Genomic DNA, 144,179 nt, shown 5'->3' with positions numbered 1-144,179 from the left:
TCTGGTCACTTGTTAAGTCGGTATATTTTTAGGCTTCAAGGATTGCTTAATGAATTTTCATTCCCTAATACCAGGGTTTGTGTGGCCAGGGTCTGTGTTTTCCGGTACACCTTGCACAATGTAGTTCTCTGCAGAAAAACTTCTCGCAAGATTTCTCAGGGATGTTCCGGATGAGATCGCGCTCAAAATACGGTATGCCAGGCAGTGTTCTAACGTTCCCATCAGATTACAGTAAGTGACTTGCTAATAGGATATTCTCTACGTCGGTAGCATTAGTGAGTGTTACATGAAGTAGCCTTAGGTTATTTTGATGCTTAGAGTCCTTTCCCTGGGTGAGCCACGCGACCGTCAAATGCTCTTTTCTGAGAAGTTCAAGCTTTTTGTTTAAATCTCCCCAGAACATCCTGTCATGTTTGTCCTGCAAACTGATGGGAAGATCAGGGTTGTCTTTAATATTCATGATTATGAGAGAATCGTTACGAACCGTTGTTGTCTTCCCAGGTTTTCCGGTGCTTCCAGGTTGAGGACCACGTTGTTTGGAGGTCGAAGCACGTTTCCGAATCCTAGGCCCTTTGATGACCGGACGAACTTTCTTGGGGGTAGACTGTGCGGCTAAATCACCAGACGATTTTCCTACCATTCTTGGGACGTTCAACCTTTAGATGATGACGCCTGGTCCTTTTTAACTTTAGTAACTGGGGTCCAGTCACCTATAGAGTATTTAAGAACCACCTTTGCATTTAGGGACCCTGTGCTAAGAGACCCAGGACTGCTGAGGGACTGTTTTACTGTCGACGTTATGACAATGCTGATTCCACCATTTCATCATCAGTGTTGTTACATGCTCCATCGATAGTAGCGCTGGCAAGATCCCTCGTCTTGTTTTCATTGCGCGTCCTTGTTTATCGTTCCTTTTCATGACTGTCTTTTCCCAAGTTTGCTGACAACTTATTCCGCAGACCAGTCAATAGGATTTTCAGACTGAGGTACTGTGATAATCAGAAGTATTCGAATTATCATACAAACAAGTAATCCTCGAAATAACACAATTTAGGTCAAATAAAAGTAGGTGAGAACAAACGAACGTATTGTATTAAGAATTCGAGACCAAGCACACACCGAGTACAAAAGAATCACTAGTCCATACAAACACCACAGATACCTTCTCAAGCAACAGTCTCAAGGATGCCATTGACACATTTCAGCTTATCAAAAACTCGTTTAGATTTCTGTGCACCTCTTAAAACGTACAAGTTTATTAAACCTAGCGAATTATTTATACCTGATCAATATCATAATAAGTTAAGACGCCGGCAGAAACGTTACTTTAAGTCAAATGTTGAACATTTATAATTCTTAACCAAACCAAACAGAAACATAAGTTAAGAGCCATTAGTGATGAGTTATAAGCACTTAATAACAGCTCTTAACTACAAAACTCATCTCTTTTTCAACAGATGCTTTACAGAAACTCAAAATGCCGTGCACCCTGCATACTGGCACTACTATAAATAAATTTATTGCAAAACTTTTAAATGAAATTTTGGGGAACAGTGATGAATCCCTAAATGGCACATTCGAAAGTCATCTGTGACTCACAACTCAATAAAACTTGTTTGTTTTACTTACCAGAAATTTGTTGAAGCTATGAACTCCCTCAAGGTTTCAAACAGCCTTGGAGTAAGCGGGATTTCATCTTTTACAAATGTGTTGGATCTGGTATCCCACTAATTCTAAATAGGTTTTTTCTCTCTCGCTCTCGCCGGAGATGGTTGCTTACTTTTAGTGTTTAAAGACCGCATATATCAAATCACGTTACAAATGTGAAGTAAGATTGACATTGCCCATAAATATTACTCCACATATCTCAACGATTATAGGAAACATTGTTGATGAAAAACTCCCAAACTACTTACTCGATAAAAAACTTACGGCTGGTTCTCAACATGGCTTCTCTAATAGTTAATCTTGTATGACCTGCTACTTTGGTTTCTCAATTTAGCTTTTACTCAGCGTACTTTGTCATTTCGAAAGCTTTTGACATGGTTAACCACTAGCTTAGTACAAGCAGACTCGTATCTTATTGGATCAAAAACAGTCTACTTGCTTGGTTTGATTCTTTTCTCAGTCACTGATACAAAATAGTTAAAATTAACTCCCTGCTGGATACTATACCGGTCAAATTTGGTCTGACTCAAGGTAGTGACTTGGGTCTTTTCAGCCTTTTAATCTATATAAATGATATTTGCGACTGCTTCTGGATGGCTCAACCTCCTCTTCATGTAAATGATCTTAGAGTAGTATATTTATTTTCCGTCATGAGCTGAACAATCTGCGAAATCGCATCAATATGGAGCACAAAAAAGTAGCACAGTAGTGCTCAAAATGGTAGGTGGAGCTTAAAAAGGCTAGACATGGGTAGATATGATTTAGTAACACTTCACTCAAACTAGACCTTACTATAAATGGTAAAGTACCATCCAAGTTACATACAGAAGTGGACTTCAGACTCCGGTATTCGTCAAATTTGTTCTTCTCAGAACAGCTATTTAAACAGACCGAGTCTCAACATCTGTGTCGCATATTTAGTAACCTCTATAACAGCGAGCCACGTATTTTAGTGTATAAAGTATATGTTCGATTACTTTTAGAAAACTGCACGTGTATCTTCTTAGTGTTCGCATATAGGAAAAATTAAGGTTGGAATACATTCAGAGGAGATTTACACTTTGCATTTCGGGGACTGATCATACTTCGACCTATAAATTCAAATCTAATAAATCTGAACTTAACTCTTCATAGAAGCAGAGACTTAAAGTGAATTAAACGTTTTCTTCAAAGTGCTTAACAAACTGTCTTTAACATTCAATGAAGCAGTTCAATATTCAGAAACTCTTAAATATCGTTTCTATAACTCATTATCATTAGTGAAATGATCTTATTCGAAATATTCTCTCCATATAAATTTCTTTACCAGTAAATTTTCGAGACGTTGGTACTAATTGATGCTTTGATGTCAAATTGTGCGAGCATAGCTTCTTTCGCGACAATTCCCTTAATTGTGGCTGATGGTTTTCTCACGTTGTCGTCCGAATTGGTGATTTTAGCCTTTTTATGAAGTTGGTCTGTTAAAGATCTCATAAGAGACACTCACTTAGGTATGAACCGTAGATAAAAAAATACCAGACTGTTAGACGCGCGTAATTGTCTAACTATGCTCGGTTTTGGGTAGTCTAGAATGGCTGCCCTTTGGCTTTACAGAAGGCGAATACTTCGATTGCTAATAGTGTGTCGGAAAAAGGTCTAGAAAGTCGGTTACCATCTGACATGCCTGGATGTCTGCAGTAATGTCATATTTTTTATTTCTTCCGTAAACAAGGTCCAACAGCATATTATTTGAATTATTATATACTTTAAGCCATGTTTTACTCTGCACGGCATTCTTCACACTCTGTGGAAAGTCAATAATTCACTCTGTTCACCAATCATAAACCCCTCAATTTTATTTTTAAAATCGTCTTCACTGAAATACTCTACCCGAGAGTCTGACGATTTAGATATGCGACATATTTCTGTGTCGAATAATGTAGTCGCAGACGCCTTGTATCGTATAACTTCACTGAACAGTTTCCAAGAAATTTTCCAGCTTCAAAAGGAAGACTTTTACTTATTCATTTGACCACGTATATGTTGGTACAAGGGAACACCAGATACATATGCACCACACAAATCTCATTCGATTTGTGTATGGGCTAGGATACTGTTCGGGCGTTCAAACAGAAGCAGGTGGTTTTCTTAGGGGACCACATCCGGAGCCTTCGACTTAAAGGTCTGACCTACAGGACAGTAGAGCAACATTAGGAGATGAGATCTCATGGTGGCCGGTGGCGAATAATTGGTTCCCTCTGGATCCTGGAGCCCATGTACACCATTGGTTTGGAATCAGGGTTTTTGACTCACGTAAGTGGACCCTTCGTGTACATTAATCCTGTCACGACGCTGGACATTTGCCTTTCATCCTCTCGATTTCGTAAACAACACCCGCGCCGCGAGGTATTGAGTAGGAATTCCCTGGCAGTGGCTGTATACACGTGCCATATGAGAGCATTTCGAGAGGGAGGGCTGACTCTCCCCACCCTCTACCGTACCATGACACTAGTTATCATCAAAATCCTTGAAACGACGATGCAAACAGATGAGAACAGAAGAGGCAACCTTTCTTTTTGACTCATCTACAAGTAGAGATCATCCAGTCGTGCCGAAACATTATCGACGCAACTTATTCAATACAATGCACAAGCTTTCGCCTCCAGGTGTTCACGCAATCATTAGGCTCATAGCAGGACTATTTAGTCGGCCGGGAATGAATAACGATGTGAGGGAGTGGGCACGCTCATGTATAATCTTCTTGAAATCTCAGATGATTCGGCAAAACTTTCACTCAAGTTCCTTAGCAACTCCCGACGCTCGTTGTGACCACATTCATCTCGAATTTGTAGGACTCCTACCAGATTAAAACGGATACTCTCATCTATTAACATTTGTGGGCCGTTTCACAAGATGGCCGGGAGCAGTACCTGTCAAGGATATTACTGCTAAAACAGTTGCACACGCCTTCGCCGAACGGTTGCTGGCAAACTTTGACTGCAGTATGTTGAGAGTCGAGCACTTACTTTGAGCACTGGAATTTCCGCCCATATGAAATCTATTGTTCCGCCTAATGTCACCGCAAGAACATAAAGAAACCAGCTGCAAAAAATGAACCCAACGGCGTCATCCATCAAAATCTTATTTCAAGAGATACAGATCTGGTGCAATAACAAACAAATTTTTGGTAGCCCACCAGGTGTACATCACACCGTCCTACTAGGAAAACACTCGTCGTACCTAACTCCAATGTTAATCAGTGCTCTATCTGTACAAAATTAGATATGTGACCTACACATTCTGTTAATCTTAAACAATCCTGCACTCGTTTTGACAACTGTGGTGTTTGAATGAACTAATGGTACCTTTGTACTTGCTGAATGCTTGATTTCGAATTCTAGATACAATACATTCGTTTGTGCTCATCTAGTACTTCTTGATTCAGTAGCGTTATTTTGGGGATTCTTAGTTCATACTACAATTCAAATAATTTGAAATACCAAACAACGTTTTTCTCCGACGTCACACATTCATAACTTCAAATAAAAACTTATTAGCTCTTCGCTGTCATCAAGTCACTAGAAATAGTAGTGTTTGTCTTGTGTATGCATCTAATAATATGAAAGCGAAGATCTATAGCGATGTTGTAGTCGGCAAATCACGTGATTTGATATAAATGTAAAGTATTCTTTTGATGTGTGTATCTAGATTTCAACACTCCTTGTTCAACTGAAACTAATATAAGTGAGTCGTTTGCTAAGGCTGTCTCCCTTACTTTCGCTTGCAGAGTTATTTTTGGAGATTTCAACCCTCCAAGCAAAAAGTGTAAGCACACTTATTCCCTTAGATATACGCGGTTGGCAGCAACATGCACACCTGTCCGCACAAAGCCACAACACCCAACTTAATAGTCTGTCACAATGTGACACCGATAACTGCGAAAGGTTTCACAACAGAGACCATATAATCGTCCTCTGTACTCTGCCGTTTCTGAAAAATGTAACAAATCCAAGACGATATCTACGCGTTTTCGATCTAGAGACCATGAGCACACTGACTGGGAAAACCTCTGGTTCGCAATTAAGCACTCTACCTGGAGTAGTTTCCTTACTAGTGTTAAACTTTCAGAAACACTAGGAATATTCAATATCGCCACTATCCCCTCCAAAATGGCTTTTAAAACAAGAAATCCTTATACCAACCAAAAAACTAGGGCTAAGCTGCGAAAAGTAAAAAAAAGTATTGTATATGGAAAGACTTCCCTATCATGCACCAAATATACCCTATACTCAAGTATGTGCAAAGTCACCATAAAGAACTTAAGCATGCAGAGGAATGTCCTGCGCTAATTATCGCATCTAAATCCAAAAACATAAGTCACCTTGAAAAAAGCATAGCAAAGTGTGAAGATCAGAACATTAGACGATGGTGTGACGTATTGTGACCAAACTTTCATCTGTGAACTGCCAAGTGAATAGTTTTCCCATAACGGAGATGAATCTCATGCTCCAGATATTAATATCAAGTGTATCAGCAAAAATAGTCTTAGTGACGTAAACTTTGATCTTATAATAATATACATGCCAGCATCAAAATACTTAAGCCGAATTGCAAGTTATGGTGCAGATTATATTCCATCGATTCTTTACAAAACGGCAGGGCCCGACATACTTACACCATTCAATATATTCACACTATCTTTAAGGGCAGATACACAAGTTTGTTGTCCCCAAACACAAATCAGGACCGAAAAATTTGATTCAGAACTACAGACCTAAAAATAATACCCCAGTTTTATCACTCATAGTGAAAAATGTGATACAAGATCAATTACGTGATCACCTACTAAAGGAAGGTCTAATCGACCCGCCGAAACACGGCGTCATTAGAACAAGGTCCTGTAGTACATCCCTGACAGACCTATTCGACGCGGTTACCAGCATACATGATCAAAAGCAGTTAATGCTTGCGTTATATTTCGATATCATAAAAGATTGTGATAGAGTACTTCTTAACCTGCCAATCAAGACTTCAGTCAGTTTGAATTACTGGCCCCCTATTGCAGTAAATTGAATCAGTTCCCACGAACAGATACCAAGTAACTAAATTTTACTCTACAAAATCCACACCTCGATCGATAACCAGGTGTTATGCGGGGTATTGTTCTGTGTCCTTTGCTTTTGGCGATCTACGTCAAAATTATATGCAGGTGCTTTAACACAGGCAAAATCTACCGTTACGCTGATGACTTAAAAGTCATCTATAAAACCGACACTTGCGATGTACGTAGTACTGTGCAAACAATCCAACATGGCCTCAAAATGGTAGACAACTGGTGTAAACGCAGGAGGTTAGAGCTCAACATAGAGAAATGCGGCTGGCTATGTATCGGAGACGCGTCTCTAAAAATAAAACTAGCGCTTCACAAGAACACTCTGCCCAAACTCACGTTAGTAACTGACCTGAAGATGAATTACTCACGTAGCCTTAACTTCTCCGAACATATCTCAAACAAAGCATATATAATGCGGAAGTTTCTAGGCTTCACTCTTCGTGATGTCTTTAAAAATAAATCTAAAATAATTATTTACAAGGTAAGATCTATCGTTGAATACTGTTCGTTCTTATTTTCCAACTTACACCAAACCGATGTACTTAAGATGGAAGGAATACAATGAGATTTCACCCGCAAAATACTGAAGACAGACTCAGTTATTGACTTCAGGTCCCGATGCCATATTTTAGCACTAGAACCCAGATGGAAAGAAGGCTTAGGTCCAACTTAATGCCCTACTTCAAACACCTCAAAAAACTTACTCCACTTATAATATAGTTCTCACCCAGGGCTTACATATATAAGACCTTCGAGACAAAGTATCCACAGTCAAAGTTTAGCAACACAGAACAAAAACTCAGGTGAACTTCTTCCTACATGTCTAAACCATGTCAGACACTGAATTTAGTTTCACTTCCTATTCTTCTTTGCAGTTGTATTAGGTGTGTCTGAGTAGCTTAGAGTCCCTTCTTAATTTTTACTTTAAGTAAACATATAACTGGCGGGACCCGGCGATACCGTTCAACTACAGTTGATCTCAAGGGACGCTCACTACTATCCCAAAGAGTTGGCAAGTGAATCTCACAATCTCCTACCTACTACCAGTGGTCTTGGATACATTGATCCTTTAATTCATCATGCAGTTAGAATAGCACAAAACATCATCAAGAGCAAGTTAATGTGAGTTCCTTCTTGTTTATTTTTCATCAGCTTTCTACTTTCATATTCACTTTACTGACTTACCATTAATTTCATTTCATTACTCATTGCATTATTCACAACTTTTATATTCCTACATCTTTTCGCCTATTTCGGTAAATACTTTTCTGCCATTATGCCCTTCTAAATACTTAGACTTTGTTTAAAAACCCTTAATTCCTACTAGTCATATAAATCATCGCGTCAGTGCCCTACTAATAGTCCTAATTTGGAACTTTCTGATAAGCTTGTTAAGTTTTACGTATAGAAATGGTGTTTCCCAACAGTATGTGCAAGATAGAGCATTGTGTAAGACGTGATATTGTCTTTGAAAGTAAACCTATATGAGCCCTTGAAATATGCCAAGGAAAACAAATATGGAACGGGCGATTTTTTCCTACACCATCATTAAGGCCTCAGATATTCCAGAGGGATATAAGATTGCGATTTCTAGAAGCCTCCTAATAAAAACATCTAAATTCATATCTTATAAAATATCAATCCAGTTGAGTAATTTACTACAGTGAAAACTGTATCATTTGTAACAATTTGATTTTGCTTATAAACTGGCATGCCTCATGTAACAAACTGTTATTTGAGAATAAATTATTATTATTAAAATTCGCACGAATATACTACCTATTATTTTCACAATGATTATGCCGATTAAACAAACCTACTTAAGAAGCGTCTTGTCTGCAAACCAATGTTGTAAGTTCTTCAGCTTGCTTTTAAAATAGCATGTACCTACTTTGTCAGAAATATATAGTTATCATAGGTTATTCCTTTATTTTCTGCCGTGATTCATTCACTTTTCGGGTCTCTTTTGAACTGCAGAATTCAAAATGCTTGATCAACTGTTTTATTTATGTAATTGTCGCATCTACTGGAATAAGACAAATTGCGGCATACAACTAACGACACTCGAACATATAGATCTTCACGGTCGCAAACTAAAAGACGGTTGAAGCAGATTAAAGTATTGTTGCATAAAAGTCACAAATGTACAGAAAAACGTGGATATTTGTAGTTTTCGGTATTCGCCACCGCGTTCTGTAATTGTCCAATTATAGAGTGCCACTTTGATAATCTGGGAGATTCCATCAGGTTCGGAATACATAGGAACTCTTCAGCTATTAAGGAGCCCCTGTATGCTACAATGTACTTCTCGAAGCCATTTCGACAGCAATAATGAATCGCCTTCGTTGACAATAAATCAGCAAGTGAAAATATCGCTATCTAGCGTCTGACATACTCGCTGTAACAGACATTTTTGAATGGTCCCTTAAACAAGTTAGAGACAGCCTCATTGTAGTAGTAAAATCTCTCATCTATACTTACGGAAACTGTAGTGACATTGAATCCTGACCACAATCCTTGAAGCTGAACACGAGATAACTGGGAAAGTAGACTTTCAACATGTAACAACAAAAGAAGGTCATTAATGGTGAACACAGCAACATTCATTCGAAATTCAACTCGTCGGATGGCATGGTTCAGCCTTGCAGGTTTGGTCCCTCTTGTGTGTTGTCATATATATTATTAATATTAAATATATTGTTCTATCTCTAGCCAAAACGTGCTCTCCATCATGTATTGGTGATTGTTACGACATGATATTTCAGTGTAGACAATGGAGTGTTTTCTACATAAGATCTTAAAGATTAGGCAGTGATATCGTGACAAATCTACAATCTTAGGATAAGGTCTATTGATAGAGCAATGCTAATAACGAAGTAGACCGTAATTCTACACATATGCTACTGCTTGAAACATATAAACATACAGTTCCAATCCTTTATTACGTCAAAAACAGAATGCTACCTATTTCTGCCAGATAAACTATTCTGAACCTCACGAATCACGGTATCGCTCAAAAAAGTACTTCATATGGAGATGGATTGAGGAGCGTACAGTCATAAACACTGATCCCCAACTTCCTTTGGAGACCACCACTCAGCATAAATTATGTCAATCAACAAAATATATGGCTAGTGACCCAACATGTGAACAGTCCAGCCGGTCCTACATTCAAACACCTACAAAAAATAAAGCTGTAGGACCGTATTCATTCATAGGTTAAGAGATGAGAAGTCGTTTTTCTTCATCAGATGATCAAAGGGTCATAGGGGTTTTCTAAGGAAAAACAAAATGCTAGGTCATCACCTTGATTCTAACGATATCTTCGACTTTCGGTCAGTAAAATGTCGTAGGTGAAACAGTGCTAAGATAAGGATGGATCCAAGCTCTTTCATGCTACGTACAGCACTGCGAATATATTAAATGTGAAAACTTTACTATACCATCTGAGATGTATCTCATTTTGTGTCACGGAGAGGGTTCTCGCAGCCGAATCACGTACGATGCACCATAATCAAAATGTACAAACATTTTGAGGCCCAATCACTGTAAATTTTATCGCGTGCATCACAAACCTCAAAGAGAAAGTAGTCTAGATGCAAATGGTTAAAAGAAATTCGAGCAGGCTACCCCAAGCAAAAGAAATAAAGAACGCAAAAATTGTCGTTCTCGTTCATACAATTTGAACATACTTACGGGCACTACTGAACGTTTAGTGCGAAACCAGCCAGATGAAGTCAACAATGAGCTCGTAGAATTATGGTCTAGTTCGTTACTAGTACTATTATAATATCAGGCCTACTCCTTAAATCGCATATTTGTCATGATATGATTACCTAATCTAAAAGATCTTTCATGGAAGTCACACCAATGTCTAAACTAACTTGTTCTGCCGTAAGAATGACCAATATGATGTTACCTACTTCTGGAGAATACATCAAGGCTAGGGATGGAACAATTTATTCAATATCAAACAAAAAAGATAAGTAACACAAGAATTGTCATGAGCCATGCCATTCCATTCAATTCAACTAGTTATTCCCGCTTTCTCCATTGTTGATTTTCTCTCCATGTTAAATGTTGAATAGACATTTTCCCAGTTATTGCATGTTCAGCTTTGAGGATTATGTGGTAAGGACATAATAAGCAAAGTCAAATCATTCCACCGAATTAAATATGAACCGTACCAGTAGCGGTTGGAAAGTTACTGGCTATATTCATGAGATTTCTGATTTTAACCAAAGTTAATCATCAACCTTTCGACAGTAAACTGTGATGATTCCTACGATCGCATAGAAAGTGGCTTTTGCGATTGCGAGATATAGGATATTAGCCAAATTTTGACCGCCTTCTAAAGGTTGGAAATCATCCCATGACAACTACTGAACGCCACCCTAACATAATCTCCTGTAGCAAAATGGAGAGGATAGGTGGCCGGTTCAGGATTGTGGAGCACTCAGACGGTAATAGATGCCTACCTATTTGTAAATATCCAAGATTAAACTAATGTTTCCTACTTCATAACTTTACTAATGAAATATCTTATATAATATATAAAATGAGTGTTACGTTTAAATTTTGCTCTAGTCCGCTACTAAAGTACGGTCAATTGATCCACCTGTAATTGACGACCTAAATAACAAGAGAGTCAAATTCCAAATCAGGTACAAAATTCATATACAAATTACAAGCAATCAATCCAAATAAATCGTTCTAATAATAATTACAACAGTTGCACAAAGAATCTCCAATTCTTAGGCTTCCAGAAAAGAACTCTGAAGATACCAAATCAAAGCACAGTAAAATTGATGATATTAAACATAACGGTTATTGAACAGTCATATATTTTCAGTTCTTCAACGTGAGTGATGATATGCGCTCTACCAGTCTATAGGTCTTCTTATTCAAAAGCAGTCGTCCTCAAAATCTCATATGGTGGGGAGTTGTGTTTGCAAACGTGTTCGACCCAGTGTACTCGTTCAACTCCCACGGCAGTGTTTTGACAAATACAAAAAACTGTGCTCGTCGTCGGATTACATTGAGTTTGAGAATATGTTTCTGAATATTGGGACTAAACTTCGATATTTCCAGGTCAGAACAACATGATTTCTGAGGCAGATTACGCGAGATTTTTATTCGAATGAATTTTAAAATATATTCATCATCAGAGGAGATTAAGTGTTGAGAAACAGTTCCAGAATATAAAAACCATTGCGTCACAGTGTGGGAAAAACTTTGGGATGAGAAACAGAGGCGTTGCGGATAAATTAACCCGTAAAATATCCTTCCATGTTCTATGTCACGTCAAGCTTATCAATCAAATAAGAGCGGGTAGTGGGGAATCTGGCCTTATAGGTTTCTCACTACCTTCTGTCGAAATGTTTCTGGGATAGTTAATCCAGATCGAGTGTTAGGAATTATTGAACAGTAGACAGAAATATCTTAGTGCAGAACTTTTACGTTGGCTAGTTATCACCAATGTGTTTTGCGACGAAACAAAACCTGAACTTGTTAGGATACTTGACTGAATTTCTTCAGCTAGTGACGTGCCTATAAAAATTAAGACAATCAACAGCAGTGGTACTTACTAACTAAGCATCTATATTTGGGAATTACTTAATTCACCAGCTTGATCTCGAAACCAACCAGATGGGGGGATATTATCACTCGAGTAAATCCCCCAAATATGGTGTTCACAGGGCTCCGGTACTATTGAAATTCAGCTGCTACAAACCTCTCAGCTACATCAGTCAATCTCACTAATTCTCAAAAAGTCACCCGTCAGAACTGCAGATTTCTACTATTACTCTCGCTTCTATCATTATTACGATTACTTCAGAACTAGCTCATTAAAGATATATTAGATATACTGCACATGTCTAATGAAATTAAAATACTGGTGTCTACGACCTAGATTAACGTTCTTACTCTTAGATGAACTGGTTTTTCGTGATGACTACAAGACACTCAGCCTATAATTACCATGATAGGTAATTTTATTTCTGAGATAAAATTAGGCGAAAAAGCCATATCAGAGCTCGTGAAAGTAGAACTCATTCTCTAAACATCATCACCACTTTATGCGTTTACTCTAATGGTAATTTGAAAGAGAGGTTCGAATAAACTGCACTTCCGACGTTAGTACTGACCTTGAAGTCTATAAACAATTCTTAGGCAGTAGTGGAGGTAGTTTGGGTAAAGTATGTATAACTTTTACAAAATATGGGTTGGTCACATAAAGCTAAAGCATTGAAGAGTTACAGTGAACAATAAGTTTCAAAGTGACTAGTAAATTACTAGTTACAATAAGTCTAAATGGTTGAGGGCAGCTGATAGTAGATACAAGGCTTAAGATGTATAAATATTTTTTAGCTATACTTACGAACAGTTTTGTAGACAATTCTTTGGTTTCAGAGCACTGCCGTGTTGTAGGACAGGTTCTCATTTTGAACCAGCCTGGACTTCTAGTATTTACTGTCCATGAACTGCAGTTAGATAATAACTATGAAAACTAGTATTTAGAATTCTTCATTGGTCAGATCGATCCCTTTGTGGCTATCACAAGGTGTTTCCTGTCCTTTCTTAAATACGAGAACTGTCGGTGTTCAAGATCAATTAGGTAGGGTTTGTACAACGCCTAGACTAGTAGACGTTGCAAGTAGCCGTGCTGTTGAAACTAGTTTGTCATCTTTAAAAACTCTGAGTTAGCCTATCAGAGTGATTTTTCACGTCGCTAGGGTTTTTGAATGTATGCTGCTTTGCTCCACTAGCCCTAAAGTCTGGTTTGTGTGTAGTTGTCGACGATCGGCTCATAACTACTCATACTAAAGGTATTTAGTGATATGTTTGTAGATTTGTGCTATGTATTTCGATTTGTTATATTAGTTTGTTCGTTAAAGCATCTAAGTATGGTTGAGTTGTAGTGCTTTGGGTTAAGATGGATCTAATCTCATTATTCATTAGATAAGCTTAGCATCTGGAACACTAGTCAGCACCATCGAGACTGTTACAATATGGTATGCTGCGCTGAAACTCCCATAAGTTCAAATACACCTTTTTATCTTGTTTCCTTGAACTTCATGCGGTCTAATATTTCGCCACATACTTTAGCACAAATTTATTCAAGTACCTGAAAGTTATGTTAATTCAGCATTGATTGGTAATATTACGGCAGATTTCAGCATTCGATGAAGTGGAATAATTCGGATGCTAAATGTTTGAAGATCAGAGTAACACTGCATGAGTCTGAGTTGGAGTTTAACATATCGGTATGTTTTATTTCTACAATAAGCACCTTTGCTCCAGCCTAAAAGCACAGGAAAATACCTCTTCGATCTAGTCTGCAGTACAATTGGCTTGAGAGAGACGTGGTATTTCGGATTACAATTTTATAGCTTCTTTCCAAATGGAAGAATGCAACTTTCTCACTGGCTTAAATTAGATAAGAAGGTGATCTAATATTTTCTCAACTACTGACTTTTAGATTGTTTCACAAAAACCAGAAGATATCTCTAAGTCTCTTTGCTTCTTTTTTCACACCAAATTCTTTCCTGAAGATGTTGAACAGGAACTAATACAAGCTACAACTCGTCGTCTGTTCTATTTAAGTGTCAAATCCACCATTTTAAATCGAAGCGAATCCAATATGAATGGAAATTGTTTTGGTAGGTTTAGGGTTATACCTATATGTCAATAGCCTATTGTTTTATTCAGTTTCGAAACACTTTCCATTTTATTTTAATCGTGTTTACCATAAACCCCAGTTATGCATGCCTATGTTTCTCAGCACATAACTGCTTATCAAGTCGTTTACTTATCGTTATTAGTGGCTTTATTCAATATTATATTCCTGGTACAATATGAAATTTCCAGCAAAAAGTATGTAAACAAGTTTTGTCCACAAAAAGAAGGAAAGAAAAGTGTAAGAAACCAATAACTGCACACATATACATAAATACAGCAGATAAACTATCTGGAATTAAATGGGATTTTTTTGAAGATTGAATTTGTACACCCTTATAATTGGAAACAGATTTAGAGAAACAAGTTATTGACTAAGTCAACTGTAACAACCTGTTATTCACCCAGTACTCTACATCTTACCTCAACATTGCTCACTCGTTGGTCCCAACATATACGAGCACTGGTCCGGTTGTATCCGTTATCAAACATTAGTAACCCAAGAATATGCTTTATTTTTAAAGGTTACATTTCACGGCTTTGAAGTAAAACAAAGTGAATTACTGCCCACTGTACTCGTCCTTTGGTTGATAGACGGATATCGGGCCTATACCACAAGTGACTCAATGGGAAAAGTCAACCAAGCTTTCCAAGTTTGTGACGAGATTTCTTCAGATGTAAGCCCATCACCAAGGCTGATGAAACTTCTAATATAGGGAAAGTGGTCTATACGCTCAACAACTTCATCCCACATCATAAGTTTGGCAAGGTTGTCCACTATACCCATTTTTGTGTAATTCCGTCATAAACCGAAAGCGAGAAATGACATTCTCGTCGACCAAATTTTCGGGTATTGGTCTCCTACCAGGAGGTCCACTTATCGACTTAAAATACGCAGATGATATAGTCCTATTTGGTGAAGACACTGATAAAATGCAGTCTTATGGTAGCACTGAGCAGCAATGCTAGAATGTTTGGAATTCATTTCTCCACCTCTAAATGCAAGTTGTTGCTTTAGAACTGGCCTGCGTCAACACCTGAACTAGGGACAGGAAGTAAAGTAGTGGAACGCGTCGATAACTTCACTTATCTTGTAGGTCTGATCAGCCCTAATGGGTTGGTGTCTGACGAAATCTCTGTACGGATTCAGAAAGCTCGTTTGGCTTTTGCCAACTTACGTCACCTATGGCGAAAGCGATACCCGTCTATCAATTAATGGATGAGTATACTGCGTGACTGTTTGTTCTGTTCTATTTTACGGCTGCGAAACGTGGCCATTAAGATTAGAAGATACTCGTAAGTTACCATTATTTGATCAAAGAGTGCTCGCATCTGCTGGGATCGTCGAGTAAGTAATAGTGAGGTTAGACACAGGGTATTAGGGAATCAGTTGATGAGGTTGTAAATCTTCATCGACTGAGATGGTTGGTCCACGTGTTACTTGTGCCTGAACACTGATTACCACGACGTGCAATGCTGACTAGTGTTGGAGACGGTTGGACGAAAGTTACTGGCAGTCAAACTAAAACGTGGCGTCAGTCCTTGAAGTCACTAACTTCTGGTCTGAGTCATGTTGATAGATGCAGACTACTTGGTTGGGTTCCACGTAACTATCGTAACGAATGGTTGGAGACTCTTAGTGACATGGCTCAGAATCGATCACAATGGCATGGGTGTATACACTCTCTGTCTTCCCTTAAACTAAGAGATTAAAATTGGTTGATATCTTTCTACGTACTAAATCTTTCTTCCTGTACTATATCCTTATACACAATCTTTTTTATACATTACTACCATTGAAGTAACTGGTTCTACGAATTTAGTGTTCATCTTCATGTGCTAATGAGGTGTGTGCCTGGTCCTACGTTGTAGATGACTGACCTAGTATCATTAGTTCAGGCGTTGACGCAGATCAGTCAGAAAGCACCATTTTGCATTTCGAAAGGAAGAAATACATCCCAAACTTCTTGGATTGTAGGCTATATTTTTTTTCACCATCTTCACCAAATGTAACTTTGTCATTAGTGCATTTTCGGTTGATAAGTTAGTCACCTAGTGAAGGACCATCCCCTGAGAAGTTAGATGAAGAAATTGTCATGACGAAATTAAATAAATGGTAGGAAGCCATTGATGAACGGCAGTTGGAGTTGACATTTTCGGTAATAGACTGCCTTGATATTTACTTGATAGAAAGTGAAAAACCATGTTTAAGTTTGGCTCACTAGCATCCGTGAAGAGATCTTGTTTGAGTATTCTCAATATAGGCTACTTGAAGTAACATAGGGGGTTTTGCAGTTCGTAGTTAAAAATCTCCCTTTTTTCAGCAGTATTGATGAATTGACAATCAAGTGCTTTAATTTTGACTAATTGTTGTACGAAACCCTTCCTTTTTGATGCAGGCGATCTTTGTCCATCCCTCGATGTGGCTATTCTTCTTGCCTCATTGGCTTCTCAGGTTAGTTTAGCACATTTCGCCCAATGCTTTGAAGATAATCTCTTACTGCATTGATTTCAATTTCTCTCGTCTTTTACACTTTATAATCAAAGAGGAAGCACATGTCATTTAAACTTATATTTCCGTTTGTAAGAACACCTAGACTTAAATTTTTTACATCTTTAGTTGAGGAAGATCAATGAAGTTGTATCCAAGGTGATTTCCAAGAATCTCCGTCTTATTTTTTCTTCTTTAGATTGTTCACTTTACATATACATGCTTGTTAATAAGTATCGGAACAGCTGGATGTTGGGAGCGTATTTAACTAATGTAAGATCTTTAACATTTTTATACAGTAAGAACCATCTTTAAAGAATAGTTTAGTCATATAATCTGCGTTAAGTTTGACTGCTCATGAACAGTAGTTTGAAATATTGGTTTCGGAAATCATAAGCGATTTGTCTGTGTCTTGTAGTTCAGTGAGTAAAAACCTGAAATATGCTAAAAAAAAAACTACAAACTTCAATGCGAAGAATAAAAATCCCTATATCCCATCTAAAACTGAGTAGCTTTTCCCCTTTACAATAAAGTTCAAACTAGATTCTCACACATGAATTTCGAGCTTCTTACGATAGATGCTGAGAAAATATATGCAGGTCATTTTTGTGATTTGTAAAACACTGGTACAAGATATCGGCACCCAATCGAGCTATATTGGCTGAAACAATTGTTTCGATCATTACAGAGTTTGCTTGGAAAAATGGTAGACTAAACGCAAGAGCTCAAGGTCCGAGGGCTAAGTTGTACCGCTGACTGTACGAAGGTGCGAGGTGTTAAGACAAGGTGTTACCCATGGGTGACCAGGATTTATAGTGATACTGACTTCTCACAACGAAAGGTCGACCCTTAGAGTATCACACTTCATCTTACACTATAGATTTCAGGCGGCAGGGTCATTTGAAGAACAGCTATCACGTTACAACACTCACACGAGACCGGTCTGAAGTTGTTCTACGAGCGTTGAGATCGCCCGTCAGTTCCTCAAGGCTATTGCTAATTCAGTTTTTATTCCATGTACTTCAAGAAGTATCCTCCCATGGAGTAGAAAACTGAAAATTGGTAATCGCCTTCATACGTCTAACAAACACGAGATCCTTCTTTCACTACTACCTGCCCGTTTCCTATTTCTTTCTTTATTTATTTATTTGAACACATAAATATTGGTACGAGAGCGCCAATATATATGCGCCACACAAAAGAATCAGAATTGGAAGAGATAAAAAGGTAAGGAGCGTAAGAAAAAGAGAACAGTAACGAAGAGATTGATGTAACGTAATGTAGTAATAATGGGGGAATGGAAAGGTACAATCAGAAGAAATCTTTCAGTTAAGGGAGACACAACCACTTTTTATGAAGAAAGTAAAAGAAGGTTACAGCAGGATCGCCACTGGCTTCTATTCTGAGCCATATCTGATAACGTCTCTAGCCACTGTGTAGCACCATCTGTCGGACCCCAAACAGGGAGTCGTGAAGGACCAACGGAAGCCAGTCCTTTGCAGCTTTCTTTCATGCCACGACACCATGTCATGCACTGACCACCTCTCCGCTTTTCCCAACCAGTCCCAGAGTCGGCAAGTAATGCACGACGTGGAATTGTCTGGGAGGACATTCGTAGAACATGTCCAAGCCACCGAAGTCGGTGTTTCAAGATGGTGACATCGATTGCATTATCATCTCTGTGCCCGAACACACGATGCCGAACCTCTCCATTACTGACATGGTGTTGCCACTGGATGTCAGCAATCCTTCGGAGACAGCGATGATCGAACACGGAGAGTCGTCTAACGTCCTCAACTCGGAGAGACCAGGTTTCACAAGCATAGAGCAAAACTGCTCTCACCGACGCGTTGTAGATCCGACCTTTTACAGCCAGACTAACATCACGAAGGCGCCGAAGGTGGCCCAGATTGGCATAAGCCGCTCTGGCTTTCACTATTCGTGCATTGATCTCATCACTCACACCCCCACCAGCACTTATGCAGCTACCCAGATACACGAACATCTCGACTACGTCTGTCTGCTCACCATCCAGGGTGAGTACAGGATTGGAATCCTGCCAGTCTTGTAGAAGTACTTTGCACTTCGGAGGTGCAAAGCACATACCATACCTACGGACACTGATTGCCAGCTGATTAAGTAAGGATTGCATGCCTTGAGCATTATCGCACAGTAAGACAATATCATCCGCATACTCAAGGTCGAGAAGTCTTTCTCTAGGCAACAGATCCACACCACCATTACTTACATCCATCAGAGTTGTTTCCAGAATGTCATCGACGGCAAAGTTGAAGAGGAATGGTGAGATTGGGCAACCGTGCCTAACCCCACTGCTCGAATGGAACAATGGATAGAGGTGGTTGTATGCCCTCACTCTACCCGAGGTGTTTGTATATGGGGCATTTAGGATGTTAATAAACTTCTCAAGCACACCCTTCTTCAATAGACAATCCCAGAGAACAGCCCTGTCCAACGAATCGAAGGCAGCCCTGATGTCAAGAAACACTACGATTGTTGGCCTTTGATAAGTATGGCGGTGTTCTAACATTTGGCGGAGGGTAAAGATATGATCAATACATCCTCGACCAGAACGAAACCCAGCCTGCTCCTCGCGAGTCAATCTTTCTCGGGTTTTGAACAACCTACGAAGTATGACGGAAGCCAATAGCTTGGACGCAATCGGAAGTAGACTTATCCCCGATAGTTGTTACAGGAACGACGTGAACCCTTTTTAAAGATAGGGCCAACTATCGACTCATTCTATGACGTTGTTACACTCTCTAGTTCCCAAACCTTTGTAAACAACGTCGTCAATTCCTTAGTCAGAAAGTCACTACCATCTTTAAAAAGAGCCGGAGGTAAGTCATCTGTGCCAGGTGATTTGTAACGCTTCAAGGGTTGGAGTTCCTTGCGGACTTCCTCCTCGTTTGGTGGATCAGTCGTCACCGACCATGGAGGGCAGGACAGTCTGACCGATGTTGCCGGAGCAGCAGGCCAGTTGAACTGCCCTTCGAAAAATTCTGCCCATCGTCCAAGACGTCGATGGATGTTAGTGATTGGCATCCCATCATCCTCACAGATTGTTTCACTCACACCAGACTTCTTGTTGCCAGTGGCTCGGATGAGTTGGAAGAGCTTCCGGTAGTTACCAGATGCAGCTGCTGCTTCCAGCTCATTAGCACGCTTCGATCACCAGGCTTCTTGGTCCTTACGCAAGCTTTGCCCAATTTCCTTACGTAACATCCTTCGTTTATGGTCAAACTCACGGTCACCCGGAGTAGACCGACGGGCTTCGATGAGTTGTAAGGAACCTGAAGAAACCCAGTGCTTATAAGCGGGTCGGTTCGCGAACCCACAACTGACTGTACCCGCCATTTTCATGGCGTCATGCAATTGCAACCAATGCTCATCTATACTTTTCGGTGGAGTGGTAGCTAGCCTAGAGGCTAGCTCGGTTCGATACTTACTTGCAACAGAAGTTGCAACCAGCTTGCTAATATCAATCCGTTGATGGCGGTCACTTCGTTGTCCACTGAAAAGTAAGGCAAGATTGGCGCGGACCAAGGCATGGTCAGAGTCCAGATAGGTACTCCTAAAGGAGCGGCAGTCTTGTACACAACCACGCCAGTGGTAGCTGATCGCGATGTGATCAATCTGAGTCCAGGCTTGAGATGCAGAGGGAGGACGCTAGGTGGCACATCGGCGATGACTGTGCCGAAAGTTAGTGCTAGCCAGAAACAGGTTGTGGTTTGTGCACAGTTGCATTAGACGGTCCCCGTTATCTGTCCTGCGACCAACGAGTCCCCATCGGCCACCTAAACGACTCTCTTCTGTGCCTAGACGCCCGACCTGAGCATTCAAGTCTCCGGCTAGTACCACAATATCTGTCGAACGCACTTTCTGGAGAAGAACAGATAACTGGTGGTAAATCTCATCCTTGATTGCATCCGGACTGCAATCTGTCGGGGCATAGGCGGAGATGACGAAAAGACATCGTTTCTCACGCCGATTTCTTCTCACTTTGATGGAACTTTCTAATCTAACAGCACATTACCGACTGTTAATGGGGATCCAATCGACTAGTGCTGCCTCAGCTCTAGCGCTTAGTGCGACACCAACGCCAGCAAGACCAGACGAAGATGCTACAGGGTCCCTGGATAGGCGCACGTAAAACAAGCTTTTCGAAGCGACAGATGGAGATCGAATTTGTAGTACTTCGCCAGAGTCTTGAATACGGGTCTCAGATAGACAGCAAACATCGATATTAATACTTTCTAAAGACATAGCCAGCCCTATTTGTTGTCCAACCTGCATAAATGTGCGAACGTTTAAGGCAGCCAGTTTGAATGGTGCACGTGGTTTCAGAAAAACTAGTTCAGTATTCGTATTCAGTGGTAACATACAATTTTCAACCGGACAGTGACTCGAGAATGTTTAGATAGAGCCGAATTTCCACCAAAGACGAGCCGCTGCATAAGTATAAAAGAGGGTGACTAATGTGGAAAATAATAATAATAGTAATAATCATAATAATCATTTGATTGTTAGTTGAAGCAAGTAAAGTAGTTTCCATAATTATAGGCAGTTCATCATATTTGTGTGTGGGCTGTGATACTGCCCGGGTGCCCAGACCGAAGCAGATGGTTTTCTTAGGGGCCACAACTCGAGCCTTTGACCTAAAGGTCTAACCCACAAGGCAGTGGAGCATCGTAAGGAGATGCAGTCCCATGGTAGCTGGTGACCAACGATTGGTTCATACGCTAGTTATTCCTGCAGGATACTTGAGCCCATGTGCACCATTGGTTTGGAATCCGGTTAAAGCGCTGGACATTCGCTTTTCGTCCTCTCAATTTCGTAAACAACACCCCCGCCGTGAGAAGGCAATGAGTAGGATTTCCCTGGCAGAGGCTGTATACGCGTGGCCGTGTGAGAGTATTTCGAGAGGGAGAGCGGACTCTCCCCACTCTCGGCCGTACCAGGGCATTTGGGGGCTACGTAAGGAGGTGCACTCCCATGGTAACCGGTGACCAATAAATGGTTCATACGGCAGTTTTGATTAAAGCACGTTGCGTACAGGATTGTGTTGGGGCACGTTGATTGGCTAGTTCTTATCCAATCAGCGCTAGTGAATACTTGGAATATAATTACGTCCCTGTTCAACCGTGTTCTGAGTTGGGACTTGTCGAGTGAAGTAGTGTCCAAGAATACTGAGCAATAGTAGCTAGGTCGTACTAACAGAAAGTAAAAGTTTCATAAAACCAGGATCTAGTCCGTAAACACTAATGGGGCATGAGGATAAGGCTAATGTTATAGGAAACGGAGCCCCTAATGCCCTGGTATGGCTGGGAGCGGGTGGGCCCGCTCTCCCTCTCGAAATGCTCTCACACGGCCACGCGTATACAGCCTCTGCCAGGGAAGTTCTACTCACTACCTTCTCGTGACGAGGGTGTTGTTTACGAAATTGAGAGGACGAGAAGCGAATGTCCGTCGCTTTAACCGGATTCCAAACCAATGGTGCACATGGGCTCAAGTATCCTGCAGGAATAACTAGCGTATGAACCAATCGTTGGTCACCAGCTACCATGGGACTGCATCTCCTTACGATGCTCCACTGCCTTGTGGGTTAGACCTTTAGGTCAAAGGCTCGGGGTGTAGCCCCTTAGGAAAACCATCTGCTTCGGTTTGGGCACACGGGTAGGATCACAGCCCTCAAACAAACCAAATGAAATTTATTCGGCGCATATATATCTGGTGCCGCCTTGTACCAATATTATATGTTCAAATAAATTAATTAATTAATCAAATATATATCCCACTAAAAGAAACTGTTCTGAACTACATTTAGGAGCTTTGAGTGTTCGAAACTTATGTCAAATATTATCACAGACTTCCCTGACTAGGACTCTAGAATATCGCGCTGTCGACGTGTGTTGTATCTCCGATACATGCATACAAAATTCGAGTGTGGTAATCTGTTTGAACACAATTCAATCAGGGTGATTTACCCTGTGTATCTGGAGACCCCACTAATACTTCCTGTGACTTCACCGGTGTAGGTACAGCACTAGGTTCAAAAACAGAACAGGTATTCCTTGACCGGATTCTGCTAGATAGGCGCTTGTGCGTTGTTCGACTAAACGAGATAACAAAACTCGGGGATATAGGGACACGTCGTTGTCTCATCATTGCCTATCCCTGCGTTCTCAATAATTGTAGTTCAGATGAATTTGAAAAATGAACATTCATGGAAGGCTTTTCATCTCCTAAAAACTAGACACTCAGATATAGTACTCGTAGCAGGTAATTTTACTATGTGGGTAATCCTATGCAAACTGAAAGGTACTTGTGTGGGTATCACGTTGCACCAGCTCAGCTAATAATAGCTCATAGAGACCATCTTCGACTATGCTCAGAAAACCGCTTATTTCTAACTGGAACTAACTTCAAGTATAAACAGAGACATTACCTAAAATGCTGACCTAAAAGTGGCTCAACAATGGATACGAATATACCATGTTGCAATCAGCTATCTTTGAAGAAGCTTGATAAGACGGGCTTATTTTGGAGCACGTACGACCACGTGTTTATCTGTCTCACTGAACACAGAAAAGTCACAGCAGGAAACCTCTTGGAGTCCGGCTTAGTGATTAAAACACCAAGAATATTTTCCAGGAACAACTAAAGGAGTTAATCAGGCATGAAAGTGATATCCACCCCGAGGTAGCTTGACACGATGACCAAACACATGAGCAGCGTTATCTAACAGTAATTAAAACCAGTTTAAGAAAAATCACTGGATTTCTCTGGCGTCTACGTAACTGATCGGTTCTCGGTTTCATCAAGCTTTGAAAACGATAAGGAGAGGAGGCAGCCTGATCGCAGATTGATGAAAAGGCTACTCAATGATCATAGGCAGTCATGGATAACAAAAGCTGAAGATGTGTTGTCTGCTTTATCTATTTTCATTTGACTTTGTCATAGATGTCTGTTAAGATATAATGCTCTCATCGTCTGACTTTTCAGGAGCTCATCTTTCACTAAGAGATTCACTTGTTGACTTAGAATACGCAAATGATATAATTTTGTTTGGTGAAGACGTTGACAAAATGCTGGGTCTTCTGACCACCTTAGAGAGCAACACCAACATTTTTGGGATCCGATTGTCTCACTTAAAATGTCAAATGTTGCTTCAAGACTGGACAGCATCAGGGCCTGAACTAATAATAGTAAGTGGGAGAGTAGGGTGCTTCGACCGTCCGCTTATCATGAGAGTCTCATTAGTCCCGATGGGTTGGTGTCTGACGAAATCCCGGCATGGATTCAAAAAGCTCGATTGGCCTTTGTCAACTTGCGTCGCTTGTGGCAAAGGTGGGACATCCGTTTGCCAACAAAAGCACAAGTTTAGCGTACAACACTTCAATCCACCGAACTTCATAGTTGTGAAACGTGGCTATCAAGAGTAGAGGATATTCGTAGGTTACTAGTATTCGATCATAGGTGTCTTCGAAGAATTGCTCGTGTAGTTTAGGTCCATTGAGTAAGTAGTGCCTGGGTTAAGAATAGTGTAGTGGTGAGGATGGGAAATTGCTTGACGAGGTAGTAAATCGTTACCAACTGAGGTGGTTGGTACACGTGTTTCGTTGAAACGCTTTTATCTTTCGGTAAAAATCGATGACAGGAAAACAGCACAGTTCATAGTAGTTTACGAATTAGAATCACCAATGGAAATCATTGTTGATTACTTGCAATTACCATGTTTCTAAAGTCATAGTTACGTTAAGCTGATGGCCGTCATAGTAATAACGATTACTTTAGCAACCGTAAAATTTGTTAGCGAAACGAAAGTTTTTGTTGCTAAATTGCCGGTTTGCTTGCTCTGTTGATTGTTGAATTTGCCAGTTATATATTTAAAAAAACTAGTTTTACTTTTAGAGTCAATGTTTTTTGTAGGCAGAATACGGTGATCTTTGCGAGGAAGAGCTTAGTGATACAGAGGAACTCACATACTTACCACGCCGTATTCTTAGATTAATCCCAGCTCAACTATGGACCCAAATACAGTCCACTCAAGGTGTAGCACAGAAGTTTCGGGAACATTATAAATCCCACAAGGGAATGAATCGGTTTGTTTTTAACATCACTTTCCATTTTAAATAATATTACAGCGACAAGGCGGAACTTCAGTATCTCAAGGTAGCCCAGATGCATAACCTTTTTGGGGTGGATTTTTTCCCTATTGTCGTAAGTATCCGTTTTAATAAAAATGTTTTATATCAGACATTTTAAATATGGACTATGTTTAATTCATCTGTACACAATAATAGGTCGTCGTCTTTTATAATTCGATGTTGCGTTTGTTCTCTCTAGTGCAAGAAACATTGCACTTGTTTCTTTAGATAAACATCTGTCACCTGCGGACTCCACTCCGAATGTAAGATTTTCAACGAAAACGTAGTCAACGGCAACTTGTTGAATATTACTTCCACGATCACAATGTTTTTTATTCTCATAAAGATTATAGATAACCACTATCATTCCTAGATGACCCATTAGTTTAGATCCTGCAAACACGAAAAAATCAGGCTGGCTTTAGACCTGGTCGTGGCTGCATCGACTACGTATTCCCATTCGTCGGATTTTAGAACACAGGCATGCTTATCGGCGTCCGATAATGGTGGTCTTCCTTGACTTAAAAGCAGCATTTGACTCTGTTGACCAAGAGGTTCTGTGGCAGTGTTTGTCATTGAAAGGTTTTCCTCAGTAGTACATAAACCTTGTGAGGGCTTTTTATTCGAACGCTACCAGTCGAGTCAGAGCTTATGGCGAAATGTCATCTGATTTTGCAACCACAAGTGGTGTCCGTCAAGACTGTCCAATATTTCTATTTTTGTTAAACTTCATCATAGACGTATTGATGGAAATAATGTTCTCGTCGACTGAATCTTCGGGTATTGGTCTCCTACCAGGAGGTCCACTTATCGACTTAAAATACGCAGATGATATAGTCCTGTTTGGTGAAGACACTGATAAAATGCAGTCTTATGGTAGCACTGAGCAGCAATGCTAGAACTGGCCTGCGTCAACACCTGAACTAGGGACAGGAAGTAAAGTAGTGGAACGCGTCGATAACTTCACTTATCTTGTAGGTCTGATCAGCCCTAATGGGTTGGTGTCTGACGAAATCTCTGTACGGATTCAGAAAGCTCGTTTGGCTTTTGCCAACTTACGTCACCTATGGCGAAAGCGATACCCGTCTATCAATTAATGGATGAGTATACTGCGTGACTGTTTGTTCTGTTCTATTTTACGGCTGCGAAACGTGGCCATTAAGATTAGAAGATACTCGTAAGTTACCATTATTTGATCAAAGAGTGCTCGCATCTGCTGGGATCGTCGAGTAAGTAATAGTGAGGTTAGACACAGGGTATTAGGGAATCAGTTGATGAGGTTGTAAATCTTCATCGACTGAGATGGTTGGTCCACGTGTTACTTGTGCCTGAACACTGATTACCACGACGTGCAATGCTGACTAGTGTTGGAGACGGTTGGACGAAAGTTACTGGCAGTCAAACTAAAACGTGGCGTCAGTCCTTGAAGTCACTAACTTCTGGTCTGAGTCATGTTGATAGATGCAGACTACTTGGTTGGGTTCCACGTAACTATCGTAACGAATGGTTGGAGACTCTTAGTGACATGGCTCAGAATCGATCACAATGGCATGGGTGTATACACTCTCTGTCTTCCCTTAAACTAAGAGATTAAAATTGGTTGATATCTTTCTACGTACTAAATCTTTCTTCCTGTACTATATCCTTATACAAGATTTAATAAGCCTCGATCACTCGAAGCTAATGCAACTTCCCAAATAAATGAAATTAACACTGCACTCAACTACTATTCTTGCTATGTTCTAGTCAGACAGCAACTCAAACCATTTCTGAATTAATATTTCAAGTTTAGAGGAGAGAAATGGGTCTCCAACAGTATTACATTCATACTCAGGGGATTTAAAGGACTTCATTTCCTCAGCATTCTCAGCAAATTGAACTGTCATCCGGGTACTTTAAGTCGATAAGTAAATTTGATATATCAATTAGAACAAAACATAAGCAAACGATAGTGTCAAGTTAGATCGTCATCAGACTTTAATATACATGGATATTTATATGAAAATATAAATCGATCAAGGCAATTTATAAGCCAATCATCACATTGAAATAGATTGCATGACTACAAATAACAGATAAATAGTGCAAATGGATACTGAAGACAAGTGTACTAGTAGTAGTGATAAGGAGATCGATTTCATATAGTGTCGAACGAAGGCTGTTATCTCTAGAAGCATCTGTGTAATCAAATTAGGTAAGTGGTCGGTCACGACCTACAGTACTTATTTAATAAGCTTTCCAAATTCCAGCACCTAAATGATAGTCGGCAGAATTATATTCAACTGTAGCCAGACATCTTCAAATACTGCTCTTTCCAAAATGATAAAAGGAACTATGTGTATGAAATATTTTTACGTTCATCTCTTCCAGTTATTTATAGCTTTTTTTTACTGTTGAAGCCTAATTTTGGTATCTCATTCAGGCTATTTATGACTAGTAGACGACTGAAAAGTATTTGAGCTGTAGTTGAGTTGGTCTGTCCGTTATCCTAAACAGTCAAGACTATCGTTTTCGTAGATTATTTCGTGAACACCGAATTTTTAACTTGTCTCTTTTGTTTTGCCTGTCACTGTCACGTCTGCGGGGTTACTTAAGTGACTTTTGGTTGGTGCTGGAACCCCCAATGACTAACCCTTCTCACGTCCTTTTTTCACCTCGCACCGCTAGGGCAAACGATTCGAGTACGTGGAACGCTATTCCTGGTCTCCTAAAATCACGCTCTAAACTACACGTAGGAGCTTTTAACGTACGAACACTTTGTCAAATAGGACAGCAGGCTTCCTTAGCTAGGACTTCAGAATCTCGCGCCATCGATGTGTGCTGCTTCTCCGAAACGCGCATACGGGATCCGAGTAGCGTCATTCACTTGACCTCACCATGCCAAAATAAAGAACCGACTCGATTTACGCTTCGTGTATCTGGAAGCCCTGATTCTGCTTCCCGTGGCCTCGCCGGCGTAGGTATAGCATTAAGTCCTAGGGCAGAACTAGGTCTCTTAGAGTGGATCCCAGTAGACAGTCGTTTGTGCGCTGTCCGACTGAACGGAACAGTAAGGATCCGAAAAGATAGGGACACTCGTCGTTGCCTCTTCGTCGTCTCTGCCTATTCTCCCACTGACTGCAGCGCAGATGATGTAAAAGATGAGTTTTACAGAAAGCTCTCCGACCTCCTCCTAAAAGCTAGGCGCTCTGATGTAGTAATAGTGGCTGGTGTCTTTAATGCTCAAGTAGGTAAACTAAGCGATAGGGAAGGACACCTTGGTGGATCTTATGGTGTCGTGGCTCAAAGAACAGATAATGGCGACCGTCTGTTGCAGCCATGCTCAGATAACTGCCTGTTTCTTGCAAATACTAACTTTAAGCATAAGGAAAAACATCTTCTAACATGGCGACCCCCTAATTCGTCCCAACGTTGGACCCAAATAGATCACATTGCCATCAGCCACCGATGGAGGGGCTCAATAGAAGACTGTCGCTCATTCTGGGGCACATGCTTAGATTCAGATTATGCTCTAGTGCGAGCGCGTATTTGTCTGCGTCTTATTGGACGTAGGAAAGACGCTGCAAGGAAACCTCTTAGGGTCCTGTTTAATGTTAGTCAAGCTAAGAGTGTATTTCAGGAACAACTAGGAGAACAGTTAGGCAGCCATGTATGTGCTGCCCACCCCGAGGCAGCATGGAATGATATCCGAAAAGCTGTGGAAACAGCAATGATATCTGCTAGTACGGCAAACCGTAAGGTTGGGAAGCAACACTGGATCTCAGCAGCATCTATCGCACTGATAGATGCTTGGAAACTCATTCCATCTCGATCTGAACATAACGAAGAGCGGAGTCAGCTTAAGCGCAAGCTGAGAAGAAGTCTACGCAATGATCGTGAACAGTGGTGGGTAGTGAAAGCAAGAGAGATAGAAAAGGCAGCGGCAATAGGTAATAGCAGACAATTGTTCAGACTTGTTAAGGAAACCGGTATTAGGAACCAACTGTTAACGAAACTATCTCGGAAAAAATGGACATATTATTCACTCTCAATCCAGGAGATTGGATCGATGGGCAGAACACTTTATGGATCATTTCAGCCACACTTCGGTTTCCCACGATCTCCAGTCAACCTGAATGGCAAGTTAATTTAGGTCCTCCGTCTCTTTATGAAGTTGAAAAAGTTATCGGAAATCTGAAGCCAGGGAAAACAGCAGGCCCTGACAGGTTCACTCCTGAGATTTTTAAGGATGGCGGTCCAGTATTAGCAGCGAGATTGACTGAGGTCTTAGGTAGAATTTAGGAACTGGACGTAATCCCATCTGACTGGTCTCCATCACTGATTGTGACAGTCCATAAGGAAGGGCAAAAGTCCTCTTATGACAATCACAGAGAAATCAGCTTAACTAATATAGTGTCTAAAATATTAGCTTCAATAATACTTCGACACCTAACCAAAGCTCTTGAAGAACAGACTAGAGAAAATCAGGCTGTTTTTCGACCTGGATGTGGTTGTATAGACCAGATATTTACACTACGTCAGATTCTAGAACACAGACATACGTTCAGACGCCCCACAATCGTAGTATTTCTCGACCTTAAGGCAGAATTTGACTCGGTTGATCGTAAGGTTTTGTGGCAGTGTTTGTCGCTGAAAGGAGTACCAAAGAAGTATATTAACCTTGTAAAGGCTCTTTATTCGAACACAACTGGTCGAGTGAGAGCTTATGGCGAACTGTCATCAGAATTGATTACCTCAAGTGGTGTTCGTCAGGGCTGTCCACTTTCTCCTTTCTTGTTCAACTTTGTCATTGACTATCGATCTTCACCAATGGCACCCGTCGCTATAATGATGCTGTGGGCCACTGGGTTCGAGAATGTCTATCTGTATGTTTGGGTTGCCTAACCACCACTGCAACAGATACCGTTACCTTTTCACTTGATTGGTATGGTGAATGCCCCGTCTAAGTATCTTTCAGTTTAACTTTGCCCACTTTTTTTGAGGCCAGGATTACCAACTACATATCAGAAGTCTACTGATATAACTTCTTTTGCTTCTGAGCTGCAGTCAGTGTATGTGTTAGCAGAAACGACGAAGAGCCAATGAGATGTTTTGATATTTTTCTGAGTTCTTTTATTCGAACAGTACTCAAGTGATTGTCGATAAAAGTCGAATCATACAGTGCTTCGAGCTTATTCATATGCCTGCACATGCAAGACCACGAGGTGCTTCTGCAGAGTCTTCAGATATGCAAATGTTGAATCATATTGATTCTAAATGTGGTCAAAAGAATGATCATACTAAGTTCCTGTGTAATTATTTCACATACATAGCAAACGTCGATGAGATGAGATACAGAGGTACTATATGAACATTGAAATCTTGAACAAATGGTGTGGGGCTCAGTCGCACAAAATTGAGGGTAGCATTTAGTCAGATCTAGTGTGAGAAAAGATAGGGTTGATACTGGAAGTTGGGCAAATATTGGAGAGCTTCTGTAAAACAATCTGAAAACCGATAAATACAAAATTATTACATCACTCTCTTGTCTAAATTAAACTAGTTAAGAAGTCTACATCCTCCCCCCTATTTGACCCATAGTTAGAGACGTACTCGAAATCCTAGGATTTTTAATATAGTAAGCGTTCCCGTATCTCATGAGCTTAGTATTGATATTGTTCTATTATTCAGTGTCAAACCAATGGTTCCGTTACTCTCATGTTTCTTTCAGTATGCTCGGATGAAGTTTCCTCGAACTTTAAGCTCGACACAGAACGAATCAACTCTTTGGGACAACACTGTAAGCTATTTCATTGAATAATGTTATGTTAGTGCATTTATTTATTTATCTCCATGTAAAAAAATCTATCACAATTTTGGTTTCTAAGCAGCTGACGAGAAACCTCGAAATAATATGAATTCATACTATTCTGCATCAATGTTTGTTCTTGCTCTATTTAAAATTATTTATTTATTTATTTGAACACATAAATATTGGTACGAGAGCGCCAATATATATGCGCCACACAAAAGAATCAGAATTGGAAGAGATAAAAAGGTAAGGAGCGTAAGAAAAAGAGAACAGTAACGAAGAGATTGATGTAACGTAATGTAGTAATAATGGGGGAATGGAAAGGTACAATCAGAAGAAATCTTTCAGTTAAGGGAGACACAACCACTTTTTATGAAGAAAGTAAAAGAAGGTTACAGCAGGATCGCCACTGGCTTCTATTCTGAGCCATATCTGATAACGTCTCTAGCCACTGTGTAGCACCATCTGTCGGACCCCAAACAGGGAGTCGTGAAGGACCAACGGAAGCCAGTCCTTTGCAGCTTTCTTTCATGCCACGACACCATGTCATGCACTGACCACCTCTCCGCTTTTCCCACTGCTCGAATGGAACAATGGATAGAGGTGGTTGTATGCCCTCACTCTACCCGAGGTGTTTGTATATGGGGCATTTAGGATGTTAATAAACTTCTCAAGCACACCCTTCTTCAATAGACAATCCCAGAGAACAGCCCTGTCCAACGAATCGAAGGCAGCCCTGATGTCAAGAAACACTACGATTGTTGGCCTTTGATAAGTATGGCGGTGTTCTAACATTTGGCGGAGGGTAAAGATATGATCAATACATCCTCGACCAGAACGAAACCCAGCCTGCTCCTCGCGAGTCAATCTTTCTCGGGTTTTGAACAACCTACGAAGTATGACGGAAGCCAATAGCTTGGACGCAATCGGAAGTAGACTTATCCCCCGATAGTTGTTACAGGAACGACGTGAACCCTTTTTAAAGATAGGGCCAACTATCGACTCATTCTATGACGTTGTTACACTCTCTAGTTCCCAAACCTTTGTAAACAACGTCGTCAATTCCTTAGTCAGAAAGTCACTACCATCTTTAAAAGAGCCGGAGGTAAGTCATCTGTGCCAGGTGATTTGTAACGCTTCAAGGGTTGGAGTTCCTTGCGGACTTCCTCCTCGTTTGGTGGATCAGTCGTCACCGACCATGGAGGGCAGGACAGTCTGACCGATGTTGCCGGAGCAGCAGGCCAGTTGAACTGCCCTTCGAAAAATTCTGCCCATCGTCCAAGACGTCGATGGATGTTAGTGATTGGCATCCCATCATCCTCACAGATTGTTTCACTCACACCAGACTTCTTGTTGCCAGTGGCTCGGATGAGTTGGAAGAGCTTCCGGTAGTTACCAGATGCAGCTGCTGCTTCCAGCTCATTAGCACGCTTCGATCACCAGGCTTCTTGGTCCTTACGCAAGCTTTGCCCAATTTCCTTACGTAACATCCTTCGTTTATGGTCAAACTCACGGTCACCCGGAGTAGACCGACGGGCTTCGATGAGTTGTAAGGAACCTGAAGAAACCCAGTGCTTATAAGCGGGTCGGTTCGCGAACCCACAACTGACTGTACCCGCCATTTTCATGGCGTCATGCAATTGCAACCAATGCTCATCTATACTTTTCGGTGGAGTGGTAGCTAGCCTAGAGGCTAGCTCGGTTCGATACTTACTTGCAACAGAAGTTGCAACCAGCTTGCTAATATCAATCCGTTGATGGCGGTCACTTCGTTGTCCACTGAAAAGTAAGGCAAGATTGGCGCGGACCAAGGCATGGTCAGAGTCCAGATAGGTACTCCTAAAGGAGCGGCAGTCTTGTACACAACCACGCCAGTGGTAGCTGATCGCGATGTGATCAATCTGAGTCCAGGCTTGAGATGCAGAGGGAGGACGCCAGGTGGCACATCGGCGATGACTGTGCCGAAAGTTAGTGCTAGCCAGAAACAGGTTGTGGTTTGTGCACAGTTGCATTAGACGGTCCCCGTTATCTGTCCTGCGACCAACGAGTCCCCATCGGCCACCTAAACGACTCTCTTCTGTGCCTAGACGCCCGACCTGAGCATTCAAGTCTCCGGCTAGTACCACAATATCTGTCGAACGCACTTTCTGGAGAAGAACAGATAACTGGTGGTAAATCTCATCCTTGATTGCATCCGGACTGCAATCTGTCGGGGCATAGGCGGAGATGACGAAAAGACATCGTTTCTCACGCCGATTTCTTCTCACTTTGATGGAACTTTCTAATCTAACAGCACATTACCGACTGTTAATGGGGATCCAATCGACTAGTGCTGCCTCAGCTCTAGCGCTTAGTGCGACACCAACGCCAGCAAGACCAGACGAAGATGCTACAGGGTCCCTGGATAGGCGCACGTAAAACAAGCTTTCGAAGCGACAGATGGAGATCGAATTTGTAGTACTTCGCCAGAGTCTTGAATACGGGTCTCAGATAGACAGCAAACATCGATATTAATACTTTCTAAAGACATAGCCAGCCCTATTTGTTGTCCAACCTGCATAAATGTGCGAACGTTTAAGGCAGCCAGTTTGAATGGTGCACGTGGTTTCAGAAAAACTAGTTCAGTATTCGTATTCAGTGGTAACATACAATTTTCAACCGGACAGTGACTCGAGAACGTTTAGATAGAGCCGAATTTCCACCAAAGACGAGCCGCTGCATAAGTATAAAAGAGGGTGACTAATGTGGAAAATAATAATAATAGTAATAATCATAATAATCATTTGATTGTTAGTTGAAGCAAGTAAAGTAGTTTCCATAATTATAGGCAGTTCATCATATTTGTGTGTGGGCTGTGATACTGCCCAGGTGCCCAGACCGAAGCAGATGGTTTTCTTAGGGGCCACAACTCGAGCCTTTGACCTAAAGGTCTAACCCACAAGGCAGTGGAGCATCGTAAGGAGATGCAGTCCCATGGTAGCTGGTGACCAACGATTGGTTCATACGCTAGTTATTCCTGCAGGATACTTGAGCCCATGTGCACCATTGGTTTGGAATCCGGTTAAAGCGCTGGACATTCGCTTTTCGTCCTCTCAATTTCGTAAACAACACCCCCGCCGTGAGAAGGCAATGAGTAGGATTTCCCTGGCAGAGGCTGTATACGCGTGGCCGTGTGAGAGTATTTCGAGAGGGAGAGCGGACTCTCCCCACTCTCGGCCGTACCAGGGCATTTGGGGGCTACGTAAGGAGGTGCACTCCCATGGTAACCGGTGACCAATAAATGGTTCATACGGCAGTTTTGATTAAAGCACGTTGCGTACAGGATTGTGTTGGGGCACGTTGATTGGCTAGTTCTTATCCAATCAGCGCTAGTGAATACTTGGAATATAATTACGTCCCTGTTCAACCGTGTTCTGAGTTGGGACTTGTCGAGTGAAGTAGTGTCCAAGAATACTGAGCAATAGTAGCTAGGTCGTACTAACAGAAAGTAAAAGTTTCATAAAACCAGGATCTAGTCCGTAAACACTAATGGGGCATGAGGATAAGGCTAATGTTATAGGAAACGGAGCCCCTAATGCCCTGGTATGGCTGGGAGCGGGGTGGGCCCGCTCTCCCTCTCGAAATGCTCTCACACGGCCACGCGTATACAGCCTCTGCCAGGGAAGTTCTACTCACTACCTCGTGACGAGGGTGTTGTTTACGAAATTGAGAGGACGAGAAGCGAATGTCCGTCGCTTTAACCGGATTCCAAACCAATGGTGCACATGGGCTCAAGTATCCTGCAGGAATAACTAGCGTATGAACCAATCGTTGGTCACCAGCTACCATGGGACTGCATCTCCTTACGATGCTCCACTGCCTTGTGGGTTAGACCTTTAGGTCAAAGGCTCGGGGTGTAGCCCCTTAGGAAAACCATCTGCTTCGGTTTGGGCACACGGGTAGGATCACAGCCCTCAAACAAACCAAATGAAATTTATTCGGCGCATATATATCTGGTGCCGCCTTGTACCAATATTATATGTTCAAATAAATTAATTAATTAATCAAATATATATCCCACTAAAAGAAACTGTTCTGAACTACATTTAGGAGCTTTGAGTGTTCGAAACTTATGTCAAATATTATCACAGACTTCCCTGACTAGGACTCTAGAATATCGCGCTGTCGACGTGTGTTGTATCTCCGATACATGCATACAAAATTCGAGTGTGGTAATCTGTTTGAACACAATTCAATCAGGGTGATTTACCCTGTGTATCTGGAGACCCCACTAATACTTCCTGTGACTTCACCGGTGTAGGTACAGCACTAGGTTCAAAAACAGAACAGGTATTCCTTGACCGGATTCTGCTAGATAGGCGCTTGTGCGTTGTTCGACTAAACGAGATAACAAAACTCGGGGATATAGGGACACGTCGTTGTCTCATCATTGCCTATCCCTGCGTTCTCAATAATTGTAGTTCAGATGAATTTGAAAAATGAACATTCATGGAAGGCTTTTCATCTCCTAAAAAACTAGACACTCAGATATAGTACTCGTAGCAGGTAATTTTACTATGTGGGTAATCCTATGCAAACTGAAAGGTACTTGTGTGGGTATCACGTTGCACCAGCTCAGCTAATAATAGCTCATAGAGACCATCTTCGACTATGCTCAGAAAACCGCTTATTTCTAACTGGAACTAACTTCAAGTATAAACAGAGACATTACCTAAAATGCTGACCTAAAAGTGGCTCAACAATGGATACGAATATACCATGTTGCAATCAGCTATCTTTGAAGAAGCTTGATAAGACGGGCTTATTTTGGAGCACGTACGACCACGTGTTTATCTGTCTCACTGAACACAGAAAAGTCACAGCAGGAAACCTCTTGGAGTCCGGCTTAGTGATTAAAACACCAAGAATATTTTCCAGGAACAACTAAAGGAGTTAATCAGGCATGAAAGTGATATCCACCCCGAGGTAGCTTGACACGATGACCAAACACATGAGCAGCGTTATCTAACAGTAATTAAAACCAGTTTAAGAAAAATCACTGGATTTCTCTGGCGTCTACGTAACTGATCGGTTCTCGGTTTCATCAAGCTTTGAAAACGATAAGGAGAGGAGGCAGCCTGATCGCAGATTGATGAAAAGGCTACTCAATGATCATAGGCAGTCATGGATAACAAAAGCTGAAGATGTGTTGTCTGCTTTATCTATTTTCATTTGACTTTGTCATAGATGTCTGTTAAGATATAATGGTCTCTTCGTAAAGAGATGCAGTGCTGTGGTATCTGGTGACCAACGATTGGAGCCCATGTGCACCATTGGCTTGGAAGCCGGTTAAAGTGCCGGACACTCGCTTTTCGTCCTCTCAATTTCGTAAACAACACCCCCGCTGTGAGAAGGCAGTGAGTAGGACTTCCCTGGCAGAGGCTGTATACGCGTGGCCGTGTGAGAGTATTTCGAGAAGGAGAGCAGACTCTCCTCACTCTCGGCCGTACCAGGGCGTTTGGGGGCATGTTAGTGCGTAATTTAAGGTGTCATAAAAGAAACACAAACGATACATTCTGATGGATCGTATAATAACTGTTTATTTGCATTGCTGAAAATGCATCTTAGTGATCTGTTTTCACTCATTTTTTAATTGTGTTACATCGTTCTCTGGAATTTTTTAGTTTTATGTTTCATAGTAGTTGACAGTAGTTAATGAGACTCATTTGCAGACCTTTCTGTTGTTTAATTTCAACCATACAGCATCAGGATACTATTCATTATAGTCTCAAACCATTTAGCCCACTTCCCTGTTTCCGCCTGTGACAAATAAAATCTATTTAATTTTTCAAGTATTTCATTTGCCATCTTTGGCTGGTTTTATACAGATATACATTCAGTTTAGGTTCATTGTTAAATTATATGAACAATACCCAAAGCTTCAGTCTCACCTAAATATCACCATATGTGGTTGTAGTAGATGTAGCTTCATTAATATCGTGGTCAGGATGGAACTGGAAACTTGGAAATACAACTAACATCAATCTGTCACGTTGAGCTAGCCACACAGCTAAATTTTCACATCCCCGCACAATTTACCAGCAATAATTGACTTCTGAAATCCCTTTACATGCATTGCCATAAAAATGGAGATGCACCATTTGGGGTTCTACTGTGAACTAATCACCTACATTTATATCAACGGTCGCCTAAAGGGTTTGTGTCTGTTCATATATCTAGATATTTTTTGGGGATGGGTTTTGGTAACTGAGTGGTTAAGGCGTACGACTTCTAACTATTAAGTCCCATGTATGGACCTCACCTTAACTACTACAGTTTGGGCGATCGGGTAGTATCACTAACTCTCACACTTAGAGTGTAGCCCATGCTCAAGTACCTGCTGAATTTTTTACTCCATTCAAATATTTTAGGACCCCATTATGTACGTCATATGTTTTCACAGATGATGTTCAGCTTGTTTCGAGAAGGCGTTTGAGTATTTCGTCTGTCGATTATATTTAACGAAGTAGTCAGGGTTAAGTATACAATCAGTCAAATTGAAAAGTCATACCAATAAGTATCTTATTACAATCCTTTTGGGTTCTCTTTGGCAGATGAGTTGCGGCTCATCCAAAATACTGTGGATAGCTGATTGCTATTTTTGGGCTAAATTACCAAGTTAATATTTATAATCCATGTACTGATGGTGGTTATGCATATACGATGATATTTTGTTTGCTCCCATTCTTTCTACCAGAATCAATGTCACACAAATGCTTGGCTTGGTGTTACAGCAGCAGGTCTTCAACTGTATGGAAAGTGTCAACGTGATCCACCTCAATTTACATTTCCTTGGAATATGATAAAAAATGTTTCATATCGCGAACGCAAAGTGAGCTGTTTTTTCACTTAATTGTATCGCTCAACCAAATTCACAACATTTCCACCATATTATGCTCTATAGAATTTCATTCCTTGTAGGTCATTCACATCTTAATTGCTGAATAAACAACAACCATTTTTACCCTCACAGTATGCTATAACAGTATATTTTAATATTGTTGTCAAACATTTATTATCCCAATAATTTTACCATATCATCTCTCATGTTATCTAGGAAACTCAGTAAAATATTTTTTGGATCTAAATAGTGTTGTTATTTATAGCTTGGACTCATTAAATGATTGATGACTGTCATGAACCTGTTTTCGTACATTTTCATTGCCGAGTACCTCATGAATCAAATATCTAGCTCACAATTTCAAAGTTAATGGCTGCTTTTCATATTTCCATCCGCTTTTGGCGAAAATTTCCACGGATCAAAAATATAACTTATTCCAATGTAACCCTCATTATAGTACACTTCGTACGATTCAATCAGAAATGTTACTGTTTGTATCGATTTCAACTACCAAATATTAAGCATTTCAAGACCGGACACATTTATCTTTTATTTTGCGAACGGATTGCTATCTGTGAAATGAAGTGATTACTGTGGTTTATAAATTATTCTTTCAAGCAATAGGTTTCTGATGCAACCGCCACCTCATCTGTTTGGGAGACTATGTAACCTCACTAGCCCTCACACACACCTAAAATATAAAATTCAGTTGAACGAAAATCGGTCAACAAATCCGAAACATTTTCTGATATTCTGTTGCTTCGATTTATTTCATAGCTTTTGCATTATGGTTTCCCAACGGTCGACTATTCATCTTAAAAACTAGCTGGTAGTAAAACCTATTTTTCCGCAAACTTTTACATGTAGTTGTACAAATAACTTATGTATAGATTGTACCAAACATCTTGTACATTAAAATATGTAAAATAGGGTCAGAGTCAATAAAAATAACTGCGATAACGAATTTTACTAAAGAAGCTCACACTTATACAACTGGTTATAATGCAAGTACAAAACTAATTACATGTTTCTGATCATTTGTTTTTTGACTTCTGTATTCTGCTCACACTGAATTATGTTCTGTTTCATGTATAATCAGGTATAAAACAAAGTGAATTGTTTGTCTTCGTCCGTTCCCTAATCAATAAAGCTCTGCGGATGTGAAGATATTTCGTCACTAATTTTTACTACAGAAAGCGAACAACCTACTAAATGGAGAATAGTAATATCCTTGAGATCAGCAGATGAAAGACTATAAAATTTCCATTTTTACTCGGCGAAATTGTCTCTTTCTTGTTTGTGTTCCCAAATTTCTTTTTAAGTTGGTTTCTTTTTAATCATCGTTTAGTTTACGATCAAGTTGACCAGTACCTGTCGTGGAACCAACAAACCTAGTCAAAATACATCTGTCCCTACCTTATTGAATGAAACCAGAGGACCAGCTGTTATTTCATCAAAAGCAAGTCAGCCCAATCGTAGTCCTCTTATTAGTATCACAGGCCAAGCTTTTGTTGGTGTTGCTGTAGGTTCTAGTGCAGGAGGTAGTGGGACGTCTGCCGCAAGCTTACCTAGCACTCCAATATCAGCTCGTCTTATCCCTTCAGTTCCACCTGTTTCTCCAAATTTACTTGATACGTCTGTTAACCTTTCATCTCCAAGAGCTGTTTCCAAGTTTGAATCATGCGAAACTGCACAACAACTGGGTGCTTCAAAAGGCTTCAAAGGTCGTGCTAAAGGTAAGCTGAACTGAAAGTAACTAATGTGTCATCTTTTCGTGTAAATAGTAGTCCCAACGGTGGCTGCTACCTTGACGTGTTGGTCGGGCTTGCCTATCATGATGACTCAACCGAGCTTCATTGGCTGAGACATATGTTCCTTTAGGTCCTAACATGCCAGGCAGGTCGGTTGGAGAACGGTAAGACTTAAAGCTGCAACTTACGGTCTGAAGGGTGAATTCGTACTGGTGAATGCAGGGGGTTGTGATAGCAGCAAGGTGTTTCCCTCGGACAACTATCATCTGCAGAGATGGTGCCCTCTCATAACGGATGGAAGTGGTTATAAGAGGTCGGCCCTGAGAATTTCACACCTCACCTTACCACACAGATTACAATCTCCGTGAGAAAATCTTTTGTAATGGCACAGGTGTTCCCATTCCTTGTGTCTGTAAGATTTCAAGCTTCTGATTTCCTCGTGGTTTAAAATTACTCCAATTTATATTTTCGTTTATCGTATCTTCGATATCTAAGCTTCTCAATCATCACTCATACCTTTATTAACTCCTCTATTCTTAGTTTTGACTTGACAATTTTATATCGGTGTACTTACGTGTCAGCTTCTACTCTGTGATTACCTGACGTTTTACAGTTTACAATTTGCTGTCTTTTTCGTTTATGTCTAAAACCCTTGCATACTTTTCACATTCTTTAACTACAGTATAATTTGATTTTAAAATAATGAACAATAACTACTAGTAAGACTTCCAATCCTGAAATTCTTCTCTTGTTCCATCGGACTTTTGGGATAAATTGTGTACTAACGATTCGTACTGATGTATGAAGGAAGAATGAAGAAGCAAATGTTATAATATATTTTAATAGTATAACTTTTTTCGCATAATTTTGTGTTCAGTTATACGTATCATTTACGTAAATTTTGTACACAAAAGGTTTTGGAAATTAGTAAAAATTGGTTGAAGTCAGCAAAAAAAAAGTACATTGAAACAAACTGATACATATTTCTATTTTCCAGACGTTTTAGTTTTGATGATTATGAATGCTAGGTTTATGTATTCGCGCTTTATTAATGGCTTACAAAATATTTTCAGTACATATTACTGGAAAACTCTAACATAAGTCCTAAAGTTCTTGGCGTATTTTCTTTTTTATCTATGCTTTTACAAAACGAGAGGCAAATATATTTGAATTCAAGCACTATATATATGATGGGTTGAAAAGTAGTCGTGGCAGCTAAACTTTGATGATCAATACTAAATGTTAGGAAACATTTATAAAAAAGGTGTTTTGAAAAGTTACAAATGGAATGGATCTTAGAATATTACACAGCTGATGCTGTAGATTTTTTGCTGCATCACAATTTGTGGTATTGAGTAAATGGATTATTATTGTTCATTGTCGTTCTCTGGATTTAAGAATTATAAATAATTTGTGCACTTCTGATGTAGTTATTATTTAATTGTATGTACAATCTAAACGAATATTCACTGGAAAAATCTGCTGCTCGATTCTTTAAATTTTAATATAATATGTAGTTCCTTGTTTAGTTCTTGAACTAGGTTCACGCTGCATTCCTGGTTTATCAATCAAATCCTCTCGTTACTCTGCTAATGAATTCGCAGTTACTAGGACTAGTGTGAATTGTCTTCGTGGCCCTAGGGTTCAGTCTGCGGAAAACAATGTCTCGCTGCCGTCGAAAAGTTTGCTTAAATCGTCCAATCTGAATTCTGAGACTGTATTAATCAGTGTTGTTGAAGTTTGGTTGGCAGACCCAAATCAAGCTAAAACAGTTATGTCTATGTGTGCTGGTAACCACTCACTGTTCATGAGACGTCGTCAGCCGGATAGCATTGAGGTCCAGCAAATGAGAGCACAAGCAAGAGAAGAGAGAGCCAGACGAGAGGTAACCTACCATTTTAGTATCTTTTCAGATTATTTCAATTGATATGTCATTTTCTACATTCTCAGTATTTTTTCGTTACTGAATTAATATTCTCCTTATATCTCTGTATTATCCTTCTGCATTTTACTTTTTCGCAGTGTAAGTTTGAAACAAATCATCCACATCCACATGTATGCGCATCGATTGTTTACATTTATGCAACTGAAACTTCGAATTTTTTCAAATCGTTTATTATTTATTTCCAATTTATTATCTACCAAGTTTCCTTTGAAATTAGGTTGAAAGAGCACGACTGGCAAAAGCACGTGCAGAAAAAGCTGAGGCTTTAGAAGCTAAATCAGTTTTAGAGGCTCGGTGTGCTCAACTTGAAGAGGCACTAATACATCAGCAAAAGCGCCAAAACCCTTACACCTCTGATAACCATAATCGTTTGATCGATACCTACGTAGACAATTCGACCTCCACTCATACTTCTCAATGTATATCCACTCAATACAACTGTAAAGTTGCTTTCAGTCCCACGAGGAAAGAAAATCAAAAAGACGTTGAAATGGATGGTATGCATATATCCCGAACGTTGAATGACGATGATGATGACCAGAAATCTATTTCTAATCCCACTGTAGATAATGATAAAACTACTAGTGATATGAATGGTGACCGATGTGGCAACTACTTTGATGACTATAGTTTCTATCCACCAGTAACCAATTTGGATGGATACCCAGTACATCATGGAAAATCTTGGGATGATGGTATTCAGATAGACCAAAATAATTTGGTTTATACTGACCCTCTATATCCAAACATTCCAGCAAATTCCTTCCCTGTCTATTCTAAGTATACTGACCATCGATTTGCTCCGGGTTCAGTATCTGTTCCTGTAACACCTCACGTTAAACGCACAGAAGTGATACTCGATCGGGGTGCAGATTATTACCTGCAGTCATCCATGTGGCCGTTTGAGTCAACTAGCTGTCCAGTAGATCTACATAGCGAGCATTCTGTTTATAAGACTCAGTCGAACAAAAAGGTTAGTCTACACAGAACTTATGCACTTGAAATTCATTTTACATAAATCAGTTGATATTTTGGCCAATACCAAAATATAAATTTTCTAAGCAAAAGTAGATGTACATTGTCCATGAGAGAATATAAATCACGAACGACTTTTAAGATATTTTTTAAAATGATCATATTGTTCATATCTTCTGAATTTGACCGACATCACACCACACTAAGTAGGGAATTTAGAACTAGTCTGACGCAGATGGTATTTGAAGCACGTTAGATCTTGTGTCCAAATATTTCTCAACGGACCGTGTCAGATTCCAGCTTTATATTAGTGAATGTGTGTGGACGTGACAAGTGAGATTTTGAAACTGTAGACATGGACCAGTCGACAAAATTGACTGCAACCAAATGTGCATGGTGAGGTCTCGCCAGTCATTTACGTAATTTAGGTGTAACTTGATCATCACTGTTCTGGCACATCATTTCAAGCTTCATTACTCCAGAGAAGGTCTACATCCATCACGATCTACCGTTAATGTTTAGTGTCTTTAGTTAATACAAAGTCAATATCGATCAGTGTCGGTCAAAAAGTGCGAACTACTCAGTACCTTCGTATTGAAAATCCATCCCGCAGCTCAGACTATGGCTTTTTGCCTTAAGGTAGCTACTTTCTGTATCAAAACTCCCTATACATTTACCCTGGCCCCGTTTGTTTAGGCAAAACATCAGCTACGCCCCACTGCCGTTTTCTGACAAACAACAATTCATACTACTTCTGCAAAAGTCTCCAGTTTGGGGTGTAAAGGCAGAATGGGAAACCAGGCTGTAGAAATGAACCATGTCCTTCGACGTATAGGCCTCTTGTTTTACTCACTTCATATAGGTCATATGCTATGATAAGCAACCTAACTGTTAGGCAATAAACGTGTTATCAACAGCTTGCAGACGATCTACATCAATGAAGTAGTGTTGTGATTTCTCCTATTACAACCCAGCTTACTGTTTTTCGGACACCTTTATTCACTCAAAAAGTTCCCAAACCATAACGCCACTGAATAGGAACGTAACTATTTCGCAAATGACAAGATAGAATGGTACCCCTGAGATTTTTAAGGATGGCGGTCCAGTATTAGCAGCGAGATTGACTGAGGTCTTAGGTAGAATTTGGGGACTGGACGTAATCCCATCTGACTGGTCTCCATCACTGATTGTGACAGTCCATAAAGAAGGGCAAAAGTCCTCTTATGACAATCACAGAGGAATCAGATGACTAATATAGTGTCTAAAATATTAGCCTCAATAATACTTCGATGCCTAATCAAAGCTCGTGAAGAGCAGATTAGAGAAAACCAGGCCGGTTTCCGACCTGGACGTGGTTGTATAGACCAGATATTCACACTACGTCAGGTTCTAGAACACAGACACACATTCAGACGCCCCACAATCGTAGTATTTCTCGACCTTAAGGCGGCATTCGACTCTGTTGATCGTGAGGTTCTATGGCAGTGTTTGTCATTGAAAGGAGTACCAAAGAAGTATATTAACCTTGTAAAGGCTCTCTACTCGAACACAACTGGTCGAGTGAGAGCTTATAGCGAACTGTCATCAGAATTGATTACCTCAAGTGGTGTTCGTCAGGGCTGTCCACTCTCTCCTTTCTTGTTCAACTTTGTCGTCGACGTACTTTTAGAGATGACACCTTCCTCGTCTAGATTTCCAGGGTTGAACTTCTACCAGGAGATTCACTTGTTGACTTAGAATATGCTGATGACATAGTTCTATTTGGTAAAGACGCTGACAAAATACAGAGTCTTCTGACCACTCTAAGCAACAATGCAAGCATGTTCGGGATGCGATTCTCTCCCTCGAAATGCAAAATTTTGCTTCATGATTGGGTTGCATTGACACCCGAACTAATGATAGGGAGTGAAGTAGTTGAGCGTATCGACTGCTTCACTTATCTTGGAAGTCTCATCAGCCCTTGTGGTCTGGTGTGTGACGAAATCTCAGCACGGATACAGAAGGCTCGACTAGCTTTTACCAACTTGCGTCATTTATGGAGTAGGTGAGATATCCGTCTACCAACCAAAGGACGTGTTTACTGTGCAGCAGTTCGTTCCGTCCTACTTTATGGCAGTGAAACATGGCCGGTAAGAGTAGAGGATATTCGTAGGTTACTAGTATTTGATCATAGGTGTCTTCGAAATATTGCCCGTATATCCTGGGACCATGGAGTAAGTAACACAGTTGTCAGGAAACGGGTACTAGGTAAGGATGGCAAATCAATTGATGAAGTAGTGAAACTTCATCAGTTGAGATGGCTGGGACATGTGTTACGTATACCCAACCACCGACTGCCTCGATGTGCGATGTTTTGTTGTATAGGAGTAGGTTGGAAGGAAGCTAGGGGTGGCCAGACCAAAACATGGCACAAGTCCATGAAGTCACTGACAAGTAGACTGAGTCATATTGGTAGGTGTAGACTACCTGGTTGGGGACCTCGAGATGATAGCAACCGATGGTTAAAGACCCTGAATGACATGGCTCAAAATCGTTTGCAATGATGCAGGTGCATCCACTCTTTGTGTTCTCCTAAATTTTAGTCTCCTGAATCCTCCTTGTATATGATGTTGTGTTTTTTCTAACTAACCTAGGTGGTTGTGTATCCATCTTATTTGGTTACCAATCTTGGTCCATTGTATTCTGATGGTGCTTTCTGTGGCATTGCCATTAAATCTTTATTGTCTGGAAATCATTGTCTAACTGGTGAAATACCAGTAGTATCTGTTGGGGATTCCATTTCCAAAGAACCGGAAACCTCGTTCTCTCCGTTTGTTATTGTCCCAGGTGGCTTGCCTGCTCTTCACAATGATGAAGTTTTAAATTCAAAATCTCGTACCAGACCTACAGATGTCTCTCATTGTAATCATAATCCGTGTTCTTGTGCAGTAATGTCAACTGAACACCAACCTCCGACAGTCTGTCACATACATTCTCCACCTCAAACAATTATTCGTGAGGTTTCTTATACTGTACCAACGAATGTTCTGAGACACCCACAGTACTGTACACCAAACTGTCATGTTCAGTTCGTCCCACACGATCCTGTAGATCGCAGCCAATATATGTATTCGAGTCCATCTCTGGCTGCAATACTTTCTCCTATTGTTACTCAACGTTTGCATCGTCGAATTTCCAATCGTCCACAGCCTAGTCGTGGCTTACAGCGACAGCAATCGCAGCCGAAAAGCCCAATATCATCTGACTCAGTTCATATTCCCTTAATAGAACGTTCGACAAGTTACATGCAAATACCTTACTCAGAAAACGACTGTGGATTAGCGTCTACAGAGGAGTTTAATTTGACGAACAAGCACTTTTTATCCCGCCCTACTGATCGTGGCTGTTCTTTTCAATATCCACCTTGTTCCACAAACGTTCATTCGAAATACCATGACTTTCAGACAGGTAACTTTTTGATCTTTGCAATAGCATTTTATCATGTCTTTATTGTTTCGGTTTAAACTCAAACCATTTGGATCCGTTTAAACATATTCAGTCATCAAAAAGTATCATTAACTACCAAAGTATTAATGTGTTTAGCACATATCTTTATGTAGGTTCTTGTAACTTTTAATTTGAAAAACTTTAGCATAAATGTTAGAAAAATTTAATTATGCACTTTAGTACAACAAGTGAGTCACATTTCAGTTTCACACGATTCTATTTGCTCACTAAATTTTATGTAATTTATGTATAAATTGATCTTATCTCAACTGTGGACTTTCATTCTATCTCCAGGTATTAATAGCTCATGGAAGTTCAAACGTTTGTGTTTGGTATGTGATTAGTTGTGTCTGTCTGTTCGTTTAAAATCTGGTGTTTTTTTAATTTGTTATCTACACTGTTTTTTCCTCTTAGTTGCTTTTGCTTGTATCATTCTAATCTGTTTTGTATTGTAACAAGAATCAGAGTTTTGGTTTACTATCACAGTTAAACTAATGATTTCCGCTTACCTCATGTGTCAAAGCTACGTAATAATTTGAGTTCATTACTTTAGTAATGAAGTTCGCTACAACTATTTTTTAGGTCGCAAATATCCTAAGGAAGTTTATCCGAATCCACTATTATATTACCAATTTCACTCTCCTACAACAAATGAATATCTTCGCCGTGCTGCTAGTCTTGACGTTTCATCTGGGAATAATGATCTTTTGTGGAATATAGCACCTCGTGAATTGTTATCTCGAACAAGTGAACGTAATGAAGATGAGAATGTCTATCTATTCGAATCAAATCCTCCTTATTCTCAACGCAGTTTCTTAACAAATCAGTTACAGGAGGAAAGAGCTCACTTTGCATTCCTTCAAACACAATTTTCACGACAGTTGTGTGATACGTGGGGATATTTAAAAGCCGCTCGTGGTCAGCAAGCTGATAAATTATGCGATTCGGCAACCCACGCGATTGGAAATAATATTTACAAGTAATCATCAGTGTTTCTATAATAATTATTTTATTTTGTAAAATGTTGATTCCTGAATTTATATTTACTCTCACGAGTTTTATCTTAATCGGTTGCACACGTTATTCTCAGTAGGAATTCTTTACAATTAGGGTTTCGTGATTTATATGTTGGTACTGATTGCCGTTATTAGAATCTTCTTATTCTGTTGTTATCTTATTCGCTTCGTTATTACGCTCGGTTTTCTTTTTCTACACGAATGGGACGTTAGTTTGCCTTTGACAAATATTTACACTAGATTCTCTCCCGGTGTCTATTCTACAGGACTTCAACACAACTCAGATCAAGAACACATGATTAGCCTGACTGGGACGTAACTATATTCCTACACCAAAAATGGACAACGATCAATAATAAAGATAAAAGAATATATAACTCATCCAAACGCTTGGTGCGTTGGTATGCCAAGTAACTGTTGCTAATGACCAAATCGTGACATGTTTTGCCTAATGTGATTTCCCTCATAGTAAAGGCCGGTAACTAGCATTGAAGTAATGGACTCATTTGTTATTTAATTTTGAAACCTGTCAGCTGAATTTGCCAGAACCAGAATCCATAAGTATTCATTTTAAAATCTGTACCTTGAGTTTGTCTCCAACAGAAACAACTTTCTGTTGTACGTATGAAATCCATTCGAAAATTGATTCTCCGTAGCTAACGACATCAAAAGATATGACAACTCTGATATACCATTAACGACTTGGCATAAATTATTTTCACAATTGATTGAAGGCATCCAATGTGAAGCTCACCTTATTGGTTCACTGTTTTTTTCCGTTCGTTGGGTTTTTTGCCCCCAAATGCCCTAGTATGGCCGAGAGCGCGGAGGGCCCGAAATGCTCTCACACGGCCACACGTATACAGCCTCTGCCAGGGAAGTCCTACTCATTGCCTTCTCACGGCGGGGGTGTTGTTTACGAAATTGAGAGGACGAAAACCGAGTGTCCAGCGCTTTAACCGGATCACAAACCAACGGTGCACATGGGCTCAAGTGTCCTGCAGGAATAACTAGCGTATGAACCAATCGTTGGTCACCGGCTACCATGGGACTGCATCTCCTTACGATGCTCCACTGCCTTGTGGGTTAAACCTTTAGGTCAAAGGCTCGAGTTGTGGCCCCCTAAGAAAACCATCTGCTTCGGTCTGGGCACCCGGGCAGTATCACAGCCCACACACAAATATGATGAACTGCCTATAATTATGGAAACTACTTTACTTGCTTCAACTAACAATCAAATGATTATTATTATTATTACTATTATTATTATTTTCCACATTAGTCACCCTCTTTTATACTTATGCAGCGGCTCGTCTTTGGTGGAAATTCGGCTCTATCTAAACATTCTCGAGTAGAGACGTTATCAGATATGACTCAGAATAGAAGCCAGTGGCGATCCTGTTGTAACCTTCTTTTACTTCCTTCATAAAAAGGGGTTGCTTCTTCCTTAACTGAAAGATCTCTTCTGATTGTACGTTTTTGTTTCCCCCATTATTATTATTATTATTACACTACCTTACACTAATCTGTTCGTTATCGTTCTTTTTTTAACGCTCCTTACCTTTTTTTCCTTCTCTTCAAATCCTCGTTGTTTTGTGTGGCGCATATATATTTGGTGCCCTCTTGTACCAATATTTATGTTCAAATAAATAATAATAATTCGTTGGGTTTAATTTTAATAGACAATGAATTCTTTGTAGTAAGAAATGGTTTCTTGGTCAACTAATTGTCTTCATTGCCAAGTATGAAACACCAAATTATATGACATTACCACAAAACTTTCTCTTGATTGAACTATTTGTTTTTTTTAGTAATCCTTCTTATGGTTGTGAACTGCGATGTGATCCGGCTGGCGCTTCGGATGGGGCATCTACTGGTGGTGGCAACATATGCAGCATGTGCGGTTCTAGTGCATATGGTGGGCACGATCATCTTCACGACACGAGTCCTGACCATCATTTCTACGAACGGTACTCACAATTAAACCAAGATATTTCATCACCTGATGACTCAGGTGTTAATAATTTAAGGTTGATGATCAGTGGTGGAAGGTCCGACAACAAATTAGAAGGCAGTAAGCTTGTTTATTCTATTTCTTTTCATTTTGTTAGTGAGAATTATATATTCTACTATATATATATATATATATATATATATATATATATATATATATATATATATATATATATATATATATATATATATACCTTATTGCGTAACATAAGCATTACATTATTTGTACTGCATTATATTGGCAATTACGTTTTGTTTGGCTGGATACAAAAAGTGGTAATCAGTATATCTCGTCTGAAGCGTATTGTATTATGTAGTCCCGTAACGTCTAAGCTTTTACAAAATTTATTACGATTTCTTTACATTTTGAGGATCATTCGTGGCCAAATACTTTCACTATAGTAACACTTTCTAAAGATAATCAGTTTAATGTACTGTTAGTCTTGTACAGTTAAGTGAGGATAGGATAAGCTAGGTGATCTGCTTGATTACAGCTACTCGTAGCACTGACAAATCATGAAACTTCTGATGCACACAACCAAACTCTGAGCACGTTAGTCTTGGTCTTCTTGCTATGAAGATAATAAGCTTTGGTGCACGCTGATTGGCTAATTCTTATCCAATCGGCACTAGTCGATACTTGGAGAATACTCTAGAATCTTCTCATGTAAAAACTATAAATATACTAACGTTTTCCCTATTGTGCTTCTTACTCCCATCTAACCTTGTTATTTGGAATATAATCTCTTTCCTGTTCAACCGTGTTCTGAATTGGTGTCCGAGAATACTAAGCAATAGGAACAGCTGGGTCATAACGGTAAGAAAGAGATTATAACAACAGGCAAGATACCTGAGTAGTAGATGTAATAACAGTATCAATTGTTATCGAAGGAACTAAGTAGACAATATGATTCGAAAAAATGTGCATCCGTGGTATAAAGAAGTACTAGATAATTTTGATAGTAGACCATTTTCGAAGTTCTTTGGCAAGATATAATGAATGAATCTGCGCCATTGTAACACATTCTTAGAAAAGTTACCGAGCGCCAAGCGTACACCTGCCTACTCGGCTCAGTCCAACGGTCAATAAATCCATGAACTGACGAAACTTCTTAGCTTATCGGCAGTTAAGTTTCATACCAGCGGAAATCACGCATTGAGGTAAATTGGATAAAGTCTTCATCAAACATGTACCAACCACCTCAGTATTTGAAGATTCACTAATTCGTTTAAATTTTTCCCTAGTGCCGATGGACTAGAAAGAAGAACTTCTCGTCAAGATACCAAAGTAAGCAGATCCGTAAGGATCAGTCGTGCACAGACCAAATCACGACATTATGGATCATCGTTGAACAATCAACTGAGTGAAACTCGTCACTATACGTCAAGTTCTTTGATTATGAGGAAGCATTTGACAGTGTAGATAGGAGGACCTTATGGGACCCTCTTCCAACTGAAGAGGAAATTAAGGAAAGACACTGGATGTGGGTAGGACATATATTGCGGAAATCATCAAATTAGCTAGGTGTATGTTAAACTTCCCAACCACAGCGCCAATATTTGCGACTTTGTGTCAGGTACAGTACCTATCACAAGTGGTAGTCCAACGCAAATTCTACGTTTCCAGCTACACCCAGTCTAGATACTAGGAGGTCGAGAAGTTCGGTCAATTACATTTTGTATTTTTAGACTCATCATGTATCCTAGAGTACCAGATCACAATACAATACAAAATCGCGTTATGTACATAACCAGTTTGATATTTTTTACAGGTTAAACTAAAATATGAATCAGTCGTTCAGTAAATATATAAATGTACAAACCGACACACCTGATGATACCTTTTTAAACACCTACATCTTGTATATAAAATCTTTTGTCTACTGTATGCGCAAACCCATGATATCAGCATTGCGAACACGATGAGAAAACTCCCTAATTATTGACAAACTTTACTTTCTGATGTCTCGTCGATTGGACGCCACTTGTTACATCTGGTCGTCGCTGATTGTTATGTCGGAATCGCTTGTCACTTATACTTGTAAAGCGAGGAACCACTGCGATTCCCCCGACGCCAAAATAATAACACAAAGACTGGTATAAGTGGAGATTTATTAACCCCCAAAACACGACTACCCTAGGCGAAAATACACTCATTTATATATTGATTCATATACCCATTTTTGATTAATAATTAGAATAGAATCACATATATAAAAAATACCCAGAGTTATAACAAATCATATGGTGAGAATAGTTTATGTGCATTAGAATACAAGAACATCGTATATTATACAGAATAATATGTCATATGGGAAAATGGAAACAAATACTATACTGAATAATCGTTACATTGAATTAAAACGGAATTAATGTTGAATAAAGGTCATAATAAGTAAATCAATCTAATTTTGAATTTTCATACCGTCATATCACTTTATATAAGCGTTGAACTACTTTCTCTTTTTTTACTAGATGCTAGTGCGTTATATCAAGAATTGCAGTCTAGTGCGCAGTCACGATACGCCTATATGAACTTATACACACAGTCAACGAAAGCCTTTTGAATTCAAATTCCTATACACTTCTAACCCTTTCAATTTGTTTGCTGCATCCATCATTCTTATTTGCGTAAAGCCTTGCTGTATATAAAAGACGACTTCACTATGCACATAGACTTTTTATATGTTAATCAAACAAAACTAACCCTATCATCATAGGCAGCATCAGTACAAGCACTAGAGCTAGAAAACCAATTTGAAAATCCTCAGGTCGTTAGCTTATTTGCGGTAAGCGTAGTTGTGTGCAATACGTTTATCAATGAAAGCACGCCTGCCAGACGTGACTCATTCGACTCGTACGCTTCAAATGGACAATTAAGAAAACATTTTGGCCGACTACATGTGTTTCATAGGACGCGTACTTAATATGCCATCTTACTAAACCTGATCGTCGACACTTGGAAATGTAGCATTCAGACTATATTCTCACACTTGAAATTGTCTTCTAAAGACTTTATAGGTTACATGATAAACACTAGACACAGGAAATGTTATAAACCAGTTAATTACTGCCTTCTGTTCCTAAACACTAAAAGCACGTAACTACGAACAAGAAATTTGAAATAGGAAGATAATCGTTGGGTTCTATAGGCTTCTAGTGAGAACGGCTAGATTTTATCCTGAACATCGTATTATCTTTACTAAGCGGTATACGCTGTCGTTCAAATTACAACACTGTAGAGTCGACGGTTCGCAAATACAAGCCCGACATCCTGGACTGTCCAGTACAGTCAACAAGTACAAATGAAGCACGCTCGGTTGAAAGTATAAAAACACTCATATCTTCTGAATTTAACCGACATCACACCACACTAAGTAGGGAATTTAGAACTAGTCTGACGCAGATGGTATTTGAAGCACGTTAGATCTTGTGTCCAAATATTTCTCAACGGACCGTGTCAGATTCCAGCTTTATATTAGTGAATGTGTGTGGACGTGACAAGTGGGATTTTGAAACTGTAGACATGGACCAGTCGACAAAATTGACTGCAACCAAATGTGCATGGTGAGGTCTCGCCAGTCATTTACGTAATTTAGGTGTAACTTGATCATCACTGTTCTGGCACATCATTTCAAGCTTCATTACTCCAGAGAAGGTCTACATCCATCACGATCTACCGTTAATGTTTAGTGTCTTTAGTTAATACAAAGTCAATATCGATCAGTGTCGGTCAAAAGTGCGAACTACTCAGTACCTTCGTATTGAAAATCCATCCCGCAGCTCAGACTATGGCTTTTTGCCTTAAGGTAGCTACTTTCTGTATCAAAACTCCCTATACATTTACCCTGGCCCCGTTTGTTTAGGCAAAACATCAGCTACGCCCCACTGCCGTTTTCTGACAAACAACAATTCATACTACTTCTGCAAAAGTCTCCAGTTTGGGGTGTAAAGGCAGAATGGGAAACCAGGCTGTAGAAATGAACCATGTCCTTCGACGTATAGGCCTCTTGTTTTACTCACTTCATATAGGTCATATGCTATGATAAGCAACCTAACTGTTAGGCAATAAACGTGTTATCAACAGCTTGCAGACGATCTACATCAATGAAGTAGTGTTGTGATTTCTCCTATTACAACCCAGCTTACTGTTTTTTCGGACACCTTTATTCACTCAAAAAGTTCCCAAACCATAACGCCACTGAATAGGAACGTAACTATTTCGCAAATGACAAGATAGAATGGTACCCCTGAGATTTTTAAGGATGGCGGTCCAGTATTAGCAGCGAGATTGACTGAGGTCTTAGGTAGAATTTGGGGACTGGACGTAATCCCATCTGACTGGTCTCCATCACTGATTGTGACAGTCCATAAAGAAGGGCAAAAGTCCTCTTATGACAATCACAGAGGAATCAGATGACTAATATAGTGTCTAAAATATTAGCCTCAATAATACTTCGATGCCTAATCAAAGCTCGTGAAGAGCAGATTAGAGAAAACCAGGCCGGTTTCCGACCTGGACGTGGTTGTATAGACCAGATATTCACACTACGTCAGGTTCTAGAACACAGACACACATTCAGACGCCCCACAATCGTAGTATTTCTCGACCTTAAGGCGGCATTCGACTCTGTTGATCGTGAGGTTCTATGGCAGTGTTTGTCATTGAAAGGAGTACCAAAGAAGTATATTAACCTTGTAAAGGCTCTCTACTCGAACACAACTGGTCGAGTGAGAGCTTATAGCGAACTGTCATCAGAATTGATTACCTCAAGTGGTGTTCGTCAGGGCTGTCCACTCTCTCCTTTCTTGTTCAACTTTGTCGTCGACGTACTTTTAGAGATGACACCTTCCTCGTCTAGATTTCCAGGGGTTGAACTTCTACCAGGAGATTCACTTGTTGACTTAGAATATGCTGATGACATAGTTCTATTTGGTAAAGACGCTGACAAAATACAGAGTCTTCTGACCACTCTAAGCAACAATGCAAGCATGTTCGGGATGCGATTCTCTCCCTCGAAATGCAAAACGTTGCTTCAGGATTGGGTTGCATTGACACCCGAACTAATGATAGGGAGTGAAGTAGTCGAGCGTATCGACTGGACCGAATTCGGATTACAACGAATCAACTTGTCGTACCATCTTGCATACCACTTAACAAACTTTTTACAACAGCTTAAAAAACACATTCTCCTAGACGTAATGACGAATGAATAAAACTGGGGAATTACGTAAAGCACGTGTTTTATTCCCGAATGCAGGTTGACCGAGCGTTATATCCAGCTCACTTTGCACAAACTGATTAATTTGCTGCACGATATCTGAATAACGGGCAACATTTTGCGGTGTTTAAGCTAACCTACTATGTAAGCACAACTGTAATGTTGAAAAAAGATCATCCAGCGACATATACATTGATATTGTCTTATACGACGCGTCATAAAGAAAACACTATTAAACCATAACATTATATTTCATGGATTAATGACGCTCCTTAAGAATTTGATATGCCAGGCGGTCCAAATCGCGCCTTCCAGTCGATGTAAGAGATCTCCCGCTGAAATTAAAGTGTTTGAAGAGTTATTCCTAATGTTAATCAATCAGGGTTTAATCAATTGAAAAAACAGGAAGCACAAAAGTATATCAACTTACAGAAAAAACTCATTTTACCGAAGCAGATTACGCAGTAGTTATTTCGACAGGCTCGTGGATTCAAAATCTTGCAAGTCGAAAACCTAATTGAAAATCGCCTATTCAATATAACCGAGTTCATCAGGACCACGCATTTCTAGTACATAAAAATTGCCTGTTTTCACATCGCGTCCTTGCAGTGTTAAAAGATAGACGCCTACACAAATGCTGAAGCTAGCTAAAGCACATATATTGACAAGTATTTCAAATTTACATGAGGATGTTATCAAGACTATCACGGGTACAATCTAGTCAGCGCCATTTTTCTTTAAAATGTACCACTGGGACTGCTATGCTTAAAAATTTACATGACCGGTGCTACCGCACATACAGCAACAGAAGCAATTAGGACGATATACTGTTCAATACCCTTAATGCCAGTTGAATAAATTGAACTGGAGGTGTTTATTTATTCCTCTAACCTCACGATGGTTTATTTCATTTCAAGATCACATGTATGACAAAAGTTCAGCTTACCCATTTTCACGTTTCTGACACATTCCGAGTGCCTCCATTTGTTGAATGGCTTTCCTTATAACTGAGCAATGTGCCAGGGAACGATGGGATGGTTTGACGCCATTGCGCTTCTTCCTAGAGAATGCTTTGCTTAAGCCTGTCAAGCCAGTGGGCCTGATGTATAAATGCCGAAGGATAGCGGCACATCGAATATAAAACCAGTCAGGGTTATATGGTGCTAACTGGTTGGCTGATGATAGTTTCACCACGTCCGTCCAATCAGGTAGCCTTACCTTACCGGTTCTACAGTGCAATCAAGGAATGTTATGCATCTTACTTCTTCAGAAACTGCGCCAAGGCTTTGACGTATATGTGTCCATCTACATCTTTAACGGAGACAGGAGCCTGAATGACAGAGATAGCAAATATTACAAGGACTCACCATGCTTTCGGCAAACTAGTCCGCCAACTGTATTCAATTGATACAAACACATAATGCATCACACGTACAATTGACAATTTTTTACCAGCAAAGTTGTGAAACTAAGCTGAATTTAGTTTTTAAGAGTTCATTTAATTCTTTATAAATCTGTAATTATGGAATATACTTCACTCAACGTTATATTTTGACTTAGGAATTCAGTGAAGTGAAGTACATATGCCAGGCACATATTAAGGGATCTGAACTCTTTTACAATATATTTATTTGTTCGATGCATGGATTCTCACGTGAAAAAATACAAAGACATGTATCCGTTATGCAAACAGAATTATAAAATAATGAGTAGCCTTCGACACATACGTATTAGGGATAAGCACAAACCAATACAGATTGAAATTTAGAGATTCACGCACCAAAATATGTTTGTAGGCAAGGAACCAGTAATTAATTTTCTATATTGTGATCATATTATTGATGAGAGAAATACTTCCATAAAATTGATTCTTATTATTTCTAGATGTCATCTCTGTTGCCAACATGCAATATAGGTCAATTGTTTACTAATACCTCGACAAATACACGCGGTAACATACTTATCCACTCTGCTTCAGTAAATCATGATTATAGTGGTATTAATAATACTTTTTTACAGACTTCTAGATTTTGTGCACCAGCCATCCCATCCATAACTTCATTCACAGACTTTGCAAGTTACCCTGAAATTTATGCTCATGCAACTTATCATTATAAAGACAAACAGAATCTAATCTTCACAAAACCTATTACTACAACTTTCCACACCAACTTATCTTCATCTTGTTTGTTAACTTCTCGAATATGTTCCTCCTCGTCGTCTTCGTCGTCATCTTCAAATATGAGCTGTGCGATGCATGCAGACGTACAGACACTTAAAAATTATAAAGAATCATCTGTTATTACTTCAGTCAATAGTAGCTGCCCAATTGTACATCAACAGCATCACCGAAAATAGCAGCAATAACTATCTGCTGACGTAAAGTAATTTAATACATTCATTGTCGTTACAATTATACACGAATTTATGAGTGTTTTTCCTAACTTTAAATAAAGATACATGTACCTGTGAGATATATATTACTTTTTTCATGAAAATAGCGTTGTATTAAAAGAGAGAGGTTTCATTATTGCTTGCTTTTTTATTGGTTATTCTTCTGATACCTGTTATACAGTTAGTAAATTCCCCTAAAGTTGGCAAATGTCTCAAGTTGTTCGCGTTATATGCTTTATATATATATATATATATATATATATATATATATATATATAGGGCAGTTACCCACCAAATTCATATGCATATGTTAAACTTTGTTCAATACAAGTATTGATTGAACCCATATTCACAATGTTAGTGCATCACATAAATATCTATAACCACCAATCAGATTTTACCATTATGCCTAACCTGTATGTCACAACAGTGGCCTAAATGTTGATAAGCCAAGAAAAATGACCTCCTTTTTAATAATAAATAGTAATGACTGTATTCCTAACTAAGTTTCCAATTAACTCCCTTCAGCATCATCCTCTCACGGGCGTATGCAGCTCTACCCAAGAGAGAAAACAAAAACAGGAAATGACTACGCAACAGATTAGATCAGTTACGTGAACAACAGAATAGGTCTGAAGTAATAAACCGGAAAAATGATTTCACTACTGGACCACTAAGCTCATTCGTTGACATTTGTATTGTAGCATCAATTGTTGCCGATAATCATTTACGTTAGTGACTTAAGCAACAAATGTACCTCAGGTGTCCTGACGGTCCGAACGTCGCTAATCTTGATCACACCTTTGTACCTTTTTAGAATTTCCCTTACCGATAATACCAAAGACTAACGGGTCCTTCAGCGATAATTTTTCCATTATTCATTCCCCAGTTCTCATTAGACCTGTCAGTGTCAGATTTGTTGTGAGTTCACAAGAAGTAAGTTCTTGAATTTGATTACCTTCCAAAACTTACTTTATGATAATTACATTGATTTATGGTAACTTTTATTTTCCTAACTTGACTGTGCTCATTAGAATACGGCTTTCGATCAAACGTCAGTGGAAGTTTACAGTATTTTACATTTCCCTAGTTGTTGGTGTTCGTAGTTTTGCAACGGCTGTCTATTTTTATAGCTTTTATCTACCATCTTAATTGGATGTTTTCCTGAACTCTATCCAAATACTAAGAATTTTGCGTAAATATAACAGTTTGATTCAGAATATTGAGTCTTCTAAGTTAAGTAGTGTATGTTTGAGACGAATATGATTTTTATGTTGCTTTGCCATGCGATTCCGAGTTAAGTCGATCTGTAACAGCTTCAACTTTATAAATGGTATATGATCACTATCAGTGTTGAATAACGAATGCAACAAAACTTAAACTAAAATTAAACAATCATTTTCACTAAATTTGGGCTTAGATATATCACACTAATTTCATGCGTTTTCGTGTATTACATTTGCCCACAGTTCTCTGAATTACCATCTTGCCTACATACAGATTTTCTAGTGACAATGTGTCCCGATACTTTCGGTTTTTCGTGAGGCAGTTTTACCTTCTTGAAATCAACAATTATCGGCATACCATCGGAACGCTTTTGATAAGCCTTCTCAGCCTAAATATCTATTTAGTAAGCAATGTTATGTTTTTGTTTAGAGCTGACTCTTTCGATTCGATAACTTTATTTTGATACTAGGCAATTGTAAACGATCGGGCAAAACCCTAAACGTTCTGACACAGAAAAGTCGAATCTACTGATACGCCACACCGAAAAGTGTCGACTAGCACTAAATCTGGAAGTAATGCTTCTTATTGTCTGTTTTCAATCACAATACGGATCCCTCTTTTTCTCAGTGCTAACCTAATTATTTACCGTTAGTGTTGTTTAAATCTGACCCCATTAACCTGACTCCGGTCATGTATGCTTCAAGTGTCTGAAGTTGTGCACATAAACCTTCGAGATAAATAATCTGAATTACGAAGGAGTCTCTTGTCATACACTTATTTTGTAATTGTCATAACATGAAAGCTGACTTAACTCTCATAACCAATATTTCATAAAAATTGAACAAGGTTAGTATGGGTTTTAAAGTCAAATTACTAACTCCTCCCTATCATTATCATCTCAACATCCTGCTTAAAGAGTTCCAATAATGTCATCTTCCAATTCTGTTGAACTAAAAACCTTCAACATTTGATATACGTTCGTGTGAAGACAGTTAATGAACTAAAGTTTAGCCTGAATGAACATAGTACCCAGTTAACTTATTAAGAAGAGAGTTTTCATAATATTATTATACGAATGTACAAGTGATTACGGGGTCAGTGTTATTTTATTAATGATAGAAAAGTATGGACTGTACGCTCTAGCTGACAGACTGTGATGGTAAATTGATCCCAAAAACAAGAAGCTTGATAAGCCTTCGATGTTTACTCTGTTCATATTAGTTTTACCGGACACATTTAACTAAAGGCGGTAGATCAAGTATCCTCTCTAAATCACTTTTGGATACACTGTGCAGCATATCTCCTATGATATCTAGTCAGCTCAGAATCCATACACTACGATACATCGACCTGTAATTCAAGCAAACTTTCATGTTCTATCATTATAGATTCCTGGTTCCATTAACTTAGGGATAATATTGAAACTATCCTCAAACTTTTAGCTACTGTACATTTTTTTGTTTGTTTACCACAAGACTGAATGAGAATTTTCTGGACATTTGATATGCTCTCAAAATGAAAATAATTTTCAATTTTATCGTGAGTTGATTTAGTTCTTGTAGATCCACAGCATCCAGAGCATGTTTTGTCAACCATAGCTTAAATTGTTGCTGCCTAGCATTCTTGATTTGTTTCGTTGTACTCTATGTTGTTTCAGGGATCTGCGACGACCCTGAGTACATTTTTGCCATCTTCTGGTAATAATCAAGGTTTTGTGCAGTTTTTACCACATAGATGTCACATTTTCGAGAGAATCACTACGTATCGACAACGTCCAAGGCTTAAACCTCATTGTCTGTGTACATTTTGACGTTAGAGTAAAACATTTCTGAATAAAGAGGCTGTAGATTTTTCTTTATGGAATACCATGATTATCGGTAGTGGGCACATTTACAGATCGTTGGGATTCTGTCAATGTCATTATTTCATCAACATAAGGCATAATAACAGATTAATTATTGAAAGGTGAGTTTATGATGAAGCACAGCTAATACGACGTCGTACATACAAACATATTTCGAAGGTGAAGTTGACTTTTCGTCAACTGATCAAGAGTGTCTTGCGTATACAACTGTTTATAAATATATGTACTTTTTTATGATGGTTATAGTAGTTCTCAAAATTTCAGCTCCGTACAATAGTACTGTCTTGATTTTCCTATTGAAAATTCTGACAGTTTTTTGAGTTGCAGATGTCCTTCAATCTTATGAATGTTGGTCTTGCTTTGTCAGTCCGTGCCTCAACGCCTGCATCACATCCCGCTTGCTTATCAGTGATACTGCTGAGGTTCGTAAAAGTTTCCACCTCCAGAGCTTCCCCATGAAGTTTAACTTGGTTGGTCTTCGCTTTATATTTTAGGATATTACTTTTTCTCATGTGAATGTTGAGGCCTGCTGCTGTGGAGACTGACACTACTTTGACTGTCTTCACCTGTATTTGTTGCTGTGAATGGGATAGAGAAGCTAGGTCATCTGTGAAGTTCAAATAGTCTATCTGCATCCAAGCTATCCACTGTATTCTGTGCTTCCCCTCAGATATGGAGGTCTTCATGATCAACTTAACCACCAGAAGAAAGAGAAAGGGGAGAGTGAGCAGCTTTGTCTGTCATTGGTCTTCACTTGGAATACATTTTTGAACTGCACCCAATGCATAAAGTTGCAGTGCAGTCTGTTGTAAGAATTCCGTACGATTGTGGCAGTCTTCTCAGATAGATCATAGTGTCGAGGAACGTCCCATGAGGTCCTCCTATCCACTCTGTCGAATGTTTTTCCATATTTAAGTAAGTTGGTGCGTAGTGATGAGTTTCATTCGATTGATTGTGTCGCCATTTGGCCGGTGCATAGTCGATCCTTACAAAATCCAGCATGTTTGTCTAGAAGTTGAACATGTACTGAATCCTTCATTCGGTTTAACACCGTTTTTGGAAGAATTCCAAGAAAGCATCACCATTAATATAATGAGTAAAATTTGTACCCCAGATGAACGCTATTAGTGACTCTGAGTTTTCCTACCCAAATGGCTTAGTTGCACAGCATCCATTGTCATTCTAAACAATGTCTTCAGCACCTACATGAAGTATACTTGACTAACCTTGTCAATTTACAATGAATGTATTGTTCTATCTCCAGCCCAAATGTGTTCATTAGAAACTCCAAACATAATGCTGATTGTTACGATACGACGAGTCAGAATAGATAGTGATGTTACTTCTATGTTATATCTTATATTTTAGGTTTTTAAATCACGACAAATCTACGATATTTGGATTAGGCCTATTATTCCATTAGTACTTAATACGAACTAGACCATGAGTCTACATCGGTGAGACCGACTAAAGAAACACAGCCTCCTATTAAATCTCATTTTCACTCCAACTTTGTCGATCGATTTTTACTTATGTTTGTTCATTGTTCTATCAGTCCTTTGATTGAGGCCCACATGTATTGTCGTAATGTAATATTGATTAGTAAACATATATTACTAACTCAATCAATATTAATAACTGGTTATCTATATTTGTTATTAGCTACGATGATTCATTAACAAGCCTTAATAGCATTTACATGCTTCGATGAAATTAACTTGTTAAAATATCAAGCACTAGCGAATATAGCCTTTCATTGTGTCGCCTGAACATGACCGGTTATTACAAGAAAGATTACGTAAGGATTACTGAATTGCTTAACAAAATTTGCCAACACTATCCACACTCGAGCTATTTGACTCCAGTTTTCGAACTCTGAGGATATCATTTCAGATGACTGGTCAGCGATAGAAGGAAAACAGTGGACATATTAATACCAAAGTTGGGGTTCAGAATACAGTAACCAGTAATAAAACACCAAGTAAGGTGCAATCAGACACTGGAAACAGGTTGAGACACCTTAGGGTGTTCTAATCAGGAAGGTAAAAGAAACTCTCCATCTTATTATTTCTCAGAATTTGAATCCGTACAGGATAATAAACCCTCGCAACAAATAGTGGTGAAGCTTTGACACTGATGCTGATCTTATTAGGTTTTAATGAACACATTTAACTAAAGGCGGTAGGTCAAGTATCCTCTCTAAATCACGTTTGGATACACCGTGAAGCATGACTCCTATGATATCTAGTCAGCCCAGAACCCATAAATTACGACCTGTAATTCAAGCACACTTTCATATCCTATCGTCATCGATTAACTGTTATTGCGGCATTAGAATTACTACTTATGGACACATTTTGGACGGATGACTTGCCGAATTTTGGGAAGGTGCGACCTTTTAAAATACTCCGAAGTATATGCGTTTTACATTTGAAAGAATTACTTGCTACGTTAATCCCGGAATTCAGATACCGTCTCTCAAACGAAACTTATAATGCGTTAAGTATTTATTCATGTAAATGGTGGAATTGAAGACGAATGGTCTGTAAGACGCGACGACCTTTGGCAGTAGCTCCATTACAGTTGTTCATGACATTGACGTTGTCACCACTTGTGACTGCAAAATTTCTACTGTTAATTACGTCGGCGGATGCCATTCCATTTCATGTGTAGCTATATGGGCCGTCTGAGTGACGAAGTTGAATTGCCACAATCCAACTAGAATTCGCTTGTAGTGATTTTTAGTTTTAAACCAGGGAGTTTTGGAATTAATATCAACCGCTGCGGCTAGTTCAACTACCCGTTATTTCCGGAATTCTTAGTTCTTACCATAATTTAAATAGTCCTAATTATCATATTGGCGTTGCGATAGAGCCAGTGATGGAACAGTTAGATGTTCACTCAACTTCTATACTGTACCAAAACTATAATATTGAATAAAGCCATTATTAATAATAATAATAAACTTCTGAAGCTTTCGATGATTAGTTGAAAAGGTTTGAAATCTGGAGCATGACCAAGAAAGATGTTAAGTGTGGTAAAATTTTGTCACATTTCCTGACATTCATCGGAAAAGAAACGTACAGCTTATTAAAAACCGTGGCATATCCAGAAAAGCCTATCTCAGTTCCATATGTAACTCTTAAGGAACTAATATTAAATCATGTAAAGTGCGCCAGTTTTGAATGCCGTGAAAGGGCGGAATATCATAAGATGATTCGTCAGAATGATCAAAGGTTTAGGGAATTCATCCTCAAATTGGAGTAGCAAGCTGCCAAATGTAATTTCGGTAATCAACTTTATGTGCAACTGAGAGATCGCTTAATTGCAGGAATTAACATTTCGGATCTGGAAAGAGCTGTTAAGAATGTCGAACCATTCCTTTCAACATGCTAGAACTACATGTATTAACTACGAAGCAGTGAACGAACTAGATATCCAGTCGATGAAAATTTCTAATACTTTGCTTAGTCGTCATGATGAAATACAACCTCAGGGCCAAGCAAACTTCTGTTCGTCTAATAGTGATTCCTATTCTCTTGTAAATATGAAAGGTGTTTCAACGAGGAATTACAAAGCAAATCACAAAGGTGAGATGAAGTTTGGTAAATGTCTATCCTGTGGCAAATTTCATTCTCGTAATTCATGTGCAATTCGTAACGCTAAATGTTTTAAATGCGGTAAGATAGGACACATTCAGTCAGTATGCAAAGCTATTGTTTATTTTGCCTCAAGTAGTACTGAATCTTGCAATTTAAATCCTAAAAATTCAGTTGTTCCTAATGACCATTAATCTTTTTCTACCATTTTGAAAGGTAATGCTCATATTCAAAAGCAGTTATACACATCGCTTGGTTCATTTCATGACTTTATTCTGGACACAGGCAGCATAGAGCCCATTATTTCATTCAAAAACTTGAAATCTTTAGATCCTAACGTTGTTGTACGACCCACTGAAGTATCGATATTGGGGATTACTGGACACAGACTGCCCATACGAGGATGTTGTGAATTGCTAATAAGAGATGATAATTCTTCATACATACCTTGTGAATTTTTAGTTAGCGAAACAGGACGGTCAATAATGGGTTCAAGAAGTTTGAAAAGGCTTAAATTGGAGTTGTCTTTCCTAGTTTCTAAAGAACATTTTCGATGCCTTGCTTAAAGATTTGATAGCCATGTGTGCTAAGTGCAGTGGAGGTATGAAAATTCACCCTATAGAGCCTCAAGCACAAAGTGATCCAGTTTTTCTTAAAAGACGAATAACTCCTTATGGTCTTCGAGAAGCAGTACATAAGACATTGGACGATTTGTGTGCGAAAGGCATAATTGAACCAATTCAGTCTTCAGCATGGGGTATTCTTATTGTTAAGCCACTGAAGTCGGACGGCAAGACAATAGATTAATATTGAACTCCCATTTGTTGAAGCAAACGTGCACGACGGTAGAAGCTGAAGATATTCTAAATCGACTTCATGGTTCTAAAGTGTTCTCGAAAGCTGACCTAAAAGATGCTAATCTTCAAATCCCTTTAGATGAATCTTCATCTATTTTGACGACAATTAACACTCCTTTTGGTCTGTTCAAATACAATTTCCTTCCATTTGGTCTAAGTTGTTCTCTAGCCATATTTCAGGAAATTATGAATAAAGTAGTTAGTGATCTTGAAGGTGTTGAAGTTTATCAAGATGATCTCATTGTTCATGATTCTGATAAAGTAGTTCATGACCAGAGACTTATTGCTTCATTGCGTCTTTTAATTGAGAAGAATATCACAGTGAATCAGATACATGTTCATTTTGTGTATCTAGTTTCGGGCTGTTAAAAGACTTCATAAATATTTATTCGAAAAGAAATTCACTATTTTTGCTGAACATGAAGCTTCAAAGTTTATTCATCCTCCGGGAAAACCTTTAGCACGTTCCTCAGTTGCTATGGTTCAACGATGGAGTATTGCCTTGAGTGCCTGTGGCTATACGGTTCAGCACAGGAGTGCCAAACAAATTCAACACGTTGACTACATTTCTCAACAATCACTACAAGATAGACCTGTCAAAGCTTCAGACTGTTTGTTAGCGCAACCTTTACAAGGGAGACATCCAGATCTCATTAGAGAAACTCGTAGATACCTTGGATGCTATACGGAAGGGTTGGAATGCTAATCTGAAAAGTAGGTTTCCTGTCTATTTCTCGAACCAAGATGAGTTATTCACTACTCCTGATGATATTGTGTGTTTAACTGACCATGTAGTTATTCCTTTTTCACTGCGTAAGTCTGTCATTGAAGATCTTTATAGTGAACACTTAGGTGTTGAGAAAATGAAGTCCTTGGCAAGGCTCACATGTTGATGGCCAGAGCTAAATGCAAACAATTGTGAGAACTGTCACAAGTCGAAAAATCAGCATTCGAAGTATACTCCGTGGCCAGTATCGTCTGGGGCCTGGCAGAGAATTTATGCAGACTATTTTGGTCCGTTTCTTAGCAAATACTATGCACTTGTAGTCATTGATTCTTTTTCAAAGTGGCTTGAATTCTTTTTCACAACTTCACCAAATTCTGGCTTCACAATCCAAGCATTAAAAAAGGTGCTTAGTCGCGAACGGGTTCCCATGGTGTTAGTGACTGATAATGGTTCTCATTTTGTTGCAGATGCAGTCACTGCCTGTTTGAATGGTATGGGGTGTACACATCTGTTTACTGCTCCCAGAAATCCTTGTTCTAATGGTCAGGAAGAAAATGTTGTCAAGACATTGGAAACTCCTATTGATTCTATTGCCGCCTCAACATTTAATGGGCTGGAGAGGGGAGTAGATACTTTTCTACTGCGATATAAAAATGCTAGATATTCTGTGACGAAAGGGGCTCCATCAAAGCTATTAAAAGGAAGAGTTCTTCGGTGGAATATGGGATCTTTGAAGTTTGCTGAAGTTACATATTATCGTGGAAGTGATCTTCAACTATCCAGAGGGATTGTGCCGAAGAATGTCGTAAAATATATGGTGCGAATTTTAGATATCAATGACTTAAGTACACTGACACGACATGTTGACCAAATACACTTCCAGGAACCAAGTGAGTCTGTTCCAATTTCGGTTGTTAATTCTAATGCTAATGATTACGTTCTAGATAATACAGAGTCTTTATCCAATACACTGTCGGACAGACACAGGTTGAACTTAAGAAGAAGACGTATAATTATTACAGACACTTAGACTTCAATTTAAGCTGTGGCGGATGTGGTGTTAGAATGAATTAATGATTCATTTGTACTTGTTGAATGCTTGATTTCGAATTCCAAATACAGTGCATTCGTTCGTAATTATCAAGTACTTCTTGATCCAATTGCATTATTTCTGGAATTCTTAGTTCGTACTATAATTCAAATATTTCTAATTGTCATATTACCTTAACAAATCTTACCACCTAGTCACCTACCAATTTATTGTCAAACAGACTCAGAGTAGAATTACACTAGTTAGATACAAGAAACTTACCGGCTTCAGAAATCAAATGTTTCTATTAGTGTAGGAGTAGTAACCTGTCATCTCAGGACAGACAATATGAAGTTTGTTCACAAAGTAGTATTTAACTATATTAAAAATATCGACAAGAGTAATGAAAACCACAAGCTTAATTACGATAATGAGAGTTTTGAGTTCTAAAATTATGCTTCGATTCACAATAAAAAACCCACGAGTCCAGTCAGTCTGAGGAACACATTAAAAGGGAGTGGGAATGAATAAATACGACAGCCGACGTAACCTTACATTACTACAATTGATGAGCATCATAGAAACTCAGTGTCAAACTGAGAAAATCAAAAATTACGACAAAAGTGTATCGTAACTATATCATCTAGATTCATAAATTCAATAAAATCTGCAGCAGAAGGAGTCACGAAGAATAACTTCACGTTTAACAGGACGACAGCGCGTTATATCGCAAAAGTGTGCACATGGAGAGGTTTACACACACACTCACAAGAAGACGAGTATTCAGAAAGAGACCCTAATCATGTTGACTTTCCTCCGATACACAAGAAAAACGCAAGCCATACGATGGCTCTACTTCACCTGATAATCAACAATCACGGTGAAACGTCGGTGGTATCTGACAAAAGACTTAGAACAACGCATTTTGGAAGAATGGCAAGGCTGTAGAATTATGGTCTGCTTCGTTATTAGTACTGCCCTAATAATATACTTAATCCTAAAATTGTAGATTTGTCATGATATAACTGCCTAATCTATAAGATCTTACGTGGAAGTCACATCACTGTCTACACCAACTCATCGCGTCGCAACAATCACAGATATATGGTGGAGAACAAACTCAAGCTAGAGGAAACACAATATATTTAATATGAATAAAAAATATAAGAAAACACTCAAGAGTGAGCATCCCTGCCAGACCGAGTCGTGCCATCCGATTAATTCCAGCTAATTCAATTCAATATTTTCGCCTTCTCCATCGTTGAGTTTTTCTCCGCGTTAAATGTTGAATGTCCATTTTCCCAGATGTCTCGTGTCCAGCTTTGAGGATTGTGTGATTAGGGCCAAATACCACTTCAAGGCTTTCAGAATGCCTAAAGGATTACTGCACGTAAGGCACCACATGACACTTTGTTTCGCCTCGATTTTTTGTGTTATTATTTCCAAACGAACAAAAACAAAGTATTTTTAATATGCTCATATCTTTTTAATGTTTTCATCTGGAAAAGAAACTAAACTTTTTATTGATATTATGTTTGTTTACATGTGTATATTTTTATTTTCTCAAAAAAAACAAGTTTTCGAGATCTTTCCCACGCTATTGCATGTAATCAGAACGCATTTATATAAGTTTGTTTTCCTTTCTTTGCCTATTCTGTGTTTTTACGCACGTACGAGTGTATTTCGAAATGTAATCATGTGTCCTTTCTTCCACTCTTATGACGGCTGGAAAAAAAGCCGATGAAGCTCAAGATGGATCGAAATTTTCATTGTACCTGTGTTTTAATAACTTATTTTACAACATGGCCCCTTATAATAAATAAAGTCAACCAGGCGCTGCTGAACATGTCAAGCTATCAGAAGGTTGTTTACCGACGACAAACCCCTTGAGTTTCGACTTCTGACTGGACAGGTCCTAGGGTTAGAACTACCCGACAATCTGGTTGATTGATCTGTAGACGTAAATAAATCTCCTAAACCAATAGCTCTGTAAATCTTCGGCATTTGATGCTGACCGCATTAGTTTCACTGATCTCACCTAAGTGAAGACGCCCGCTTACTCACCCGCACCAGATTACGATTGTGTACGCCGTGCTCCACATCTCCTACGACCACTAGCCTTCGTAAATTAATCACTTCCCTACATATCGAGAGCATGTCAAATATATCTTTGAACGTCGTTGCTTCTGACTTCCGATTTGATTGGGTTGGCATGTTTCGACCATATAAGGTGTTGTCAAATTGCGAATACGTGTGGCATCTTCAAACCAATGGGGTCAGCACCAATGTAGAAGGCTAGCAAAGCCATGTATATTGAGGGTTTCTTTCCAGTGTATGTTTCATTATTGCATACTCGCAGCTAACCCTAGCTCGAAAATCAAGGCTTGCGGTTGACAGAGGTCAGAAGAAACACAACATGGTTAACCCTCGTAATCGTAGTGCTTCTATTTGAGGTGGGTTTGTTTAAACTAATCCACGCGTTTTAAAAAAGGATTGTGGTGGACCAGACAATATATAAACGCAAAAGGTATCAACAAAGTTAATAACCCATAAAATCTCCGAGAAGTCAAATATCAGAAGGCAATTAATGGACCAAGTCGAGTTATATTTGCTGGCGATCTCGTGGCATCGAAAGGATACCGAGATCGTGCCAGGATACAACCTTGGTTACAGAAGGTAACCGAATTCGCGCGAAGTTACAATCGAAGGTGTAAGTATAATAATGGAAGCACAAAATAGCTGTCATTAGCACAGTCAAACAAAAGCACATTAAAACAAACACTGGTACAGTTGGTCATAATAATAATTGTTTTTATTAAACCAGTCGTGTTCTCGTGATAAATGTGAGTCACTACAAACTAATAGTTGAGAATAATTCATTACATTATTGCAAACTGGAAGCTCAATAAGATGTTTTTTGCGGTATAAATTTAGCAATACTGTGAACGTTGAAAGTTGATTTTAGAGCTGGAAAATTATTTTCTAGTTTTCTTTGCAATGTCTTCGCCATAAGAACAGTTTACTGAGCGGGCCAATCGAGTACACGAATCAGGCTGTTGAGTTTCGTCTGATGTTTGCTTTAAGTGGCTATGCCCACTCGCCGTAAAAATGTTGACTTAAACAGACTGAAACGTTCCTGTAAACGAAGCAAGGTATTCGAGTTACTATCTCTGTCGTAAGTATTCAAAATATTTCCAACAATCCTCAGTTACGTCCAATACCTCCTGATATCCATAATATGGGGAGTACTGTTTGTAGTAAATCAATCAACGGACATGAGGTTTGAGTACTTTTGGCCTGTTTGGCTATCTGTTTGCTCAATACATGATTCACTGAAGTTCCAAGGACTGGTAAATATTATGTCTGTTCATATTTCACATGCAGCAATACACAATTGTCTTTATTATTATTTTGATTACAATTGATCTAATGTGTTTCTTCTTGATCCCTGTGTCATGGATTTACACATTCGGTAGTGCGTATGTGTGGCTATACCTTTTTCGGCACACTGGTTAGTGTGATGACTAACTAAATAATAAAAGTTTCAGATCAAGGGTTGTGTTTCCTCACTTTGTCGCTGTGTTTTGTTTTCATATATTTTGAATTTAGTCTCTACTCAAAAGCGACAAAATCCACTCACAGCATTTATGTTTTCCGTCCATTTGCAGCACACAGGTATGATGAAATTAGTGTGATTAAACGCCCTTAGTATTGGCTACTCGGTAGTATGTGTGGGATTTTCTCTAAAACGGTACCTGGATATCAGCTATCGAGATGTAGGTACTTTTCAAGCTTTATATAGGATGTTTAGTTTAAAAGAATGAATGTTAGAAGGCAAAATTACCTGCATTTTCGAATTCTTTATGAAGCTCTCCCACTGTCGTCGGTAAACGACAACGCTTGTAAGTTTCTGTTACATTCAAACATACTTGAATCAGACGTTCAACATAGTCTTAATTATTTTCAAAAGGATTCCCTAGAAGTTTATGAAGTTGCAATGTCTGATGATGTGAGTTCTTATCTCATTTTTTAAACCTCATTACTCATCTACCTTTAATATCGTAGTACATTTTTGAATATACAGATTATATACAGCTGTATATTTCAATGGTTTGTCAACCTCTAATTGATCATGATGCTCTACGAATAAGCAAGACTTACATCATTTAAATATTTACGTGAATAAGTATTCTGCTTATGACAAGATAAAATGACTAGAGGTCTTAAGTGATCAGCTCCACCTACCAACGAAATTTAAAATCTATAGCCAACTTTATGCAGTGAGGATTATTTGTTCCTAATAAGTCAATGTTAACTGTCTTAAAGAGTGGGTCCCTAACCATAATAACTCATTATTAGTTGACGTTTGGTAGATAAACAAAATTCTATCATTTTTCAATCTTATAAAAAGGGAGTAAACTCCCTCATGATAACAATACAGAGTCAGCTTGGTTTATTTGTTGTCTAACATATTAGCATTGATAACCATTCGATGCCTAAATGGAGATCTGCGGCAGCAAACCCGAGAAAACAAATCAAGTTCAAATTCGGTCTTAACTATGTAGTTTCAGTCACTTGCTAAAGTGTGACGCTTTAGCCAATACGTCAACTACCATGTTACAGTGACAAAATTCTGATTTACGCCTCATAGAGGATTCATCTTAGGAGGTTTAAACCTTCCGGTATTGTTTGGATCTACAGTCACTGACTTCTCAAAGAAGTGCTATTTTCTGGTTTGTTCATTGTTTACCTTTTTCAACATGATCTAATTCTCTTTGAGCGTATAATTTATAGTGTGCCTAGACATTTGCTGTGTATACCAACGGTCTTCTCTTCAAAATCGTCTGTTTGTTACCAATCAGAACACTAAAAAGTCATCCAAGTACCTGATGTTTTTTCTTTTACTTTTATTTTAGACTGATAACTCGTGATTAACGACGTAGAATTTAAGCCCACAACACTGACTAACGAATCTCAATAGGTATACAATACGGATAGTTGTCACAAAAGTTGAGTCATAGGTACATAGTCCACTAACTGTTATTTCCGAACTGTTGAAGGCAACTCAACAGCTTATCGGTAAGATCATAGCTCTCAATCGGAAAAATATTCAAATACTATGAACTCTTTCCTTAGTTAAGAAACAGGATATACACAAACTGATCCCGCCAAAAACAGTTTCCATAGTTTCACATTTTTGCTCCTTCTCCCGTCAATAACATGTTTTTGAAAAATTGATATTGTTTACACTATGATCTTTGTGTGGGTGTTTAACTTCTGTTCTTTCTCCGTGTGACTACAAGTCACTTAATTCAAAAGAATGGTAAAATATCGCCTAAGCCATTGTAGCTTACTATCAAACTATTCCTTGGACAGGCTGTAGATTCTTTTCATAATGATGCAAATAACATCCTTGCATGACTCGAACAATAGTCTCCCTTATTACCCCAGTCTGAAGTTTGCTGACATGCTAATGGGCATTGTTACCAGGTCCTGCATTGCTCACAAACGAATGACAATGCTTCTACCACTCATTATGTGAAAACTCCCATTGTTACGTTGACCCCCAAAGACATCTTGGTCATTAGACATGGGACCACAATATTAGCACCAACTACCTTCAAAATCTGGAAAGATGCGCACCTTGATTGCCTTACTTTGTTCTCTCTCCCTTAGCCTAATAAGATCGACTAGTAACCACTTGATGATATCCGCAAATTCTTATTGTCAGTCCTTGCGACTAATTTCATCGCAGACTAAGTTTGGAGCTAGGCTATATCAGTTTGAGTCTCACTGTCACATTCTCGTAATTGTTGAGTTTATTTTCCGCACACTTTGCAACTTGAGTGAGTCTTTTATCAACGGGTATTGTTCTCATTCATCCTTAGAGTTTCATACGATCACAGTTCAAGGTCTCATTCTAAGAAGAGATGCTCAAACGTTCTTCCATTTTACCCATAGTTATATAATTTGAGTTCCAAAATTATTTCATACTTTTGATTCCACAAACTAACCGTTTCTTTTTGAAAAATGATTCCCTATGTCTAGTATATTTTCACTTCAACTGATATTACTACCACTACTACTACTACTATTACCATTACTGCCGCAACTACTTCAACCACTTTTATATTCATCCTGGTAACTTCCCCGACTATGCTGACGTGGTACGGGAAAGTGGGCCGACGCAAATGCATACCCGGTTCTACGTTGCTGATGACTAGCTGAATGATAACCTACGTGACAATTGTAATAAAGTCAGTGCCTGGTAGGAGAAGTGTTCTGACTTTTGTCTAAACCTAATACCAGCCGCGCGATGTTCGTTTTTGGGAGAATTTCAAGAAAGCATCACCATTGAGATAATCAATAAAATTTGTAGCTCAGACGGACTCTATTAGTGACTATGAGTTTTCCGACCCATATGGCTTAGTTGCAGAGCATCCATTGTCATTCTAAACAATGTCTTCAGCTCCTACATGAAGTATACTTGATTGACATTGTCAAAATGTCACTCGCATTCTAATACAAACCTTAGCATTTTTGTTTGAATACTGAAGTATTCTGTTACATAACTACACATTGAAGCTTCAATATTTGAAGTAGCTTCGAAGATCTTTGGTAGGATTTCTCCACTATGTCGTTGGCGCGGCAGTTATTAAGTGCGTATACAAGTCGCTAAACTCGATAGTCAAGGCTTAAATTCACTAGATGATTTGAGAAACTGCAGTGATCACGTTCGCATGACATAATTTGTAGTCATTTTTTATTTCGCGTTAGATATTTTTGTATTCATCTATCAGTAGAAGGATGAGCTTTGCTGGACACTCGTGTAGCATTTTAGCATCTAACGAATTTCGTTGTGAGCTGTCATCTCTCAACCACTTCTCATTGATATATTCGATTGATTAGATTTCCAATTATCAGACTTTATTTTTAATGCTAATCGTCGTGTTTTTCATTTTCCGGAATATCTTGTTTTTTGTTTACTAGTTCTCATCAGATTTTTCTAGTCGATCGGTATTCATACCTTTTCGCTTTGGTCAATTATGTTTTGGTCGTTTAGTTCGTTGGTTTTTCGGCTATCTCAGATCTGTTGATAAACAATACTTGGATTTTGATAGGTATGCTTTACCTGTTTTATCACATTGGTATTTTAAAATCCCATATTATAAGCTATATGCTCTGCTTGAATTAAGGAATGTATTTCAACTGGTGTATCTTAAATTGTTTATAAAATATTCGTGGAACAATAACGCATATTATTCTTTGGACCTAACATTTTGAAATTCCATCAGACAAATTGAGCCGTTCATTTTTCTGTCGAGCACGTATAACAACTGTTGAGAGTGAATGGATTTCGGCCCAGTGGTCTAGAAGTTAAGCGTTCGCACGTGAGACCGAAGGCCCTGGGTTCGAATCTCGTGAGCGGGACCGTGGATGCGCACTGCTGGGGAGTCCCACAATATGAAGATGCAGCCGTTCAGTGCTTCCACGTTTTCAGTGGTGGTCTGACATCGATCGGTTCATGATCTCAATGGTTTCCATAATGTTTGGCCCATACACCCCCAATGTCTCTTCTTAATTTCTTCTTCAACTGGTTGCTGATGGGTTCTGTAGTAGAGTAGGTTATTACTGATGGTGTTTGATCAACGCATCTAGAGTATCTTGCGTATACAACTGTTTATAAATATATGTACTTTTTATGATGGTTATAGTAGTTCTCAAAATTTCAGCTCCGTACAATAGTACTGTCTTGATTTTCCTATTGAAAATTCTGACAGTTTTTTGAGTTGCAGATGTCCTTCAATCTTATGAATGTTGGTCTTGCTTTGTCAGTCCGTGCCTCAACGCCTGCATCACATCCCGCTTGCTTATCAGTGATACTGCTGAGGTTCGTAAAAGTTTCCACCTCCAGAGCTTCCCCATGAAGTTTAACTTGGTTGGTCTTCGCTTTATATTTTAGGATATTACTTTTCTCATGTGAATGTTGAGGCCTGCTGCTGTGGAGACTGACACTACTTTGACTGTCTTCACCTGTATTTGTTGCTGTGAATGGGATAGAGAAGCTAGGTCATCTGTGAAGTTCAAATAGTCTATCTGCATCCAAGCTATCCACTGTATTCTGTGCTTCCCCTCAGATATGGAGGTCTTCATGATCAACTTAACCACCAGAAGAAAGAGAAAGGGGGAGAGTGAGCAGCTTTGTCTGTCATTGGTCTTCACTTGGAATACATTTTTGAACTGCACCCAATGCATAAAGTTGCAGTGCAGTCTGTTGTAAGAATTCCGTACGATTGTGGCAATCTTCTCAGATAGATCATAGTGTCGAGGAACGTCCCATGAGGTCCTCCTATCCACTCTGTCGAATGTTTTTCCATATTTAAGTAAGTTGGTGCGTAGTGATGAGTTTCATTCGATTGATTGTGTCGCCATTTGGCCGGTGCATAGTCGATCCTTACAAAATCCAGCATGTTTGTCTAGAAGTTGAACATGTACTGAATCCTTCATTCGGTTTAACAACACCGTTGAAATTTTCCTGGTACTGATATTATTATGATGCCTCTTGCCCTCTCACGTGCTAAGATCTCGTTTCTCCAGTAGCTTGATGAGATATCTATCTTTCAAGTCTGTCGGAACTTGTTCTCCCTCCCAAATCTGTCTGAAGAAACCTTGGGGCATCTTCCATGTCAGAATTCAATGCACCATCTGGTCTGGTGTCCAGTTTTGCTGCTTTACCATTCTTGACTTTTTTTGGCCATGTTGGTTTCTTCTACTGTTAGTGCGATAACATCTGTAGGGAAGTTTTCGTGTGTTGCTTCGATTCCTAGGGGGTTTTGTTGGGCTGGTCTGTTTTAGAGCTCTTGATAGTGTTGTGCTCTCCTATTCCGTTGCTCTTGAATCTCACCGTTTATTTTTAACTTTGTTATTGGTTTGTTGCTTTCGTTCACCATATTTTCCATCTGACTTCATCGTATCGTATGGTTGCCTCATGTTTCCCCTTCTCTTGCAGCTTTTTTCTCTGTCATTGCTAGGTCTACCAATATGATATATATATATATATATATATATATATATATATATATATATATATATATATATATCATATTGGTAGACAAGTATCCTTGCATTGCATTTAAACTTTACGACTATGTCTAGTTCATGTGATAAATGTTTTCTGTTAAGTATTTTCGATCATTCCACATGCTATACTTACAGTCGAACTGCACGTTTTAACCATTCCTCGACTACAATAGTAAATGGAGTAATATCAAATACTTGTGTTGTTGATGCTGGTCTACGTCGAGCTGTTCAGTGCCTTGAGTCAAGTCCGTCTGGATCGCAAATTAGTCGTCGATATACCACAGAGAATTCAGTAAACCTTTACTCTAATTCTAAACCTTCAGTTAATGGTTGTGTTCCTAAGCAATCTAGTAGTGGGAAACCAGTACGTGAACGAGGTGCTAAGGAAGATCCAGTAACAAGGTATGCGAATTCGTGTTAATTTAACGGTCTTTAGTCTTTTTGCATTTTTAAACTGAATCACTACAACATTTACAATGTGTTTGACAGTCATTCTGTCAAATTTGTAGGCTATAATTCCGTATGTAACTAGTTATTGAACGTTTTAGTTTTTATTTATCTACTCTGTTTATAGAATTAACTTAATCAAGTTAGTTAAAAAATTTCTTTATGGTATTAATTCCTATTCACTGCGTGTCTTTACCAACTTATTATTTATCTATTTAATTATTTGAACTCATAAATATTGGTACAAAGGGGCGCCGAATATATATGAGTCACACAAGTCACTTGATTTTTGTGTGGGCTATGATACTGTCCGGGTGTCCAAACGGAAGCAGGTGCTTTAATAGGGGGCCACATCCGGAGCCTTCGACCTAAAGATATAACCCACAAGACAGCGGAGCAACGTAAGGAGATGCGGTCCTATGGTAGCCGGTGACCGACGATTCAGTCAGTCAGTAACAACGTAGAACTTCGTACGTACGTACATCAGTTCGAGTTGCCACACCACATTAGCACAGAAATGCAGTGGTCGATTCAAATCCCGTAGTGCTAGATGTAGTGAAATTATAAGCTGTAATCAGAAAAAATTAGGGTTTGAAGATGTTATTCAAGGAGTATTATCCAGTGAAATAAATTTGGAAAGATAAAAAAAAGAAAGGGGCGTGAAGAATTCAGAAGATTAGAATTTGAGAGAACACAAAGAGTGGATGCACCTGCATCATTGCAAACGATTTTGAGCCATGTCATTCAGGTCTTTAACCATCGGTTGCTATCATCTCGCGGTCCCCAACCAGGTAGTCTACACCTACCAATATGACTCAGTCTACTTGTCAGTGACTTCATGGACTTGTGCCATGTTTTGGTCTGGCCACCCCTAGCTTCCTTCCAACCTACTCCTATACAACAAAACATCGCACATCGAGGCAGTCGGTGGTTGGGTATACGTAACACATGTCCCATCCATCTCAACTGATGAAGTTTCACTACTTCATCAATTGATTTGCCATCCTTACCTAGTACCCGTTTCCTGACAACTGTGTTACTTACTCCATGGTCCCAGGATATACGGGCAATATTTCGAAGACACCTATGATCAAATACTAGTAACCTACGAATATCCTCTACTCTTACCGGCTATGTTTCACTGCCATAAAGTAGGACGGAACGAACTGCTGCACAGTAAACACGTCCTTTGGTTGGTAGACGGATATCTCACCTACTCCATAAATGACGCAAGTTGGTAAAAGCTAGTCGAGCCTTCTGTATCCGTGCTGAGATTTCGTCACACACCAGACCACAAGGGCTGATGAGACTTCCAAGATAAGTGAAGCAGTCGATACGCTCAACTACTTCACTCCCTATCATTAGTTCGGGTGTCAATGCAACCCAATCCTGAAGCAACATTTTGCATTTCGAGGGAGAGAATCGCATCCCGAACATGCTTGCATTGTTGCTTAGAGTGGTCAGAAGACTCTGCATTTTGTCAGCGTCTTCACCAAATAGAACTATGTCATCAGCATATTCTAAGTCAACAAGTGAATCTCCCGGTAGAAGTTCAACCCCTGGAAATCTAGACGAGGAAGGTGTCATCTCTAAAAGTACGTCGACGACAAAGTTGAACAAGAAAGGAGAGAGTGGACAGCCCTGACGAACACCACTTGAGGTAATCAATTCTGATGACAGTTCGCCATAAGCTCTCACTCGACCAGTTGTGTTCGAATAAAGAGCCTTTACAAGGTTAATATACTTCTTTGGTACTCCTTTCAATGACAAACACTGCCATAGAACCTCACGATCAACAGAGTCGAATGCCGCCTTAAGGTCGAGAAATACTACGATTATGGGGCGTCTGAATGTGTGTCTGTGTTCTAGAACCTGACGTAGTGTGAATATCTGGTCTATACAACCACGTCCAGGTCGGAAACCGGCCTGGTTTTCTCTAATCTGCTCTTCACGAGCTTTGATTAGGCATCGAAGTATTATTGAGGCTAATATTTTAGACACTATATTAGTCATCTGATTCCTCTGTGATTGTCATAAGAGGACTTTTGCCCTTCTTTATGGACTGTCACAATCAGTGATGGAGACCAGTCAGATGGGATTACGTCCAGTCCCCAAATTCTACCTAAGACCTCGGTTAATCTCATTGCTAATACTGGTCGAGAAATACTACTATTGTAGGGCGTTCCGCGTACTCGAATCGTTTGCCCTAGCGGTGCGAGGTGATAAAGAGACGTGAGGAGGGTTAGTCATGGAGATAAGAGAGGTATTAGGAGGTGTAGGAAGGGTTTGAATGTGACCAACTTGGTCTCGTGTGCTGTTACGGGTATGAGGGCTGATATCACTTCCCGGCTGCCCACACCGTGGAAGGGTATTTCTTGAAGAACCTGAAAAGGAAATTGGATTAGTGTTGGTCTTAACGACCTGGGAGCGTGACCGCAAAGCCCAAGGGACAACTGCTTGAGGCCGGTCGCGCACGGCCTTTCCGTGGAAGGTTTTTAATGTGTTAGCTCCGTTCTTCAAAGGGCCTTACCGCCGGAGATGGAAATCCGTGAGGTAAGGTGAGGTGTGACATTGTTAGGGTCGACCTTTTCTAACCCCACCCCTCCTTGTGGGAAAGCAGCATCGCTGCAGATGCTGGTTGTCCGAGGGAAACACCTTACTGCTGTCACACCCCTCTACAGTCAGCAGTACGACTTCGCCCTCCGACCTCGAGTTGCTGCTTTTAGTCTTACCGTTCTCCAATCGACCTTCCTGGCATGGTAGAACCTACAGGAACATATGTTCCAGCCAATATAGCTCTGTTGGGTCATCACGATAGGCAAGCTCGACCACCGCGTCAAGGTAGCAGCTTCGGTCGGGTGATCGACGACTGGTTCATACGTTATTTGTTCCCTCGGGATCCTGGAGCCCATGTGCACCATTTGTTTGCAATCAGGGTTTTTTATCTCACCTAGTTGAACCTTTCTTGTCCACCACCCCTGTTAGGATGCCGGACATTTGCTTTCCGTCCTCTCAATTTCGTAAACAACACCGCTAGGTAGTGGGTAATTTATTTATTTATTTATTTGAACACATAAATATTGGTACAAGAGAGCGCCAATATATATGCGCCACACAAAACAATGAGAATTCGAATAGAAATAGAAAAAAAGAGAGAATAATAACGAAGAGATTGGTGTAAGGTAGTGTGGTAGTAATGAGGGAACGCAAAGGTACAATCGGAAGAAATCTTTCAGTCAAGGGAGACACAACCACTTTTTATGAAGAAAGTAAAGGAAGATTACAGCAGGATCGCCACTGGCTACTATTCTGAACCATATCTGATAACGTCTCTAGCCACTGTGTTGCACCATCTCTCAGACCCCAACCAGGGAGTCGTGAAGGACCAACAGAAGCCAGTCCTTTGCAGCTTTCTTTCATGCCACGACACCATGTCATGCACTGACCACCTCTCCGCTTTTCCCAACCAGTCCCAGAGTCGGCAAATAATGCACGACGTGGAATTGTCTGGGAGGACATTCGTAGAACATGTCCAAGCCATCGAAGTCGGTGTTTCAAGATGGTGACATCGATTGCATTATCATCTCTGTGCCCGAACACACGATGCCGAACCTCTGCATTACTGACATGGTGTTGCCACTGGATGTCAGCAATCCTTCGGAGACAGCGATGATCGAACACGGAGAGTCGTCTAACGTCCTCAACTCGGAGAGACCAGGTTTCACAAGCATAGAGCAAAACTGCTCTCACCGACGCGTTGTAGATCCGACCTTTTACAGCCAGACTAACATCACGAAGGCGCCGAAGGTGGCCCAGATTGGCATAAGCCGCTCTGGCTTTCACTATTCGTGCATTGATCTCATCACTCACACCCCCACCAGCACTTATGCAGCTACCCAGATACACGAACATCTCGACTACGTCTGTCTGCTCACCATCCAGGGTGAGTACAGGATTGGAATCCTGCCAGTCTTGTAGAAGTACTTTGCACTTCGGAGGTGCAAAGCACATACCATACCTACGGACACTGATTGTCAACTGATTAAGTAAGGATTGCATGCCTTGGGCATTATCGCACAGTAAGACAATATCGTTCGCATACTCAAGGTCGAGAAGTCTTTCTCCAGGCAACAGATCCACACCACCATTACTTACATCCATCAGAGTTGTTTCCAGAATGTCATCGATGGCGAAGTTGAAGAGGAATGGTGAGATTGGGCAACCGTGCCTAACCCCACTGCTCGAATGGAACAATGGATAGAGGTGGTTGTATGCCCTCACTCTACCCGAGGTGTTTGTATATGGGGCATTTAGGATGTTAATAAACTTCTCAAGCACACCCTTCTTCAATAGACAATCCCAGAGAACAGCCCTGTCCAACGAATCGAAGGCAGCCCTGATGTCAAGAAACACTACGATTGTTGGCCTTTGATAAGTATGGCGGTGTTCTAACATTTGGCGGAGGGTAAAGATATGATCAATACATCCTCGACCAGAACGAAACCCAGCCTGCTCCTCGCGAGTCAATCTTTCTCGGGTTTTGAACAACCTACGAAGTATGACGGAAGCCAATAGCTTGGACGCAATCGGAAGTAGACTTATCCCCCGATAGTTGTTACAGGAACGACGTGAACCCTTTTAAAGATAGGGCCAACTATCGACTCATTCTATGACGTTGTTACACTCTCTAGTTCCCAAACCTTTGTAAACAACGTCGTCAATTCCTTAGTCAGAAAGTCACCACCATCTTTAAAAAGAGCCGGAGGTAAGTCATCTGTGCCAGGTGATTTGTAACGCTTCAAGGGTTGGAGTTCCTTGCGGACTTCCTCCTCGTTTGGTGGATCAGTCGTCACCGACCATGGAGGGCAGGACAGTCTGACCGATGTTGCCGGAGCAGCAGGCCAGTTGAACTGCCCTTCGAAAAATTCTGCCCATCGTCCAAGACGTCGATGGATGTTAGTGATTGGCATCCCATCATCCTCACAGATTGTTTCACTCACACCAGACTTCTTGTTGCCAGTGGCTCGGATGAGTTGGAAGAGCTTCCGGTAGTTACCAGATGCAGCTGCTGCTTCCAGCTCATTAGCACGCTTCGATCACCAGGCTTCTTGGTCCTTACGCAAGCTTTGCCCAATTTCCTTACGTAACATCCTTCGTTTATGGTCAAACTCACGGTCACCCGGAGTAGACCGACGGGCTTCGATGAGTTGTAAGGAACCTGAAGAAACCCAGTGCTTATAAGCGGGTCGGTTCGCGAACCCACAACTGACTGTACCCGCCATTTTCATGGCGTCATGCAATTGCAACCAATGCTCATCTATACTTTTCGGTGGAGTGGTAGCTAGCCTAGAGGCTAGCTCGGTTCGATACTTACTTGCAACAGAAGTTGCAACCAGCTTGCTAATATCAATCCGTTGATGGCGGTCACTTCGTTGTCCACTGAAAAGTAAGGCAAGATTGGCGCGGACCAAGGCATGGTCAGAGTCCAGATAGGTACTCCTAAAGGAGCGGCAGTCTTGTACACAACCACGCCAGTGGTAGCTGATCGCGATGTGATCAATCTGAGTCCAGGCTTGAGATGCAGAGGGAGGACGCCAGGTGGCACATCGGCGATGACTGTGCCGAAAGTTAGTGCTAGCCAGAAACAGGTTGTGGTTTGTGCACAGTTGCATTAGACGGTCCCCGTTATCTGACCTGCGACCAACGAGTCCCCATCGGCCACCTAAACGACTCTTCTGTGCCTAGACGCCCGACCTGAGCATTCAAGTCTCCGGCTAGTACCACAATATCTGTCGAACGCACTTTCTGGAGAAGAACAGATAACTGGTGGTAAATCTCATCCTTGATTGCATCCGGACTGCAATCTGTCGGGGCATAGGCGGAGATGACGAAAAGACATCGTTTCTCACGCCGATTTCTTCTCACTTTGATGGAACTTTCTAATCTAACAGCACATTACCGACTGTTAATGGGGATCCAATCGACTAGTGCTGCCTCAGCTCTAGCGCTTAGTGCGACACCAACGCCAGCAAGACCAGACGAAGATGCTACAGGGTCCCTGGATAGGCGCACGTAAAACAAGCTTTTCGAAGCGACAGATGGAGATCGAATTTGTAGTACTTCGCCAGAGTCTTGAACACGGGTCTCGGATAGACAACAAACGTCGATATTAAACCTTTCTAAATAGAGCCAGCCCTATCTGTTGTCCGACCTGCATAAATGTGCTAACGTTTAAGGCAGCCAGTTTGAATGGTGCACGTGGTTTCAGAAAAACTAGTTCAGTATTCGTATTCAGTGGTAACATACAATTTTCAACCGGACAGTGACTCGAGAACGTTTAGATAGAGCCGAATTTCCACCAAAGACGAGCCGCTGCATAAGTATAAAAGAGGGTGACTAATGTGGAAAATAATAACAATAATAATAATAATAATAATAATAATAATAATAATAATAATGACAATAATAGTAGTAATAATAATAATAGTATTAATAATGACAATAATTGTAATGATAATAATTTGAATCAATTGCTTGTTTTTCGAAGCGAGAAAAGTAATTTCCATAATTATAGGCAGTTCATCATATTTGTGTGTGGGCTGTGATACTGCCCGGGTGCCCATACCGAAGCAGATGGTTTTCTTAGGTGGCCATTCCCCGAGCCTTTGACCTAAAGGTCTAACCCACAAGGCAGTGGAGCATCGTAAGGAGATGCAATCCCATGGTAGCCGGTGACCAACGATTGGTTCATACGCCATTTGTTCCCGCAGGATACTGGAGCCCGTGTGCACCATTGATTTGTGATCCGGTTAAAGCGCCGGACATTCGCTTTTCGTCCTCTCATTTTCGTAAACAACACCCCCGCCACGAGACGGCAATGAGTAGGATTTCCCTGGCAGAGGCTGTATGCGCGTGGCCGTGTGAGAGTATTTCGAGAGGGAGAGCGGACTCTCCCCACTCTCGGCCGTACCAGGGCATTCGGGGGCAGGTAGTGGGTAGGACTTCCTTGCAGTGGCTGTATACGTGTGGCCATGTGGGAACATTTCGAGAGGGAGAGTGGACTCTCCCGACCCTCGGCCGTACCAGGGCACCAGCTAAAGAACTTTCGAAGCTACTTGTATGTGTTTTATCACATACTACTCTTTAATTTGCTCTAGAATCGTTTAATTTAGTTCGTTGGATCAATTCTGTTCCTATTAGTGATAAATTTTATTCAAGGTAACATTTACCATGTAACTTTATTTTGAGGCTATTATATCTATTAGTTTGATGGTTCGGCACGGACTTACGGTAATCGTTAATTACTGGACGATTGGGATTCTCCTTATACAAACGCAAACGAGTAGGAACTCGAACAAACCGAACTTATATCACTTCAACATTGATAATGCATAAGATAGAGATGACAGGATTTTTAGTATAGCTTTATACCCCTAATAGAAGTAAAAGAATGAAGTACAACAGCTCTTTCTATAATAAAGTGCAATAATCTTGAACATGTAATGAAGCAAACTAAAAAGAATAACAACCGATAAGGTAGCAGCTAGGGTTATCGCGGAAATATGAACTAGAAAGTTGTCATCGTGTTTATCGTTTGAAGAAAGAACAGACATGTAATAACAAATACCTATACAACCTAATTTCTCCCTAGCAGAAAAAATGACCTTGATTGCTCCAAATAATACGTTGTATTGATTATTTGCATACTTTTGTGTATTGTACTTTATCTAACAACTAACGTACACTTTGCTGATATTTTTACAATAGATTAGAGAGTAACGTTAGACGTCTCCGTTCCGAATTACAGTCCATGCGTGGACTGGAAACACAATTGCGTAACCAATTAAACAGTCTTCAACATGACGATCACCTCAATCGACTCAGTCTGTCCAACCAACGTCAAGAGAACGAGGGTATTTCATCACGTATTTCAAAGCTAACTAATAAATGCCGTACTGAACGGGTTAATTTAAACACAATTGAGCAAAATTTAGGTGAAGAAGTTCGTTTGCGTCAGTTGGTCGAAGCTCAACTCACTGAAATTGGTGTAATTCCTGTGCGTAGTTTTGTGGGATCAAATAATGCTGATAATGTACCTAGCAATTCAACTGAAAAGTGTATTCCAACATCTATGTCCCTTATTCAGTAAGTAAATGCTAAAGAAACTAGTGTTTTGTTCTTAAAATTCCTAATTGTTTTTTATTCGGGTTGAATTTAAAAGTATATAATTAGAGTCAAATATTGTGATAAATAGTATATCCAGGACAAGTTTATGAGTTGTAAGCTGCCATCTATTTTACCTTCTAATTCATATTTTGTGGTGCTTAAAATTCAAGACATCATCAGTATGGGCATGTGTAAAGTTACGGTTAGTGTAACCCTTAGTAGTAAAATATTCCTCATTGTTCACTAAATCTCCATTTCATGTCTTCCTCACCACTTTTCAGGAAAGTATTAACAGTAATTTTTCAGTTCAAATTTAACTACTTTTGCAGCTCACGGTAACCGTCGAAACCCACTCGACAGTATACTTAGTATCCTGAAACCACTCAAAAGGAAAAATCAAGCTGCTCTCTGCATTAAGATTTTACGCTTCACCTACTAGAACCGCAATTAAATCATGACTGTGTGTTCATATACGTTGAGCGGCGGTTTCGTGAAGGGGTAAAGGAGATGGCTTTCAGTACAGCATAAGCTCGAACCTCTGTCTGGGCAGCTGGTTAGTTCCACTAACTGCATAAAACATATATGGTTCTAAGCCGAGTATAATAATCTGTACTTCAAATCCACCTTTTTCTGGCTTTTTCGATTGTTTCTACTTGGCCATAGCTCCTACTGTGATTAGACTCGCCTATTACGACGACTTAATACGTCTATATTGACTCGAACAATTGTTTTTCTGTGTTCCATTATACTAGGGAGGTTGATTGTATAGCGATAAGACTAAAAATACGAGGTTTAAAATGGTGCGTATTGACTGGAGCTGGGTACAGCGATATAGCAGGCAACATGATTTAGAGTTTTCAGAGCTAATACTACAAAAATAGCTACACTAAAATGTGAATGACTATCCTCTGTCAGTTTTTCTATGGGTTCTGTAAATATACCCTCAAACTATCGACGTCATCAATTATACATTCTCTCCGGTTAACACGCGATTTAAGCAGTTGCTAAGCTTCAGAGAAAGCGTTGTTCAGAATCATTTAGACATCTAAAGCAAAAATATAAAAAGTGTTTGACATGGGAGTTAACTAGCCCCCAAATGCAATATTCTAACTCAAGAACGGTTTGTATCTGTTAAGGAAATTTGCATTTCCTTGTTTTCGCGCCAAAAGCGCACTTTTCACCTTCATGTCGTATTTCCCACTTGGGAGAATCTTTAACGCTATTGGTCCGTTGTGTATTTTTAGTATGCTATTTTTGCAACGCTTCCCAAGGACAGTTTTATGCTGTATATATACGTTTGATTTGTGTCTGTTATTATTCACTCGTGCTTCTGGCTTACGGAATATACTTTCCCGTTCCAAGCTTGGACTTCTTCCTCTAGTTAGCGGGGTTGGGACGCATTAAATAGCTAGCTTATTGGTCTACGGTCACAAGTCTTTGTTGAGTTCGCATACCAAGTGAACTCGTAATAGCTTCAAACCTAGCAGTATCAATGCGTAATGTATGTATACTGAGTGTTTTGATTAGTTTGTTTATCGTGCAAGTCGCACCAATGATGATAAGCTGGTGGCTGACGAAACTTCGGCACGAATACAGAATTTTATTTTGGTCTCTTCTAACTCGTACCACATCTAACACAGGTGAGACATCTCTCTGAATATAAAATAACAAGTATACTGTACGGTAGTTCGTTTCGGGCTAATCATAGCTTTAATACTTGGGCTGTCAGGATAGAAAACAAGCATAGGCTGCTAACGTTTGGTCTCAGATCGCTAGCAATCAGTTTAACAATATTTTTTCATTAATTATTTACGTCCGAAAGCTAATGATCTTCGACATCTTAACATGTATTGTAGTTTACAAAAAAAACGTACTGGTCAAATCCTTATTTAAATCTGACTTGATGTTTTATTTTATTTCCCTTTCGATTTATATAGAGCGTCTTCTAATAATGACTCATCGTCGAATTCTAATGTCGTAATACTTCAACCAAGCGAAAGTGAAAAAATAATGGATAATTATTGCTGCAGACTACGTCAACTACTAGAGTCAAAGATTTATGCCCTTAGATTAACTGTGAAATATCGTGAAAACTTAACACTAGCTTCCAAAATGCACCATTCAGGTCAGCTGGTTTCCAAGTGTCTAACCAACGCAAACCTAAAGGTTGTAGACACTTCAAATTATGATAGCAGTGTTCATCAATACGATTCACAATCGTTGTCATGTAGACTTCAATCCGGACACTTTATAACCAAAGATGTTTATTGTTGCATTTTGAACTCAGATGTAGAAAATTTGCATAATGTTGCTATGATTAATCAACATACGTCAACAAATAACCATAGGCATGCATTTTTAGAAAATTGTTTCAATTTAGCCAATGAGAAACGAGAACGTTTGGCAAATAAATTACGTACAGAGAATTGGCAAAAACAAGAATTACTCACATTATATCACACATCTGTACGGGAAATAACTGAACTCAATAGTAAGTTTGTCTTAGAAGTTTAGGATCAATTTTTTTTAAACCTTTGTGGACTTTTAACTTCGTGTAACTTTTTATACATACTTTACTTCAAACAGTGTAATCATCTTTATATGAATTCTCCATTAAAAGTGTATATTAATTGCTACAATAAATAGAAAGTTTATTGACTCTTGTTTAGTCAGTGGTCATTTTAGTGGTTTTTTAATCGTACATTAATGCACTTAAGTAAAATTTATCGTGATATTTTTCATCTTAGTTCTCTTATGTAGGTTGAATTTGTTGTTCGGATAGAATAAGCTCCATAGGACAACTTGTGTAATCCCCCTAAGGTTCTATGCTGAAATCCACTAGTTCCAAACTGACCTATTGTTTTATTGCAAACTATTCTTGATATAAACTAATTACTATCCCAAATGGTTGGTAGTCACTATTGTTTTTCGTTTATCGATATTATGTCGACCACCACTCATGGCTTTAATTATGCAAAAACCATTATCTAATAAATTGTTTTATCCTACCGAACTACGTTACCCCATCAGGTATGCACAAGTACAAAACATAAAACCACTTACGGAAACATTTTGCGATAGATCTGAGCATAGACGAACATCAGCTGGAGGTTAGAATGGTCGTTTTTCTTCCGTTCGAAACAGTTTAATACTGAGCACTAGTTAACTCTGTATGATGAATTGACCGAATTAAGAAAATATACATAATTCGATTCCAATTCTGTTTATCATAAAAATGTATCATTTTTAATTCAATTTAGTGTAAGATAATGATTGCTCATTGCTTATGAGTTTCAAACTAAGTTGAAACGGCTATCAGTTGCACTATTCTTTTCGATGACTTTTCAATAGATGTCATCCAGTGATAAGAATGTAAACATAAGTCTAGAGAATCGGTTGAGTAAAACACGGGTAAATGAAAGGATGGTTTCAGCGGAATAATAAATTTACTATTGTCTCTTTCTGGACACATTAATCTTGATGTGAATTTTCTGATTATTACTGCTTTGGAAAACTGAAGAGAAGTTGTACTTTTTGTCTGCTGATTATTTTGAAGGACTCGGGAGTGTCGTTAATATGCCCGCTACCAATAAAATACTGATCTTTTGCACTGCGTAGAGTTGTTGCACCTCCCAGTCTCAAATTCTTTAGAGCATGCTCTTCAAATCTTGTATAGTTATTACGTAACCCATTTAACTATTCTCAACTTCTCATTACTCTGTTATATATATTTGTGATGTGGAACTGTTCAAATCCTCTATAATTATCACAGCCCATCTTATCAGTCTCCAGAATCCACATAATTACTGCCGTAATCCTTTGTATTTCTGAATTCCATCTATAAATGACCTTACATTTTTTATATATGTTGTTGGTAATTTCTGTTATTCTTATTCTTTCCATCATCAATGTTGGTTACTCTACATTATATCATATCTCAATGTTACACTTTGATGCGAATACGATTGTAAGGAGCTGTTGAGAAACCCCAAAAATAAGATGAATTGAAATCATTCTGACTCAATTTTTGTTTTGAGCTTATTCAAATTCATAAGGGAAACCAATTGCACTGAAATAGTTTTATATTTTTGTAAAAAGCTGATTACGATTCTGGTTTAATTCTTGGAAAACATTATGATATGAAGGTAACGGAAGAACTAATTCCAGTCATAACCACTGAATAAATAATTTTACATACCTCCATTAAAAACGATATCTTAGTTATTTACACAGGGAAATAATTGTCCAAGTAAATTCATAATAGTCTATTCTGGACTTTTAAAGTGGTTTTTCTCCAAGATTACTGTTCATTGTAATCTCTAGTGAACTTTTCCACCAAGATTATTACATCGACAGCTAAAATTCATCTGGGCTCTCAATAAGTACACACGTGATTTTTTACTGGGTTTTCGTAATATGTCTATCAAAAAGGAATTTAAGGCTCATCTTAGAATATTTCACATAAAACAATGAAAAGGATTACTAAATCTGAATTTCAAACAGAGAAATTGATTTGAAAGTCTAATGTATGAAAGACGGTAAGATTAAGCTGAGACGTATCAGTTAATGCAACTAATGTAGTTCAGGCCCTCAAGGGCCCTAACTAGCATAGCTATAGGAAGTCTTTCGTGCACTCATATTACCTTGATGCTTTTAAATTACTGTTATCAGAGTATTCACATATTGTGCGATAAATTAACAGGTTAGCTTGTCCGATGCACTTGCTTTTATGGTAGAGAATATTTGTGGCTTAGACTAAGGATGTTAGAGATGTGGTCTCAGAGCTAGATAATTTAGTTGTGAAGTTTTCATTGTTCTTCTGAACAATGTCATCGGTACGTTGTTCAAAGAGTGAGCCATTAAGATTTATCCACATTTGAAAGCTTGTACCGTTGACCTAAGATTTAGTTGGTTGTCATCTATAACTGTGTTGCTGGCGTATTTGTCTTGGCTGTTCTTCTCTTTTGGCTTTGTGGTTGTTAGTCCTTTAACTTATTGCCTGATAGATTTGGTCGATTTCAATATGTCTGTTGATTGAAGCTTAGTTGGAGTAGCTTGTGCAATGGGGTGAATTTTTATTGGTTCTTTGAATCCTTCAATCAGTTGAATCACTAAGTGGGCAAAACGATGGCGTTGGTGTGTAGTGGACGGTACTGGGTTCAAGTCCCAGGGTAGACATCAGTTAAATAATAAGGTATACTCGCAATCATATCGATACGAATGTATAATTCTGGACATGATCTCGACCAGAGAAACGTCGAAATATTAAGAAGAAGACACAAAGCCAGAGAAATCTGATACACTGATCCGGCACCAATCAAAAGACAAATTGAAATCGACCAAATCTATCAGGCAATAAGTTATAGGACTAACAACCGCAAAGCCAAAAGAGAAGAACAGCCAAGACAAATACGCCAGCAACACAGTCATAGATGACAACCAACTAAATCTTAGGTCAACGGTACAAGCTTTCAAATGTGGATAAATCTTAATGGCTCACTCTTTGAACAACGTACCGATGACATTGTTCAGAAGAACAATGAAAACTTCACAACTAAATTATCTAGCTCTGAGACTACAATACCAACTCATATGTAAGACAATCATAGTTTAAGTAAATGAATTTTTGCCGGATAATGGAGTTCAAAGTTATAGCTTGTGTAGCACTTAATCATATTTTAACTTATATGTAAAGTCAATATAAAGTTTAATTGATCGTCTAATCCGAATCACTCGTTTCTATGTTTGGTCACAGGTTAGCCTATTTATTTTGGCTAGATGAATCAATAATTATTAGAGTAAGTCAGATTAATAATCGCTCATTTAGTTTCATTTCTTTGTACTTATTATCAAGTTTATCTACTAAGTACACCGACATGTCTTCGATGATCATACGTATATTATCATAAAATCTTCTATAATACATCCTGTTATTTTATAGATGAGTCTTATGTTCACTACCTCATACTTTTTATACCAAATGGATTAGAGTATACGGAACTAAATATTTCCCTAAAATTTAAAAGTAAATTGTCTAAGATATTGGTTTTAAATTTTTATAAACAAGGTTTTACTTAAAACCAGATACTGTAATGCATCATTTCAAGATACATCATTTATCAACACCATTGTGAAGGCAAGTCAGCGGAAGTAATACAAACCAAGAAAACCTAAGACATTTTAATGACACTACGTTCACTTTCTTCATTTACATGACTGCAGTTCGTTTTGGACATTACTATTTCATCCTGGAAATCCGTGCACTAACCAGATCAATAGCCACTAATTTAGGGTCCTATCGGTTTTTCTCAAAGCTCTATCATGCTCCAGTCACTGTTTTAATTCAGTACAATAACTAGCATGTTTCTCATATGCTTCTAGTCAATCGTTTTCACAATATATGCAATCTTGACTGTCCAATCATTTGCTTGATGCTTCTAGTTTGACTTTGTCCCAAGAATTTTTGACATAATATTGATATGGTATTTTATATTGTCTTGTATCATCATCTTTTTTTGGTAAAAATTTTTTATTCAGAAACCCTTAAACAACGTGATTTACAAATCTTAGAACTTACGATGAAAATAGAACAACTTGAGTGTTTACCGAAAAGTACTAGTCGATGTGATCCTGTCAGTCATGCCGGGTATTTTGCAACAACAGCAGCATTGACAGAGTCATCAAGTGATTCGGTTGATGATCCTACAAAATTTTGTTTAGGTGAAAAACAGTTCACATCTAATAAACAACAGGATGTAAGTCAAACGAATTTCTTCCATACATTTTATCATACGAACAAAAACCACTTGATGCATATTATTTTAGTGCTTATGTTTTCTACCAATTAGGTATTTTTATTTCAGAGCTTTATCTGTTTTTGAGCTACCACGTGCCCAAACTCAGTTTTTGGCACATCTGTGATTAGTCATCAGTTTATGGTGTATGTCTGAGATTTGGAACATATTGTGCAACAGTGAAAATTGATAAGTCTTGCTAAATAAATGCTCGATCCGGTTTCCTAGCCGCTTCTAATAACCCCAGGCTAAATCTACACGACAGCTTGAATATACGAGAAAAGGTACGAAGGCCGATGATAAGGACTTCTTTCACTCACAAAATAAATCACAGTGATTTGGAAATACACTACATTGGTGGGACTATAATTTATGGCCGACCTTAGAGCGACGCTAAAGTAGTCTTGAGAGCGGACACCTACTGATAAAGAAAAAGTGAGGGTTATAAAGCAGTCAGAATTCTCATCTACAGTTGATGGTTAGGGTTAAAAACTAGATTTAGGGTTTTCATCACGAACTGACATTAGCTATAATGCCAAAACTCTATTTAGCAAAATGTATGGAGGAATTTCGCGCCAAAATTTGTGACTCGTTATCTTATATCTGATTGGTTCGTCCATAAATTATAGTCTCGCCACTACATTTTATATGGTTTATTTGCAGTTAGATTAACAGACAGAGTTGTATAAAATAAACTGCGTTGTATATAACGATAATAATTCATATATATTATATCATATTATGCAATTAAGTATCTGTAATCCTTCTTAAAATGTTGTTAAATCCATATAACACACGATTGGAAAAAAACCAGTTTCATATATCATTCCCACTCCAGTTTATTGAGCTATTACTCGCCATATCAGAAATATTCCAAGATAGTTTCTTAATTCAAATTTATTTTAATCGCATAATGGACCCATGCGTTTTTTACAAATGCTAATATTTTACAAATACTGGACTAGTCAATATATCTCAGTCCTATTCTGTTACGATCACGTAAAGCTTGATTTATACCCTCAAGATTACTGTTCGGACAACCTTTGGGATTAGTCGCAACATTTTATTTGTTATCCACCAAAAAAAACAGTTGTTACTGACATCCTAGTTCATAAATGTGTGCATATTTAATTACATTTCATATTTACACATTGGGGTTTACAATTTAAAACTACTCAGCTTCCTCCTGTGTAATTTTGTGGTAACATCCTTCAGGAATATTACATTATCCTCTTACTATATATGTCATTTATTAATTGTCGAGATCACCTCAGCCAGTATCAGAGACTCACTAAGATAGGTAACTATAGGTATAATCTTAATTTGAGTCCTTAAGTATTTCTGGTTACAACACGCATAATAATTTATGTCCATAGTAAAATTAATCAACAAACAGCTTTTTTCTGTATTTTTGAACACTGACTTCGGGTTTTGTAGTATTCTTATGCTAAAAGAGTTATTTATTTGAAGGTAATGAACCAGTAATTAATTTTCTATATTGTGATCATATTATTGATGAGAGAAATACTTCCATAAAATTGATTCTTATTATTTCTAGATGTCATCTCTGTTGCCAACATGCAATATAGGTCAATTGTTTACTAATACCTCGACAAATACACGCGGTAACATACTTATCCACTCTGCTTCAGTAAATCATGATTATAGTGGTATTAATAATACTTTTTTACAGACTTCTAGATTTTGTGCACCAGCCATCCCATCCATAACTTCATTCACAGACTTTGCAAGTTACCCTGAAATTTATGCTCATGCAACTTATCATTATAAAGACAAACAGAATCTAATCTTCACAAAACCTATTACTACAACTTTCCACACCAACTTATCTTCATCTTGTTTGTTAACTTCTCGAATATGTTCCTCCTCGTCGTCTTCGTCGTCATCTTCAAATATGAGCTGTGCGATGCATGCAGACGTACAGACACTTAAAAATTATAAAGAATCATCTGTTATTACTTCAGTCAATAGTAGCTGCCCAATTGTACATCAACAGCATCACCGAAAATAGCAGCAATAACTATCTGCTGACGTAAAGTAATTTAATACATTCATTGTCGTTACAATTATACACGAATTTATGAGTGTTTTTCCTAACTTTAAATAAAGATACATGTACCTGTGAGATATATATTACTTTTTTCATGAAAATAGCGTTGTATTAAAAGAGAGAGGTTTCATTATTGCTTGCTTTTTTATTGGTTATTCTTCTGATACCTGTTATACAGTTAGTAAATTCCCTAAAGTTGGCAAATGTCTCAAGTTGTTCGCGTTATATGCTTTATATATATATATATATATATATATATATATATATATATATATATATATATATATATATATATATATATATATATATAGGCAGTTACCCACCAAATTCATATGCATATGTTAAACTTTGTTCAATACAAGTATTGATTGAACCCATATTCACAATGTTAGTGCATCACATAAATATCTATAACCACCAATCAGATTTTACCATTATGCCTAACCTGTATGTCACAACAGTGGCCTAAATGTTGATAAGCCAAGAAAAATGACCTCCTTTTTAATAATAAATAGTAATGACTGTATTCCTAACTAAGTTTCCAATTAACTCCCTTCAGCATCATCCTCTCACGGGCGTATGCAGCTCTACCCAAGAGAGAAAACAAAAACAGGGAAATGACTACGCAACAGATTAGATCAGTTACGTGAACAACAGAATAGGTCTGAAGTAATAAACCGGAAAAATGATTTCACTACTGGACCACTAAGCTCATTCGTTGACATTTGTATTGTAGCATCAATTGTTGCCGATAATCATTTACGTTAGTGACTTAAGCAACAAATGTACCTCAGGTGTCCTGACGGTCCGAACGTCGCTAATCTTGATCACACCTTTGTACCTTTTTAGAATTTCCCTTACCGATAATACCAAAGACTAACGGGTCCTTCAGCGATAATTTTTCCATTATTCATTCCCCAGTTCTCATTAGACCTGTCAGTGTCAGATTTGTTGTGAGTTCACAAGAAGTAAGTTCTTGAATTTGATTACCTTCCAAAACTTACTTTATGATAATTACATTGATTTATGGTAACTTTTATTTTCCTAACTTGACTGTGCTCATTAGAATACGGCTTTCGATCAAACGTCAGTGGAAGTTTACAGTATTTTACATTTCCCCTAGTTGTTGGTGTTCGTAGTTTTGCAACGGCTGTCTATTTTTATAGCTTTTATCTACCATCTTAATTGGATGTTTTCCTGAACTCTATCCAAATACTAAGAATTTTGCGTAAATATAACAGTTTGATTCAGAATATTGAGTCTTCTAAGTTAAGTAGTGTATGTTTGAGACGAATATGATTTTTATGTTGCTTTGCCATGCGATTCCGAGTTAAGTCGATCTGTAAAAGCTTCAACTTTATAAATGGTATATGATCACTATCAGTGTTGAATAACGAATGCAACAAAACTTAAACTAAAATTAAACAATCATTTTCACTAAATTTGGGCTTAGATATATCACACTAATTTCATGCGTTTTCGTGTATTACATTTGCCCACAGTTCTCTGAATTACCATCTTGCCTGCATACAGATTTTCTAGTGACAATGTGTCCCGATACTTTCGGTTTTTCGTGAGGCAGTTTTACCTTCTTGAAATCAACAATTATCGGCATACCATCGGAACGCTTTTGATAAGCCTTCTCAGCCTAAATATCTATTTAGTAAGCAATGTTATGTTTTTGTTTAGAGCTGACTCTTTCGATTCGATAACTTTATTTTGATACTAGGCAATTGTAAACGATCGGGCAAAACCCCTAAACGTTCTGACACAGAAAAGTCGAATCTACTGATACGCCACACCGAAAAGTGTCGACTAGCACTAAATCTGGAAGTAATGCTTCTTATTGTCTGTTTTCAATCACAATACGGATCCCTCTTTTTCTCAGTGCTAACCTAATTATTTACCGTTAGTGTTGTTTAAATCTGACCCCATTAACCTGACTCCGGTCATGTATGCTTCAAGTGTCTGAAGTTGTGCACATAAACCTTCGAGATAAATAATCTGAATTACGAAGGAGTCTCTTGTCATACACTTATTTTGTAATTGTCATAACATGAAAGCTGACTTAACTCTCATAACCAATATTTCATAAAAATTGAACAAGGTTAGTATGGGTTTTAAAGTCAAATTACTAACTCCTCCCTATCATTATCATCTCAACATCCTGCTTAAAGAGTTCCAATAATGTCATCTTCCAATTCTGTTGAACTAAAAACCTTCAACATTTGATATACGTTCGTGTGAAGACAGTTAATGAACTAAAGTTTAGCCTGAATGAACATAGTACCCAGTTAACTTATTAAGAAGAGAGTTTTCATAATATTATTATACGAATGTACAAGTGATTACGGGGTCAGTGTTATTTTATTAATGATAGAAAAGTATGGACTGTACGCTCTAGCTGACAGACTGTGATGGTAAATTGATCCCAAAAACAAGAAGCTTGATAAGCCTTCGATGTTTACTCTGTTCATATTAGTTTTACCGGACACATTTAACTAAAGGCGGTAGATCAAGTATCCTCTCTAAATCACTTTTGGATACACTGTGCAGCATATCTCCTATGATATCTAGTCAGCTCAGAATCCATACACTACGATACATCGACCTGTAATTCAAGCAAACTTTCATGTTCTATCATTATAGATTCCTGGTTCCATTAACTTAGGGATAATATTGAAACTATCCTCAAACTTTTAGCTACTGTACATTTTTTTGTTTGTTTACCACAAGACTGAATGAGAATTTTCTGGACATTTGATATGCTCTCAAAATGAAAATAATTTTCAATTTTATCGTGAGTTGATTTAGTTCTTGTAGATCCACAGCATCCAGAGCATGTTTTGTCAACCATAGCTTAAATTGTTGCTGCCTAGCATTCTTGATTTGTTTCGTTGTACTCTATGTTGTTTCAGGGATCTGCGACGACCCTGAGTACATTTTTGCCATCTTCTGGTAATAATCAAGGTTTTGTGCAGTTTTTACCACATAGATGTCACATTTTCGAGAGAATCACTACGTATCGACAACGTCCAAGGCTTAAACCTCATTGTCTGTGTACATTTTGACGTTAGAGTAAAACATTTCTGAATAAAGAGGCTGTAGATTTTTCTTTATGGAATACGATGATTAACGGTTGTGAGCACTTGTGCAGATTGGAGATGAAGTTGACTTTCCATCTACTTTGTCTAAAGAATGTGACATAACTTCCTTAGACTCATGACTCAATGATATCAAGGTCATAGTTTATGCGTAATGAGGGTCGATGTGTGTGCAAAGAAAATAATGACTCCTACAAAGGTCTCATTACCCTCATTAATAAAATCTCCTTGGGATAGTCTGATTTTAGATAAGTCATCGTATCAATGCCATTATTCGAGTGCTTTTTTTGCATTTTGACCGGATTGGATGGTCCCGGATTACAATTCGGGCGCTCTCAAAGTTTGACTGTCGTGTAACTCGGAAAAAGCTCGTCACAAAATATCGAGAACAATAAACAATTTGAAAGGTGTAGACGTCGACTTACGACCATGTAGATTCTTGGGGGTGACCACAGAGTTGAAGAAATAAAGCAGTCTGTTTTAAACTTCGAAAAAGGTGGAAAACTGACTCTCAGTCCTTGCCTACACTTGTATTATCCAAGAAGCCTAACGACTTGTTCACGATTGTTGTTGCTACTTAAACATATTCTGTAGCCATACAGATTCTGTCAAATCGTTACAAACATGTCAGGTTGCATGCAGTGTTCATACTTCACACCCTAAGGTGTCTCAACCTGTTTCCAGTGTCTGATTGCACCTTACTTGGTGTTTTATTACTGGTTACTGTATTCTGAACCCCAACTTTGGTATTAATATGTCCACTGTTTTCCTTCTATCGCTGACCAGTCATCTGAAATGATATCCTCAGAGTTCGAAAACTGGAGTCAAATAGCTCGAGTGTGGATAGTGTTGGCAAATTTTGTTAAGCAATTCAGTAATCCTTACGTAATCTTTCTTGTAATAACCGGTCATGTTCAGGCGACACAATGAAAGGCTATATTCGCTAGTGCTTGATATTTTAACAAGTTAATTTCATCGAAGCATGTAAATGCTATTAAGGCTTGTTAATGAATCATCGTAGCTAATAACAAATATAGATAACCAGTTATTAATATTGATTGAGTTAGTAATATATGTTTACTAATCAATATTACATTACGACAATACATGTGGGCCTCAATCAAAGGACTGATAGAACAATGAACAAACATAAGTAAAAATCGATCGACAAAGTTGGAGTGAAAATGAGATTTAATAGGAGGCTGTGTTTCTTTAGTCGGTCTCACCGATGTAGACTCATGGTCTAGTTCGTATTAAGTACTAATGGAATAATAGGCCTAATCCAAATATCGTAGATTTGTCGTGATTTAAAAACCTAAAATATAAGATATAACATAGAAGTAACATCACTATCTATTCTGACTCGTCGTATCGTAACAATCAGCATTATGTTTGGAGTTTCTAATGAACACATTTGGGCTGGAGATAGAACAATACATTCATTGTAAATTGACAAGGTTAGTCAAGTATACTTCATGTAGGTGCTGAAGACATTGTTTAGAATGACAATGGATGCTGTGCAACTAAGCCATTTGGGTAGGAAAACTCAGAGTCACTAATAGCGTTCATCTGGGGTACAAATTTTACTCATTATATTAATGGTGATGCTTTCTTGGAATTCTTCCAAAAACGGTGTTAAACCAAATGAAGGATTCAGTACATGTTCAACTTCTAGACAAACATGCTGGATTTTGTAAGGATCGACTATGCACCGGCCAAATGGCGACACAATCAATCGAATGAAACTCATCACTACGCACCAACTTACTTAAATATGGAAAAACATTCGACAGAGTGGATAGGAGGACCTCATGGGACGTTCCTCGACACTATGATCTATCTGAGAAGATTGCCACAATCGTACGGAATTCTTACAACAGACTGCACTGCAACTTTATGCATTGGGTGCAGTTCAAAAATGTATTCCAAGTGAAGACCAATGACAGACAAAGCTGCTCACTCTCCCCTTTCTCTTTCTTCTGGTGGTTAAGTTGATCATGAAGACCTCCATATCTGAGGGAAGCACAGAATACAGTGGATAGCTTGGATGCAGATAGACTATTTGAACTTCACAGATGACCTAGCTTCTCTATCCCATTCACAGCAACAAATACAGGTGAAGACAGTCAAAGTAGTGTCAGTCTCCACAGCAGCAGGCCTCAACATTCACATGAGAAAAAGTAATATCCTAAAATATAAAGCGAAGACCAACCAAGTTAAACTTCATGGGGAAGCTCTGGAGGTGGAAACTTTTACGAACCTCAGCAGTATCACTGATAAGCAAGCGGGATGTGATGCAGGCGTTGAGGCACGGACTGACAAAGCAAGACCAACATTCATAAGATTGAAGGACATCTGCAACTCAAAAAACTGTCAGAATTTTCAATAGGAAAATCAAGACAGTACTATTGTACGGAGCTGAAATTTTGAGAACTACTATAACCATCATAAAAAGTACATATATTTATAAACAGTTGTATACGCAAGATACTCTAGATGCGTTGATCAAACACCATCAGTAATAACCTACTCTACTACAGAACCCATCAGCAACCAGTTGAAGAAGAAATTAAGAAGAGACATTGGGGGTGTATGGGCCAAACATTATGGAAACCATTGAGATCATGAACCGATCGATGTCAGACCACCACTGAAAACGTGGAAGCACTGAACGGCTGCATCTTCATATTGTGGGACTCCCCAGCAGTGCGCATCCACGGTCCCGCTCACGAGATTCGAACCCAGGGCCTTCGGTCTCACGTGCGAACGCTTAACTTCTAGACCACTGGGCCGAAATCCATTCACTCTCAACAGTTGTTATACGTGCTCGACAGAAAAATGAACGGCTCAATTTGTCTGATGGAATTTCAAAATGTTAGGTCCAAAGAATAATATGCGTTATTGTTCCACGAATATTTTATAAACAATTTAAGATACACCAGTTGAAATACATTCCTTAATTCAAGCAGAGCATATAGCTTATAATATGGGATTTTAAAATACCAATGTGATAAAACAGGTAAAGCATACCTATCAAAATCCAAGTATTGTTTATCAACAGATCTGAGATAGCCGAAAAACCAACGAACTAAACGACCAAAACATAATTGACCAAAGCGAAAAGGTATGAATACCGATCGACTAGAAAAATCTGATGAGAACTAGTAAACAAAAACAAGATATTCCGGAAAATGAAAAACACGACGATTAGCATTAAAAATAAAGTCTGATAATTGGAAATCTAATCAATCGAATATATCAATGAGAAGTGGTTGAGAGATGACAGCTCACAACGAAATTCGTTAGATGCTAAAATGCTACACGAGTGTCCAGCAAAGCTCATCCTTCTACTGATAGATGAATACAAAAATATCTAACGCGAAATAAAAAATGACTACAAATTATGTCATGCGAACGTGATCACTGCAGTTTCTCAAATCATCTAGTGAATTTAAGCCTTGACTATCGAGTTTAGCGACTTGTATACGCACTTAATAACTGCCGCGCCAACGACATAGTGGAGAAATCCTACCAAAGATCTTCGAAGCTACTTCAAATATTGAAGCTTCAATGTGTAGTTATGTAACAGAATACTTCAGTATTCAAACAAAAATGCTAAGGTTTGTATTAGAATGCGAGTGACATTTTGACAATGTCAATCAAGTATACTTCATGTAGGAGCTGAAGACATTGTTTAGAATGACAATGGATGCTCTGCAACTAAGCCATATGGGTCGGAAAACTCATAGTCACTAATAGAGTCCGTCTGAGCTACAAATTTTATTGATTATCTCAATGGTGATGCTTTCTTGAAATTCTCCCAAAAACGAACATCGCGCGGCTGGTATTAGGTTTAGACAAAAGTCAGAACACTTCTCCTACCAGGCACTGACTTTATTACAATTGTCACGTAGGTTATCATTCAGCTAGTCATCAGCAACGTAGAACCGGGTATGCATTTGCGTCGGCCCACTTTCCCGTACCACGTCAGCATAGTCGGGGAAGTTACCAGGATGAATATAAAAGTGGTTGAAGTAGTTGCGGCAGTAATGGTAATAGTAGTAGTAGTAGTGGTAGTAATATCAGTTGAAGTGAAAATATACTAGACATAGGGAATCATTTTTCAAAAAGAAACGGTTAGTTTGTGGAATCAAAAGTATGAAATAATTTTGGAACTCAAATTATATAACTATGGGTAAAATGGAAGAACGTTTGAGCATCTCTTCTTAGAATGAGACCTTGAACTGTGATCGTATGAAACTCTAAGGATGAATGAGAACAATACCCGTTGATAAAAGACTCACTCAAGTTGCAAAGTGTGCGGAAAATAAACTCAACAATTACGAGAATGTGACAGTGAGACTCAAACTGATATAGCCTAGCTCCAAACTTAGTCTGCGATGAAATTAGTCGCAAGGACTGACAATAAGAATTTGCGGATATCATCAAGTGGTTACTAGTCGATCTTATTAGGCTAAGGGAGAGAGAACAAAGTAAGGCAATCAAGGTGCGCATCTTTCCAGATTTTGAAGGTAGTTGGTGCTAATATTGTGGTCCCATGTCTAATGACCAAGATGTCTTTGGGGGTCAACGTAACAATGGGAGTTTTCACATAATGAGTGGTAGAAGCATTGTCATTCGTTTGTGAGCAATGCAGGACCTGGTAACAATGCCCATTAGCATGTCAGCAAACTTCAGACTGGGGTAATAAGGGGAGACTATTGTTCGAGTCATGCAAGGATGTTATTTGCATCATTATGAAAAGAATCTACAGCCTGTCCAAGGAATAGTTTGATAGTAAGCTACAATGGCTTAGGCGATATTTTACCATTCTTTTGAATTAAGTGACTTGTAGTCACACGGAGAAAGAACAGAAGTTAAACACCCACACAAAGATCATAGTGTAAACAATATCAATTTTTCAAAAACATGTTATTGACGGGAGAAGGAGCAAAAATGTGAAACTATGGAAACTGTTTTTGGCGGGATCAGTTTGTGTATATCCTGTTTCTTAACTAAGGAAAGAGTTCATAGTATTTGAATATTTTTCCGATTGAGAGCTATGATCTTACCGATAAGCTGTTGAGTTGCCTTCAACAGTTCGGAAATAACAGTTAGTGGACTATGTACCTATGACTCAACTTTTTGTGACAACTATCCGTATTGTATACCTATTGAGATTCGTTAGTCAGTGTTGTGGGCTTAAATTCTACGTCGTTAATCACGAGTTATCAGTCTAAAATAAAAGTAAAAGAAAAAAACATCAGGTACTTGGATGACTTTTTAGTGTTCTGATTGGTAACAAACAGACGATTTTGAAGAGAAGACCGTTGGTATACACAGCAAATGTCTAGGCACACTATAAATTATACGCTCAAAGAGAATTAGATCATGTTGAAAAAGGTAAACAATGAACAAACCAGAAAATAGCACTTCTTTGAGAAGTCAGTGACTGTAGATCCAAACAATACCGGAAGGTTTAAACCTCCTAAGATGAATCCTCTATGAGGCGTAAATCAGAATTTTGTCACTGTAACATGGTAGTTGACGTATTGGCTAAAGCGTCACACTTTAGCAAGTGACTGAAACTACATAGTTAAGACCGAATTTGAACTTGATTTGTTTTCTCGGGTTTGCTGCCGCAGATCTCCATTTAGGCATCGAATGGTTATCAATGCTAATATGTTAGACAACAAATAAACCAAGCTGACTCTGTATTGTTATCATGAGGGAGTTTACTCCCCTTTTTATAAGATTGAAAAATGATAGAATTTTGTTTATCTACCAAACGTCAACTAATAATGAGTTATTATGGTTAGGGACCCACTCTTTAAGACAGTTAACATTGACTTATTAGGAACAAATAATCCTCACTGCATAAAGTTGGCTATAGATTTTAAATTTCGTTGGTAGGTGGAGCTGATCACTTAAGACCTCTAGTCATTTTATCTTGTCATAAGCAGAATACTTATTCACGTAAATATTTAAATGATGTAAGTCTTGCTTATTCGTAGAGCATCATGATCAATTAGAGGTTGACAAACCATTGAAATATACAGCTGTATATAATCTGTATATTCAAAAATGTACTACGATATTAAAGGTAGATGAGTAATGAGGTTTAAAAAATGAGATAAGAACTCACATCATCAGACATTGCAACTTCATAAACTTCTAGGGAATCCTTTTGAAAATAATCAAGACTATGTTGAACGTCTGATTCAAGTATGTTTGAATGTAACAGAAACTTACAAGCGTTGTCGTTTACCGACGACAGTGGGAGAGCTTCATAAAGAATTCGAAAATGCAGGTAATTTTGCCTTCTAACATTCATTCTTTTAAACTAAACATCCTATATAAAGCTTGAAAAGTACCTACATCTCGATAGCTGATATCCAGGTACCGTTTTAGAGAAAATCCCACACATACTACCGAGTAGCCAATACTAAGGGCGTTTAATCACACTAATTTCATCATACCTGTGTGCTGCAAATGGACGGAAAACATAAATGCTGTGAGTGGATTTTGTCGCTTTTGAGTAGAGACTAAATTCAAAATATATGAAAACAAAACACAGCGACAAAGTGAGGAAACACAACCCTTGATCTGAAACTTTTATTATTTAGTTAGTCATCACACTAACCAGTGTGCCGAAAAAGGTATAGCCACACATACGCACTACCGAATGTGTAAATCCATGACACAGGGATCAAGAAGAAACACATTAGATCAATTGTAATCAAAATAATAATAAAGACAATTGTGTATTGCTGCATGTGAAATATGAACAGACATAATATTTACCAGTCCTTGGAACTTCAGTGAGTCATGTATTGAGCAAACAGATAGCCAAACAGGCCAAAAGTACTCAATTTGCGAAGGCTAGCGGTCGTAGGATATGTTTAGCTCGGCGTTCCCAATCTTTTTCCAATGCGGTTGCGATGACTATTCTGATATAATGAAACTGACATAGGAAGTATTCCAACCTGAATCGAGAAGACATCACCTAGGTCTCACCAGCTATGGTGCTTTACAGCGATCAGTTAGTTGTCTTACAGTGAACTCTGTTTATATCCACCCGACTTCCAGTGACGAAAACATTTATTTGACATTAAGCATTCAGTTGTTAGAAACTTCGCGATATTGGATTTAACAAACAGAATATTCATCCAAGAATTTTCAAAGCGAAGATAAGGGCTCGAAACAAAGCACTAAATCTGTCACATACGACGGCAAACATGCTTGAAATATACGCAAACCGCTGAACATAAAAGATCTAGACTAATCGATCTTTCAACTTGACATTTTAAACGCAGGTAAAGAATCCGAAATGATTCATTTTTAGGTTTAAAAAGTTGAAGACTCGTAACTTTTCAGTGTATCTGAACCTTAACGAAAAAGATTCTGCCGTGTCAAATTACGATTATATTCTGCGTAATTGTACCTGAAATTTGATTGCCTCGAACAGCAGAAAATTGGTATTATAATTAAAACTTTCTTTGTATATTTCAGTGTTGATCATTTTAAGTTGGAACTTACACTATCATAGAGTTACTGTGCACAGAAAGTAGTTTGTTTTATTGTATGTTACCTTGACATTTTTCGTAAATAACAATGTGCGACTACTTTGTAACACTCGGTCTCATTTATCTGATTTGTTTGCATATTACGCTAGATAGATAATCTTGCCAGGATACATTATCTGCTTTTTCCCTCTTTAGGCCTTCCAATTCTGGCCGTAATATGTCCTTCTTTAGTTCCTGACCGAATGCTTATCATTCACACTACTCGGCATCTGCTAAAATTATTAATAATGCAACTAATTTGAATCACTCAAAGTGCTTTTGTATCCGTTGTCTGGGATGTATAAACATGTCTCCGTGTTTTACGTTTGTTAGGCGTAAACAAAATAATAACAAGTATGTGATTTTTTTAATATACTGGGATGTGTATTCGTTTTAATATCATTTTTAGTAGTCGAGATAGGAATAAAGTTGATTGATACGTTCTACACTTCATGTCTTCAATGGAATACAACTTTTTATTTTTATTTCTGAAAGGCTGATCTGTTGATAGAAGTGAATAAATGTTTACCATACATTCTATGTGACTTTACATTTTGCTAAAAAGCATACCTCTCACAATAGTCACTGTTGAGCGAAATTAATGTAATTTTAAGTTGCTGTATTTTATACTATCATTTTTCAAAATAAAGTTTTTTCACTGGTGTTTGAAGCTGTATTAATTCTTCACTTCATCCTAATGTTGAATTCTATAATCATACTAATAAAACTTCAAAATCTCCGTATAGATGTCTCCTAATATGTAATAGGTATCTCAGAAGTTTATTTGTGGAGCTGGTTGCATCTTCTAGATTTTAAATCTTTATGTCTATTTACAACGATTTAGTACAAAATATAGTGCTAATAAACTTAGTATATTGACAGGAGTCTTATTAAACCTGAGTTTACAGTACTTTGTGTTACTATTGTGCAAGGTTCCGGTCGCCATTTGATGGGCAGATATAAGGAATAGAAAGCCTCTCCCATGATATTACATAGGTATTCTATCACTTTAGAGGTCAAAGGAAATACACAAGCAGATATGTCATCACTCGTCAAACCTTATTCAGCAATCATCTATCCAATTTAATTCTTACCCACAACCGCCTCAGGCGAGCATGTATCTAGAACTCACGACATGTAGTCATTGTTATTGGGGACATAAATTTGAAGGCATTCTTCACAAACTGACCTACGGTTTTTTGAACTTCAAGAGCTCGGGGGGGACCTGTAAATACGCATACCGTAGTATCTTGGGATAAAAATTATATTAATCATGTATTTCAGATGTGTACTGTGACACTTTTAAAAGCATGGGTTTTTGATGGCCATACATAAGGTTGCCATAATATGGCGATGCGATTACTCTGCCTCATAAATTGCTCATCGTTTTATATCGCTCCTCAGATCTTAAAATTGCCACAAGACATGAAAATATGTGAACTGATTGAAATCAGTTATTTAGTATGCTTCAAGTAAATAAAAAATACAGCGTTTCTGCTACAAAGTAATTTTTATTGATTATTATCAAATATTAGCGTTTTATCAACTGTTCTTTACTTGATTTCACAAACAGGGTCTCTAGTACACATTGGTTGATGAAATTTTGACCCTAAATTCACTAGCTTATTTGATTTTGTGGATAAATGGTTATTCTTTTCCATGTTTCTAATGGAGGTCGTACCTTGGTATTATGTCTGTCAGATTGGTCAAAATCATCTGAGAAGTTTTTAAGCTGTTTTTCTGCATAACTTAAAAACCACCTCTACCACTACGGGATTTGAATGGATAACTGCATCTCTGTGCTAATGTGGTATGGCAACTCGAACTGACGTACGTACGAAGTTCTACGTTGTTACTGACTGACTGGCTGATAACATAAAAACCTAGAGTTAGATTACAGGTTATATACCCTATTCAATTATCAGGTTATTGACATAACAAAGATTAGTTGTCGCATAAATGCAAGAAGATATTTCTTGTCGATAGTGGTTTGCAGAACGACATTGAAAAGTACCAATTCTGTGCGGCCAATATTCGTATATGCGGCGTTAAAGTATTTTAAACCTGGATTATCGAAATAAATAAATCAATAAGTATGTCTTGTTTCTTTTGAAGATTCCTGTAGTTAAAAAGTTCGGTACATTAATATTTGAATAGGTGGTTAACAACAGTAATTTAGTTTAAAGTCTTCAACTGACTAAATGGTATACTTGATCTTTAGGTGTTTAACGCGGTATTTATTTTTGGCTGACTATACGACTAATGAATATAGGAGATATTATAATATACACTTTTATGGAGAAACCTCAGAGATATGCGTTCTCACCCCTTTACATTAAAGTACACTTAGTCTTCGGCTTTAAATCTCTCCGTGCTTCTGTTTTCCAACACACATGAGTCTAGTGGTGATTTCCTTAACAATGGGCATGAAGGAAAATGTCAGAAGAAGTTGTTTGTTCATCAGTTTATAATCAAGCCTAACTAAAAAAAACCAACGTAGTCCTAGTGGTTCACTTGTTTTACGTGTTTGGGTACACAAACGACATCGCACATAGAATAATTATCCCCACATCAGTTGCTTATATCAAAGTTTTCCTTAAAATGTCAAGTTAGGTGGAGTTTGTAATACCTTGTCAAGTACATGCATGTATGGTTTCTGAATGTTTCACCGAGTTATTTCCAAAAGACGTTGAGTAACATGGCTCATAATCAGTTGCGATGGTATAGTCGCATTCGCTCTTTGTTTTCTCTTAGATCTTGAGTTTTAGAATATTTCTGTACTGTTTCGAATCCCTGTAATTTATTTTTTCTTTCTTAGTCGCATTGTCCATGCCTAATTTATTCCATTGTTGATACTGTTTCTGCATCTACCATTCCGGGATTTTCCCTGATAGTGTCATCTCTCTGTGGTTATTCGGTATGCCAACTTGAACTGATGCACATTTCGTGCCAAAGTCTATGCTGCGTATAACCGACTAACTGATACTTCAGGTTATATGTTAGTTTGATACTTCCTTTCATAAAAGCACCCTCCGCATTTACAGGGTGTTTGTGGTCTAATAAATGCTTCGGATAAAATATGCAAAGCTTTAAAAGTTGAGATAACCAGCTTTTTAAAATTGTTGGAAGTGTTTTTCAGCTTTGTGGCTAAAAATTAGAAACGTGATTTATTCAAACGTTGTGCTTGAATAATAATTTTTTACGATTAATTCCCCCTAACATAGTGCTGTAGTTTTTCAGTTTGTATCAACACTTTCAGTCAAATAACAATTGACCTTGCCCATAAACCCTACTCTACGTTTTAAGGTTTCATCACAGCAGAAGAAAAATAACCTGTTTCTTAAAGAAATCAAGACGACTTCGCTTGCAAAATATGGTAAATCCACTGTATTTCGCTTCTTTCCCCTCAGCTGCACATATGGCGGTACATTTAGTTACTTTAGAATGCCAACATACTTAGGGATTTAAGAATGAATTGTTCATTCATTACTTTTAATATACAGTGTATCTATACACTATTTTTTATCTTATAACGATTCCTGAAGCCTGTAGCAATTCGAAGATATAATAATGACCTTCCGATTTAAAACGAGTCGGTGATTAACACTAAACTCTCTTGGCATCGTAAATACACTGTGCGAACAATTAGACTTTTCACTATTCATTTAATCATGAGTAAAATTTGATGGGTGTAACTCAAGATGGTTGTTTCTTTCTCACCTTTAACATGTTTTCAATAAATATCAGTCGTACTGAGTAGTAATCCTATATTCTACAATATTGTAGATCTATCACATCAATCATAAAGTCTATCAAGCTTCAAGTTTAACCTCATTAAAAATCTTACCCTTTGAAATATACTCACCACTGAAAGATAAATCATTTCTTCACTTTCTAAGAATGTTGTATTTTGAAACAATAAAACGTGTTAGCTTAAAATGGTGTTCTTACAGTTCACCAAGATGGATCAATGGTTTGATGTTCCATTGGCTCAATGGCTTAATTGAGAAGCTCTCATTTTTGTTAATGTTTTAAATAGTTAAACTTATTGGTTTATATGGATTTGAAGAGTAAGTAACAAAACAAAACTCTTGCCATGTTTTGAGAATGATATCATTCTTAGTTAATATAGATTTATAGAAGCAACCAATTGTTATTCATTTCATTCTGTAATAAATCCCTTTTTGAAATAGAAAAAACAATTCAAAGTATAGTTATAAGGCTTTCTAGAAGAATGGACTTCCCGCACCAGTGATGTTTGCCATTTATCAATCAAGCAACGCTCTTTATTAACGCAAAGAATTGTCACTTTATATGTAGTTAGGGTCTTTTTTTATTAATACGTGTAACAATACAAATTGATTTCCATCAAATTTACACCGGAAATGAAAAGACATGCTTATCAATAAGCTTCATGAGCACAGATAGTGCTTTAAGCGAGGTAGACATCCAGAATTCTGAAATACAGATAATTTAGATTGTGACATTCATCGTTTACTGATGAAAACAGTAATTACCAACTCAATCATGAACATTAGTAACGTTATGTGTATGGAATGACTGCAGTCGTTCTGTGAGTTGTAGCGTACGTCTATTTTGATCGTCATTTTTATTCACAGTGCTGGGAAATTCGCGCAGCCAAGTTTTCCAAGTTATTTAGACAGCTGAATGAGTTCTGTTTTGAACGTTATTTCCTAAAATACAAGTATGCATTCAGATTAGCTCACTTCTGGTCAGTTTTATTCATAATCTGCTCTCTTCTGGTGCGGTGTCTTTCTACAATTATGTATATGCTAAGATATTGTTATCACAGAAAAATAATAATGTGGATTGCGATCGATCGATTAAGTTAATGTGGCCTCGGGAAGACCACTTACAAATGACTATCCAGCAAAGATGAATCGTTTTATATAGCAAAAAAGAATAACCTATATACAAAAAACATAAGTAAAGCCTATGTTAAATGTCATATATGGTTATATATATTTGTTGGTAGTGAACCTTGCTTGTATTCAATTTTTTTATTAAACAACAACGTCGGTGCGTGTTCCAAGGATAAACACTGAAGGTATTAATAATAACTAGGTAGAGAAGAATCTGTTAGTAACCACAAAACCTGAAACACTTTTGAGATTAATATGACTAATGTATAACATGGAGACAATCGATTTCCTATAATTATAAGGCTTCTTATATAAATTTAACCAAATAAAGTATCCAACTTCGGTTTTATGTTTATTTTTAACACACAGCCTTCAAAAATTTTGCAGCTAACAAGAAATGACAGTGCTGTAATAATTCCTATTACAACTCTTCAATCTATTTTTGTCACCATAAGTCTGACCATTAAATTTGTCGTTATTAATAGTGTTAATAACACTGCTTGTTTTTGTAGGCGTAATTAATTTATATATATTGTACCCCTTCCAGATTCATGCATTCTTGTCAGTATGTATGTCTACATATTTTATTCGTAGTTCACCAGTCAGTAAATTGTCTACTAATACATACCTAGTAGTATCATAGTGGGTGATGGCTAGATACTAGTAACATCCCATTTACCAAGATATTCCATACTATAATCCGTTAGAGCTTTGATAATAGTTCGATTTTTTTAATTCTGAATATAGAGAAATATTTCTTGCCATCCTGGGATTGGATAATTCTGGAAAGACAACAATATCTCTCAGCATAAAGGGTGGTATGTTGTGATCACGTTTCCAAAAATTTTATTTTTATTCATACCTAAGTCTCCAGTGACTTAGTTGCTCCAACTATCGGCTTTGATCGTATTGAATTTGCTATCGACAGCTTTAATATCAACCTTTATGATTTGGGTGGTGGTCGTACAATACGTGATATTTGGGAAACATATTTTGCTGAAGTCTATGGTGTTATATTCGTGGTTGATTCAAGTACGCCAGAGAGATTAGAAGAATGTCACGAAGCATTAGTCAATGTTCTTTCCCATCCTTGTATATCCGGTAAACCGATTCTTTTGTAAGTTGTGAGATGGTTACACAAGGTAACGGGTTGTGCTTATCACTTTAGACTAGCAAACAAGCGAGATATTAAAGGTGCGTTAGATGAGTCGGAGCTGATAGCAGCACTCCAGCTGGATGATCTTGTCAATGAATATAAATGCCCTTGTCGCTTGGTAAGCTATAATCGACTGGTTTACATTTGATCATTTTATGTACATGTAAATCTTATTTCTATTTTACTTCTGACTTCATGGAAAAACCAGGCTTGATGTTATGTTGGGACTCGTGTGGTCGCCCAGTCATTAAAAGAGAGCAGTTGTATAACCTAGTCCGACCATTGATTATTCCTCCTAGATTGCTTACGTAGTACCAAAGACCTGCTAACCAATGAAACGATGATAGCTCGATAGCTGAGGTCAGTACTTAACGACCATTGGTTCAGAACGCAGTTCTCCCATACTCTCTTGTCCAATAGCCAGGATAGAACACAATATATCATGTAGATAACTTCTAAACACATAGTTCAAATTTATGACTCATACAACCACAAAAAAATCGTGACCACGTTCAACGTAATTAAGGAATTGCAATACAGGCCTAACTACACGACAAGTGGACGAGACCTGGGTAATAGATTGGTGATGAGTTAGCAGTAACTTAAGAAAGTTTGGACATCCAATAGTAATTCTTGGGCTAACGAAGGCCTACAAGTAGAAAAACATAAAGAAGGAACAATTCAAGTGTTTAGTAATTGTGCAACAAATATATAAACTTCAGGTAGGACTATTCCAAAGGTTCACCTCTCCTTTATGCTTACCCCGTTACAACTACTTGGTAACTTTGGCCAGAAAGAATGTTGCCAGTCACTCTAACAATCGGAATATATGTACATACATACATATGGCCCTAATAAACGCAAGTGCCTCCTAATGGCTCATATTGAATGTGATATGGTAAACTCCTTTTTTACATGACGCTCGTTCCATTGTTCCCTATAAATCTGCTGATAACGTTAAGCGTCCACGCGCTAAACCTAGGTTCCTGAGTTTCATTCCTGGTCGCGTGGTTGTGGTCCCACACTTTTGGGGAGTCTCATGACAGAACGAAGAGGGCTTTCAATACTTCCAGGTGTTTAATGACTCCCTAACTTAGATCAGTTCGTAATCTCAATAAAATAAACATAGAAAAGCCCTTTGAACTCCGAACCTCATCAAGTTTCTTTATATATTCAACAGGTTGACATTGTTCGACGGACCTCGTCAGAAATGTAAACATGAAACCCCAGAAAATTAATTTGTCTTTGTCTTTCTATAGGTATAAAACTTAAGCTGTTAATGATCAGCAATAGGGGACCATAATTTATATTCAATGTACAGACAGGCAGATCCCTGTATGGACACCAGAGTGTAGAACTTTCCATACACGTAACGCTTTTTGATATTCACTCTCACATGATGAACTGGATTGCTTAACTTGAATGTTTTTACTTTTAGGAGCATTGTTGTGCTTTATTACTACCTAATCAAAAGTTGGATAAAGCGATTCGTGAAGGTTTGAAATGGCTTCTTGCTTATATTCAGTCAGATTTGATAAATATTCAATCACGGGTTGGTGCTGATGTAGATAGACAAATAAGACAACAAACAGAAGAACGCGCAGCTAGAAAAGAAAGAGTTCGATTAGCTAGAGAGGAGAGAGAACGTTTGAGAAAACTGTCTAATCAACACATCAACAATACGTTCACAGCAGGTAGCCTAGACGATTTAGGTGAAAATTCAAATGAATTAATCAACCAACAATTAACATTAAAAACCGAAAATACATGTACGGTGTCCAACATTTTTGAAAATAACGTAAGTTTCTCCTAAAATTTGTTACTACTCAGTTGATTATTCGTTTACAATGTACAAAATATAGTTCAGTTCCGAAATTAAATTTTAAGGTAAAGTTCATACGTTATAATACTAATTTACATCAATAAGCAATTGCATCATCGTAAATATTCGCTATTTAAAATCCTTCCCCTTAAGCTATACATAATGTAACTAATTAATACAAAATGATTTTTTACGGTATTAGGAAAATACACAATACGGTAGAAGTTCATGAGATTCAGTCAACACAGAGAATGCTGATGTTTAGCTTAAGGCATGCCTTATTACTGTATATTTATACCAGTCTTTGGTAGTAATCTTTGTTCTCTTCATCATTTACGGAATCTTTTGATATATTTAGTTTTCTATTGTCAAGGTTGATCCGTTAAGTGTAACACAACAGTTTCACAGATCTGTACTCGGCAGAAAAATGTAAACAATATAAATCAGTCTTAAGTCATGAGAATACTCAAACCATTGCTCTACCCTTGTGATATGGCTACTTGTACTTAAGCTTCTCGAGACTTAAACCCTCGTTTAAGCAGATATATTCCTGAAAAACGTGCATATATTGTTTTCGGAAAACAAATCTATTTAATATTAAAGTTAGTAAAGCAGATAGTGTTCCGATAATTTGCAGGATTTTTAACTTGATTCATCATTCTTGAATTATATCTGCTTATGATAGATCAATAGAATTCTGTTTAAGTGTCATAGTTCAAGGTCTGTATATTAGTACTCACAAACTTCCCTGTATGATATGATGGTATGTTAACGTTTTACACTATTAAAGAACATGAATCGAAGTTGGTCACTAACTTGCATCCAATGGCGATAGTGTCTAACATCAACCAATCCACGAAATTGCGCGACCAACTTCCATTGTACTGAGGTAGATGCCTGTCTCTACCCAACATGGATTAGCTCCACTGATCACGGCTTCTCAATAGAACTCCGATAATTCCCTCACGAAGCTAGTCACTAGTGAGCACATGTTGATTACTAGTATAGGGGTTGTGGAGATTATTAGGGTTTTGATTGAGATCATTCCATAATTTCTAAACCATCTTAGTGTTATCACTCGAGTTTCTCTAATAAACTAGTCTGGCAAGAATAAAAAATTAGGGTTTTTGACAAAAAGATGCCGTTAGTTCAAGCAAACTGTCCGAGCTCTCTACTAGTAAGGGATTAAGCGTTCTCCATCAATCTAGTATGATTAGTGAAAATCAGTGATAAATCTGATTAAAAACTATCCACCATTCTAAGATCTGCTAGTAAGTAACACTTTCTAATCACAACCCATTTTGAAAACTATTAGAAAGTTAAGTAAGTAAGAGATATAACTGAGTTATGGTAAATATTAACACAGATCTTTCGATTTGTAAATAATTCGCAAGTGATTACCCAATTTATAACTAAATTTTTAGATCTTTTTATGAATAATTAAGAATATCTCAATTGAATTATCCAAGCTGAATTTAAAACGATATTAATGAAAATCATATGTAGAATGAAAAGCTAAATCTCGAGTTTTGACTTCCTTTATCACTTAAATTTTCGAGTTGTTTAATTACTCAGTATTAAAAGAAATAAACCATTCTATCACTCGACTCTTAAATTTACTTCGACGGTAGAACCTAAAAATATTTTCAAAGTGATCGACTATAAAACGGATGCAAGAATAAATAAGTCAATTTTTAACAGCAATTAAATGCATTACCTGAAATTCACAAAACCGACATGTCTTTACATTCAATTTTATCAGTGTGTTGGTCACCTATACATAATATCACAAAATGTTTAACGGAGCTTCTCAATCCTATTCAATAGCATTTATGTAGGCACTCTCTGAGGGATTTATTTCAGTTGATCTATTAATTATGTGACATTAATATCAAGGAAAAGACAAAGCATCCTTCCTATTTGAATGTGTTTTTAAAAGTGTACCACTGAGAAAGAGCGTTAATATCCTATATGACCAGTATCTAATTGAGTAATTTTCCATTCCTTATTCTCTAACAATCCCCAAAGATTTATTAGTTGAAGTTGAATACTATCGACAGATTGGTAATGTCACTATAACTCGACCTTTTGGACCACTACTTGCTGATCTCTTTATGCCATATGTTAAAGATTTCTCAGAAGAATTACTAGGAAAAGTAAAACTTAATAAGAGCGGTAAATCGATAACGTTGTAGTAGTTTGCGAAAAAATTGGTAGTAATTGTTTATTAGGGAAACTCAACAATAAAAAGTCACATTAGTCTTTCATGCAAAGAGGAGGGCGACAGCCAGTTTTCTTGCTTAAATATACTTGTTAGTTCATAAGATGGTTCAAATGATCTATATATTGAAAGCCTTTATGGATGGAACAGTATATTAATCACCATAGCCCTTGTTTAGTATATGGTGACATATATTCAGTGATTTTTGTAACAACAAAATAAAAACCACATTTTTTTCCTAACTTGTCACACCTCATTTGTAACCACATTTTTACTCAATATCTGTTGTTTTGCTGTATCACTTGTTAAAAAGACGATGATAATTGTTTCGAGGAATGATCTTCAGTCACGTTCCACCACTAACCCCAGCTTCTTTCTTCGGTCCCTCAGAGAGAAATGTCCTCTCACAGTGTGGGCAGCTGGAAAGTGGGAACTGCTTTAACGCCTCTAACAGTACCAAATATAATTTTGTCCATAATCAAATCCCTTCCTCGCCTACTGATAATTCTCCTGCCCCCAAGACTAACCCTTCCCTCAAAACTTTATTACAACGCGCCACCAATGCTAATGATTTGAGTTCACAAAATATTATTCCTGGTCTCCCGAAACCAAGCACCAAGCAACAATGCCAGAATGTTTGAAATGCGCTTCTCTCCCTCTAAATGCAAGTTGTTGCTTCAGGACTGGTCTGCGTCAACACCTGAACTAAGGATAGGGTGTGAAGTAGTCGAACGCGTTGACAACTTCACTTACCTAGGAAGTCTGATCAGCCCTAATGGGTCGGTGTCTGACGAAATCTCAGCACGGATTCGAAAAGCTCGCTTGGCTTTTGCCAACTTACGTCACCTAAGGCGAAGGCGAGATATCCGTCTATCAATAAAAGGACGAGTATACTGCGCGGCAATCCGTTCTGTTTTACTTTACGGCAGCGAAACATGGCCATTAAGAGTAGAAGACACTCGTAAGCTACTAGTATTTGACCACAGATGCCTTAGAAATATTGCTGGCATCTGCTGGGATCACCGAGTAAGTAATAGTGAGGTTAGACACAGGGTATTAGGAAATGATGGTAAATCAGTTGATGAGGTTATGAATCTTCATCGACTGAGATGGTTGGGCCACGTGTTACGTATGCCTGAACACCGATTACCACGTCGTGCAATGCTAACGGGTGTTAGAGATGGTTGGAAGAGAATTACGGGAGGCCAAACCAAAACGTGGCATCAGTGCTAGAAGACACTAACTTCTAGTCTGAGCCATGTTGGTAGATACAGACTACTTGGTTGGGGTCCGCATGACTTTCGTAACCAATGGTTGGAGACTCTTGGTGACATGGCTCAGAATCGATCACAATGGCGTAGGTGTATACACTCTCTATCTTCTCTTAAACTAAGAGATCAAAATCGTTTCATATCTTTCTTTCTAAGAACTAATTCTTTCTTTGTGTACTATATCCTTATTGCAATCTTTCTCTTATATATTACCACCTTTGACCTAACCACTGCTATGAATCTGGTGTTCATCTTGTTGTGCTGATGCGGTATGGCAACCTGGACCGATGCACATATGTGCCTGGTCCTACGTTGTAGCTGACTGACTGTTTTTTCTAGTAAAAAAAGACTCAGTGAACCTGTTCTTTATAAAAGCATTATTTCCGTTTATGGTTAACATTGCGATGCAATCATTTTATATTGTTTCCGCCTATGTTAAACCCAACAGTTGAGTAAACACCTGAAATAGTCTATATGAATTTACTCAGTAGCGCGGATACGATTTAAGAATCTATTTCTGCTTTTTATCATATTTACTTAAGTGTTTTGTGGCAGCATCTGTCTGATTTCGAAGATGGTTTTCGTCACTAATTGATATAGGTCATTTATTTTGGAAGAGATCACTGAACAGCTGTTTTATTCTAGTTTAGATCGCCACAGGAGTCCATACCCCAGAATCCATAAGAGATAGAGCACAAGACTCACAGCAAGGTCAATATCATTCAACCTCCGATTTGAAACATAATCCACAGTTTTCTATTTCAGTCAGTTTATAATGTTAAGTGGTTTGAAACTAACTTTGCTGGTCAATTGTTGTCGCGCTGAAACTGAGAAATCCATTTCAAAGTCGGTCATATGTATGATATTATCAGTAAGGGTACTTTGTGGTTATTAATAAATGTTCTTTGGTGTTACGAATCGACTTAATCTAGACATCTATTTAGTTTGAGACGTCTGTGAGATTTGCAATTCTAACGACATATCTAACAAACGATGTTTCTTTAAACATTTTCATTTGTTTACCTTTCACAATAGTGACTCGGATTAGAATTGAAACATAGAAATTTAATATTCACTGTAATCTGCGATTTCCTAGTAAAACAGGTTTGTCCCAGACGTTGTGATTTATCGACTTAAATCTGATTACCTGTCTTTTGATGAGCTATCAATCCACCTTATGAATCCGTTTAAGGTTAATTATTTGGAGATGACATGCACTAGGAAAGAGGAATAATTTCATTGTAATAATAGCATTTTCTGGAAACCTATGTAAAACCTTATTGTTTCATTCTACTTGCAGTTGTGTAGTGACAGTCCTAAATATAAAGAACCCACTAATTTACCAGAACTTAACCAATATAATGATATTCAATTTGTTCAGATCAATCCATTAGTATCTGATGTGAAAAATAATTCTTTGGCATGTTCACAACTGAATTCACGTGATCTATTACATCAAATAAAGTTAGCCTGTAGTATTGATCTGGAATTCCAAAATAAAAAATTGAGTTTGGATAGCTACCGTGGTTTTGATAAAGAGGGCTTATTCATTGAATTAGAAAGACAGCTGCATATTAGTGTTGATGATTCAAAAGGAAATGATAATACTCGTACTATAACTGAAAAACATGATGAAGTATCAAAACAGTTTTCATTATCTCCTTCGGTCTCAAATGGTCATAAGAAAGATGTGGAATTACAACCTGAATTCATGGAAATGAATATGTCGAAAAGCAAACTCCAATGTGATAAAGATTATTCGATTCCTCAAACAGCGAATGGTAGTGCCCGTTTTGTTAATAGAACACCAACTGTGGTCCATTCGTTATATGAGAAAAATAGTTCTTCGGTTAAAATATCTGTTCACCAAGTAAGTACATTTATTTTATTATTGAATACTTCGAGATTATTTTTGCTAGTCAGAATCCGGAAGGTGTTATTTCTGGGTTTGTTTGGTTATCGACTAGTGCTCATCAGCAAAGAAACAGTCATGAATGTGTATTGGTCCAGATTTTCACACAGTGAAAGGAAATCAGCAAGATAGCAAGTAGATGGAACTGATTTATGCTGAAATAGAATCCTAAACATGAGAGATAATTTTTAGACAAAAGAAATGAGATCGAAGAGCTATTAATAATGCCTGACGATTTAAAAAGAGAAGGAGAATCCATACAACCGCTCTATTTCAACCTAACATCCATAGGTATCAGATGGGGCCAAACCAGTAAACATGGATCATCTGATGGCATAGTGAATTTTCGTCTACTAAAGTGACTAACATGTGTTAAGTGCACCTGATCACTATCTACTTCAACATGCGATGTTTAGTGAGGCAGAAGTAGTAGGTTTGAATAAAAATTGAGGAAATAAAACCAAGTGACATTATCCCATGAATTTATCAACCACTAGTCTTCACTATGTTGATAAATTCAAACTACCTGTTCGGGGTCCACACTATTATCATGATCAGTAGTTGAAGACGTCGAGTGACGTGGCTTAGAATCGGCCATAGTGTAGCAGATATACATACACTTTCTCTTCCTGTAGGTCAGGAGTTTTAATATTCCTTTCTACCTTTTCATTCCACATTCTCGAACAGTGTTTAGTCTTTTCCACTGTCATTGCTATTATGATTATTTCTACTCCTCTGCCATTCATCTTAATCTCATCTCGTCGTCATGATGTGGTGTGAGATTTTTGGTTACCCCACATTTATGCCAGGCTCTACATTGCTCTTCACTAACTGACTGAGTTGGTGTTATATCTCAACCTATTTATGCTTACTTATTTTCCAACCTACTCTTACATCAACCAGCATCTTATATCTTCGTAGGCGGTAACTAAACTTGAGCAACGCATTCCTTAACCACATCAGTTGATGGTTTTTTATATTCTCATCAATCAATGTTCGACTAAACACCTGGATCGCAACACAATAAATCTGAAAATACAGTCTATCCCAAATTAGGTAATTCAACACACAAAAATAGGATACAATCACGCTTAAATCTCAATAAATGTGAAATAGAGAATATAATAATAGTTGGTAAATTAAACGAAAGCTTATGATTAAAGAAATATGGAATTCACTAATTACAGATCAAGAATTAATCATTAATGTCCTAAAAAGTAGCCTTCATAGTTTGTTGTTCCTTATTTATTGTTTTCACAAAGTCCCCCTTTTTTATAAAAGATTCCTGGTATGGCCATATACCGGGAGCTATCTATTCAAAAGGGCGGACGCTAATAAGGGCGACCACCAAAAAGACGCATGTTAATTAAAGTTATCAGTAAAAAGGGCAATAAGTTCGCTTTACCATCAATTGCTTTGAGTATAATGAAGAGTCTTCTTTCAACTATTACTGATGAATGCTAAAATTTCTCAAGTCCGGTAATAAATTTTAAACAGCTAGTATATAATCTATTAAAATGGATGTTTGTTTCATTTTGAAATCAAATCAAATATTTTGTTTCAGAACAAATAAATGCAAGAAGAAAAGTTGAGCGAAGAAATATTTCTTTACAATTAGTTCTTCATCAAGGGTCTACATTAATATATATATGTTTTATAAGTGAGTAGAAAGTCGATACAAACTAAATGGTGGTGAGTCGGTCTAACAAAATGACAATCAGACTGTTACATAACGTCTAGAAAATTAAGATTAGAACTAAAGTGAATTTTCATAGTCAGTCAATTATTAAACCAAAAGGCACAAAGGTTCTCTACATAAACTAAGAACTATTAAAAACCTAGTGCTCACCAGACATGATAAATGATCAGGAACAGTTCTGATAGATAAAATAGTTCACATGAAAAAGATGAATAAAATATTCAGTGATCATAGCAAATTTCAGAAATTATCTTCTAAGAACGATCCCGCAGAAAAGACTGAACGACAGTTGACTTAATCATTAAATGGTCTGAAACAAACTGGTATGGTCGCCCAAAACTTAAACAAAGCACTTAAGCCCACAGATACGGTGACACCTAAACTTCACGGCCTACCAAAAGTACATAAAACTGACTTACCACTTCGCTCAGAAATTCATGATATCACTTGATCCATTCTCTGTATTTACAAACGTGGCTCTTATAAAAACAGTTAATTTCATATGTAGTGAGTTACAAAATCGAGAGGTGGAAATTAGCATCCCGGTCTCCTCTCTTTGAAAGAGTTAATACTCAGATGTATTATGAATGTATATTTTTTGTTTAATAAAGAACTTCACAGACAATATGACTGTGTCGCTGTGGGATCATCATAGACATAACTTGACAAATGAATCATCCTATTTCTGAACGTCACTCTTTGTGGTTGACCAAATGACAAAAGAAAGTAATAAGGAGCTCTATCTTGGCGCATCCAGTCGATACTGGTCACCACATGGATAAAACTTCTGCGTTTGAAGTTGTTTATGAAATCTCACCGAATTTACCCTGTGGTTCTAAGATCCGACTCTTACATATAGAAGAAGCCATTACGTATTTCGAGACATTTCTTTCCCTTTTTTTAAAAAAATTTCCGAACTTCGATTTCATAACATTTTAATTTCTAATCCTAGTATTACCTGACCTGTCTACTAATTATGTTATCTAGTTTTCACTGAACCCGCCCTACTAATTATTTATCATCAATTTCACAAACAACAAAAAAATACTTATAAAGCTTGTGACTTAAGGCAATCCGCAAGGGATGCAAATATGCCGACTTTCTACTCACTTATAAAACATATATATATTAATGTAGACCCTTGATGAAGAACTAATTGTAAAGAAATATTTCTTCGCTCAACTTTTCTTCTTGCATTTATTTGTTCTGAAACAAAATATTTGATTTGATTTCAAAATGAAACAAACATCCATTTTAATAGATTATATACTAGCTGTTCAAAATAGACGTTGGAGATAACGTGACTAGGGCAATAATAATAGAAATTTATTACCGGATTTGAGAAATTATAGCATTCATCAGTAATAGTTGAAAGTAGACTCTTCATCATATGTTTAAGAAAATAATAAAGATTATTACTAAGTTTGCCGCTCATCATTTCCATAAGTGTGAAACATATGGATGACCGCCTAGGAGATCATGTTTTTCATCTTTGTTTCTATTCTTAGCTAACGGATTCGAAGTTGTATCACAAAATTGTGTTCACATGAATCCTGCATACTAAAAACTAAAATGGTGGTCAGTCAAAGAAACCGGTAGGATTTACATTCTTATAAATAACGTTCAAATTATTGTCAACATACGTCATTTGTAAATAAGCCATAATTACAGAATGAATTTAAAATATGCGGACCTTTTTTTGTAGTCACTTAAGCTTCCCATTGATTAATTCATATCAAACCTAATTAATGTAATTTCCTCACCTATATTATTATTTCCAACTACTGATATTCAGCACTAAACCTAGCTTGTTTTTCCGATTCAGTCCTATGTATAATGAATTTTTGCTTTGAATGGTGGCTCACAATAAGAACCATAGATGAATGAAGCGTATACAGTTGCGAATTCGACTTTTCCGGAGTTAACAACAATTCATATTTCTAATGACTTTGTCATTGATCTCATAAAAATACCATGTGATCATTTGTTATTTAAACATTTTTCCATTTATTTTTGACAATTCAAATTTTCTAGTCGTTTAATGTTCAAAAAAATCCGTTTGAGAAGGTTGAACACAGAGACAACAATTCCAGTCTATCGGGAACTGTGGCAATATCAAAATTAACTAAAGGACCTTCACCACTGGCACGCATTTTTGTGTCGAATTTCAATAAACTACATCCAATCACAGATCAGAAACCAGAAGGCTCAATGTCATCTATATCGCAATCATTTACATCAGAAGAGAAAAATAATTCGGATAAATTCTATGCAACCTCTGTTTCTAATTCTAATTTAAAATCGTCAGACTGAACGTACAAACGTATATGTATCTGTTTTTATTAATTAGTACACAAACGCCGCTTACGTCAATTATCATTATTCAACTATTTATAAAATACTTTTTCTGCTTGACGCGTTTTATTATCAATAGAGAAGCGTGTTCATTGTTTGAAATTCACATTTTAATAAAATGGAATGCAGACGCATTTGATTAGAAAATCTTATTGCGTAAACACGACGATAGGAAGAAACTTAAGTGTATGTCTGTGTTCAAGATCAGCTAATTATTCACAATAATTATCTCGCAATAAGGATTAAAAAACCTAGGTTTCCGTTCAGTAATTTGTGGGAATTATTTGTGTGATTTAACAGATTAAGTGAGCACTTAGATATATGTAAACTGTCCCTACGAAGTATGCTTCTGATAACCATTAGACCATCATAAAAATATATCATTTACAATTTACTTATCAATCACATACCGACACAGATTTACGGTTTTTTAATGACCTTATGAGCTGTTTTTTTCAATCTCAACGCGACTGACATTTAGAAGAGTGAGTATATTGATTACCAACAGTTTTGTGGGACTGGTATCAGCTTCTGTCTGGAGGTATCATCCGCACGGACATTATTAACAAAATACTTCCCTCCATCATGCATAAATATCAATCTTTCTGAAATTGCAGTGAATGAGCATGGTTTTCTAAAGCATGATTCAAACCATTGAGGAAACCAGTACATAAATGAACAGACCCAGTAGATTCTCAGATAACCTGCAAGATCATCTACCGTACGAAGGACACTCAATATCTACAAGATATCCAGTACATGAACAATGTTATTTTGTTATAGGAAACTAGACGCTTTAAACGAAAACCTGGTTTAACAATTATTCAGTGCAAATAATTGCCTGTGAAGCAACCTAATTGATTATGGCAGATTGATGTTTTTAACTTGGGCAATCAAGCAGTGATTGACCCGATAGACGCATGGAATAGATAGATATTACTAAGCTGTGAGGGTATACTGACTTCAGAGAAACATAACGGACATCAGTTTGATTAATCTAGTCACGTGATATACGAACTAAGGTTTTTTCATTAATGAACTTTTTTTGTTCTGAAAATCAATCCTTAGTACCTCAATTGGTACCTCAGTTGGTAATTTAAACTGTTAATTATCAGTTCGATAACGTATATCAGAACAAAAGCTGGACTTCATCAAATATATTATTGATACTACCAAGCGTGCAGAGAACATTAATCGTTGCATATTATATGGATGAAGCACGACGAATAGTTAGAGAATTCAAGGCGGAACAATAAATGAATATATGATAAAGCACTTACAGAAGTAAAAATGATTAATACATATGTTGATGATAGAGCAGAAACAATTTCGTCTGATAACTAAGTTGATAATGAAGTTCTTTCAAGAATCATACTAGCTTGATCGGTCCTCGGTTACGATTTTATTAGTTGTGAATTGTTGACTTTTAACTTCTCTATTTATCTGATTACAAAATGATAAAAGGAAAATGGAGATGAATGAATTCACAAATACACTAAATTTCGTCACAAAATTAAATTCACTAATAGCAATACTTTGTCGCGGAAACAAATATGATGTGACTGAATATTGTGAATAATCATTGCACCAGTAAGGATATAGACAACAGTATGATTTTCAATATGAGATAATCCGTATTTTATCATCATTTGAAAACGTAAATAGTTTAAAATTTATTAGTATTTATTAAGTTCTACTGTTTTGTCTGTTGTACAGTATCAACATCAAAGCTTATACTACGTCCCACTGACAGTAGGAACAAAACTTGATGCATACAGTTCACCTAGTATGACACCATGAAAATGTTAGTGTTAGAGTAACAATGTTTGGGTAATTTTCACTCAAGTTAGAGCAATGTCTATGTGTTCAGTTGCATATTTTATATGGTCAACTATGAGTTTATAAACGTCTGTCTTTTGTTTTGCTAATCATAGCTCCATTCATTATGAAGTTACCTCAGTTCACACTGAATGGTTCCTCTTACCTTTCATTTGTACTATGCATTACAAATGCTCATATGGCATTGTGGAAAATATTTTCTCTTTTATCATCACTCCAGACTGTTGCTATATTGATAATTTACATAATAGTGTAAGTAAATAATCAAGATTATCGACACTAGCTACTGAGACTAAACTAAGATCTTCAAGGTTGGTATGATATCTAGAAAGGTTGAAGTTTTTGATTTCACTATTGAAACTTGAGTATGAATAATCTGGAAATAAAACAAATAACCGCTTGACTCAGGCTGATTTTCAACTTCCTATAACTGGAAAATATCTATCACCTTGACTAAGTTTGAATTATTTTATTATGTCATAAACATTCATTTTTCTATCAAGTTTGACACAGAAGTCAATAAATTCTGTCACATAGTAAAGTTTGATAAATCTTCATGGCTCACAGTTCCGTAGAAACCTATACATTATCAATATATGTGTTAATACACAGAGATGAAATTTTACAGAAGTCACATCTACTTACAACATTAATTTAGGTACTGTTTGTACTTCTCGGGCACGTTACGATAACTCAAAAAATAAACTTCACAGAAAAAAGGTAAACAATTTTATGGGTGTTCAACAAATGATACATATTAGGAAGCGTTACTTTAAGAAGGCTTTCGTTGATTGCAGTGAGTTCAAATTGTAAATCTTGAACAAGCTTCGCCACTGATTTGGGAGTTTTTATTATTTCAATGCTTTGTGTGTAAGGGTTATAATGAACATCGAATGGTCGCTTAATAGTGCGTACAAATTCTCTGAAAAAGTTAATGAATAAGAATCATGTTTATTACTACAGAAAGTTGAATTGCTTCATCTAATATAGTTTTTTATCATTATCAAAATACAACTTCGTTACAAATAGTAATGTAAACCGATTCTGATCTTAAAATATAAACATTCTTTAAAAGTGTATAAGTTTCAGCTATGATAAATGAGGCTATCATAAGACTCCATCAGGTAGAAACCGTCCAAAGATTATTAAATCGTGAAATATGTACAGATTGTTTCGAAAGATTAACTAAGGTGCCTATGATTCTTCTCTCTCATCGACTACGAATCGTCGCCTGCAAGTCAGACATCTAGAGTCAAGCTTTAGTCTTACCTTTAGGGAATTCTGTTTTCTTCAAATATATTACGGAATAAAATTCTGCTTTCTGTTATTTTTGTTGGGGTCCGCGTGACCATCGTAACCAATGGTTGGAGACTCTAGGTGACATGGATCAGAATCGATCACAATGGCGTCGGTGTATACACTCTGTCGTACCTTAAACTTAGGGATTAAAATCATTTCATATCTTTCTTTCTACGAACTAATTATTTCTTCCTGTACTATATCCTTATTGTAATCTTTCTTTCATATATTACCACCTCTGAATTAACTACTTTTATGAATCCGGTGTCCATCTTGTTGTGTTCATGAGGTATGGCAACTTGGACCGATGCACATATGTGCCTGGTCCTACGTTGTACCTGACTGACTGTTGTGATAAATGTACGACAAGGATCAAAACATACTTTTTTCATTATTTCGAGTTTCAAATAAGAGTGATTCTCATAAACATTAGCATTATGTTGTCGGAAGTATCATCTTTGGTTGCTCCTTTAAAACACTTTCCAGGAAACGTTTCTTGAAACAAGTTTTATGAATCCACAAAATTGTGAATAAAAAGTCAAAATGGCTTCTTAATTTTACTTCAGTTTTCAATATAGTCAGCAGCTTGTTGTCCCTCTTCTAAAGAAATACTTTTTTTTACTTTTGTAGTAAAATAAACGATCGAGGGTGAGTTGAAGAGATTACTTGTGCTTTAACTTTTGTCAGCGAATACCAAAGTATGAACTTGTCAGAGAACTTAATTTTGAAATCTCATCTGCTCGATTTGTGAGAAATGTTTCCTAAGCTCTATCTTTTCTCTTTCCAAAGCCATTGATCAAGTAAATATACAGCGGATAGACAGTGAAATTCATTGTTAATTAATTTTGTAATTTTGTTCGCTGATTTACGATGTTTTAGCAACATAAAGCTTAATATCTTGGTTATACATAATCCACCAGTATCTGGATCGTACTGTAGAATACAACTGGTTTAAACTTGATGCACAGGAAGAAAAGTAAGTAGGTACATTCAGTTTGATAATATCTCCGTACCCATCGGAATCACAACTGAAATTGTGTTACAGCTTTCATTATGCACTACAGACTACCTTTGTCAAACAAAGGTAATTGGAATAGTGAACGATAAAGAGTTCGCGAATTTCACTCGGTAGCTATTAAAATATGTGAATTAGTTTTTATCCATGCAATGGTCACTAAAGAAAACGTGACATTTAGATTTTAGTGAGTAATTAATGCCAAAGAAAATATTGCGTTATATCTGCAGACCATTGAATTGTAAGCTTAATTATTCATCGAGATGGCATTGAAAAATGTTTGCACATACTTAGTTCAATTTTTGAAATTTCAGTCTAGTGAGTAAATCTTCATTTAATTCAAAAATGTTGAATTTAATCAGTAAAAACTTGCCTCATTTGACGTGTTGCATCTTCAAACGAAGAAGTTTCGAAATATCCGTTTTGAAAAGTTGTAACAAGGCATTCTTCGTTAATAACCTTCATTGGTATGAATGGTTTAATCACAGCTTTGTCACTTAAAGCATGCTGTTGTAAAGGAATGGAAAAAGTGTAGGTAATACTACGTTCTTTATGGGGTTTCACTAAAAGTTAAAATGTCAGATATGTAAGAATCATCTAAAGTAAATAATTGTATGATCGTGAGAGTATCTGATTGCAAACCCTAATCCGATTTCTCAAAAAACTATTTAAAACTAAGGGATAGACAAAAGCTAAAAATTTCATCCTCCTAGAGAAGTCTAGGACATTTACTTGTCTATCACTCATGGTGTTATAATTTTTGTTTTAGTTAGATATTTGACATGGTTATTTTATATCAACAAGACTCAAGAAGACAGTTTACTTATGCGACTGAATCAGAGTTCATTCGTATTTTGTACTGTCTCGTTTTATACTGTCATCCTCAGACTAATGTTTTCAATAAACAACTTCTGTATCATCACAACATAAAATTTAAGTAGTTCTGAATATTACTGATTGGTTAATCCTTCGAAAACACAGAACACATCTGACATCAATGTGTCCTTGAATAAAATAACAGTGGTGAGCTATAAATCTAAAAACTTAATTTTACGTACCTGTAGTTCAGCAACAGATGAGAGCAAACCGGCACCATAAGCTTTCAGTTGGTTATCTTGTCGACAGAGACCAAATTCAATGGTGAAGAAGTAGCACTATTTCATTTTAGATGAGAGGAATAGTTAACTTCTCATTATAAATGGAAATTCATGAATCATGTAATGAAATCATAATGACTACCGACTGAAGAAATTCACCAAATTTTGTTAGACACATTATAATATTTTTATCTTAATCCGAACAAAACACGATATGTTACTGTATAGTAAATGTAAATAAGCAGAGAAATTCATGTTGCTAGTTGTGTACAAAATACAGGTTCAACAAATTAAAACATAAATTCATAGATGGATGAAAGATAAGCTCCACCTTTGAACCACATTAGTGTCTATCCATAAGTTTAACTGCTCTTATAGATCATGTTAACTCCGCAAGTAGCTCTTCTAGAGGTACTGTCGGTCCCAAAAAGGGTCGAACATGGGGTCGGCAACCCCAACCCGTAGAAAACAACCTTGCTAAAAATTGCCAACCAGATTAAACAAATTAAACCATTTAAAGTCTGTCCTGGGAGTTGAAGGATCAAAGCCGAGATTCTTCGGAAGTCACGAGACCGATTCCCCTTCTAACAACCGGAGCAACAATTTTTATAGGTACATGGAACCTGGAAGGACCAGTCAAATAGCAACAGAAATGAAAAGATACAACTTGACAGTACTCGGATTCAGAGAAACTCATTACACCCAAGCTGGACAGCAAAGACTAGATATGGGAGAGATGCTGCTGTACTCGGGTCACGAAGAAGAAAATGCTCAACACACTCAGGGACTTGTTCTGATGCTGTCCAAAGAACCACTTAAACGCTTACAGGATAGGAATTTCATGGACTCAGGATCATCAAAGCATCCTTCAAAACAAAGTAAGAGGGAATCACGATGAATGTTATTCAATGTTATGCACCCACCAATGATAGCAACGACGACAATAAAGATCAGTTCTATGAAAGGCTGCAATCAATCACATAGAAGTGCCGAAGAAAGGATTTCGCCATCCTGATGGGAGACTTAAACGCCAAAGTCGGAATGGACAACACCTAATATGATAATATCATGGGACGACATGGACTCGGATAGAGAAACGAAAATGAGGAGAGATTTGCATACCTATGTGAATTCAACGAATTGGTTATAGGTGGCACAATATTTCCACACAAACGCATATACAAAGCTACATGTGTCTCACTGGATCACACCACAGGTAGATCATATTTGTATCAATAAAAAATTCAGAAGGACAATGTAAGAACTAAGAACCAGGTGAGGAGCTGCCATAGCTTCAGATCACCACCTGGTGGTTGCCGAGATGAAAATGAAGCTAAAAAACGATGGATAACTGGGGAAACCGCAGTACAAAGGTTCAACACAGCCTTCCTTCGAGATACAAACAAATTCAACGAATTCAAGATAACTTAACAACAGGTTCGAAGACTTAAGGTATCCACTAAAAAAAGAAACTACGATGAAGGACAACTGGTAAGGGATCAAAGAAGCACCGAATTCAACGCGTCAGGAGGTGCTGGGCCGCAAGAAGCATCATCACAAAGAATGGATCTCTATCGAAGACCTAACAGTGACAGCGGAAAAAGCTGCAAGAGAAGGAAATATGAGACAGCTGTATGACACAATGGAGAAACTAGCAGGGAAATATAGTAAACCAGAGAGGCCAGTCAAGGATAAAGAAGGCAGGCCAATCACCGAGATTCAAAAACGGAGGGACATATGGGTAGAATACGTCGAGGAACTGTAGAATAGACTACCTCCATCGAATCCACCGGACATCAAAGATCGTCAACATCATCCGGAATTCATACGACGGACTGCATGGCAAAGTTGTGCATGGGGTCAGCTGACAGATGCATTTCAAGTAAGGGCCAGAGTCAGAAAAGGCAGTCTACTCCCCCCAACCTCTTTCCTCTGACGGTTGAATGGATTATGAAGACCTCGACATCTGAGTGGGAGCACGGAATACGATCGACATCTCGGAACCAATTAGAAGATATGTACTTTGCACATGACCTGGCCCTTCTATCCCGTACACACGAATAAATGTAGATGAAGGCAACTAGTGTAGCATCAGCGTCTGCGTCAGTGGGCCTCAACATACACAAGGGAAAACGTAAGATCCTCAATTACAACACGGAGAACACCAAACTAATCACATGTGATTGAGAAACTCTGGAAGAGGTGAAGTTTTTCACGTACCTGGGAAGCATCATCGATGAACAAGGAGGATCCGATACAGACGTAAAGGCGAGGATTGACAAAGTAACAACCACATTCCTACATATGAAGATCATATGGAACTCAAAACAACTTTCAACCAATATCAAAGTCAGAATCTTCAATACAGATGTCAAGACAGTCCCACTGTATAGAGCTGAAACGTAGTGAACTATTACAACCATCATCAAAAATGTAAAAGTATTTATGAATAGTTATGTAAACAAGGTACTGAATGTCCGTTGACCGGATATCATCAGCAACAACCTACTGTGGGAGGGAAACAACCAGCTTCCAGCCGAAGAGGGAATTAGGAAAAGGCGATGGAAGAGACAGGCATCTACCTTAGACAATGGATGAGTGGTTGCGCTAGATCATGGATCGACTGAAGTTAGTCATTAACACCGGCTCAGTGGTCTACAGCTTAAACGTTTATGCGCGAGTCCGAAGGTCCTGGGTTCAAGTCACGTATGCGGGTTCGTACATGTGCACTACTGAGGAGTCCCATACTAGAAAGAAATGGCCGTTCAGTTCTTTCAGGTTTTCAATGGTGGTCTACCTTACATCGACTCATGAATTCAGCTATTAAAATTACTGTAATCTCCACAAACCCCCATTCTATTATAAAACCACTTAATTATTCTGTTCTTCAGATTTGTGAAGTGAATAATTATCGCTCGTCTACAAACCATTTTCAACTTAACGTTTTCCAACTAGCCATTACGTCATTGCGCAACCTCCATTAGATGTTTGGTGTTCCCAGATAATTTACAAATCAATCTAAGAGAGTTCTCTATATATGAATATATTTATAAATGTATGGCTTAAATAAGTTATATCATCGAAAAGAAAATACTCTTCCCCGAATTTGTTTATTTCTTCAATGAAATGCAACCTTTGACTTATAACAAGTCCATTATATTAATGTATATAAATTACCACACTAGTCTGTTATATCTAAGGTGCGTTTCAGAAGATGATTCACCCATTTAAATGAAACTGACTTAAATAACTGATAAGCATCATTCCTTTTCAAAATACATAGGATAATCGATTGTTCAGAACGCTGGTCCACCTGAAGGCAACTAATGTACCTTGTCGGCATAAGTAGGAAATTCAAAATTGAGTCTCAAAACCTTCATTAACTCTTTGTTCTAGATTCATTTTTTATATAATTCTGTATTCCTTATCCACTCAATTATAGATTTAGTGGTTAAAAACTGTATACATAGGCTAACAATTTCAATAATTGGTTTGTGGAAATTTGTCATAATATGTCGTAAAGTAAGATTGCCATACAGCACTCGGGCTCCTCAGAAAAAGACATACAGTGGCTAATTTCTTTATTTCTTCGTCACTTGTACCCAAAGAAGCCAAGCCAATCTCTTGTGAAAATCGTGCAAACTTTGGATCAGCTAACATAGGTACATGACCCAACAGCTCATGGCAGCAGTCACTGAATTTAAAAAACAAACCGAAATCAATGAATTATTAATTGGAAAACGATTAATTACTTAATAAAATGAGTTAAGTGTGATTGGCCATTAATCCGTCCCACTTTAATACAAGTTGGTGATATTTATTTTAAACTTTCGTGGTAGTCATGTAAATGATTTACAAGCCCCGAATAAGGGATTAATTTCTTCATTATTCGATTAATTGAAAGAAAATTATCGACTGCTGTCTAGTGTTCAGTGCCATATCTTTACAAAGCTATACCTGCCGTTCATTTTTCAGCCTTTCTGTCAAAGTCCTTCGGAAATCCAGATATTTATATAATTTTTGGAATCGTATCCAAACAGTAAAAACCTCTAACAAAAATAACATTATTTGAGGTAGGTGTTTTGAGTTTTATAAAAAGCTAAGGAGAGTTTTACTGCACTGAAAGTGACCATATCAAGAAATGTTGAGTCGTTTTCTACCACAGCCGAGACAAGTTAGAGATTATTGAAATGCTAACATTCTCTTTTCATCATCTACAGTATCGTTTCGAGATCTTACTCGATGACAGAAGTACAGTAAAGATATCTGCATCATCATTTTTCAAACCAAAAATAAAAACCAGACATTTAAAATCGTCACCCGCCATTTTTATTAATTTTAATTCTCCCATAATATTTACTGACTTTGCCGGAATATATTAAATAGTCATCAGAAAGAGTTTTATTCATTCGAAAACGCTGGTATTGTATATCACTGAAAATTTGAGACAAAGTGCTTATTGTAACATTAAATTTAAAGTCACAATAATTGTTTGAAGAGGTGAAAATTACATATCTGTGGTGGTAGATGTATCATCAGCTGTGGAATATTCAACCCGTAAAATGTCTGCATATCAGTTGAACTATAGATTAAATGTAAGGCAGGAGAAATTATCATAGTTAGTTTCTTGCATAACAAGTAATACTTTTAGATTCACTAGGTCAAACTGTTGATTTCGAGTCAACAGACAACTTTTGGGTCAATGAATAGACAAATTTCAGTTAGGCAGCTTGGTATCGAGGATCCTTAAATTACAGAATCTGTAAGGACCTAAAGTAAATGACTTTGTAGAGTAGCACCATTTTCAGTTGCTACGACTGAGTTGACTAATGAGTTAAGGAGATCTTCAGTAACAACACACGTGTCGGCAACTATATGAATAATTTTCTCAGTAACTCAAATGTCACTCGGACTTGGGATTGCCGGAACACATCACCGGACTTATGACTACGAACAATTATTGTTAAGCAAAAATAAGACGATGAAAAAATGAATAAATGATTTACGCTGACTGATCCAGAAGCGGTACAAATTATTAAATAAGATCCTTCCAACCAGACAGCGGCCGAAATTCGGAACAGGAAAATTGCTACTTCATAGCCTAATGACTTAAAATGTTAAACTCTAATGTCTCCACTTTCTATTATTTATATATTATGATCACCACAGCAACTTATTCTTCTATCTATCTGGTTTAAAACAATTCATTTGACGATAAGAGTTTCAGCTTTTCCTATAAAGTCTGATTAGTTCCAAGTATTTACTCACATGGGACCTGAGGGAAATATACAAATATTTTTTAAGGCTTGATTATATCTGGAAATAGAACCACAGACAAAACAAATAACTTACGGTTCTGGTGTATAAAATGGATCAGCCTGGTGGCGTATATATTGAGTGCAATAGAATACGCGAAATGCCAAACCTGACAGGAAATCACGTGCAGACAGATAGCCTGCAACTGGTCGGAGACAAAATCCTGTCCGTGCTTTATAATTGCAAAATTCAAAAAGAATAATTTTCCGTATTACTGTGAGAATTTGTACAGTAACTTCAAGAAAATCTATGAAATAGTGTGATGAATTAATTCATTAGTTCAATCTATTTTTGAAAGATAATTCGTCGATTTATAGCTTACAGATAAAAATTAACTGGATCGTAAATTTTCTTTGAAGCTTTAGAAATCCATAAATAAGATGTAACGAGTTACAAAACCCGAGAGGAAGATAAATATTCAGAAACTGTAAATTATCTCCTTCGGCAGCACAACTAAAGTGGTGCCTCCTCGACTAAGAGAACTCAGGTAGTCATAATAATTTTCGTTTTATTACTCTTTAACAATATACGCAGAATTACTAATATTATCGTTCTCATTTGAACTATCGATCTGTCTGTGGTGACAATTTGAAAGGAAGATAATTTCATCCAAAATACAAGTAAAAAATAAAGCTGTTAACTTTCGAGCTATAGTCATCACACTAGAAATAATTATGACTGACTAACAGTGTCACAGAAATCTAAATAAAAATGTATTATTCTCATGTTATTTCTTATTTAAATCATTTCAATTTGATTTCTTTTGAATAAAATAGTTGAAAGTGACTTACCTTTCAAAAAGTCTGATACCACTTGTAACTGAGGTAGGTCGAATTCGCTAGTATTTTATATATTTTTAAAAAAAAAAAATTATAAATATGGTATTTGGCTATAACGCATTCAGTACTTACAGTTTTATGTACTGTACACTAAAAAAAATATTTTTCGTATGATTTGATGAGAAATATAACTAGGAACAACTGTAGACATTTTTTGGCCTAACAAATTATATATTTCTATGTAATAGTAAACATCTTATACTATAATTCACAAATCTTTAACCTTATGATCGTCCGAATGTTGATCATATAAACTACTGAGAATTATGTCCAAACTGGATTCTATACTGAAGTTCAAATAAAAACTAAAAATCTTAGTGAGACGGATTTTTCATTCCATGAATTGACCAAGGAAATTTTTCCAACCAACTACAGTCACCAAACACCAAACCAATTTCTTAGCATGTTCAGGTCCTTCGATGAAGTAGTTAGCAATAAACGTAATCTGATTTCAGTAACAATAACGTGACATTTTCACATACTTCGTGAAAAGCTTCCGAAAGAAGTTTGCTGCAAGTAGACCAGTGGTGGTCCTTAAACGTTAATTGATGATGCGAAATGTTGAAATTCTGGAGTGGTTTATTCAGTGATCTCAAAATCCTCTGCAAAATTATTTAACTTACTTACTTACTTACGCCTGTTACTCCTCGTGAAGGATCATAGGCCGCTCACCAGCATTCTCCATCCAACACTGTCCTGGGCAATCCTTTTCAGCTCCTTCCAGTTGTTATTCATCCTTTTCATATCTGCTTCTATTATCCGACGTAATGTGTTCTTCGTCCTTCCTCTTTTCCGCTTCCCTTCAGGATTCCAAGTTAGAGCTTGCCTCGTGATGCAGCTTGATGATTTGCGTAATGTATGTCCTATCCATTTCCATCGTCTTTTCCTAATTCCCTCTTCAGCCGGAAGCTGGTTGTTTCCCTCCCACAGTAGGTTGTTGCTGATGATATCCGGTCAACGGACATTCAGTACCTTGTTTACATAACTATTCATAAATACTTTTACATTTTTGATGATGGTTGTAATAGTTCACTACGTTTCAGCTCTATACAGTGGGACTGTCTTGACATCTGTATTGAAGATTCTGACTTTGATATTGGTTGAAAGTTGTTTTGAGTTCCATATGATCTTCATATGTAGGAATGTGGTTGTTACTTTGTCAATCCTCGCCTTTACGTCTGTATCGGATCCTCCTTGTTCATCGATGATGCTTCCCAGGTACGTGAAAAACTTCACCTCTTCCAGAGTTTCTCAATCACATGTGATTAGTTTGGTGTTCTCCGTGTTGTAATTGAGGATCTTACGTTTTCCCTTGTGTATGTTGAGGCCCACTGACGCAGACGCTGATGCTACACTAGTTGCCTTCATCTACATTTATTCGTGTGTACGGGATAGAAGGGCCAGGTCATGTGCAAAGTACATATCTTCTAATTGGTTCCGAGATGTCGATCGTATTCCGTGCTCCCACTCAGATGTCGAGGTCTTCATAATCCATTCAACCGTCAGAGGAAAGAGGTTGGGGGGAGTAGACTGCCTTTTCTGACTCTGGCCCTTACTTGAAATGCATCTGTCAGCTGACCCCATGCACAACTTTGCCATGCAGTCCGTCGTATGAATTCCGGATGATGTTGACGATCTTCTCAGGTAAATCATAGTGTCGAAGAAGATTCCATAATGTTCTCCTATCTACACTGTCAAACGCCTTTTCATAATCAATGGAGTTGATGCATAGTGGTGAGTTTCACTCAATTGATTGGTCAACAATGATTCGTACTGTCGCGATTTGGTTTGTACACGACCGATCCCTACGGAATTTGGTCTGTTGAAGTTGAAGTTGGGCGTCTACGACATCTTTCATTCGGTCCAGCAACACTCTGTTAAAGACTTTCCCTGGTACTGACAGTATGTATAACAGTATATATAACTTCAAGTCTTTTTGGATTTTGTTTCGAAACATCCGACCCCGAAGACTTCATAAGATGTTACCACCAATACTCTAAATAATAGTACTATATGCGTTTATTTATTGTGACACTACTTTAGGCAATATTTACACACCGTGCAACTACAAGCACTTAATCTTTCGTGTCAAATATTTTAACATTTTTAAGAAACCACTGGATTAAATATACAAATAAAAGTTGTGCTAATGACTAAATAATAAAGGTGTACTAATCTCTTGCATGAAATTGACTACATTGAAAATAAATCTCTCCTTTTATTCACTGTGCCATCCTAGGAATTTATAAAACGTTCCATTTATTTTAAATAAAATCACTTACTTGTATCCAGCTTTATCTTGTAGTAATGCTAAATTTCTTTGAAATTCATGACAAGCCGAAGTTTTATACAGGCGAGTTAGTTCACGGTATATACGTCCCCTTTGAAAGCAATTGAAAACCCAATCGTATACTATTATAATTATTTAAAAAATGGGTTATCATAAATACACAATTTCACTTATAGTTCACTACACCGTAGCAGAAAAGTATGAACAAGTCTCATCAGATTCACGGCTGTGCTCTAACTCAGAAGACTAATTAAACTCTACATACATGCTGTGAATAGTCCTATATCTGGCTTAAGAAGCAGTTTCCATGGTTTTAAATCCGTCAGTGTAATGGGATGAAAATATCCAGAGTTCACGGATTGGCTTTCTATGTATAACAAAGAAAGTAAAATAGTAATCATCTGATAGAGGTTAGACTTAGTATTGTGCATACCTATGGCATCTACTGAGTATTAGAGCTGTATTCTAGAACCATGGGATAAGTTCAGTAGGATTCCATTATTAACTCTAAAAGATGATTTTAAGTCATCACAATTTATTGATCACTGGGTGGGGATCAATATCATGTCTGTCAAGTCCTTATTAGTCCAGATCGAATGCTACCGACCATGACGACACTTATCAGCTTAATGCTCCAATATAGAGTTTCTAATTGTATTTTCTTGCCCTTTGGTCAAACATCGGGGGTAATATTTAGAAATACGATAATGGATTTGACTAGTAGTATCCCTAATATTACTGGCTTCGCAAGAGGATGAGGATGTCCAAACATATGATGACTGAATCTCTAAATTGTGCACCCGATGTAACTGGTTCCACAACAACAGCCGAATTGGTCAATGCACATAAATGAGGCGAGTTCAGGAAATATGTTCTTACTGTAATGGCCATATAGCTTAGCTCCGGTGAATGTTTTTTGAATAACTTTTTTATCCATTGTGTTATTAATTCGTTAATGATGTCATTAAAGAATAGTAATCTCAAGAATGAAAGCTTATTAGAAATTCCAGTTATCTCTGAACTGTTCCAAACCTGGGTAACGCGTTTGTCGGCAAGTTTCAGTGGATATAAATTAATGTTGATTAAGTTGTGGATTTTATTTACTCTTCTTCACTGGTGTCGAGAGAACAAATACGTTTCGCATTGTGTTAATCTCGTTATCTGTTTTCTTTTGCATCTGAGAGATCTAGCACCGTAAAAATAAGTGTATTAACCAGCTGGTGTTGATTTTCTACAGATAATATTTTTAATGTTTCGTTTAATCTTCTTGTTAACATGACGTCTAGACATGATAAACTACCATTACGTCCTTTATCTAGTGTGAGGGTGATTGAAGGATGAATCGTATTATATCTTTTAAGTAGACATTAAATTGTAAGTACTATAAAGGGGCCATTTGTGTAGTAAAAATAAAATACTAGCTGCTAAATTTCGTACTTGAATGGGACATTTTCTAGTGTTCTGAGAAAAAATTTATCGAGTTATGGACACAGTGGTGACCTCATACCAATCCGAACCCATTATCTATAGAAATTGTCACTAAATTAAAAATGTACATTCATTGTGCACCTGAGGTTTAATTCGTTCATTATAAAAAAAGAATATTTCCATTTTTTCGTTAGATAAGGGATAAAAACTACTGACTTATCCAAACAGTCATAAATGGAGGGAGTGTGAAACTTTTATTTCGAGCCGCAATCACTTTCAAATAAATGTTATGAAAAACTGGTCTTACATACATTATGTTCTATTATCCCTACTTAAAATTTAATAGAATACCATCAAAATATGATAACATTTCGAATGTTAGCCACCGATTTTATATCTTATAAAGTTTTATTGAATTGCTGATAAACACTGAAGTTTATCTGATGCTAATCGAATTGAGGTCATAGGATAAAATAAAATGATAACAAAATGGAGATTACTTATATGCTTCTTACCAGGTCGTTTTTTCGGTTTCTGTATATTCAATAATAGGTATCTGTTGACCCCTAAAAATAAATAAAAAGGAATTCAAAGTCTCACGTTATACAGAGTCATATTGATCATATAAATGTTTACATTTCTACCAGTATATTGCCAGATTCATAACCATTAAATGTACAGCTCTTTGTAATGGGATCACTTTCCACTTTCCTGATTATCTTCAACACACTGATTTGATGTTGGTTTTCAGTCAGTAGTAAGGACTAGTCTCAAAATCGGTCCATATAGTACTGAGTGCATAAAGCTGAGAAGAAGTGAACTAAATAATTGAATAGCTTCATTTCAGATTGGCGAACATTTTAAACAGTTCAGACCAACCACAGGTAAATGTTCTCTTGAAAAGATCATATCATTAGCTGGTCATCATAAAGAAGTATTATGGATGTGCATTGTTGAGTAGTTTCAAAGGAAAGGAAAACACTTGTTAACCATTTTTAGATTCATGATGATTGTTCAAGCACTATTCGCTTTTGATAAAAACAGTCTAAGAGATTATAACTTGGATTTCAGAAAACAGATGTCAGACTTTTTAAAAACATCTAAATGATGTAACTAAAAAATGAATAAAAATGAGTTACATATTTGGTCTAGAAAATTCAAAATAGCATTTATTAGTTTATCTAGTATTCAGGCCTAAACAACCGTGATACTGCTCACCATTTATACTTTAAAGCGATGTCAGCAAACATCATTCGACGTTTTCTGTATTCCTTGTCTTTGAAACCCTGAAATGTGAACATTTCCAAAACAAAAACAATAGTCAATAGGAAGTCAAAAATTAGTTAATTGTTAAACATTGTGAGGGGTTCCTAGTATTGTTATCCATCGGAGATTCATACAACAAAGATTGGTCAACAGTGCCAATTTATATGCATTAAAACTTAACGTACTTTGACATCTGTGAAGAGGCACTTTAACCGAAACCCAAGGTAATAAAAACATTCAGCTCTTTGATATTATAACAATGGTCAAAAACTAGGACTTGAATAATATTTCAATAACATGTAAGAAATTATTACTCGGAACTTTTTACATCATTATTGTATCAATAAGTTAAGGTGGTTATAAAATGGGGTAAATTGACTCATTTACTTACACTTGCTAACGTACGAACGTGATGTTAGTGTAAATTCCTAAAGAATTCATTTCAGTCCTTATAGTATATGATATTGATGGGTGTTTAAAATGAAGGAACTATCGTTGATCATTTCAAAATGTGGATGATTCTCATCAAAAGTTTTAGAATCTCTAAAAATAACCTGGAGACTACCTGTTCCTTACGTATAACTAATAATTGTATAGTCAGTTTGCGTTTTCTATCAAGTTACAATATGTTTCCTATGGAATTCTTCATGTTTTCTCCATATTTCATAAAATGGAGGAATCTTGCAGATCTAATACAATGAGTAACGAGACAATTACATTTGAACACAAAATGCACCCATTTTGTTTGTTTTAGTAACATATTGTTATCACTCACCGGATGATCTGCATCCAATTCCTTTCCATACATCAGAACACTATTTGAGACTTTATCTAAGTCAGAAATGTGTCTTGGGAACCAAGGTACTTTATCGTTTACAGTTGGATTCTTTGCCTCAGCTGAATAAGAGATTATTATGGTAAATATCAGCATTTATAGAATTAGTAAATTGATTTGTTTATAAATGACGAAACCCTAGAAGAATGTTTTATATAAGTTGCTATTCTGTATAAATTATTGTAAAAATCTTTCAGGTTATTAAATCAAGTCCAAGCAATTTATTTTATCTAAAGCTCAGTCACGAGTTCATTTCCATGGCCAAATCCTAAGAATCACTGTCGAAATAGATAGTAAATCTTATCAAATATTTGGATTTATCTTAAACGTCCTAATAAATGTGATGTCATAGTAAACCCGCCCCAATTCTTTTTATTCTACTGACCTTTCTTACTAGGTTTCACAACAAAGGTCAAGAAAAGCCTATCCTATTTTTATTACTTACTTGCTTTAATTTAGATATTTGATCTTTTATGTATGCAAATATGTTAGTTTGATTGAAAGTATGTCTGCGTCCTAATCCTTTTCTTTCATTATCTGTAAACATAGGACTGCACAAACTTTACTCATGTAATGAATTACACTCATTTTTTCCGGTGTGCTTACTTTCCGAGTGCTTATGGATTTAATTAATTATTAACAATATACACCTTCCCAACACGACTGGGATACTGGCTTCTGAATATTCTCAAGTGAATTCGAAGAGATGTTAAAAGAAATTCACACTTAAGGGGTCATAAAATTTTGGAGTCAGATTTGGGGAAGTAACCTCAACAATGTGCAACTAACGGTATGTTTACCATGTTTTCACGCTTGCTGACATTGCACTCTTGAATGTTTTTATCATCCAAATACAATTTCATAACCTTCTTCTTAATAAATAATATCAGACGCTTGGTGGGTCAGTAGTATAAGCACATTTAAATGACGTAAAGATATTTCGGATTAATATCTCTTTGGAGTTTTTCCATAACTCACAAAGTATCATGGATTTCAGGGTCAACTAATAAGCATTTAACAAATTAATTTCTCTTTGTTATTACGAGAGAGCGGAGATTTTTCTAATGAAGAAGTACTTTCCCAATCCGATTCCTAAGAAACCAGCTCAAGTAAGGGGATGGAACATTTCGGTACACGTAATATGTGAAATATAACTTGTATGTCAAACTCGTATAATTAAACTTGGGGTTTTTCTAAAAATCATGAATTCAATAGCATGTTAAACATAAATGTTCAGTGAGATTCTACTCAGACCATTAGTGTCTTTACTAATATCATACAAGTTGAATCATTTGATAAGACAACTAGGAATTTAAATTATAAAGTCTTAGGTTTCTCAATTTTATAAATGTCTAGGTTACTTTAGAACTAAGGTTACTTCGTATATTTTGTCTGTTGACGTTATGTAGACTAAAACAAACAGGGTGAAGTTCACTGAGTAACTCCAGGCATTACACTATACAATTGGTTGAAAGCAACTACATCGGTGACCAGATTTTTGCACCTTTTCACCAGCATTTACTGGGGGTGGGTATGTGATTAAGAGGGTTCCAGTAATAACCATAAATTTGTCGAACTTTTCCTGAAATTAGCCATCCATCCACTCGTATACACCAATTATAATTTAGACACAATGACTTACCTAAGTTCATTGGAGGGTTTTGAACAATACGATAAGATGAGAAAGACTTCAGTTCTTCCAACAGGCTCTCAGATTCTATACATGGAACTTCAGCATGAATTAATAACTCCAGTGGTTCAAATTCTAGATTTTTCCTCTGCTTTTTCACGTTCAACCTTCCTAATCTGCTTTCAATGTGAAGAATATTGATATTTCTATCCTGAAAATCAAATAAACATAGAGCATAGAGAGATCATACCTCTTCAAGTTGCATAAATAAGTGATCTTCAACAGATTCTTCAATAAACTGTCATTCATTATTTAATTATTACAATGTTCAACAATTCTTAACAAAATGATTTAAAACTTTCTAAATGAAAGAACGTTTACGTTTTGGCTGTTCCTCAAGTCCACCGCAGCTGAAGTATTGGTGATGTTTACTCTTCAGAAGACAATAACAATATCTACAGAACATAAATAATCATTTCCGAACTATGTAACATAATGGGATTGTGAGAAACTGAATAAAATTATCAACAAAACCCAGTACATAATCTAAATAAGGTCTATTGGCACATAATTTTTATCGAGACCTGAGGTTCTTTGACAAGACATTGATTCCAGAAAATGATAGCTAAGATGGTTATTGGCTTAATTTCACTGTGTACACTATAGAAATTGTCATACTTAAATAGGATCTTCAGATGATTTGAGTGAGCATTTGTATACACATCGCCCTGAGATAATAAACTTTGACTGAGTTTAAGCTTAATTGCTGAATTTAGAGTAATCTCTGCTCCATAAGTTTGTTCATTAGTAATAGTATTGCTTTTTCACGAGAACCTCATTTCATTGCTTTGATGTATAACAAAGGCGTTCTTAAATTTATATAATTATTAAACGCTCCGTTGGACTCTCTAAATACTCTGTTGTCAAAATGAAGCATACTTAAACACCTGGATTGACTGAAATCTTTTGTATAAGATATTAGACGTATTAATCTGAAACAACTGGTTCATCATTTTATATAATATCTAATCCAACATAAGATTTTTTGTTTTAAAGCAAATACAGCATCATAAGCCGTAAAATAATTTAAAGGTTACTAGAGCCGTTTTAAGGTTTAAGGTGGTGTGACATCTCAAATTTTCCGTATTATATTACTTCTTTTTATCAGTTTATATTTATTGAAGTCTTATTTAATCAACTTTTATTAGTCCTCGAATATAAAAGAGTTGACGTGTGTATATGATCAGATTGTTCGAAATATGTGATGGACATGCATCATATTTTTTTCGAATGACTATGTCTTCTCATTGCTCTATTAAAATATTTAGTTTTATTATCCGTAAGCTAATTCATAAATCAGTAAATACCTCTCAACGTACATGATCGTCCAATTAATTAGCTAGGTATCTGAGAATATTTTGAGTATAGTCAGGTAAAACGTGCCTCTGTACAAATAAACAAAATATCAGACTATAATTCACATGCCCACTAATTAGAGAATGTTTAATATTAGGAATTGTAACAATACTGCTCGAATTATGAATCATACAAAATTCAGGAATGAAAAGATCCAATACAAATAACTTACCGTGAAAATACTTATAATCGATTTCATATCATTCATATTCTTAACTAGTGATATAATGATGCTCATTTCTTGAACATTTTGGTCGTGACATTCTACAGCATTTATGTCGGGGCATTCTTCTTTCGTTGATTCATCAGCTTTACTTTTGACATTCTCATCCAGCCTTCTCTGCAAATCAGATTCTATAGACATGATTTTAGTTTGATCCTGTTTTGAGATGCTTGTGATAAAATTTCAGACAGTCAATTAAATCAGTTATTGAGTGTTGAGATCTAAAAAAAAATACCATAAAATAGTTTAATTTGTTTGCTGTGGTTTTTGCCATCAAGTAATAGTCCCTTATGAGCAGATAATTTGATTTGTCTTCACAACTAGAATTGATTAATGCGTTAAATTCATAAAAATGTGTCCAAAATAAAATTTATTGAATAAAATTTCTTGGGGATAAGATAATCCAATTACTGTGAAATATTTAAAGAATTCAGTTGGAAATATTATTCATAACCATATTGCATAATAAGTAAAGATGGACTCGTCAGCTGGATTTGCCTACATCTCAGAGTTGATTTTCACCCTGGGACTCGGACCCAGTACCACTCGCTTCAAACGCCATCGCATTATCCACTTAGCTACTGAGTCCTAATAGCCACCTGCGATTGCTAGCCACTATCCATCTTTGCTTATAATGTTTGTAAATTAAGGCAATATCGAGGCAATGCACACAGTATACACATATGCCAATAAGAGACTGATCAATTTCAGTCCCAAACATCAATAGGAAGATTCAAGTAAAACTACACCAAGTGAATAATGTTGCATAAGCTATAATCATTCGGGTGGTAAATAAGCTTAAAATATGAAATTATAGTAACGTCTTTAAATGAATCCTTTTGAATTCTACCAGTCTTTTAGTTGTTGTTATTTTCTAAAAAATGCTACTTCAAGTCACTTAGTATATGTAGTATTCAAATGGTATGGAACTTGTCGTTTTCACAATAAAATTGAAATCGCTCATTACTGGATTATCGGTGAGTTTTTATTGGTGGCATAATCAGTTATTTATTTGGAAAAAAACTTTCACGTTTATCTCTGTATCATCGATATATCCATTCTAACATAGCTTTCAGAACAGTGGAAACTGTTTATTAAATTATGCTTTTTCAGTCAGCAATTAGCAGAATTACGTTAAAAAAGGAACACTCCTTTTTAAATTCATTTGGTACTGTTTGTTCGAATCTTCACATTGATGTTTAGCACTGCAGTTGACTGGCGTTTGAAGCGAACAGTATTGGGTTCAAGTCCCGGAGTGAATATCAAATCTAGGATGTAGGTACATCCAGCTGACGAACCCCAAATGGGACGAAACGCACGTCCTGTATTCCATGACTAACCACCATCCATCTTTGCTTATAACAATCCTTTTTGTTACAATAGGATTATACAGTTAAAATGGTCACATCAAAACAGAAACTCTCTTAAATTCTTATTTAGTAAATCAATTGTCATACAAAAGTGTACCAAATAGTTCGTTTATTCTAAGTGGAAATTTATAAATAAGCATCATATTCTTAAGTAATGTTCAAGATTATTCATAATAGCACCTTTGTTAATGAATATTAACATTATTGATATTATATTCGGGATGAAAACACGGAAAACAAAGTTAGTTCGGAGGGTTAAATTTTAGTTACAAAGACTTCAAATTTGAGTGCCCATCCACTTATGAACCTTAGTTTGGGTGGTGAACTACCCGTATGAAACGCACGCGATGGTTGAATACTCGCTTTCACTAAAATAAAGGGAAATAACATGCAGATCGATGCGGCACCAGGAGTGCTAAACGTGCTGGTTTGAACCGTGGAACAGACGTCAATGTATACAGTAGAAAAGTTTTATATAAGAACAAAAAAGCTGTCCAGTGAAACCCGATTTTCTATGATAGTCTAACTATAATCACTGTATGAAGTAAACTGCAAAAGTATGTTATTCTATTTTCCTAACACTTTCTTTTCCGATTTATCAGTAATACAGTAGATATGTGTCTAGCAAATGCTAGTGGGAGTTTATGGAAAGTGCGCTCGAAAATACCGTTGAAACTCATCTAAGGATTGAGAGTTTTAAAAATGATGTTTATTTCTAGAATAAATCAGATAAAATGGTTCATTCTGAATGAGAATAAACAGAACAAATCTTAAAAAGTATAGTAATAACTTACAAAACGTAGCAAAGAATATGTTTAAATCTTCTAAAAGTTGCAGTTTAAATATCTAAATGAAATCTGAAATACATACTGAAAAAAGAAAACAAATATCAACCAATAAGACTTCTCAAAAACTTTGTTATTGCTACATACAAAATACATCGAAGAGAAACAATATATATATTTTGAAAATAAATTAAGATTGGAATAACATTTAGATAAGAAAATGATAATTTGAGAAAGAAGATTTAAAAATTGTGACAATAAAAGATGATGAAAATATCTCTCATCAGAATGTAAAGCTATGTAACTTTCCTAAATCCTAAATTCTTTGCTAGGTGGGGGGAATAAAATATACAAGGTCTGCAGTTATCGTTCGTCATATATACAGATACATTCATACACAAACATGTATATGGATTTCTACTTACAAAAAATAAATATATAAACGGGTGAGATTACGCAATGAATCACGGTTTGTACATCTTGTTTGAAATTCGAATCATGCTACTGAGTAAATAATGATTGACCACATATTATTTTGATACCCAAGGAATAATGAATATTGGTTGTATTTATCCTGAACAGTTGAGAGCCATTATCAGCAAGACCTCCATCAAGTTTGCATCATTAATTATCTTCAGAAAACTGATGTTCCTTCAGATAAGTTAACTTGCAAGGTGTGTTGCCAATCTACTATTAAGTGATGTGTCTATATATTGGACCAATTGTTCCTATGTTCCAATGTTTATATCACCTAAGATCCCGGTAACTGGATAGTGTAGATAAGACTGCTCTTCTAGGTAAACTCAGATGGTTTTCTTGGTAAACTATAAGAACCATACACTGAATACTTCATTTGCAAATGTCCACCATTTATCCTTCACATTCTGTATGATTCCTTCAGATCACAATCCCTTCCTATTTCGCTTTATGTTCTCTTTAACTCGTTCTTCTTAGCCATCTGCTGCCATGTTTCCACTTCTACTTGTTGTTACATACTACTTATGCCGACAAACATAAGTAACATGCACCACTACAGATTTCTATCCATTGTACTGTTTCCCACCGGTTAACAACAAGTGTTTTGGGTCTTCTACAAGATTTATATTCA

The 144,179-nt window shown here is 37.5% G+C and overlaps 6 protein-coding genes across 9 annotated transcripts; 4 read left to right on the top strand and 2 right to left on the bottom strand.

Annotated features, from left to right (window-relative positions):
- The first annotated feature begins 12,716 nt into the window (after positions 1–12,716).
- MS3_00003169 (uncharacterized protein) lies at positions 12,717–51,627 on the top strand. 2 transcript variants are annotated; one of them, XM_051210891.1, is made up of 16 exons: positions 12,717–12,960; positions 13,935–14,028; positions 14,066–14,209; positions 14,244–14,424; positions 16,840–16,895; positions 24,882–25,054; positions 25,097–25,172; positions 30,810–30,878; positions 37,627–37,761; positions 39,119–39,506; positions 41,051–41,406; positions 41,684–42,439; positions 45,075–45,888; positions 46,510–46,906; positions 48,755–49,017; positions 51,432–51,627. In XM_051210891.1, exons 2-16 carry the CDS (start codon positions 13,948–13,950, stop codon positions 51,521–51,523), a joined length of 3,981 nt encoding a protein of 1,326 aa, XP_051070915.1. In that variant the 5' UTR covers positions 12,717–12,960; positions 13,935–13,947; the 3' UTR covers positions 51,524–51,627. The 2 variants fall into 2 exon arrangements, with proteins under 2 accessions (XP_051070915.1, XP_051070914.1); XM_051210890.1 differs by adding an exon at positions 46,222–46,259 and having other exon boundaries at positions 12,717–14,028; positions 38,870–39,506.
- Positions 51,628–55,935: 4,308 nt separating this feature from the next.
- On the top strand, positions 55,936–56,800 carry MS3_00001123 (uncharacterized protein). Its single transcript, XM_051208629.1, has one exon. It carries the CDS (start codon positions 56,063–56,065, stop codon positions 56,534–56,536), a length of 474 nt encoding a protein of 157 aa, XP_051070913.1. The 5' UTR covers positions 55,936–56,062; the 3' UTR covers positions 56,537–56,800.
- Positions 56,801–68,216: 11,416 nt separating this feature from the next.
- On the top strand, positions 68,217–92,571 carry TMEM57_1 (Transmembrane protein 57). 2 transcript variants are annotated; one of them, XM_051210888.1, is made up of 14 exons: positions 68,217–69,051; positions 69,085–69,226; positions 69,261–69,387; positions 69,425–69,551; positions 69,586–69,652; positions 69,688–69,778; positions 69,815–69,885; positions 72,867–72,997; positions 75,093–75,359; positions 83,172–83,549; positions 85,508–86,061; positions 90,108–90,325; positions 91,923–92,015; positions 92,058–92,560. In XM_051210888.1, exons 1-14 carry the CDS (start codon positions 68,966–68,968, stop codon positions 92,394–92,396), a joined length of 2,691 nt encoding a protein of 896 aa, XP_051070912.1. In that variant the 5' UTR covers positions 68,217–68,965; the 3' UTR covers positions 92,397–92,560. The 2 variants fall into 2 exon arrangements, with proteins under 2 accessions (XP_051070912.1, XP_051070911.1); XM_051210889.1 differs by having other exon boundaries at positions 91,923–92,571.
- Positions 92,572–97,561: 4,990 nt separating this feature from the next.
- Positions 97,562–102,599, bottom strand: MACO1 (Macoilin). Its single transcript, XM_035729374.2, has 7 exons — positions 102,344–102,599; positions 102,183–102,309; positions 102,019–102,145; positions 101,918–101,984; positions 101,792–101,882; positions 101,685–101,755; positions 97,562–98,700 (listed from the first exon to the last, which is right to left on the bottom strand). Exons 2-7 carry the CDS (start codon positions 102,262–102,264, stop codon positions 98,407–98,409), a joined length of 732 nt encoding a protein of 243 aa, XP_035586475.2. The 5' UTR covers positions 102,265–102,309; positions 102,344–102,599; the 3' UTR covers positions 97,562–98,406.
- Positions 102,600–102,990: 391 nt separating this feature from the next.
- On the top strand, positions 102,991–121,009 carry ARL13B_1 (ADP-ribosylation factor-like protein 13B). Of its 2 annotated transcripts, XM_051210886.1 has the most exons (8): positions 102,991–103,121; positions 103,261–103,458; positions 108,735–108,805; positions 108,855–109,104; positions 109,156–109,261; positions 110,582–110,941; positions 115,758–116,327; positions 120,103–121,009. In XM_051210886.1, the coding sequence occupies exons 2-8, from the start codon at positions 103,412–103,414 to the stop codon at positions 120,379–120,381; spliced, it is 1,683 nt and encodes a 560-aa protein (XP_051070909.1). In that variant the 5' UTR covers positions 102,991–103,121; positions 103,261–103,411; the 3' UTR covers positions 120,382–121,009. The 2 variants fall into 2 exon arrangements, with proteins under 2 accessions (XP_051070909.1, XP_051070910.1); XM_051210887.1 differs by lacking the exon at positions 102,991–103,121 and having other exon boundaries at positions 103,146–103,458; positions 108,855–109,261; positions 120,103–120,525.
- Positions 121,010–121,565: 556 nt separating this feature from the next.
- On the bottom strand, positions 121,566–141,137 carry TPH2 (Tryptophan 5-hydroxylase 2). The gene is made up of 13 exons (XM_051218701.1): positions 140,866–141,137; positions 139,290–139,488; positions 137,588–137,709; positions 136,765–136,832; positions 136,062–136,112; positions 134,111–134,209; positions 131,781–131,827; positions 131,026–131,161; positions 129,241–129,367; positions 125,635–125,730; positions 124,950–125,083; positions 123,034–123,184; positions 121,566–121,866 (listed from the first exon to the last, which is right to left on the bottom strand). Exons 1-13 carry the CDS (start codon positions 141,055–141,057, stop codon positions 121,798–121,800), a joined length of 1,491 nt encoding a protein of 496 aa, XP_051070908.1. The 5' UTR covers positions 141,058–141,137; the 3' UTR covers positions 121,566–121,797.
- Between the last annotated feature and the right edge of the window lie 3,042 nt (positions 141,138–144,179).

The sequence above is a fragment of the Schistosoma haematobium genome, chromosome ZW (assembly GCF_000699445.3).
Source record: "Schistosoma haematobium chromosome ZW, whole genome shotgun sequence".
Taxonomy (NCBI): domain Eukaryota; kingdom Metazoa; phylum Platyhelminthes; class Trematoda; order Strigeidida; family Schistosomatidae; genus Schistosoma; species Schistosoma haematobium.
The sequence above is the reverse complement of the archived record's forward strand: the minus strand, read 5'-3'. Positions and strand labels throughout refer to the sequence as shown.

What these genes read in the sequence shown, in the direction of transcription:
- MS3_00003169 (XM_051210891.1), top strand. Translation starts at nt 13,948, where the DNA reads ATGAAGTGGAATAATTCGGATGCTAAATGTTTGAAGATCAGAGTAACA. An exon ending in ATTGGAAATAATATTTACAA is followed by an intron (nt 46,907 to 48,754) that starts GTAATCATCAGT and finishes TGTTTTTTTTAG; the next exon opens with TAATCCTTCTTATGGTTGTG. An exon ending in CGACAACAAATTAGAAGGCA is followed by an intron (nt 49,018 to 51,431) that starts GTAAGCTTGTTT and finishes TTTTTTTACTAG; the next exon opens with ATGCTAGTGCGTTATATCAA.
- MS3_00001123 (XM_051208629.1), top strand. Translation starts at nt 56,063, where the DNA reads ATGTCATCTCTGTTGCCAACATGCAATATAGGTCAATTGTTTACTAAT.
- TMEM57_1 (XM_051210889.1), top strand. Translation starts at nt 68,966, where the DNA reads ATGCCCACTCGCCGTAAAAATGTTGACTTAAACAGACTGAAACGTTCC. An exon ending in CACTGAAGTTCCAAGGACTG is followed by an intron (nt 69,227 to 69,260) that starts GTAAATATTATG and finishes TTTCACATGCAG; the next exon opens with CAATACACAATTGTCTTTAT. An exon ending in CATCTAATAAACAACAGGAT is followed by an intron (nt 90,326 to 91,922) that starts GTAAGTCAAACG and finishes TATTATTTCTAG; the next exon opens with ATGTCATCTCTGTTGCCAAC.
- MACO1 (XM_035729374.2), bottom strand. Translation starts at nt 102,264, where the DNA reads ATGTGTTTCTTCTTGATCCCTGTGTCATGGATTTACACATTCGGTAGT. An exon ending in ATACCTTTTTCGGCACACTG is followed by an intron (nt 102,146 to 102,182) that starts GTTAGTGTGATG and finishes TAAAAGTTTCAG; the next exon opens with ATCAAGGGTTGTGTTTCCTC. An exon ending in GTCGGTAAACGACAACGCTT is followed by an intron (nt 101,756 to 101,791) that starts GTAAGTTTCTGT and finishes TACTTGAATCAG; the next exon opens with ACGTTCAACATAGTCTTGAT.
- ARL13B_1 (XM_051210886.1), top strand. Translation starts at nt 103,412, where the DNA reads ATGTCTCCGTGTTTTACGTTTGTTAGGCGTAAACAAAATAATAACAA. An exon ending in ATAAATGCCCTTGTCGCTTG is followed by an intron (nt 109,262 to 110,581) that starts GTAAGCTATAAT and finishes TTTTACTTTTAG; the next exon opens with GAGCATTGTTGTGCTTTATT. An exon ending in CCAACATTTTTGAAAATAAC is followed by an intron (nt 110,942 to 115,757) that starts GTAAGTTTCTCC and finishes TTCTACTTGCAG; the next exon opens with TTGTGTAGTGACAGTCCTAA.
- TPH2 (XM_051218701.1), bottom strand. Translation starts at nt 141,057, where the DNA reads ATGTCTATAGAATCTGATTTGCAGAGAAGGCTGGATGAGAATGTCAAA. An exon ending in GAAACCGAAAAAACGACCTG is followed by an intron (nt 134,210 to 136,061) that starts GTAAGAAGCATA and finishes TTGCTTTCAAAG; the next exon opens with GGGACGTATATACCGTGAAC. An exon ending in CATCTGTTGCTGAACTACAG is followed by an intron (nt 125,084 to 125,634) that starts GTACGTAAAATT and finishes CCTTTACAACAG; the next exon opens with CATGCTTTAAGTGACAAAGC.